Here is a 144,179-nt window from a genome sequence, read left to right as displayed (position 1 = left end):
CACAAGTGCAAGACTTGAGTTTACGTAATGGATTGCAAAAATACACATTTGGGACTATCAATTTTTATAGTGATCTGGAAATACAACAGTTTGAAGCTACCAAACGTTACACCTAGAACCCGGGTTAGTACGTCACATGAGAAAAAAAATACTGTCCAAATCTAATTAATAACCAATTGGACAAAAAAAGAAGCTGAGGAACATGTCTAATACGTCAGGGTATATATATTTTTTTGTAATACGAAATATTTTTATATAAAATTAATTTAAGAGTTCTCCTCACTGGGGAAACCTGATCTAAGGAGGACTTTACAGTGTGTACAGTAGGGTCGAGTGAATACATATTTTTTAGAATTTAGGATTTCCTGTTTTATTAATCGACGCCTTGGCGGTACATAGTAAAGTACATAAAATATCATCAAATTCTAACATTATCTTCAGGTGGCTCACTAACCCCAAAGATTTGCAAAAAAGTGATTTTTCGACAGATTATTGCATGTGGGCAATCACCCCTGGTTTACCAGTTTAACGTCGCAAACACATCTGGTCTTTGGCAGTAAACAATTAGGCAATACGCATCATATTAGATTTTATTTAATAAAAAAATGTTTGTCCTGAAACCCAATCCTAAAAGATGCTCTATAGCTTTTCTTATATTTTAAAATGAACGCATCATTTTCATATACATATATAACCTCCAATTTTTTTTTTACCGTTTCTTTTACTGTTTCTTTAAGGTTGCGTTGCTTTGTTTTTACCTTGTTTATTTTGTATAAAGCTTGATAAAACTCATTAATTAGACACGCAAAAAAACTTTAATTAAAAAATATTTGACATAAAAGCAGTGCAAACTCTAACCAGAATACCCAAGACACAGAAGCAACGTATTTATTTTTATCTTATTCAATATCTGAAACCATTCACAATAATTTCATCACAATATCTTAACGATAGAAGAAAAATTACAGACCTTTTAAATTTATTTAAAATTGTAAATTCAATATGGGATTGCCCTGAACTATTATCTCTCATCAACTTCAGGGTGCCTGGAAGAATGACTAGACAGGTGCCACCGTTTTGTTGCAACAATTCACGGACAGTGTATACTTGTAATACCGTTTTAAACAGACTTCATGAACTCGGCAATAGTTATTCCCACGTATCTGATATATTTAGTGTAGGGTAATGTTCCTATAGATCAAACCTTTTGAACTTTTCAAAGATGGTGAATGGTAATTATATTAATTTATTTATGCATTTCATAATATATACAGTTTTTTGTTCACTTTGCCCAGCTGTATGACACAGTAATTATGATTTTCTTGTTGTATTACTGCAGAATGTTTTATTATTTAATTTTGTTTTTTACATTTATTCTTGAATTATTTAGAATTTCTACTGAATATGCTGTATAATTTTTAGGTTATTTTTTAAAATATAAATATTGTATAATTTTTGGGTTTATTTTTTTAATATAAATCTTGGGTATAAGGAAATTTATGTTTTTTAAAAAAATAAAATTAGGATAAACATGTTAGTATTATAAATTTTTGTAAAAGGCAGATTTGCCGTCTATGATAATAAAATAAAAAATAAAATATCCAATCTAGATTTTTAATATGAACTCTCCCATGTTTTGATCTCTGAATTTAGATATAATTCTTGAGAATATTAAATGTTTTTTTATCATGTGTTCTTGAGATCAATAAACCCTGGTAACGGAGGTTCTGACCATAGACTAAGGAATAGTTCAGAAATCGCATACGCGCATCAAACAGAAGGCGACTCGACTACTCTTAAAGGAGTAGTTTTACGTTTCGACCATTAGTTTCTCTAGTCGCTCAGTACGCAACTTCCGATTTGAATTCAACTATGCCGAGTTGTGTCGTTTTAAAGTGTAAAAATACTGCTGGGATCTTAAAGAAACAGGATGGGATCACATTTCACGTGGAAGTAGCAAATGCATGTGTAAGTTTTCCATCTGTGGAAAACAAAATGGACATTTTGTTAGTGTTGCTAGTGTAGTCAATTTTTTAACTCTACTTTGCTCATCATATATTATTTAACATGACATAAAAATATCCTCTTTATGTAAATAAAATTTGTTTCATTTTTTTAGTTCAAAGTTCATTAATTCAATTGCTCTTATTAAATGTCCCTTTACTTGTCTACTCTGTTGTGCCAATCAATGTTTCCGCATGTACTATGAAATTTTACAGAACTTTGTAAAAAATATATAATTTTCTTACAATTGTGTTATGATTATATTTTTTGCGATCTGGCAACATTACGCGGCGACTTCATCATGCGCGCAGGGAAAGGAGGGCAAAGTGGGGGGTTTTCCGGACACACTCCGATGTATTCAAATATGATTCTACGCTCCTTCTGGACTGTTCTTAATTCTATGGTTCTGACTGAATTATCTTTAGTAGAAATTATTTAGGATTCCACGGTATTTCATGAAAGATGTAATGTTCAAAATCTTTGATTATGTTACAAACATTTTTAGCATTCTCCTTTCTCCAATTCTATAATTCTTCCATCTCCTGATCTACAAATGGTTAATTCTAGAAATAGAGGGTGGTGCTTGGTGGTGCCGCCTTCGTGTTTAACTTATGCCTTTCGCCTACCCCAACCCTGGCTTAGCACGAAAGTAGGCCAAATCCACACCATATGTCGAATAGGCGTAACTTCCGCAAAGCGCATTGGATTTACGCCCTTTCGACAGTAAAATATTACTAACTTCTCTAGTAATAGCTCCTACTGTGACGTATCGTGACAAAACTCCGCAAAAGTCTAACTCAAATAATATCGTTATCTTTGACTTACTTCGTTTATGTGTCTTTCGATTCAGATAAGATTAGACGCATTACTGAAATTGTAAGAATGTGTATTCGTGTTTTATAATTATCTCTTCAGTATAGAAAAACGATTAACCCAAAATATGCTATGTTTTTTTTTCTTGATCTTGTTATTCATCCGCTTTGCTTGTACATGAAAAGCTCATTTCTCGTATTTTTTGCGCTTCAGTTAATTTTTACGGGTCCAGCGATTTATTGCATTATTTTTTTTCATTTTTATCTCTAAGGTCCTCAAAAAGCCGATATATCGAGCCATAATCGGCAGAACACCGTAAGCGATACTTTTGGCGAATGGCGTTTTTTTAAGGAAAAGTGTTCCTTATTGCCCCCTGCACAAGTGTTAAAAAAATCATAGCTGTATAAATTTCACCTGCCTCATTTTTCTATATTTATATTTATTTTATTTATTAAAAGAAAACAACAGCCATTAAAACAACAAAAAAAAATATTTACAAATAAACCAATATTATAGGCCAATTATAGTTTTCGATATACAGTGTTCATTAAACCCTGTCACATCCGAAACCACGATGCTCAGAATGAGCAAGAAGACATATTGGCACATTAAAATACATTTTTAGAACGAATAAAATTTACAAAAATAAAATATTTATAAAACAAATGGTTGCTCACTTCTGCAGAGTAGAAACGAGAAGGGGGGAGGGGGAGTCTGATACACCGCTAACCGCTCCGACGCACCCCCCTCGCGTCTTCCCTGCAGAAGTAAGCAACCATTTATTTTTTTAGATATTTTCTCTTAAAAAAATTTCTTCGTTCTAAATATTTTTTTAAATATGCTTATATGTCTTCTTGCCCATACTGATCACCGTGGTTTCGGATGTGACAGGTTTTAAAGAACACCCTGTATAATATTACTTCTCATCATTCCACTCTTAAAAAAATATAATATGTGGCTTTTAGCGTTTAAAATTGTTGACATATTATTTTTAAGCTAAGCAAAACAACGTAACCGACGACAATGTAGACGGTTACGCTAGCTCGCCACCAAAAAATAAACCTGTCAGAGATATAGTCAAAACAGCATTACCGCCACTATCTTAAAAGCTGAAGGTATTTAAACAATTTGGCTACCATTTCAGTATTGGCAGTAACCAACCATTATAAATCCCACTTTCCGAATCAATAATAAAAAATATATTTAGAACAAAAATATAAAAAAACCTTCTCCTGCACAATTTACTATTTGTCGCTTACGTTGTTCAGCCGATTATAGCTTGATATCTGCCCACAGTGGTGTGGTTTCCTTCTTCCTCTAGATTGTCAAAAAATACGCCATACTGGACCCACATTTGTTTGCAGTTTGACCTCTCGGCGTTAAGCATGGGACAGTCCTGAGAGATAGTCCATCGCAAGGCAGTAATCATTATGGAGATACATACTTTCTGAAATCACCATAGCCAGACAGCATTCGTGTATGCTCGTGAGTTCATCCAAAAGTATCAAATGTCCCGGTGGTTATTTTGCCTTTATCTTTTATATCCCTTTGCCTTTTTCTGGGCTATTTCAATGTGTGATTTACGAATGTGATTATAGATAGGAGTTCTAATTTTGGAGACTTTCCCTAAATCATCGGCTTACTCATTTTCCGTGTTACCATCCATTTTTATTGCAATTTCGTTTTTACGTTTTCATATCATTGCAATTTCGTTTTTAAATTTTCGGTCCTTTTTTCGACAAGCTCTTTAATTTCATAAATAATTGGGTCTGTGGATTTTGGTTCATTTAATCCTTGTAGGCTGAACAAGGTAAGATTCTTCGTATTAAAAAAAACTCTGGTTCAATGCGAAATTTTAGCCCTACGGGAAATTGGATAGAAAAAAATGTTTTCTTAAGCACTGTAAAAATCACTACTTTAAATGACGTCGCTGGTTCATGTAAATCAACCTATGATCTGAGAGCTATGGAAGATTTCCGGTCTGCTTGTCGCTTCTGGACCAATGGGAAGAACTGAATGAGAATAAGCGGAAATGAACCTCTGACGTTACACGCGGAGTTATTTCAGAAATACAAAACTTTAAAAAATCGTAGCGCCGATAATACGATATGTAAAAATTAATTTATTTTTTTTTACTTAGTTTAATAGCCTATTGACAAATGAAAAAAATTAAAAAACCACTGAACTTCCTCATTGAATGTAAACAGTATGTGAAAAAATGCAAAGTAAAATAATGAAATTAACGGCAAAAGAAATGACATAAAGGTTGATTATGACAATAAGACTTAATCTTGTGCAAAATCCATCGCTGCGTCAGAGGTGGTTTGTTATAAAAATTGTGGAATTGATTCGGTATCCACCGGTTTAATACCAGCAAACTGTTGAATTTTGTTGAAATCAGAGTATTATTACTGCACTACTGGTGTTTTAGAAGAAGCTTTTTCCGTAGTGGTATACCGGAGGACTCCAATGTTTTGAGCATTTAAAGAATCTGAATATATGACCAAATTACATTCATAACTCAATTTTGCAAAAAAATGTGACTTCCGGCCTTTCAGCTTTGAGGTACAGAATTGACATCAAACATTCGATTGTGTACATTTAATTTAAGCTATAAAATACTTTGTCGGCCTCGTGGTGTAATGCTCAGCGCGTTAGCCTGCCACGCAAGAGGTCTCGGGTTCGATTCCCGACATGGCTGATATGAAATATTTATTTAAAACGGTGTTTTCACAGTAGAATATTTCATTGTCCCTGGACTGGTACCCGAAGCGTAAGACTGATCATCTTATCTTCATGTAACAAAAATGATCAAGATTCGCCGCTATTGGTGTACCAATGCAGTGCCCTATGAACCATTAGGTGCGGAAATGGAATGATTATGATGATGATAAAATGTAGGTACTTGCTTTAACCCGCGGCTTCGCTCGCGCGGTATCAGAGAAAATAAGTTAGGTAATTCTTAATTGTGTTGTTTAGCAACAATACTTTTCCCGATGGAAATATATTATTTTTCGGGATGAAAAGAAGCCGACTTCTTTCTTTTATCGACTTCTCTTGGTTTAAAATCTTCTCCTTATATTGCTTTTTAAAATTTTAAAGATTACTTGCTATACTTGTTATTCCTTCTTTATTTTTTCTTTTTTCTCTGCTGCCATTGGCATGTTTTTATACTTTTAAACTACTTTTAATTACTTATATTACATATGTTAATAAAATCAATATATTGCTGCTCTTACTATAATGTGTCATTAATTTTGAAGATGTTTTTTAAATTGACCTAAATTTAAATTTACTGTCTTATATTTCACTTAAAGATTCTTCTCATCGTAGAAACGAAGAATTGAATCCCTTAAAATAAATATGTGTTTATGTTTTTCCATTTAAAAAAAAATGTTATTACTATTTTATTTTATTTTTACATCTGAGCATGTTTTTCTTTCTTTATTTCCATTCTTAATTTTTAATTACTCTTACACATTTTCTTCATTTTTAATATTATTTCCATTTGTAAATACTCACTACAAACCACAAACCTTAAAATATATTTTTTTCACTTAAATTTTAATTTTTAAACAATTTTCATTTATGTTTTCTTTTTCCTTCTCTTTTTTATACTTTCATAATTAACCTTACATATAATTGCTTTTTAATATGGAAACTTCACTGGTCCATTAGAATTAAGTCTACTTGTGTAAAATATTAAACTTTGTAACTGTATTGTATGTTTCCTGAATAAAAGAAAATAAAAAATAAAAAAATAAAAAAAAGCCTGATCGATTGCTGACCACAACCTCTTACTTTTTTTGAGTGGCATTGGAACGCATGTCGGGCACTCGCTAGTAATAGAATATAAATAAATCCATCCTGTGTAATTTTACCGTGCCGTGCGGATTTTTACCATCGCATCGTATAAAATAGGCCATTCGCACATTGTTAATGTCTAGAGTCTAGATATAGACCAATGCAGGCACTGCTCAGAAAAACGTGTCAGGTTCCAACCAGATTATCGTATTTCTAACAGCGTAACAGTAAACATTCGTGCATATGTATATAACATACATACATATACAAATATATTTAATAAAAAAGGTACCTGTATATTATGTCACCTTTCCACATCGCAGTACTTACTTTTTATTTTAGTAAAAAAAAATAACATCAGTTTTAAACGACTAGGTACCACAGCAGTTTTTAATATCTATAGGGGTTTTTTTTATATTGGATAAGTTTTTTAAAAGAATTTATTTATTTCAAAATACAAAAATGTCTTCTTCTTTTCCACGTCCGCTCCTAAGTGGAGCATGTGGACATCACCAGTTGCCTCCAGGAGACCCTATCGCCAGCCAGCACTCTCGCTCCTTTCCATGTCAATCCAGCGCCCCTTAATTCCGCCGAATAAAGTCTAAAGATCGTCATTGACGGCCTTCCAGGACGGCGTGATCCCGCAGGTTTAAAGAAGAGGCAACTAGGGTTTAGGTTCTCCTGAGGCATGCGCAGCACGTGTCCAGGCCAGGTCCACCGCCGCGTACTCAAGACGCTCGCTATAGGAGGCTGCTGCGTCCGTTCTCGGACTTCGATGTTAGTTATAAAATCGAACCACCTTAAACCTAATATTCTTCTCAGGCGCTTACTCTCAGAACTCAAAAGTTTGGTGCTTTGGTAAAAATGTACAAAAACATAATTGTATTCCCATGAGTTAGCGAACTAACTAATAATTACCGTTTTTGTTGTTTTAATTAAACCAATCATTTTTATTTCATTCGAGCTGAACCCGACCACGCCGGCCTCGTGGTGTAATGGTCAGCGCATTTACCTCTCATTCAAGAAGTCTCGGGTTTGATTCCCGACATGGTTGATATAAAATATTTATTCAAAAGGGGGCTATGTATAGCGTGTGAGCTCGCCAATATATGACAGTAAAAATTTTATTGTCTTTGAATTTCCTAGAGTTTTAACCATCGAAAAAAAAAAGAAGATTGCAAATCAAATCAACAGACAATCGAAATTTGATGTGTATTATTTTAATAGATTGTTTATAACAGAAAAATACATAGAGAAATATGCATTTTTATTTTTTGTAATAAAAACAGTCTAGTAAATTCGAATAAATAAAAATACGCTTTATATTAACAATATTAATTAAAATGCAAAAATAACATTGAATACTTGAAAAATAAATATTATTGAGTGTTACAAACATAATTTAAAAAACGGATAGCGATTAAAAGTAAAAACTATCTTTAGTTTAATTCTTATAGCGATAAATACATAAACATTATAAAACAGGAGTTATAAAAATACAAAAATAATATTGTAACTAGGTGGCTACCTACACGGTTAAATTTCGAAACACCACGCAATTTCTTATCTCGGCTACGCTATGTAAAATGAAAAAAAATATTTAAATTAATAATTTCATCACGCCATGAAGTCGCCCCTGGGTAGCGCCTGCTAACGTCAATCAACAAAAACATCCTCGTTTTAATTACAATATTTCGGCTTCGCCATGAATCTCTTTTTTTAAATAATTTCTCACGTTACAAAGTCGCCCCTGGGTAGCGCCTGCTAACGTCAATCAACAAAAACATCCTCGTTTTTATAACAGTATTTCGGCTACGCCATGAATTTCTTATAAAAAATGTCAAAACGTCACAAAGCCACTCTCTGAGTGTCGCTACTGACATCATTTACAAAAACATAATTATTTGTGCTTTTTTCAGGTACGCAACATTATTTTTTAAATACACCTACCTAACCGATAAAATACTATTAGTAATGAAACCAAGGTATGCTTTAAAGTTCCGTATGTCCAAATAATATGATTTATTATTAGAATATTATTGACATGTAGTTCAAGCATTGCTGCATTCACGTTGCTTTACTTCTGAGAGCTCAACTGCAATGTTTTTCTATGGTTATGTTTACTGTCATCTGTCATGTATTGGCGAGCTCACAGGCTATACTTACGCCTCAAAAGGGTGTTTTCACACCAGAATATTTCATAGTCCCTGGACTGGTACCTGAAGCGTAAGACTGATCATCTTACCTTCATGTAACAATAAAAATATCAAGATACACTGCGATTGGTGTACCAATGCAGTGCCCTATACACCATTAGGTGCGGAAAGGTAATAATGATGATGATTATGATGATGAACCCGCCCACGCTTCGCTGTGGCTTTGTCTGATATTAATTATTAAGGGAGTTAATAAAAATAGTCTGGCAACTTAAATAGTCTAGCAACCCTAAATTCTACACAATTCATGGTCAACATAGTTTAGTCTTCAAACGTGTTAAAAATTACAATAACCTACAATGAACTAAAAACTATTAAAGCTAATATATCCATAAATAAATTCAAAGTTAAGTAAAAACTGCATTCAATTTTAATTAGTATGAATGTATTATTATTTTCTGTTTTTCTTTTTATATCCTATAAGTTTTTTTTTCTCATGTACTCGTATATTCAAAATAATATAAATTCTAATGAATAAACAACACTAGAGTTAGTCTCTTTTTTTGGAGAGTTACAGTTATAACATTTACTAGATGCATAGAAGTAGATTTGAATAGAATAAAAAAACCATTTGTGAAATATATGAATATTTTTTTTTATTTTTTAAACTATGCATTTACCGAGAAAACACATTGCTTAATTTAATATCTTAATTTGCGTTGCTGTGACTATGCTGTAGAATATAAGAAAAAAAATTGTAACTCTGACTAAAATTTATGAAGTAGCAGCACTGTGTAGAACTGTAATTCAGTACTTGTTAACTATGACAAATTATGAGTCAATTTAAAACGCATACAATATTCCGTTTCCGTTGGAACTTCCAAATAAAAATATATAGAAAACTCTTCTGCTATGTTCTGTAAAAGAATTAAATCAATCCATCGATTACTTTTCGAGATTTGCGCCCTCAAATATACGGAAGAATATAGTGGGAGGTTAACAATTGAATAATGGCTTATCTCTAATGTGGTGAAGAGTTATAATAAAAAAAATGCTATTTATCTCACAATAGAGGACGAAAAATTGATTTCGAAATAGTAACTCAATTTCATTTTAGAACGTACTGTATTATATACTATAATAAACGCCGATTTTCGTCACTGACTGAACTGAACGGTGCATAGGGCACTGCATCGATACATCAATCGCAGAAAATAAGATGATCAGTCTAAAGTTTTAGATGACAGTCCAGAAACTTTGAAATATTCTAGTGTAAACTGGACGTTCAACACTCGACACAATAATGTTACGTTACGATTGTGTCACTATGGCGTATTCCAATTGACGCAAATGAGGCCACCAAAGCTACTAAATAGGAAGACGTTAGTTCTATGTAATTTGTTTGTATGCGAGTTGTGAGTGTATGTGTATTCGTGCAGTAATATTACTATTCCAATAATGTCGCTGCCATTTTAATTGATTGCCTTATGACAACTTTTCCTCCCGACCACAACCAAAAAAAATCTGTGCCCGTCTATTCTATTGTATTCTCTGTGCTATGCTAATGTTTGCTATCTTGACGCCAATACGGAACTCATAGATCGTCTGGAGCGTTTGCAGAATCAATGCATCCGCTTTATTTTCAATCTCAAAAAGCATGACCATGTATCACCCTTTTGCTCCGAACTCAAGTGGCTTCATTTTTATCAGCGCGTAAACTTTCAATCTCATTCACTTTTTTATAATATTCTTCACAACCCTTGCGCTCCAAAGTATCTTGCTGAGAATTTCATTTACCTTTCTGATCGTGGTCTTTCGCTTCGCTCTTCTCGGGAGAGAACACTTTCCATTCCTCGGCATCATTTTTTAGCCATTCCTTTTCCGTCCAAGCTGCTAGACTTTGGAATGATCTACCTCTTCATATGAAAAATGCACCTTCTCTAGCCACCTTCAAGAAACGCCGGAAACATTATTATATATTTCCAGAATCCTGAACTCCCTAAGTTTTTATCGCTTTTTTTTTCTCAAATCTATTTTTTTTTATCCCTTTTAATTCCTTGGTTCCTCTTTTTCTCTCCTTCCAAACTCATTATCTGATTCCACAGTCCTCATCCTTCAAGTTATAGAGATAAATATAAATAATATATTCGCTGATCAAAGTCGCCTTACGATTTAAATGTCGCCCCATTTACGGTCGCCATTTATTTCAAGGTTGGCTAGAGAAGGGGAAAAATCATAGACAACAATACGCGTCGTTTAAATTTCTATTCGGTACTACCAACATTTCAAACTGTTATTGAAGCACTCCAAAATGCCCGAGTTGATTCTAGATAAATTAGATTAATAAAATTCATTTATGACAACGCTACTATGGATGTAAGGATTAATGAAGACACAAAAACTGATAAAATCAAAATAGAAAAAGGTGTCAGACAAGGGGACACAATATCGCCAAAGCTCTTTACGCTAGCCTTAGAGGATGTATTATAAACCCTAAATTGGGAAAATAAGGGTGTAAAGATCGATGGCATGTACCTGAGTCACCTCAGATTCGCAGATGATATAGTGGTCATAAGTAAAGACATGGATGAACTAGGCGAAATGATTATAGAACTACATGAGGCTTCAAAAAGGATTGGTTTTGAAATGAACATTCATAAAACAAAGATTATGAGTTCAACAGGACGAGACATTTTCATAAACTATAATAAAATCGAAGTGGTTAATGAATATATTTATCTAGGACACAAAGTCAAACTTGGTAAAGATAACCAGATAGCGGAGTTACCAAGAAGAATAGGGCTAAGTTGGGCTGCTTTCGGCAAACTTAAATATATTTTTGAAAATAAACAAGTCCCTATGTGCTTGAAAAGACAATTATATGAATCGTGCATATTGCCGGTGACAACATACGGACTAGAAACCATGTCTATAACACAAAAAAGTAGCCAGAAATTAAAATGCACGAAACGATCCATGGAAAGACAGATGCTCGGTGTATGTCTAAGAGACAAAATAAGAAATGAAGAAATAAGGCGCCGAACCGGAGTCGTGGATATCATGGATCGTGCTGTGAAATTGAAATGGCAGTGGGCAGGACACTTGGCGAGGCAAACTGATGGCAGGTGGACATCCAGAAAAATAAAGTGGAGACCGTGGGCAAACAAAAGAAGTGTTGGAAGGCCACAGAAAAGATGGGTCGACGACATTGCCTCTATTGCCGGTAAAACGTGGATGATGAAAGCGGGTGATAGAAAGGAGTGGAGACGTTTGGAAGAGGCCTTTATCCATCAGTGGAGAGAATAAGGCTGCAGAAGAACATTTCAAACAAATGCACGATTCGTGGTGTACTGTTGGGTGGATTTGGATGATCGAATTTATTACCAACCGAATAAAATAACTTTTCAGAGATCTTGAAAATAGTAAACGAAATTTATGAATGAAATTATTAATTATTAGAGCTTTTATAAACACTAAAAGAGTCTTTGCGAAATCCTTTGTATGTGGAACATGTTAAATCCGATATTCCTCCCGGGTGATAATACCCTATTCTTAGGTCTGCCGACAAACATACCAGTCATGATTTCTTCGATAACAAGTTGTCTTCTTTCATACGATCACTGAATCAAATTAAATTATAAACACGTCTCTCGCGCTTCCACGCCCACTAAGTCTACAATATACCATTGTCTTTCTACTTTCCTCTATAATAATTTTCTGTGTATAAATATGTCCTTATAAATAAAAACATATAAATAAATAAATCACGATAAAATAAATCAAATAATATTTTTCGCAAAACAGGTTATTAAAAAACACACCCGTAAGTATGTAACTCTGTACGAAGATGACCCTAGATTGTTTTTATCATTTTGTTGATAAGATTGCACAGCACTTATGTCAACATTGCTATCAGAAACTTGTGGTTTGCATCTTTTTCGTATGAAAACGCAAACTTTGTCCATTAAATATAATGTGAAATACCAACGTTCCCATTTTCTGTATCTTATTTTAAAAAAACGTTACTTTTAATAAATTCATCTAATCCTTCTTCTTCTTCCTTGCTATTATAGGACGGGTGCACGTGAGTTGATTTGCGGTTATGAGAAAGATGGATTACAAGTGAAGTTATTTGCCAAGCAGTTACACACGAGTTACATCCTATTATTTTGTGCAGATGGAATTTACAATAGGGAACACTGGCGGGGAGCTGGTGGCCGGGCGTCACGAAATGCCAAGATGAAACGTAATGAGTTCTTCCGATGCACGGCGTTTTATATCTTGTCCGAGCTGACGTTGCAGCGGACGGCGCGTTGCGGGCTAAAGCGGAGTTCGGACCTGTCAACCTCACGGCTGTTGATGTTGCCCGCCACACTATAAACCTACGTGGTCTGTTTTCCATAGTGTAGTTCTTCCTGTGAGGTGTATTCCCAGCTGTCTTTTCATCTTTTGGGAGGTCTTTTACGAGGACGAATCCCTTGAGGCTGATAATGCAGTACAACATACACGACCATACCAGTTTCTTCTTCGCTCTCTATTCCATCTTGTGAGAGAGAGATGTGTGAGGCTGAGGACGTCAGCCTCACATATCTCTCTTATCCTGGTGTTCCTCACGTGATTTTTCTACTATCATCTTCAGTGTCTTCGTCTCGGAAGCCCTCAGAACTTGTTTAGTCCTGTGTTGGTATTCTGAATCTTCTCCACCTCTAGAGAGTGGTTGATTTGGGTTTTTTTTCAATGCCATGACACTTTGTTTCATATAATGGCCACACTGATGATTAAACGTCAAATGATGTTTAAATCTGTTTAAAAAACGGAAAAAAACTGATGCCGTTTGGTCAATTCAACCTAATTAAGTGTTTTGAGTAATGCTTAAGGTCGCAATAATGTTATTAATGAAAATAATCATGTTCGATTTCACGTGTTCATATTTACATGAAATTTAATCATCAGTGTGGCCAAATATGAAGCAAAATGTTAACGCATAAAAAAAATCCGTAAATTAATCACTCTCTATTCTGGATTCAGAATACCGACCAGAGGTGCTATCCTGAACCATCTCGTGGCACGATAAAACAGTTTTTCTCGTGTATTTTGTACACGAGATAATACGGCCACGGAATACCAGCCTGGGGGGGTAGAATCTTCTCTACTCTCTAGAGAGTGGTTAATTTGAGATTTTTTTTTTGTTTTTGCATGCGTTTCCACTTTGCTTCTTATATGACCACACTGATGATTAAACGTCAAATAAATGAAATCAAACATGATGATTTGAATTTAGAAAATTATTGCGACCGTAAGCATTACCCAAAACACCTAATCAGGTTGAATTGACCAAAATGTATTCATTTTATTCCAATTTTATACATCGTTTGACTTTTAATCATCAGTGTGGCCATATATGAAGCAAAGTGTATTCACATGCATAAAATAAAAATCCCTAAATTTCTTTCTTTTCGCGATAAGATCCATAATTTATTGCACCATTGTTATTATTAACTATGTACATATGTACAAAACATTTGTAAGTTTACACTTATTTTGTAAACATTTTTTTCAAAAAATAAATATATATTTAATCGGATATTTATTTATCGAGTTATAGTGCCAACTTTCGTGTATGGGAGCGAAGTATGAGTATGGAATTGGAAAAATGATGATGAAAGTAGGTTGAATGCTGTCGAAATGCGATCCCTCAGGCGAATGTGTGGTAAAACGATGTATGATAGGTGCACAAATGTCGAGATCCGTGAAGTGTGTAAGGCTGAGACATGCATTATCGACAGAATCAAGAAAGGGGTGCTGCGTTGGTTTGGACATGTAGAGCGAATGGACAGCGAAAGAACGGCTAAAAGGATCTACGATGCGAATGTTGATGGATGCAGAAAACGAGGTGGACCGAGAAAGACATGGCGCGATCGAGTCCATCAAATACTTGAAGACGGACATGTCAAAAGTAGGAATAATCGGCGTGCGTGCATGAGAAGGTGTATGAATGTAGAGGAAGCGAGGTCTGCATGCCAAGATAGAGTGATATGGCATTCTATCCTATCTGCTTACTCCTACGGGGAAACGGCGTGATGGTTTGTTTGTTTGTTTATTATATTTTTTTAAAAAAACTTTTTTATTTTTCTGATCCTATATTTGTGGTGATATACTCATCTGTCTGTGTCAACTAATTGCTAGTCCCATCTCAACACAGGACTTTTAGTCCCATGTAGTTGGGACTTATATCTCAAATAATGTACAATAAACTTATGTATGTAAATAAATAAATATACAGCCTAAACCAATTACAACAGTTACATGAAGAGACATGAATACATTATATGAAGAAACATGAATACAAGAAACTGAACAAAAGAACACAAAACTATGTAGCAAAGACAAACAAGGGAATAAAAACGAAAGACACAAGACTTTGAGCTAAAGCATGCCAATCCAACTTCGTCCCACACTGTTTTAGTCGCGAAGAGATCTACGAAAAGCCGGAAGATCTATCCCAAAGAATTCCAAGTCGTTTAATGAATTGACTAATCTACACATTCCGGACATTGGGAGATAAAAACAAAAGTTGCTCTTAGAAGATTGAATAAATAACAGATTTTGACTTCTGGTGACATGGTTGGGAACATGAAACGAAATTGATTTCAACAGAGATGGGACATCACTTATGGCATAAAGTATTTTGAAAATGCATATAAGGTCCAACCCAGTTCTACGTTTCTCCAATGAAGACAGATAAAGAGATTGCTCTATTTCAAAATAGGAATAATTACTCCTTTGTAATCGGAGCAACCATGCCACTTTTCTTAGAAAACGGTGTTGGACAGACTCGATATGGTCAATATGAGTCCTGTAGAATGGAGACCGAATCGGAGAAGCGTATTCTAGGTGGGGTCGAACTATTGATCAATAAAGAGTTTTGATGGAATTAATAATTTTGAAGTCCGTCGCCATTCTATTGATAAAACCGAGAAGTTTAGGAGATTTGTTTACAATATTATCAATGTGTTCACAATAGGAGAGTTTACATATTAAAAATTTCTTTTACGTCTGTTATTGTTACCTATTATTATTTAATTCATTTGACTTTCGCTAGCAGTTGGCTTTGTCGGATTGCCTCTGCCTTGTTATAATAATGACGTTCTCAAAGTATCGCGTAAAGCGTGTATTTTGGAACTCTTTGGGAGAATGCCAATGACATTATAAAAAAACACATGCTATTATTTTTGGTTTCATTACACATCTGATTTCCTGTCTCTGAAGATGCGACTTTACACAAAATAATTATATGTAGATCAACAAAACAGCGTATCATCTGTATGATGGAATAATTAGTATCAACATTATGAATTGATTTAAAAATTCTTAAATTATTTAACTTTGTATTTTTAATTTTAATTTAATTTTTGTTTATTCAGATAAACAACAGCAATACAAAAAATATACACAACATTATTTTTAAAATATCTAATAAAGCCAAATCAGTTTTCCACATAAATACAATTATAAAAAATCCAGTTCAGTTAGATATTAATTCATAGAAGTGCATGTGTGCGAGTTTTTTTTGTGTGTGGATGCGTGTGTAAAAAAGTGGAGTGTGGTTTTGGTAGGTATGTGAATATGTGTGTGAGTGTATATGGGTGTGAGGGTGGGTTTGTGGACAGGGTGAGTGTGTGTTTGATATGAGTGAATAGAAACAACTTAAATTTATAATGTAAAATTTATTTTTTCTTATTTAGAAACATATTTTTTTTCATAAAATAGTTTTTAATTTTTTGTTTTAAAGTGAGTTTACTGCAGTAAAATATCGTCTATGTTATTGAAAAATACATTATAATTACGCGCCAAGCGAATCGGAGGAGAGTTCTGTGCATAGTTGGTGCGAACTGTAGGTACATGGAAAATAGATAGATTCGTGTGACGGGTGCGGTAGCCAGGTACATTAAGGGCCAACTCAGAAACCAGAACAGGACTATCAAGACGTTCATTAAGAATATCATGTAAAATCCCCATATCTAATACCAAACGACGATCCTCAAGACTAAGTATATTATGTTTATGACAAGAAATTTTATAGTTAAGATCCGTAAATCTGGATCTCCAATTGAGATGTCTCAAAAATGTTATCTGAATATTTTCAAGCCTTATCTTGTGTATGGAATACTGGAAGACCACACAGAGGAGGCATATTCAAGGAGACTGCGAACGTTAGCGAAATAAATCAATTTGATACTACCAATATCATTTAAAACTTGGCCTGTGCGGATAACAAAACCTATGTTTCTGTGTGCCCGGTTCACTATATTTTCGATGTGGTTTTCATACGTAAGTTTTTTATCTAGAATCACACCAAGATCACGAACACTTTCAACTCAAGGTTCGTAGGTTTTCACGGCCTTCAGAATATAGATAGTGTTTTTCTGGGTTATTATGCCGTGTTTGTGGGCTTTGTATTGCCGACGTTTCGGAGCACATTGCAGTGTCCATCTTCAGGGCTGAATGCCTGAAGCTGAATGATCTTCAGCCCTGAAGATGGACACTGCAATGTGCTCCGAAACGTCGGCAATACAAAGCCCACAAACACGGCATAATAACCCAGAAAAACACTATCTATACACTTTCAACTCGTTGTATAGCTCGATTACTTAAAAAATATTGATGTAAAATAGGTAATAATTATATTTATACACCAAAAACCAATAAAGCTGTTTAATATTTAACTTCGTATTTTAAATACGCGTATCGGTGTCACCACTGATGCGAATTTATTTCAGGACAAAGACATTATAATTTTTAGGCAACCTTTCCCTTAATGTTTTAAAAACATCCGCGCGTTACTGTTCTGTATAGTCATCACGCGTGCAAAAAATGGTTTATTTTAATCAAAAAATATGAATTAAATACTTAAAATCTATCAGTGGTAAGTTGTGATGAAAGAAAACTTTTTTTCAGCATTTCTTGGTAACAAACGATTGCGCTTTTCCTATTAAATAATGCCTCGCGAGATCTTGTTGTTACACGGCAACCACACAGTCAGTTTATTATCTTCACTACAAATCTCATAACATTACATTACTCGTAACATTTACATTACATGATATTCTTAATGGACGTCTTGATAGTCCTGTTCTGGTTTCTGAGTTGGCCCTTAATGTACCTGGCTACCGCACCCGTCACACGAATCTTATCACCTTTCCATTTACCTACAGTTCGCACCAACTATGCACAGAACTCTCCTCAGATTCGCTTGGCGCGTAATTATAATGTATTTTTCAATAATATAGACATATTTAAGTGCAGTAAACTCACTTTTAAAATAAAAATTATAAAACTATTATATGAAAAAAATTATGTTTCTTTATAAAAAAAATATTTTTACATTATAAATTTAAGTTGTTTCTATTCACTCATATCAAACACACACTCACCCTGTCCATAAACCTACCCTCACACCCATATACAATCACACACATATTCACATACCTACCAAAACCACAATCCACTTTTTTACACACGCATCCTCACACAAATAAAAACTCGCACACGTGCACTTCTATGAATTGATATCTAACTGAACTCGATTTTTATAATTGTATTTATGTGGAAAACTGATTTGGCTTTATTTTATGTTTTTTTTTGTAATGTTTTGTATTGCTGTTGTTTTTCTGAAAAAACAAAATTAAAAAAAAAAATATTCCCAAATAGGCGATTTTTTAATTAAATGGTGTCATGATGTAGGTACAATTAACAAATAATTACTAATAATCATTACTAATAAGGTTTATGAGCAGCACAGCGTGATATAAAAATGAACAAATAACGCTTTTCGACACATAATCTACTCGCAAATGAAACAAATACTCCCGCTCCGTCACCCCCGCACGCATCGCAATGAGACAGGTCGAAACCTGTCACGCGCGAAATGCACACATCTTTTGCCGAACATTTGACCGCCAAATATTCGACGCTTCGGCCGAGAGCGAAGCCGAATACCTATCGTGTATTCGGCCAAATCACTATTCGTGGCATCTCTAGTACAAATACGCATTTACAAAACGAAATTTCCTGAAATAGATAAGCTTGCCAACTCTGATCGGAAAAGTCTAATAATTAATGTCCTGAAATAATTAATAGGGAGAAATTTATGAAGCGCCATTTTTGTAAAAATCTCTTTAATAGGTATCCAAAATACAAATATTTGCAAAAAAAATCACACGCTAACATGACTTAATATAAAATTTAACTATAACGTACCAATAAATGTAAATTAATTCATTGATAACAACTTAAGCAGTTTGATGATTTAAAAAATAAAAAACAGTGTACCGTTATGTTTGTCATATATATATGTATCAACAGACATGTTTTAAAAGTTTAAACATAACAATCGCTTTACAGTTTATTAAACATGTGTGTTTGCATTTACAATTGAAAGTTTATTGATGAAATTCAAGAGACATTATTTACCATGCCTTTGTAAACTTTTCAGATGTTTTAAATATTACAATTGGCGTTTTCCCCTGCTAAAAGGCATCTTCAAACTGTAAAGGATTTCATTCATTTGAAATTTGACTCTCTCCGCCAAATAGTTAAATCAGCCACTCAACAGAGCGGCTAGGCTGTTCATTAAATGCCAGAATTCAACTGAATGGCTAGGCCGTTTGTCGAATGAACTAAGATAACCGAACCATAAGCCACCGGGTTTGGTAAGGATAGGTTGGGTTATGTAATTTAAAAAAAAAGTTTGTTTTATTAATTTAAGTTAACAATCAATTATTAAGTTAATTAGGAAGTTAAAAAAAACGGTTTCTTTATATTATTAAACTTAACCAAACCTATCCTAACCTAACTTAACTTTACAATACAAAATATTATTAAATATAAAACAATTATTATTGCTGTGTTAAAATTAAAGACGCTAAGCGACGATCAACCCTTTCGTTAAACGTTCATTCAACAATCGCCCTAGCAATTCAGTTGAATGCTGGCATATAATGAGCAGCCTAGCCGCTCAATTGAGTGGCTGATTAAACTATTTGGTGGTGATATATCTACCTATTACTTTTTAAAAAACAGCTGTTTTTAAAAATATTTTTTTCATCTTAACATTTTGACAACTATGTACAGTAGGTTCGAATGTGGAATTATCTATTTTAATGTATTAGTGCTTGTCGGTGAACCAATAAACTTACAATTTTAGCTTGTGTAAATGTGCACACCTCAAAGTTTTAAAGAAAATTCGTTTTACGCAGACATAACTAAAGGTCATTAAAGATTTGAATAAGATGTAGGTAAATTATATTAATGTTTAGAAAAAAAGTTATTTCTAAAAGTACTTGAAAAAAATATTATTATATTTTTAATATATCTATCTATGTATGTGCATGTATATATATGTTTATGGGTGCGTTACAATTGCCTCAACTCAAGACGGATTTCTAGCGAGTCAGTGTAAGTCACGGGCATGGGTCATTCCTGATTGTGTCACTATAAACTGTGTCTCTGTCTCTCTGTTCCTATTGCGGATATTTAAATAAGACATTTATTAAATTCAGCAGCGGTTTTCTAGCGAGTCGGAGCAAGCTCACAGGCATGAGTTGTTCCTGGTTTCTGGTGGTTGGTTGAATTTGTGAACTCTTCATTTAATTTGTTTTGTATCTAGTTTAATTAAAATTGCATAAATGTTTTTTTTTAAGTATTATTAATCAAACTGATCGCTGACAATTTTGTTCAGGAATATACCATCATCTACTTGGCAAGCTATATACATTTTTTTAATAAATAATAATACATTATTTCATTAATTGTTATTTATCATTTTCACCTAAACTGCAATATTTACAAATATACGATTTATTATGTTTGAAAAGAACCGTCCGTCCATTTGCAAATTTCTAACAAGTTTTCTCAGAAAGAAATGTCGTGCAAAAAATACGCAATCAAACCGTAACATAAGCATGTGAATTTCTCGACCTTTTAAAAATGTCAAATCATAATATTTTTCTACTTTTCCACTCTTTAGCATTATTATAAAGGTGGTTTCAAATATCTTAAAGTGTATAAAACTTACATACCTGTTATTTGATACAGATCAAATTATTAACTCCACAACTGCTGGGTAATCATTTTTGAGTCTCTTTTCACTAAAATAATGCATAATTCACACATAACAGAACGCACGAATCACTTTAATTTTACTTTTATCTATATAAACATTAATACCTTCAACGCACACTTTAATATTTTGTTTTTTGATCGTCGCGTCGCGTCGGCGTCTTTTTCAGACACGTGCACGTGAGATAAAAATTAACAAAAACTAACTGAAATGATAATAAAATATACTTATAGGTATACAAAATAGTGTATAATACTATAATGATAAAATCCACTTTACGTTACATCACTTTATTAATAACTGATTATCTTATTGACAAAACGCTATGATAGTAATTTTACCACACACGCGACGTCCATTTTGCATTTTAAAATGTTTGCGCTTCCCGCTTTCGTATTTTGAATTCGTTCGGACGTATTCGAAATTTTTATGGCTTTCGAGTGCGATTATTATGCAGCCAGGTTCTCGATTTAAAAAAAATGGTTCGGATTTCCACGCACAGTACGCGTACTCGCGAAGGTTTACATATTACTAACTGAATAGAAATGAGTGAACTGACTGAACGTATATCTCGTTGACAAGATGTTCCCGCCCAAACGAAGCGAGATATAAATGTCTGAAGTATCCAGGGCGGCGCGACGTATCAGTTTTTCGCCATTTTGCGTTCATTAAAAATATCCATATAGTTTTTTTCTATCAATACTAGGCGGTTTGTTTTTTACAAAAACATACCTATTTATTTTATTCATTAAACGTAGTCATACATATTTACGAGTAATATTAAAAACAAAGATTACGTTTTCATAAATTTAGTAAAACATGTAAATATTAAATATGACAAAAAAACCTAAGGGATATTTTTTTATTATAGATACTACTAGTCGGCGTCGTGACGTCTAAATGTTGTAAAGGATAATGTGTAAATTGTTTAAAAGGGAAAACAATATTTTGAAAAATTATATTTTATGTTAATGAACTGAATATTGGTATTTGTACGGACAACAAGATCTGTTTTTTTCAAATACTTTTTTTCTCAAACAATGAGGAACTTCAGCCGTACGGGAAATTTAAGAAAAAAATGGTTTCTTGCGCGCTCTAAAAATTAGAGCATTGTACGGCGAAGTTTCTGGAAAATGTACGAAAAAAAAATGTTTTTATAAAAACGAACTACTTTGAACGTCAGTAGTTCATGTGAATCAACCAATGATAAGAGAGCTGCGAAAGATATCCGTTTTACTTACTATACAGTGAACGGACCAATAGGCAGAACTGACCGAGAATAAGCGGAAGAGAACTGCTAACGTCACATGCGGAGTAATTTTGGAAACACAAAACTTTGAAAAATCACATCGCTGATAATACGATCCTGTCATTATTATTTTGTAATTGTTTTGCTTAGTTTAATCTATTGACAAATAAAATAATACTAAAATATCACTGAACTTCCTCATTGGATGACATACTACGTACGAAAATACCAGATAATGCGTGGCCACACGTGTTATCATATTTACCCTATAGTAATAGGCTGCATTTGGTGCCCAATGCACCATCGGGTGCGGATAGGGGCAAGATCATGATATGATATGCTACCATTTCCATTCACAAATATTTGTCTTTTTTTATTTTCAAATGAGAAAAATTTTATTTATATTTCTGCACAATTTATTGATTAAGCGTCAATTTCGTGGGATGAGATGAGAGAAGATGCAAAGCAAATATCTTAACTCCCCTTTCTTCACCCAGGGGTGCATAGGGCACTGCATTGGTAAACCAAATGCAGCGTATTTTAACCATCTATTACACAAAGACAAGATGCATGATTAGTCTTACGTACTTAAACGTAAATTCATAGAATATATCCAAGGAGTTTTTGGAAAAAACGCATTTAGGAACATGCAGATAACAATATTTATTCACAGACGTATTTATATTTAAAAAAACAATAATATTTACAAAAGCGGAATAAAAATTACGATTCCTAATGAATCGCAAAACATATTTTTTATTACAAACTTATATTTTATATTCGAAACTATTATGAGTATGAAAAAGTACAATTTATAAATACGAGTATATGATCCAAGGTAAAAGAGCATGAGGTATTAAGAATAACAAATACGTAATACAGCTTAAAAGTATGTGATTAAGTATTTTACATATGACTACATAATACAAATTAAAAGAGTATGAAAAAGTTTTAAAAAATTACAAAATACGAGCTAAAAAGGTGAGGAAATTAATTCAAAATTATTCATACATAATAGGGTCCATAAGAAAAAAGTTTAAAAATTACATGTATGTGATACAAGCGTAACGTTTAACGTCCACCCTGCCATGAATCGAACCCAGGACCCCAAGAATGGCAGGCGAACGTTACGAACCTAACCATTTCACAACGAGTCGCACTTATCTCCACTCGATTACCTTATTCAGGACTTTTAACTGAGAGCAGTCATCGAGTCGAAAACACTCGTCAAGGGCTCCGGTTCTATTTCACACACAGAACTGTATTATTTCATATCAGCCTGGACACTGAAAATAATAGCACTGAATAAAAAAAATAAAAAAATCGGAACTCCACCAGCCGTGTTTTTTGGAGGCACTTTTCTAAGAGTATGAGCGCATTTTATTCCTGAATAGTTCAAGCGTTTGAATTATCTTTAAAAATAGAACACGCATGCTGACTACAACAGTTAACTGCTCTATTTTCTTTGAGAAAATTTATCTCCGCAGGAATAATATATTTTTATCTGCTTCAGTTCAAACATGATTAGTTTTTGTTTTCTTTTTCTTTCTAATGGTGCGTGGGGCGTCACGGCGTCTTTATCGTCAACTATTATTACTTTCGTGTTCCAATTATAATAATTATTTTTACTGGTGATGTATTAGGTAAAATTTGAAATGAAATTGACATTCAAACAATTTCGCAAAAACTCCCCGAAAAAAATTGCTACGTGACGCTTATTTGTTTGTATTTATCGTGGGTTTTTATTTTATATATTTAAGTATGATAATATCAGCCGGGTCAAACAAAACAAAAGAAATGATTGCTTATTTTAAGATAAACAAGACATTGTATCCTAGGTCCAAAATCTTTTATAAACTATCTGGCATAGAATTAAGAATAGTCCATAAACCGCATACGAGCATCAAACAGAAGGCGACTAAACTACACATAAATGAGCAGTTTTACGTTTTGACCCATTAGTTTCTTTTTAGCCGTCGCTCAGTACGCAACTCCTGATTTGAATTCAACTATGCCGTGTTTTGACCTTTTAAAATGTAGAAATACTGCTAGGATCTTAAAGAAACTGGATGGGATCACATTTCATGTGTAATTAGCAAATAAACGTGTGAGTAGCAAATACATTACTTGAAATTGAATTATTTTTCCATCTATCAGATTGTCGGAGAAAACAAAATGGACATTTCGTTAGTACTGCCACGGTAGTAAATTTTTTACCTACTTTGCTAGTCTAATAAAATTGGACCTCGGATTAAACAACTCTGTGGTGGACATTTGACCGACATTATCTTTAAAACATCAAATATTATTTAACATGATATAAAAATATCCGTTTTATGTAAAATGAAATTTGTTTTATATTTTAAGTTTAAAGTTCATTAATTTAATTACTCTTATTAAATGACCCCTTACTTATCTACTCTGTTGTGTCAATCAATATTTCCGCCTGCACAATAACATTTGAGAGAAATTAACATATTTCTTTTCTTACCTTACATTTGTGTTATGATTATATTTTTTCCCATCGTGCAACATTACGCGGCGGCATCACGAATGCGCGCGGCGAAAGTGAGGCATAGTGGGGGAATTATTAGACACAGTCCGATGTATTCAAATATGATTCTACGCTCCTTCTGGACTATTCTTAATTCTATGCTATCTGGTAAATTTATTCAATAGAATGAGTTAATTTTTATCAATGAATATTCTTTGATGCTTTATTTGACCTTGAACAGTGACATCTATACAACAAGCAGAAAGTTTTTATGTTTTTGGTTCGTTTCTCTGCTATAGTTATGTCTTTTTTCAGTAGATGTCGGACGTGTCTACTCCCGAAGATAATGAAAAAATAAAAATTAAAAATAAAATAAAAAATCGCAATGCAAAGTACATATTATAGTTATAGAGACTGAAAAATCTATCGGTAAATTATTTATTGCATCTAATTATACGAAGCGTATTTTTTATTTGAATATTTATTATTTATAAACAATACTTCGCTGGCTCGAAGTTTCAAAAATCCTAATCGACAAATTATAATTTTTCACTTTTTGTTCTAGAATCTGGAACATTATTATACATTAGAGTTACTTAAATGTATTTTTTACAGAGTTTTAATTTTTTATTTTTAGAATAAAATAATCAGTCCGAACGCCTTGTGTTCATTTTATTACATTATAAAATAAACAAAAAACAAAAACCATCCTTTTCTGTAGGGATAGGTTGAGAGGATAGAACGCCATTTTGCTTTGTCTTTGGATACTGACCTCGCTTCCTCGACATTTTTACATCTTCTCATGGACGCGCGCCAATTATATCGATTTTGTTGATCGCGAACCCGGCGAGCGCGGATTCGTTATGACGCGATATTTTTCGCATTGCAGTGACGTTCTTATTCTTTTTATTATTAGAGGGGGGGTCAGTGCTACGCAAGCTCCTGACGTCACTGCGACCTGTGAAGATCCACTGTGACGAAAATAAACTAAAAATAATTGAAATGATAAAAAATGGTGGGAAAATAGTGCAGTTGTAGGTCATTGAGAGATAATATATAGAGATAACACTCCATACAAATCTGAGCTAAAAAGTCGTCCACAAAGGAAAAAAATGACCAGTGGAGGAAGCAAGTATCGTCACGTCATATCACGTCGACTTTGACAAGCAAAACAAGAGTACCGTAAAAAGCACAGACTGTTACATCAGTCTACTGTAAGTTCTATTCAGCACGTCGCGTCGCGTCGCTCCCTCCCGCATACGCGTCACCTTTGTGTATCGTTTCACTATACGCCCCACTAACTGAGCAGGACAGAGACAGGAGATAGCTGGTAACATATTAATAAAACGTTTTTTTAATGTTAAAATAGCTATTTTAAACAAGTATTGAATACGATAAAAACATTACTTACCGGTGAAAGGTTATACCATCGCTTTTCCAGATTGATTTGTGCAGTATCTTAGCGTATATATAGGCATTTTAGTAATTGCGAGGAGAAAAGTAGCCGGTAAACGCTCGCAACAGACTTAAGTCCGTCAAACATATGCCAATTGGCCGCAGGTTCAGGGAACATATTTCGAACGCTTGTGTTTACTCTAGTTTTATACCTCAATGTTGAAAGAGGGGATTTTAAATTGCACGAGTCTACAGTGCGATCAATTTAAAGGAAAAAAAAAGCGAGGAAAAATTGATTTTAAAGCAAGCAATGGTTGGTGTGATTGGTTTAAATAACGATCAAACTTGCATTGCTTTAAAATACAATTAAAATCAGCTAAAAATATCCGAAAGAGTTCCGTGAAAAATCCCCCGTTGATCGCACAATTTCGCTTATCACGGCCATGTCTAGCACGCATCCCCCGCGATCAACGCGGGTGGTTACATGTAAAGTAAAACTCAAACTATCCGGATACATGAGTACCAGACATTTTCACATAAAAACATACCTACTCAACAAACATAATATGTTTATATTATAAACATGCGCCGGCCGACGGTGCTATTTTTTGTTTATTATCATAACATCTCTTATTTTTTTATTTCTTTATAACGATCCTGGGCTGGTATAACGCTCTTGCGGCCGTATTATCTCGTGTATTTATCTACAAAATACACGAGAAAAACTGTTTTCTCGTGACACGAAAGTGGTTCAGAATAGTACTCTTGATATTTGGCAATCTGGATGACTAGAGTTTGATTTAAGCCAAGTTTTACTGTATTTGTTAGATTTGGTGAAGCCATGTCTTTCTCGTTTTCTGCATCCATCAACGTTTGCATATTACATTTTTTAGCCGTTCTTTCGCTGTCCATTCGCATGACCAAACCAACACAGGACTCGTTTCTTGAATTAACAATGAAGTTTTATTTTTAGACATAGGCATTCACTTATTTAATATTTTATACATTTATTAAATGTCGTAGATATCATGGGTCGCACAGCAAAACTAAAAAGGCAGCGGGGAGGACACTTGCTTAGATAAAATGATTACAGGTGAACCCCCAGAATAATAATGTGGAGACCATGGGAAAAACAAAAGAGGTGTTGAAAGGCCACAAAAAGATGGGCCGGCGACATTGCTTCGATAAGGTACCGGTAGAACATGAATGATCAAAGGAGGAAGTGGAAACGTTTGGAAGAGGCCTTTACTCAGCACTTCCAGCAGTGAAGAGAAAACAAGGTTAAAGAAAAAGAAGAAGATTAAATGTTAGTGATATAACGAATTATAAATGTATAATGCTTAAAAAACAAGATTTGATAGTGTAATTAAAATAAAATACACCACTATGTAAATTAAAATTAATGCGGAATGTAAGGCGATTTTCCTTATTTTATTTTCAACTGACGTAGTTTCAAACATGAATCTTTAAATTGTTTTTTTCATTTCGTTTGTCATTGGGCCTTATTGTTTTGTAGATCGATATTTTAAAAGCAATTGGGTTGTTTAATCTCTAAATATCTACATTGCAATAGAATAAACAAACCAATGCATTTTCGATGTTATATTGGCGTTGGCGATTTGTAAATTTGGAAAAGAGTGGGAAAATGAACATAGTAAAAGTAGGTACTGTGCAAAAAAGCTGAGGTTGCCAACTCTGTATATATTTTTAAAATAGACACTGAATGTGTTTGAGTATTTTTCGCTAGGAAAATAAATTTTATACGGATACGGACAGGGGTGCGATGGTTACGATGATTTTTAGTTGAATTTATTTTATATTAAAACCACATTTAAGTAATCACAGTTAAAATTTAAAAAATAAAAACGATTGATAAAATATTCATTTTTCTTGCAATTAGAGGAAATCGAATCAGGATTGAAACTAAAATTGAACGAAATTGGAAGTCGGCGCATTTTGAGATAATAATCAAAAGGTAACAAATCAAATAGATAGAAGCTTCTTAATATGAAATCACAAAACACTCGTTTTATTTCATACGAGCTGAATCTAGCAATGCTAGATTTGAGTACATATTCGTAAATATATGGTAAATGAACACAATCGAAAGTTTGATATCAAATATTGTATTTGGTTAAAATTAAATATGTACATAAACATTATTACTTTTGTGTTTCGTATTGCATAAATTGAGAGGATATGCGGTGACTGGGAATTTTGATAAATTGTTATATGAATTGTTATATTTGGTATATGAACATTGTTTTCCTGTCACTGCATTTCGGACATTTTATGCCTAACTAAAATACATAAAATCGACGTTTCGCTGTCCCATTTTCCGCACCTCAAAACACAACTGATTTTGTTATTTTTTTAAAACAGAGTAATAAAATGAAATTTTCTGTATCGGTACAATTTGTGTATTTTAAAAATGGTAATCATATTTGTATCCTGTGCGCCTGAAGACCGCAGATAAAACTGGACTTTTTATGGGTTTTTGAATGGTTCTAGTACCCATAATAAACTATTCATCAATAAAGCAAAACTATTGAGACACGCCGATGGTAAATATCAATAGTGCATTAACCTAGGGTGAAAATACGTTTGTATGTAGAAAAGTCAGACCACGTTTCCTCTCAAGATAAAACATTATTAAGTGTACTCTCAAAGTTTGCTTCAAAATGCTTTTACGTAACCGACTAAAACACAAATCTGCAGAAATAGAGCTTTAAAGTATTTTTTACGAAATAGGCATAAATAATGACCACAACTTTATACAAAATGCGTTAAAAAACCCTTTTTTCATTTGAATTTGATAAATTCAGACTTTCTTAAAACTCCTGTAAACTTGACTCAATTTAGTTAAAAATGGTATGTTGGACAAAAACAAACTAAATCGACGATATGACGAACGAACGAACTTACGAAACGAAATTGTGACAGAATAAGCCTGCACTATGTATTATATATATATATATATATATTTCGTTAGTCTATGGTTGGGAGCCCCTAAAAGTTGGTTGAAAAATAAAACGGACTGGTAAACAGTTTGCGCCATAGACCAAAGATACATAATATATAATATTTTACTGTTTGCGCTAGTTAGCCAGTTTGCGCCGGCGCGAGTTGGACGAAAGTTTATAGCGGGGAGTATCGCGATCCGTGCGGTTTTAGTTACACGTTTTAATTCCTTTTAAATGTTTTCTTTTATTTTATGATCATAATTTTACATGAAGTTACAATGCAGGTGTTTCTTTGTTTTTGTGTCATCACTGTGTTAGTTTCCCCCGGATTTGTCAACACTTGGGGTAAGTGTCAAATGCTCACGTATTCTATTTCAAGCGTTATTTTTGTATGACTTTCGCATTGATGTGCCAATTTAAGATTATGTAACGATAATATGCTGTATTCTTGACCATTTAAACACTCGGTTTCATTTATATTTGCGTTAGTTATCGCGATAACCGATTTTCTAACACCTCGAATCGACTACCCGTTCCAGCGTGCTCCCGAAGTTTTGACAGCCATTCTGCAAAATCCCGCTGTCACGTACGCCAAATTTCGTCGAAGGGTGATTTTTATTTGCACAATTTATATATAATCATGAATTAAAAGCACCTGTCTAATAATGCCAAAAGAATCCTAAAACGTTGGTTGTTATCACTTCAAATTTATATTTGAAAGATATTGTAACGTAAGTGTAGATTTTGGTACAAAACTTTCCGTTTTGTTCGTTAAATCTGTTGTATTTCTGTGCAATATATTATTTTATTACTAACATATTTAGAAGTTTCGCTTATAATTAAATTAAATTTATTATTCAAGAGAAAAATCGATAACAGCGCTATCTTTTTATCAATACTTATGTAATCGTGCGTATTTAAACACGACTTGCACCTTATTTTAGTAACCTATCATCAAAAATACGCTTATATCTTTTGCGGTTTCTGTGAAATGTAACGAAAAATGTATTCAAATTATATTAAAATCAATTCAAGGTGAAAGTAGAAAATATATCATTTGTATCACCTGATATTTTAAAAACTTTTTGCCTTGTAGACACGTTCTAAAAAGGTACAACCGCGGTCCATATACCAAATTTTTGCGCATCGAATTTTGGTAGCCTTTTTACATGTTGTTTAAATTTGCTTATGGTCAATGTCCCAGTAAAATATATGTGCAAAATCGAGTGTGGTATGCCACAAAATATTAAAAATCAATTATTTTTTATTGGTCCCATTGCTATTCAGGCTGGTGTTACTAAATCAATTCGTCCTCAATACGATATGAACATTGAACCGTGCCTGTTATAATGGTCATTGAATTATATTAATACACGCATTAATAATTTCTCACTAAAAAACACTATTTGGAAATAATATTTAAATTGCCATTGCAATTTATGAATACAGCTATTTTTTTTTAATACTGCCTACTCACGGACTAAAAAACATTTAAATTGAAGGCACAGGGTTGTCCTTATTTTCTTTATTTTTAAAATAAATATAAAATTTTAACTTTAAAGATAATGCAACAGCATTTTGCGTAATATTATTGATTATATAATCTAATTTAAAAAAATATTTATCGGTTTTTATCATTTGACAAATCAAATCACAAGATAATGTTAAGTACATAATTCAGAATTGATTGATTTATAATACGCTATAATATGTTTCTGTCTGTTGTATAATGTATTATTGCATTTAAAAAATATGCTGTTAAGTAATATTAGCTTCAAAAGATATATTATAGTTACATAGTTTTAGTTATTGATGTCATTTTGTAAGTTGTTTTTATATTTTTAATGTCAATTCCGTTACAGATGTTTAAAATTATAATTGTGTATGCAATTTATTATTAAGAAGACTACGTATTATTTATACATAATATTATACTCGTAATTTTTTTGTCGAAAATTGCAATGTTCGGCATAATACGAGCAAGATAGGGGAGAGTGCCTATGAATGGGACATTTTTTATTTAATCTCTCTAACTTTTCTCTTTAAACGAAATCAAAAGTAAACGTGGTTTTTCATTGTTCAATCTTCAAGTAGCAAATGTGCAATACATTGTTTTCAAATAATTGAAGCTTTTAGTACCTACAAAATCTATTTGAAAAAAGTCTTAGTATGTATGTCCCATTCCTTAACACCTTCCCATGAATTCGGCAGCACATAGTATACCTTAAATCGGGCATATATACAAGATTGGTTGAAAAAAATGTGTAAACTAAAAAATATATAATTAAAAACATAACTTAATTTTGGCTCATGTGTACATACTTCAATTTTTTAATAAAATTATAATTGCAGTAGAAGCATTTGATATAAAGAGACAAAAATAAACACTTATATCTAAATTTTTTTAAGTAACAAAATAATCGCATAGTATGTAATATCCATACTATCATATCTTGTATACGCAGTTTTTTAAATAGTGTCATTTTGTACCTCAGATGCAGACGGATGCAAATTCAGAATTTGATGAAATGACATTGCGATTTTCGTATCCAGTTTATGATTATGTCCGTTGATTTTGAAGATATGTAAGTCTTATAATATAAGAACCAATGTATTAAGATACTGAAAATACAGATCAATGCCACAAATGTTTAGACATCACTTAGAGAAAGTAAATTCTTTAGGCTCTTGTTGAACATTTGACGTTTGGATTTGCATCCGTCTGCCTCTGAGGTACAGAATTAAACAATCGTTATAACTAAACAAAACGAAATAGAAATTAAAGTGATTTAAAAACATTTTTGGCTTAAAAAGTCCAGAGAACCTGAAATTCCAAGATTTTCATGGACTATGCCTACATATTTTGAATTAAAGCCATTGCCCAACACTATATTAATTAGTATTCTCCATCACATATGTGACGCTTTTTGTCGGATATGAAGAAAGCATTATTTTTTCGTGCTTCAATATAATGTATTTTTTTATTAAACCTCAATCGGCACCATGGTGCATTAGGCACTCCATTGGAAAAGTACATGCGGTGTATTTCGATCATGTATAAGAGGAAAGTAGAAGTATCTCATTCATGATCACTGCACGTGTCCCATTCAAGGAAATGCGTTATTTATAGAAAAAAATATGAATCGATACGGTTATATTTTAGTGACTATTAAAACTTAATTTACAATTTACTTAGAAAATCAACTTCAAATAATGTATAGATTAATCGGTGCACTTGATACAACTTAAATGCACAAATTAAAACAAATTACCGCGGCAAAAAAATGTTTTTTTACGCAAAAAACTTGCAACGGGTTTATAGGTTCGTACGTTTTTTATCGTGGTGCTGATGTAGCATATTTAAAAAATATTTTTTGAGACTAGTTTTGGCTAGGAGACGATTGTCCCATTCATGGACACTCTTCTCTATAATGACTAAGTATACATTTCACGTTAAAGTTCCATATTACTAGTGTTGTCGATAATTTGTACATCCAAACTCTAGATATTTCAATAATACTACTGCAGTTTCTACATTGTATGATACACTAGTCCGAAGCATACTAAAATACTGTTCCAATTTTTATAATCCTTCTGAATCGAACTACACCATTGAAATAGAGAAAAGCGGTTTTCGCGATACTTATATATATATACGCCCAATGGGCATTATGGACACATTTATACATAGAAAATTATTATAAAAAAATAGAAAGACTCAATGGTTTATAGTAGACTTTGTGGGAGTGGAAGCGGAAGAGAGGTGTTTATAATTGAATTTGATTCAGTGATCGTTTGAAAGAAGACAACTTGCTATCAAAGAAATCAAGACTGGTATGTTTGTTGGCAGACCTAAGAATTCTGGGCATAGGGGAATGAAAATCATAGTTAGTTCTATGGATATCGGTATGAAAGAGTAAGGTTTGTCTGAGGTTTCTAGTTGGGATATTTAATTTTATTGAGCTCAGTAGTTCAGGCGCATCAAAGAGTGAGTTGAAAATTTTAAATAGGACTATAAGGTCGGATTTATTTCGACGGTCTTGAAGAGAAGATATATTCAAGGTAGTTTCTAACTCATTATACGTATATAGGTCTCTGGATAAGCCCAACCTCCAGCCTATCTTTCTTAAAAATCTATGTTGAACTGATTCAATATTCTTGATGTGAAATTCAAGAAGTTTTAAGGATTTATTGATAACATGTTAAATATGAATTGTAAAAGAAAGTTTAGTGTCAAGTATAATACCCAAATCTCGTTTACTAGACACAGATAATAATATTTCATCGTTCAGTGAGTAGTCGTATATGATTGGATTTTCCAGACGAAAAAATCTCTAATCCAACAATGTTTAAGTATGTACGAATGCTTGCAGACGCAAATATGAATAATTTAAATATGAATAACTCCCTATAGTCCTTAAAATATAGCTTGATTAGAATGACAGCTGTCAAACTAATTTAATTAGTGATGGGAAATTACTGATCACTGATCAAATCGATTTTATCAGTTATTTCATGCAATCATGAAACTCTGTTTCCGAAAATTGATATAAAAAACGCAAAAACAAGCCTATTATAGTGTGTTTAACACAATTGTTCACCAAAAAATGAGACATTTATACTTTTTTCATGAACAACATCAAACGAATATTTTTTTATTCGATCAATTTACATTGATCAATTTGTCCCATCTCTAACGTTTTTGCAAAATGATGTAACCTTGTAAAAACGTCGTAAATAATTAGGTTTATTTTAGTTTTAAAGCTGATTTTATAAATTAATGTTGATTTATGTTTCAAGCATTGTAATAAAAAAATAAATTAACACGCCAGATACAAATGATTTTTCGTGTGTCAATATAAATAACTCCTTTGACGTTACTACAAAGTTATGTCATCACTTTTTCTGACAACTGTCATTCTAATCATGCTATATTTTAAGGACTATAGGGAGTTATTCATATTTAAATTTATTGCAATGGTAAAAGAAGAAGTATAGAGATTGGAAAATTGTTTTCAGGCATTGCCTAGTAGGTGATTCGGTTCAGCCGGATGAATCTCACCCACATAATAAAGGTTTCAGCTCATTTACTTCACGTAAGTCAACAGATGGAAGAGTTGAAGAAATGTGGATGTTCAAACATGGGCAGAATGGTGAATGTAACACCGTGTGTAAAGTGGCCACTTAAAACCGATACAGACACCTACTGAAGAAATATTTCATAAATCACAACTTATGACACCAAAACAATTATACGTTAAAACAATACTGCCAAATAGATTCAAAACCTACTCTTACTCAAATGAAAGACATAACCCCCACAATACATCACATACAAATAATATAATCACTAGATCCTCAACACATAAACAACTTAAACAAATACAAACTAATACCACTTTCGGACAAAGGAATTTTGAGTATTATTAAATTAAAATCTATAACCTACTTCCACTATCTATTAAAATAATTAATAACGAAAAAATGTTTAAAAAGGCTATGAAAAAATGGATAGTGGATTTAGGTAGAAGTAAAATGAATTGTCTCATTCGCCCATACCAATCTTGAATCAACTGCTCCACAAGTGTATAGCTTATGTTAGGTTTTTGTTATTTTAATTGTGTGTTTTGTAATATAAATAACAAAGATGTACATAAATACCTTGTTTTTAAAACTGTCTGAATATTTGTTAATTATCTTTGTTTTTTAAGTTAGTCTTCTTTGTTTATTCTCAAATGTAATTTTAAAAAAGTATATCGTTAAGTGTCCTCGGCACGGGAAACCCAAGTGAGGTGACATTATTTTTATTATTAATTATAGTTTGTGAGCGAAAAATATGAATAAATAAAATTTAAAATTAAAAAACCAGCCAATGACTTTAAATATATATAATCCAGACTGTCAGAGATCGGTTTGAATATTCCCAATAATTATACTAGAGCGAGATTTCATGCACTGTTTTATACACACTCAGGAGCCGTACAAATGCACGTCAGAATTCACTCATTAATAGGGCAATTCGCTTGCTGAATACGGCTTCTGTGGAACCAATAGACCAATTTTTCTGTACCTATCGGCGGTTTAGCAGCTATCTGTTTTCTATTCATTAACTTCTCCCTTATATTTAGTCTGCGTTACGTGATGGGTTAAACACTGTACAGTAATGCAGACTACAATGAGGAACTTCAGCCCTACGGGAAATCGAATACATAAAAAATTTTCTCGCGCGCGATAAAAATTCGAGTGTCAAATTATGCAGCAAAGTTTCAGAATATACGAAAAAATATGTTTATGTAGACGAACTACTTTAAACGACGTCACTAGTTCATATGAATCAACCAATGATAAGAGAGTTGTGGGAGATTTCCGATTTACTTACCGTCAACAGACAATTTAGCAGAACTGACCGAGAAGATGCGGAAGAGAACTTGAGACGTCATACGCTGAACCTTCTTCATTGTCAAACAAATATGAACGGAATTCGAATATGAATTTTATATTCATAATCATCATTCCCCTCTCTGCGCCTAATGGTGCATAGGGCACTGCATCGTTAAACCGATCGCAGCGTATCTGGATCATATTTGTTACATGAATGTTAGATGATCAGTCTTACGCTTCAGGTACCAGTCCAGGGACGATGAGATATTCCGGTGTGAAAACACCCTTTTGAATAAATATTTTATATCAACCGTGTCGGGAATCGAACCCGAGACCTCTCGCATGGTAGGCAAACGCGCTGACCATTACACCACGTTTAATATTACCTACGTTTATTTTCGCCTCTCGGTGCGGTTGTTATCGTATTTGACTACCAAGCGTGTGGCAGTGGCGAATGGTGGTTTTATTTACAGGTAAGCTGTAAAAAATATAATATATTTGTACCTACATAGAAGGTACATAATATAATGTAAGGAATATATACTATAAATTGATATTTATTGTGGTTCTGTGTGATACAACAACTCTCATCCATAAAAACAACTCAAACGACATAACTTCGTTATATATTATCCATTACTTTAATACATAACTCATTAAAAATAAATAAAAAATAGCACCACGAATTCAGTCGATATTAAATATTCGATTGAAATGTCAACTGGCCGAATTGTTCTAGAAATAATTAGTGCTAAAAACGGCCGCGTCAAGCGCCATATGTCCTGCAATATGACGCATAAGAGTATTTATGGCCTTATGTCAAAAGTACTATCTCAAAGAAATAATGTTAAAATACTGTTTTCCAAATCAAGAATCTTCCAATAATTTGTGTAATCTGTTTAATCTAGGAGAAAAAACCCGCACTGGGGTTAAGACATTCAAAATATAGTATACTTATTTGTATGAAAAAATAAGCTGGAATAATCGGCTAGTTTCTTGGCTCTCCGCGGGCACTGGGGCGCGCTTTATTAATAATAATATTGGGATAAAAATACAAACGGTGGAAATGATTTAAAATAAATAGTAATTATTTATTTGTTTTTCTGTAAATAAAATTACAGTAAAACATTATTATGGTTAGTCAAATATAATGGTAAGCTGCGAATAATCGCTTCTGTGCACGGATCGCCCCTGGCCTGGCGTGCGGTCCCGGGTTTGATTTCCGACGTTGCTGACAGTTGACATGAAACGTTTATTTTCTAAAGTTATCGTAGGTAAAACTGACCGTTTTTTACCGTCGTACTATATTTTACATCTGTTGAAAATATAACCTTGCATTTGTGACGCGTAGTAGAATGTGTTTTAAATATATTCACACGTGTTTTTTTAATCCGTATTTGCGTATATCGTTTTTTACATTGTATTCATGGAATGTGAAGTTATTCGCGATAAAGTAATAAAATAAAGTTACTGTTTTTCAGCTATTCCCTTTCTGTTCCAAGGTGCTAGACTCAGGAATGAGCTACCACCTTCTCTGGCCATCTTCAAGAAACATTACCACATATCCTTAGAACCCTAAACTCCCTTTGTTTTATTGTTTTTTTTTTATTTAAAAAAAAAAATATTCCTTTTCTTTCCTGTCTACAAAATCTTCTCTTCGGACATCTATCTCCCTTTGTAACCATGGAGTTGAAACAGTTCTTTATTTATTTAGTTTTTTATTGCTTACTTCTTGGCATGAACACTTGACAAATTTACTACTATGCTCCATTGTAAATTTATCGATATTTTTTATTTCCTTTTTTTTTATTAATAAATTTCATAAAAGGTACTTGTTTTTTAAAATTCCTTACATATCTTAATCGACGTGCGTGCATGAGAAGATGTATAATGTGAAGGAAGCAAAGGAAGTGTGCCAGGACAGAGTGGTGTGGCGTTCTATCCTCTCTGCCTACCCCTCTGGGGAAATGGCGTGATGGTTAGTTAGTTAGTTAGTTAGTTAGTAAATGTTATCACTGTAACTCTCCAAAAAAAGAGACTAACTCTTGAGCTTGGAGAGTGACTTATGATATACGGCGAAAATGAACGGTAACGTGAGACGAGGACGACCAAGGAAGACGTGGCATGATCAGGTAAACCAAAATTTTAAGTTTGATCACGTCAAAAGCAGGCAGAACCGAAAGGCATGTATGACAATATGTATGAATGTGGAAGAAGCTAGAGATGTTATGCCAGGATAGATGTGTGTGGCGGTCCATTATCTCTGCCTATTTATTTATATTTGGATAATTTATATAGCGCCGTGAAAATCACCTCAAGGGCGCTGTACAATAAATAAATATCCTATCACGTCTTGCAGCTACAGAGCGCATGGACGGTTGGGATTCTTGTTCCTCATCTCCAATTATGATATACAGCAGCTAGATTACAGCACGTCTTGTAGCTACAGAGCGCATACACAATAAGAAATCTAGCCCCTATTTACATTCTTTATTTGACAATAAAGTTTAGAGATTTAGTGATATTTAAAAAAATTATATAAAAAATAAATTTATAAAAATAGAAGTTAGATAACAACAAGTCTTGCAGCTACTGAGCGCATGAACGGTTGGAATTCTAGACCTCATTTACTAAATTTGGATATTTGATAACATTTACCTATTGAAGCTAGATTACTAATTGTCTTGCAGCTACAATGTGCATGGACGAGTGAAATTCGGGCAACTTAAAATTATCAATAAATTTACAAAAACAAACATTGAGCATAATAGTAAATTTGTTAAGTGTTCGTGCTAAAAAGTAAACAATAAAAAACTAAACGGATAAAGCATTTCAACACTATGGATAGCATAACGGATAAACATATCCGAAGGGTAGCTTTCGTATGTTCGGTAGTCACTAGTCACTGTCCCAGTATCGCACATGTGCAAACACATGTTTTTGCTAAATTCCTAGAAGATGGTCCGGTCCACGTGTAGTTGCCGGAGGGGGGAAGGAAGCCTATTGTTTCAACGACTCTGTACCCATTTTCGTCTGTATTATTTCGTTTTATAATGAGTATGAAATTCCGGCTCAATTTTATTTATTTTTACATTATTATTAGACGAATGTGTGTATGAGAGTGGTTTGAGGATTGACGTATCATTTTGTATATACGAGTATATTAGAAATAATATGTTAAATCTGTTGAGTATTTATCGATAAGTTCACTGTTGTAATTTATCGTGGCCTACCCCTACGGGATTGGCGCGATGGCAGCAGTAGTAGTATTTTACTTCATTCGCCTTCTGGTATGTGAGTGTGTACCTACTGCATTTCAATTTATGCACAATGAGGAACTTCAGCCCTACGGGAAATTAGATACAAAACATGTTTTCTTGCGCGGGGTAAAAATTAGAGCATTAAATTGTACGGCAAAGTTTCTTGAAAATATACGAAAAAAATAATAAAAAATATTTAGATAAAAACGCACTACTTTGCATGACGTCACTGGTTCATGTGAATCAACCTATGATCTGAGAGCTATGGAAGATTTCCGGTCTGCTTGTCGTTTCTGGCCCAATGGGAAGAACTGAATGAGAATAAGCGGAAATGAACCTCTGACGTTACACGCGGAGTTATTTCAGAAATACAAAACTTTAAAAAATCGTAGCGCTGATAGTACGACATATAAAAATTTAAAAAATATATTTTTGACTTAGTTTAATAGTCTATTAACAAATTAAAATAAATAAAAAACCACTGAACTTCCTCATTTACCAATAAATTAAAATGATCATGGAATTTTAGATGCCTTCTTATTTAAATTACGACCGACATTGCTCTCGCAAATTAATATCCGTGCATGAATAAACATGTTTCTTTATTATTGTCATTCTTTTCTTTTTTGTTGCTGTTCTGCCAGGGTAACGTACTTAATTATTAAAGTTTAAAATATCGTTTTATATCCGGAAAATATTTTCCGTTCAATAAATCTTCACCGCATATTTTTCGTACCTTGGTCGAGCAAGGTGTTTACGGGAGGTCTTTGATCCAAATTGTACCGGAAATAGGCGAAAGATGATTAAGTTATCTCAATAGTCAATCAACAACCGTGGAAGTAGTTGAATAATTAAATTTCAAAATGAAACTTGACCCACAAATGACACGTATTCTTCTGTCTCGTCTGCACACGAGCAGTTTGTCCAGTTTTGGGGCGGCACTTTATTCGATTAATTTCTGAATATTGCATTCTGAGATTTTTCCTTCAGTCGATGAAAATCTACAGCTTAACTGAGGACACACCAATACCACAACAGAGACAAAGATTTTTTTTTCAAAAATATTTACACAATAGTCTTAAAATTTAAGTCCTGCTGAATTGTTTTAAAAAAAGGTTAAAATCTTGTTATAATAAATTTAAGTTTTTTGTTATAATATTTAACATACGAATTAATATGGAGACACGTTTGCTGCATAATTTATTGGTCGACCTTAACACGACTTTTTTTATTTATTACTAAATTAAAACATTTGTTCCATATCTTGTTGTTTGGTGCTCGAATGTTGCGTTCTTGAGCAATAACGCAAAAAATATTAATTTGAATAAATAAACATCTTAACACCCAAAGAAACATGTATAATATCATGTGACGTATTTTTCGTTTGTCTTAAATGCTTCTCGAAGGTGATGCTTGCATTTTATTTATTTGTTATTAAAACGTAACCTTAAAAATACCTTGTATTTTTAATAATAATATAATACAGAGCCGCTATATTATGGTAAGCTAAGGACGTCATACCTCCACCATGAAGGAATAGTTAAAGATAAATTATCTCGAGCGATTACGAAGATACACTACCGACCCCCCCCACCTTCAAGTTTTGGGTAAATACGTCGATATGTAACAAGGGTAAAGTAGCATATTTTAATTATGACATAGTTGAAGATAAATCTTCCGAGCGATTACGAAGATACACTACCGACCCCCCACCTTTAATTTTGATGTAAGTGCATCGGTCTATACAGACGGGTCTAGTAGCTCTCGATACGCATATCTACGCCTTAAAAGTAACAAAAAATTTATTCCACTGAGCAATTTTTCTTTTAACTACGATTTATTAACATTTTTAATAGTTCTGAAGTTGGCGCTTTTTTTTCGAGAAATAAGTTAAATAAATCTTGAGAGAAATAAGTAAATTTTGAAGTCGAATTAAATTCCAACATAACTGTCAGTTTTGAAAACGAACGCCTAAATGCATAGATAATATGGCTTTATTCTGCCCTATTCACATATAAGAGCATCTAGGCGTAAAATGTTGCCACTACACAAAATAAATTTAGTTGTAATATTTTTTTTCCATCTGTTTTACCAGCTTCCTGTGTATACGTATTAAGACGTAAAAGGAGCCGGCTTAGTAATCGCTCGGTAAATAAATACAAACGAGCGTTAAGCATACCGTCTTGGTAATTGTCAAAAATCACGTTCAAGTAAGCATTTTTTCCTTGAATTGCTACGTCGCGTCGGCTACGATGGATCAAAATATGCGTATTTTTAATTGCCTGAAAACGAGACGTTTCGTGCCCTATGGGACAAACGACACGTGTTACGTCACCACGCCATACTTGTACGTAATGTTTTTTTTAAAGCGCACTCGGCGGGCGTGTGTGATCAAAATAACGTGACGCTAACTGCGAGCCGTGTTGTATGAGCTCGTGTTTTAACCTGATCATTGTAATTACAAATTCGTTTTTTATGCATTTTAATTTTATTAAATTTATTTCGAATTCAAACCGATGAACACGATAATGTTTATTCTTAGAGACTATTAAAGAAAAAGAGAATACACATAGGGTCTGCTATCCAATGATATGTATTCACTTAATTTTCTCAATAATTGCCTCATAAAAATTAAGAAAATCATACGAATTAACCATTTTTAATCGCTGTTTTTTTCTAATTGCGCTACTTAGACAACTAAATAAACAGGCATTAGATGAAAACATATTTTTTAAAGGTATTTCTGTTAAAAAATACACTTGAACGTTTTATATAACTAAAATTTACGCCAAACTTTGGTACATAGATTCTCTGAAAAACGTAGTCCTTAAAATGTAACATGACTAGAATGACAGTTGTCAGAAAAAGTGAAGACATAACTTTGTAGTAACGTCAAAGGAGTTATTTATATTGACACACGAAAAATCATTTGTATAAGGCGTGTTAATTTTTTTTTTTATTACTATGCTTGAAACATAAATCAACATTAAAATATTAAATCAGCTTTAAAGCTAAAAAAAAACTAAAATAAACCAAATTATTAACGATGTTCTTACAAGGTTACCTCATTTTGCAAAAACGTTAGAGATGAGACAAATTGATCGAATAAAAAAATTATTCGTTTGATGTTCTTCATGAAAAAAGTATAAATGTCTCATTTTTTGGTGAACAATTGTGTTAAACACACTATAATAGGTTTGTTTTTTCGTTTTTTATATCAATTTTCGGAAACAGAGTGTTATGATTGCATGACATAACTGATAAAATCGATTTGATCAGTGATCAGTAATTTCCCATCACTAATGAAATTAGTTTGACAGCTGTCATTCTAATCAAGCTATATTTTAAGGACTATAATACAATTTTTTCCAATAAATTTTAATTTTTTTGTTTTTAAAAAGAAATACAAGCATTTTAGATTACATAAATGCGATAGTTTTCTTTAATTCTACGTAAAATTTTGCCTTCAATAATTGTAACAAATGAAAGAACTAAAATTTTTAATGTATTACGCTTTTTTATCGAATTATATATACCTATATATTTTTTAAAGAAGTTTTTGGTTGTAAATATTTTATTTTACAGTATGTTAATAGCAAAATTTATTCGCCAATCGACGGCCGATAGGAGCAGAGCGGGTTGTTTCTTTTTTAAAATATATTTAAAATCCTGCCTAATACTGTATTTTATTGATTCACGTTTTTTTTATTTTCAATGTTTACACCATATATTAGAATAGTCCAGAAGGAGCGTAGAATCTTATTTGAATACATCGGACTGTGTCCAACAATCCCCCCACTATGCTCTACTTACGCCGCGCGCATTCGCGATGTTGCCGCGTAATGTTTTTTTTTTTTTTTTTTAATAAACATTTGCGTTCTTTTGATTTACCCAAATATTTAATTTTAAGGGGCATTTTCAGCGAGTTGAAAATAACTCACTATTAGAAAATGGAATATAGTTGGGGTAGAGTGGGATTCGAACCACGGACCTTTGGTCCGTGAGTCCGAGACACTAGCCACAGGACCACAACCCGATCAACCCGATGTTGCCAGATCGCGAAAAATTTAATTATAACACAAATGTAAAGTAAAAAAGCAATCTATTCATTTCTCTATAATTTTATTGTGCACGCGGAAATATTGATTGACACAACAGAGTAGATAAGTAAGGGGTTATTTCATAAGAGTAATTGAATTATGAACTTTTTTTTTATTATTTTTATTTAATAGCATAATTATACATTTTTACAATTTAAAAAAAAATCACTTGTTATATTTTTTACTAAAACTAAAATCCCACCAAGCCACTTTTTGTAGCTTGTTTTTGTAACTTAAAATATAAAACAAATTTTATTTTTCATAAAACAGATATTTTTATATCATTTAAAATAATATTTGATGTTTTAAAGATAATGTCGGTCAAATGTCCACCACAGTGTTGTTTAATCCGAGGTCCAATTTTCATTAGTTCTCTCATTAGATGAGCAAAGTAGGGTAAAAAACTTACCTATCCTGACAACACTAACTGAATGTCCATTTTGATTTCTTCGACAATCTGAGAGATGGAAAATAATTCATTTTTTAAGTAATGCATTTGTTACGTCCACATTCATGTGCTAATTACACGTGAAATGTGATTGCATCCTGTTTCTATGAGATCCTAGCAGTATTTCTACACTTTGAAAGGACACAACACGGCATGGTTGAATTCAAATCAGGAGTCGCGTACTGAGCGACATCTACAAATAAACTAATAGGTCAAAACGTAAACTTACTCATTTATGAGTAGTTGAGTCTCCTTCTGTTTGATGTGCGTATGCGGTTTCTGGACTATTCTTATTTATGTGGTTTACATACATATCATTTTTGCCCGGTGTATACGAACCGCGAACCATATAAGATGAGAATTTAATAAAAGAATAGTCAAGTTTGAACCTTGTACTTATTTACCTTCCTACTGCTGAAGTAGTTACTTATCCATAGATAATCTTGAAAACTGATTTTAAACGTCAATGCGTGGGTTTCCATTCTCATTTCCCGCGCCCGAAATAGAACACGACGAAAATCGCTGGTTTTCCTCGACTTTTTACATGGAAGCCAAGAATCTAATAATGAACAAAATCATATCAAATTGTTAATCATCTCACACGCGATAAAATACTAACCTTCGTGAGATTTCCTGTATCATTTGACTGAACTAAAAATATTATTATTTTATATTGTAAATATCTTTACATAATATGGCATTGATTGGTTTACTAAAAGTAATAATTGACTGTTTTAATATGTATTGCATAACAATGTGAATGAAATCAAAAACAGAATATCATCCTCATCATTTTCCTATCCGCACTCAGTGGTGCATTGGGCACTACATTGTTATTCCTATTCCAGCGTATTTTGATACATTTTATTAAATACATATAAGGCAATCGGTCTTATGCTTAAGGTAATATATGGTATTTTCAAAAAATCACATTGTCACATTTAAAAATTTCCAAATTAACCACTCTCCGCCACAGGGCTGGTATTCTGAACGGAATTGCGCCGAAGAAGTCGCTCTGTTAGCGTGTATTTAGAACGCTAAGTCGCAAATACGCGTTTAAAATGCGTTTTCTATGCGCGCTTTTGCGTTAAAATGGGAAGTTTATAGAGTTATCTCCGACTGTATAAAGAAAAGTCAATATTTGTGTACGAAAATATTTGCATGAAAATTAAAAGTATTTTCTTCGGTAACCAATAAAGAATTGAACATATTTAAAAGAAAAAAAATGTATGTATATTCTGATTTTCATACAGAAAACGTAATTTTACTTTGTAGATAAAATTGAAGCTAAATTTTTAATTCCCATTGTAATCGGGGCCCCTGGGCTGGTATTCTAAACGTTCTCGCGGTCGTATTATCTCGTGTATTTACATACAAAATACACGAGAATATCTGTTTTCTTGTGCCGCGAGAGTGGTTCAGAATAGCACCCTGAGGCTGGTATTCTGAACGGAATTGCGCTCGAAGAGATCGCTCTGTTAGCCTCTATTTAGAACGCAAATACGCGTTAAAAATGCGTTTTCTACGCGCGCTTTTCAAAAGCGCATTCAAAAGCGCGCGTAGAGGACGCATTTTTAACGCGTTTTTTACGTACTATAAATATACGCTAACAGAGCGATCTCTTTGGGCGATATACCGTTCAGAATAGCAGCCCTGGGCTTGACTATACCTTTTATCTTCCAATTTTTTACAAACAATATAGCAGATTTTAACCCTCTGCGAGAATGTTAAGACCATAAAAGCTAGAGAAAAAAAGTTAATATTGACATATGATTGGGTAAATTATCACAAAAAAATATTGCTGTGTTTCTGAAATCAAATATCCCATCTTGTATTTTGTGTATGTAAATTAATTTTAGTTTTCAAATAACATCCAATATCTTCTTATTTTCTCTTTTCTTTAAAAATCGATAAGTCATATTAAATGTTATTAAATATTTGTATATAACTACTTACCGAATTTCTATGTCTACTGGTTTCGAGAAGTACCTGTCTCTTCGTCAGGACACCAATTCAACCAACATGCAATACCCAATATACACCTTCACCATAGTTGTTGCACAAAAATATAAAACCAACAAGACATGCATTTTAATAAGAAAACCTTACATGCACTGATTAGGTTATGAAAATATTTGATGTTGTGGGAGAAATAGTTTTAAAAAGAGAGAGGTAGAGGATGAAGGGGCTTGAGTTTAACAGGTATATGCTAATCATTGCAATGGAACATCGTTTAATGGGCTATATTGAAAGGTTGTTTGATTATTGATCAAGATCAAAGGAACATTATCTTTCAAAGCTTTCCTAACGTGAAATATTATTTACTTTCAACCCTTTATTATTTCTATGTAAGATTTTAACTACTGTATCTCATTGAAGTAATTATTAAAATATATTATATACAAATATTTAATAACATTTAGTAAATAAAATGTTTGGCCACATAGTTAATATTTTAAATATTAATGATATTTCAATTAGGCTTATCTTTAACTCAATCTTTATTATTACTTAAATTGATTTAATTAAGCTACCCACTTATTTTATATAATTTAGGAAGATGCTGGAGTTTTATAATTGAGGATATGTATAAAGAATGTTACCAATGCTTACCTAAAAATTGTAAGTATTTTATGTATCCTTGTTGAACTTGCAAATAAAATAAATAAATGTAAAATTTTTATTTTTAAAAAATTATAAATCATATAATACTAAGTATTTTACAGGTATTTTGCAACAACTCAATTCGGGACATAAATAATATTAACATTTAAAAAAAACACATATTGAGAACAACAAAGAAACAAAGCAAGGTTAGCACCTTTATATCTAATAGCACAATATATACGCCAAAAACCCTTTCTTACACAAGCAGAATAAATATATTTAAAAAACGCTTTTAAAAATGAAAAAAAGCGGTGAATCTACTAAGGGAAATAAGGTCGTTAACATCACATGCCACGAAGACGACGCAGCCATAGTGATGATGAGAACATATCCATCTCAGTTAGTAAACATCTGGATGCCTAAGAAATGTCGTATGGTACGATGAACACATGATTATTGGAAACATAATTCGGATTTACAAAACGTGTGTCACACCAATCATGGTGTATACAATAGAGGCGAGGATAGAGAGAAAAGAAAAATACGATAAACCAAGTAGAAAAACTAAATAGAAAAACTAAGTAACTGCTCAGAACGTCAGAGATGAAACTACAAAGGGCAATCGAAGGGAAAATCCAAAGAGGCAGAATCCGGAGTCAAGAAGTTAGACGGAATTGCGATACCCAGGGCATAGTAAATAGATTATGGAGAGATTACGTCAAAAATTCCATTTAGCTCCAAAAACCCTATACCAAGGCCCACGAAATCCCAGCCGTTTGCAGTCTGCCCGGACTTGAAGTCTCGGGGGTTAGCTACTAAGTAATCTACCTCTTGAGTGATAATTTCACATCTCCAAGCATAATATTTGAACAATGTGTAAAAACGCTTCGAGTGATTGTGCAATATGATCTTTTGCCAGCATTATTAAGTCCATATGCTCTAACTTGCAGTGTGGTTTGGTAATAAACTTACGACGTGCATTCCATCGGTACATTCGTACTCTGCCTGGGTCACGTAGGCCAGTTTGTCTTGCGTTTAAGTATTATAATAATATTACATGCTGAGTCAAAGGTCGCCATTATTTTCGTACTAAAACCTCTTCGCTCCAGGCGCTTTTTTTAAGTTAGAAAATTTTCTCAACTTTTCTCGTGTGTGATGACGCAATTTTTTTATTATTTATTTATTCATTCATGTATACATATTCTATAAAAATAATAACGTATCTCTAACTATACGAGGCCAAGAGACCTGTGTTGAGTTGGGATACAACATAATGGAGAGTGGAAGCATACATATTATAAGGCTGTAGTCTGGTAAAACGAACGCAAAATTAGAAAATCATACGATTTTGCCATTTTTAAACGAATGTTTTTTTTAATCGCGCAATAATAAAAGAATAAAAAAACATAAATTAGATAAAAACAATATTTTTTAAAGGTATTTCTGTTATAAAATATACATGAAAATTTGATGTAGCTAAAATATAATTACTTTTAGACCGGCAGATTACGCTATTTCAAATTAAGACTAAACTTAGGTATCTGGGATCTCAATAAAGACTAAGTATGGAACTAAAATTTGTTATAATAATTTAAAGATAATAAATTAAACGTGAAAGTGGCCGCAGCCGAATTTTATTTTTTTTTATTTTGAAAAGAAATACAAGCATTTTTGTGACATTTTCCTTTATTTCTTCTTAAAATTATGCCTTCGGTAATACTTTTGAATTTTTATTTATTTAAATACTGTAGTTGAAACCTTTTTTTATATAATTGTATTCTCTTTTTTTTTTAAGAAGATAATTCTGGTTGTAATATTCAATTTAAAACAACATCTTATTGAATTTTTTATGACCTTCAGACCTGTTATTATCGTTTTTGGTACCGAAAAGTTTTTTTTTTTTAAAAGACTTTGCGCAAATATACTCATTCAAGAAGTCATAGAAATGAAAGAAAAATAAGAAAGTAGAGCGCCTTCCGATTCTTATCTTCGGTAATGGTTGTAAAACAAACTATTAAGCGTACCCAAACTTACTGCAGGAACGGGAAGAAACACGTCCGATGCTGTTTTTGATACAATGAAACTGTGGAGTGTCACCAATAAAGTACGAACTATGAGTTTTGACACTACTACCTCTAAAGCTAGGGTTTCCTAGGACAGCGGTGCCCGTATCTTAACGGCCGTAGTGAACGGTGATGCGGTGGACAGCCGTCGTAACAGTGACTAGAAAATGATTTTCTAGGAAAACGGTGTTAAATGGTGTTGATAACACCGTTTTCCGAACTCATATGTAATATCTTGGGCCTGAAGAGGTAGGCGCTATTTAATGGAGTTTGACCTCTTCTATGCCAAAATATTGCGTATTTCTTTCACATACATTAATGCATAGTACTTATATTTAAAGTGGCGTTACTTAAGATAATTAAATTAGAATCGATCTTTGTCCGTATTCCAATGGAAAGTTAAATACAAAGCAAAATTAATTTCAATTAAAAATATGTTGTTTTTTTTTTCTTAACATGTTCAATTTCAGCTTACCGAACATTGACATATTTATACACTGATACATTGACCATTGACATATTGAGCCCTCAAAAATGATGATACTTAACTCATGCCCGAACGCTCAGTCATGCCCAATGCGTATTCAGGAAACCACTCTCTAGTCCCCGTTACAACTGCTGTATACCGCATCACCGTTCACTACGGCCGTTAAGATACGGGCACCGCTGTCCTAGGAAACCCTAGCTTAACATATTTGACAAAAAAAGAGCATGAAGCAAAAACGGCTCGTGATCTTTTATGGCTTGCTTGTCGTCATCACGTGTTTGAAATAATGCTTTCAAAAATATTTACACTGTGCTTTGAGCCATCAAGCTCCCCTGAGATTCCGTTATTCAAGAGATTCAGAGATGTTTGAGATACATTTCCAAGAGAGCACTACGAGTGTCTCGACTCCAGCACTAGCATGGAACAGGTTGCTGAAAACACTCTCGAGAGTCTTACGACTGCTTTAGCTGGAGAAAAACAAGTTCGCGGTGATTACAACGAGCTCACAATGATTAGTCTGAACAAACTACTTGCGAGGATTCATTGACGTGTCCCGGGACCAATACATAATGCTCGATGGATGACAAAACTGTTGTACGTATGCTATCTTTCTCTTGAGGAATAATTTACAAGCACTGAAGCTAACTAAAAGAGAAGAAAAACAAATCGTCAGATTTGTTAGTTTCGGTGCTCTATATACACCAAGAGTCGTATATAAGCGCCTTTGGCAGCAGATGCACCGATTAATGACTCGCAACTTTGGAAGATATTAAAATCATACGAATCCATTGATTCCGAAATCGGTGCAGCAGCAAGGGGTGTCTTAGAGCGTCACTTGTGGTACTTGTCTGATGAGCTAGTTGCGAGCCTTATGGCGATATAATGTCCATTGTTCAAATAATGGATATTGATGGCGGTTCTCGTTTAGTACGAGGTGACTGCTAAACTATCCATGGAAGTCACATTAGAAGCCATTGAATTACAAAGAACACTGTGTATTTACATACAAAATACATGAGAAAAACTGTTATCTCTTGCCGCGGGAATAGTTTAGAACAACACCCCTATAGCTCAATAACAAAAAAAACTATCGACGTGCTTAAAAACACGCTAAGCGTTTGAGCGATCACAATGAACAATAATGAATATTCTTAATTTGTCGCAGTCATAAGTCAACGCGTGTGTAATCGTCAACGCTCGTGTCGGTTTGTTTTTTGTTTTCCTCGTAAACAAATACAGTTCATTGGCAAAAAAAATCGGCGTTTACTACAAAAAATAATTCAATATATTGCATTTACAAAAAAGTGAAAATTAAATTACTATTACTATGGCGACTGCTTTTCTTGACATTTGGCTTACCAACCGCCGGCTTAATGCAATGAATAGCATGATAAATAATTAATAATTAAAAATAGCTGTTTTGGAATATTTTCCATATTTACACCGGTGAAATTCAAATACGTGATTGCGCAGCAGGATTATACGTTGCGAAACGTAAATATTTTGACATTTAATATTAGGTGTTCACGGGTGTTCCATTGTGATCGCGAATACGATGAACAACCATGGTGAGAAATTGTTATCACGTCGCTTATTAGCACTTCGATAGTTATTTGTGATTGAGCTACTGGCGTTTGATATTTATCAACTAATATCTTGGGCCTGAAGAGGTAGGCGCTTTTTAATGGAGTTTGACCTCTTCTATGCCAAAATATTGCGTATTTTTTTCACATACATTAATGCATAGTACTTATATTTAAAGTGGCGTTACTTAAGATAATTAAATTAGAATCGATCTTTGTCCGTATTCCAATGGAAAGTTATATACAAAGCAAAATTAATTTCAATCAAAAATATGTTGTTTTTTTTTTCTTAACATGTTCAATTACAGGTTACCGACCATTGACATATTTATACACTGATACATTGACCATTGACATATTGACATACTGAGCCCTCAAAAATGATGATACTTAACTCATGCCCGAACGCTCAGTCATGCCCAACGCGTATTCAGTCGATCTTCGACCGCCAGCCTGGCGTGACGTTTAGAAACGAAACCAAAATGCCCGCTTGTGTCACGAAAGCGTGTAAAAACCTTTCGGATAAACATTGTAAAGAGAATTGTGTAACTTCGTCGGTAAATATTTGTTCCTAAATGATTAAAAGGTTAAAATAATAATTATTCAAATATAAATATTATTTTTTGTAAACGTCAAACTACGCCTAGCGGCTCAATCGCGAAGCTCTTCCTACTTACAGGGGTGCACTCAAAGGAAACCGCTTTTAAAATATAATGAATGTGAGTTAATATTATTTTTTCTCTCACTAAAATCCAGTGAAAAGAAATGAATGGGTTGAAATTAAAAGGAATCTGATTGGGATCCACCAAAAAATAATGTTGAATGTTAACATTAAAATACAAACTTTTTTACATACCAAAAATGACTATCCTTCAAATTTGGGCCCTATTTATTTATTTATTCATATAAATACATAAATATTACAAAAAATATAATAATAACGTATCCCAAACTCTATGAGGCCGGGGGCCCTGTGTTGAGTTGGGATGCTGTATTTATTTATTTATTCATATAAATACATAAATATTACAAAAAATATAATAATAACGTATCCCAAACTCTATGAGGCCGGGGGCCCTGTGTTGAGTTGGGATGCAACATAATGGAAAGTGGAAGCACGTACATTATTAAATAATAGCAAAAATAAAAATAAAGTATTATTACTTAAATATACATATATTTCAAAGGGCATCTAGACAATACGCTTAATAGTATAAAAAATATATTAAATATCTCGCAGCAGTCTCCTGCAATGGTCTCTTCCCTTAGACAAAATCCAGACTAGTACACTCTTTCTGAAAATGGCTTTCGTTTTGGAGAACTTAATATGTTCATCCGGGACATTAAACATTCTTGGGGCCACAAAAGATAAATTCCTCTGAGCAAACGTCGTACGTGTTTTTGGAATCAAATCATTCAAATTACAGGAAAACCTCATAGGAGCATTCTGCTGGGATCTACTATTGTAGCCGCATGACCAGAAATGTGTCAATGACTCTTTTTTTTAAAATGTCTAATGTCCAGTACCTTCATGAATTGGAACAATGTCTCAGATGTAAAAGTGGGAGGACATTGCAGCATCACTCTGAGTATTAATTTTTGTACGTTTATTAGGGAGTTCATGATAGACGCAGAGCCACCTCCCCAGCCCACTATACCATAGGTTGCCACTGACTGGAAAAGAGCAAAATACACCGTTCTGAGAGTGACAATGTCCAAGATGTTCCTAAGTGAGCAGAATACATGACACGGCTTTCTTAATCTGGAAACCAGCGATTGGACCGATACCTCCCATCGTAGATTTTTGACAATAATTATTCCAAATGGCATGGAATGCTCTCCCAGCAGAGGTGCCAGGCTGTGAGAGTAAAGTGATGTTTCAGCAAAGTCATAAAACCCATTTGCTTTCTAAATCATTTGAATAAATCCGTAGCAAATTACAAAATCAAAAAAATATTTATTTATTCAAATAATCACTTTGTAAAGCGCCCTTGAGATATTTTATTACGAAAATGGCGCCATATAAGTTATCCATAAAAATAATAATATACATTGTCTTTGGGTGCAGCCCTGGTTTAAATAAACTAACTGTAATTATGGGTACGTTTTCATGTCACTATTTTTAAAAATATTTCACTCTATTTGAGGGGGTTAAATGAAGAGCGAATGGACAGTGAAAGAACGATGCAAATGTTAACAGTCCATGCGCTCAGTAACTGCAAGACTTGTTATAATCTAACTCTATTAAAAAAAAAACAATATCAATCAAACACTAAACTCATTGTCAAATTAAAACATTATGTAATTGGGGGCTAGATTACTTACCGTCCATGCGCTCTGTAACTGCAAGACGTGCTGTTATATAGGTCCTATCTGTTATAATTGAAATATATCATAATTGGAAACCAGAAATTAGAATCCCAATCGTCCATGCGCTCAGTAGCTGCTAGACGTGCTGGGATATTTATTTATTGTACAGCGCCCTTGATGCGATTTTCACAAAAATAATGCCATATAAATTATCCAACCATAATAAAAATAAAATATTGATAGATGAAAAAAACGAGGAAGACCGAGAAAGACATGACACGACTAAATCCGACAAATGTGTGTCTTGGATTTAAAAGGGCCAATGTCGAGTTTCATTTTTTTCTTGCCAACGTTTTGTAGAGGGTTGATGTCACACGTATATAAAACAAGTATATTCACACGGAGTGGCGGCTTTCCCTTAATGTCCATTGGGTCAATGATCCCCCAAAATTTGCCACTAATTAAAATAATTTACCTAAAAAATATTATAAAGAAAATTTATAGTATAACGCAATCAGGGTTTGTAATATTTAAAAAAAAAACATTCATTGAAATATATTATTGAAATATGTTTTTATAGATGTTATCTAGTATACTATTAAAGCACGTGCGCCGTCAAGTATTCATGTTATGTCGGATGCGCGGGTCATTTCTGTAACTGTCCCAAAGCTAATGTCTTATCTCTAGATTTTCTCATGAGAAAGAAAGAGATGAAACGTTCCGTGCGTACATGAACATCGGAACATTTCGCCAAAAATTAGTTCGATCGCGGGCATTGTCCCGGGAGATAACAATATGAAAAAAGGAAGATAAGAATAAGATTGATAATAATCATATGATTTTCTTTTTTTTTAATCATTTATTTATTCATATATATGTACATTACAAAATAAAATATCTTAATTCATACATATAGAAATAATTAGGTATATATAAAAAAAAAACACATCAGTATACATAATATCCAAAGAATAATATGTTAAAAAAGTAGGAGAATCTTGTAACGAAAAACTCCCTCAGAGACGTGAAAAATGTCAATTTCCAAAGTGATATTGTTCAACATAGAGATAGCCCTTCCAACAGGCATAACCATTGGCAGGTTGCTCCTGTATATTGGAATGTGAAACAGTCTATGTTGACGCTGTCTAAGGCAATTATCAGGAACATAAAAGCCAATGCTCCGCATAATTCCAGGGTTGTCAATAATTCCGAGCAGCAATCGAAAGAAGTGCGTTGTTAAATACACATTCCTTCTAGTCTTCAAACTGCTGTAACCAAGCATACCCTGGAGGAACTCAGTGGGATAAAGCCATGGATAATATCCGCACTCCCTCATGTAGAGAAACCGAAGAATGATATTGGCATTGGTCTAGACTGGAAGAGACACGATGATAAATAAATTCCTATATATTTTACATACTTACACAAGCACGAATTCTTAATGGAAATGATTAACATAAGCTTATATTTTATCGTCCCCTTTTACAAGATTGATATGAGCTTTGTGAATTAATATTTTTATGATATTACATTGTTTCTTGCTCGTGCTCAATTACCTGGTTTTTGTCCTGTTTCGTATGCTGTATATAATATTGTCTGGTAAAATTTAAATCCTGTACATTTTTAGTAATTTGTTTGTGTTTTAAAAGTTAAATGTACTTTTTTTTTATTTGTGGAATTACGACGACGGCAATTGCGAGTGAGGGATGTTTTTCGACGCTAAAGCGAATTAAGACCCCCTTAAGAAACTCTATGAGCCAAGATAAAGTGCAGTCGCTATGTTCGGTATTTTGTAAATTTGTGTATCCTATTAGAAAAATCTATGTAAACATAAATATATTCATGTATTTTTACCAAAAAAAATGTGTGAAAATTATTGTGAAATACACTTGTACCTATAGTCCTTAAAATTTAGCTGGATTAGAATGACAGCTGTCAAACTAATTTCATTCGTGATAGGAAATTACTGATCACTGATCAAATCGATTTTATCAGTTATTTCATGCAATCGTGAAACTCTGTTTCCGAAAATTGATATAAAAAACGCAAAAACAAGTCTATTATAGTGTGTTTAACACAATTATTCACCAAAAAATGAGACATTTATACTTTTTTCATGAACGACATTAAATGAATTATTTTTTTATTCGATCAATTTGTCCCATCTCTAACGTTTTCGCAAAATGATGTAACCTTTGTAACAACGTCGTTAATAATTAGATTTATTTTAGTTTTAAAGCTGATTTTAAATATTAATGTTGATTTATGTTTCAAGCATTGTAATAAAAAAATATATTAAACCGCCAGATACAAATGATTTTTCGTGTGTCAATATAAATAACTCCTTTGACGTTACTACAAAGTTATGTCGTCACTTTTTCTGACTACTGTCATTCTAATCATGTTACATTTTAAGGACTATAGAAGTGTAAAATTGCATTTGATTTGATGAGAAATAAAGAGCAAAAAAAAACAAAACCCTTAATGTAGTTCAAATAGTTTTTGGTTCATTGGGGAGATTATTGTAATTTTTTATATCTTTGAAAACAATACTATTTTGACCATGACTTGTGTGGAATATAGGAATTTTGATATTATTTTGTTACTTATCATTCTATTTTTTATATTGTTTAAACTATCGCTTTATCTTACCAACATTAAATGAATATATGTAATTGGATGGTAGGCCCTACAATTTATATATATTTTTTAATAGTCTCGAAGTATAAACATTTGACCTGTTCTCCTGTTTTTATTCTAAATATATTTCTTTTTTTTTAATAAGAAATATTTGCGTTCTTATGATTTTTTAAATTTATTTATTTACAATTTTAAAAAACCCGTTAGGGTTACATTAGAAATTTAATATTGTCTAGTCATTTTATGTCTCGTCTAGTTAGTTCAGTCATCATGTGCTTTTTCAGATTGATTTTTAATTTGTCTCCAGTAAAAGTTTTCAAGTAGTAAGGTAGGTCGTTGTAGTGTTTAAGTCCATTATGTAGTATTTTTGACTGTCCTGTGTTTGTCTTTGCTTTTTCAATATGATAGTGTTGTTGTTGTCGGTGTTATATTTGTGTATGTCAGCATTTTTGACTAATATTATGTCGTCGTCTTGTATGTTTCCCAGTGTTATTTTGTGCACAATACCCAAATATTTAATTTTGAGGGCCATTTTCAACGAGTTGCAAATAACTCACTATTAGAAAATGGAATCAAGTTGGGGTAGAGTGGGATTCGAACCACGGACCTTTGGTCCGTGAGTCCGAGACACTAGCCACGGGACCACAACCCGATTTCTTTTAAATGTTTTTTTATTTTTTGTATTGGAAAATTGGTTCTGTCACTATTCAGCCTTTTTACAGTATTATTATTATTATTATGTGGAACATAATGTATTGATTAGTAATTCTGTTTTTTGTTTTTTTTATTGAAAGTGTACTTACTAGTAAGTAAATTTAGAATAATATTATTTACTTTGCAAAGTGCCTTAGGGTAGTATTTGTACAAAAATGCGATTTTTATGTAGTTTTAATTTTATCATGCCAAGAATTTGTTTCTCTTATTCTTTTTTATACGGGGATTTTGAACCCGGAACTTTCTGAATGGTAGCACAACGTGCCTACCACCACTACACACCTCGAATGCGGAAATATTAATTTCATGCTTTGTGAAATCAATAAGGACAAACTGTTTATGATATTTATGTGTACGTGTGTATTGAAAATATAATTATTACTCATTAATCATGGTCACATAAATTATAATGGAAATTCAATCAATAAAATCACAGTATCCGATTAAAATTAATCTATATAAGGGTTTAAGTACCACAGATAAGTCTTAAAACGAAGAACTTTAAGCCTAGAAGGAGAATTGGTTCAGGCGGATGAATCTCACCCACACGATAAAGGTTTCAGATCTTTTACTTCACGAAAGTCAACAGATGGAAGAGTGGAGGAAATGTGGATGTTTAAACATAGGCAGAAGGTGAATGTTACACAGTGTGTTAAGTGGCTACTTAAACCGACCAATGACGGGTCATAAGCCATGTAAAATACCAAAGCCGTATTCCATTGGGGAGTTAATATATATCTCAAAGTAAAATTAAGTTTTCTTTACGAAAATTATAATATTTAAATATACATTTTTTTTCTTCTAAATATGTTCAATTACATAATTACATTTTGTGCATAATGTTATTTATACATTGGCGAGCTTATTGCCAAATGGGAATTTCTTCCAACCAACCCATAAAATAATAGTTTTTTATTTTTATAATTCAAGTTACAGAACATATTCAATAAAAAATATACTCGTAGATTAAAAGCTAAAGATAAATAAAAATTTAAATTAACTTATTTGTTTGTAAATTACCTGAAATTGAAATTATAACTCAATGGGAAAAGGAAAAAAAAGAAAAGAGGAGAGGAGAAGAGATCTTCAGACGTGATTTAAACAGAGATACTGTAGTAACATCTTTGATGGTGGATGAGAGATGATTCCATAGTCGAGCCGCATGGACACTATATGAGTTAGATAAGAAAGAGGAATTGTGGATGGGTATTAATAGTGCCTTGAGAATTAGAACGAAGAGGTAAACCATGAACTGATAAGCGTTGAATTTTTTCACGCAGGTATATAAGAGCGTTAGGACTATGAAGTACATTTAACAGAAGTGAGAGGGAGTGATAGTCTCTCCGCTGTCTAATTTTGAGCCATTTCAATCGCCTACGATAGTCAGAAATGTGGTCATATTTCCTTAGACCAAAAGTGTACCTTACGCATGTATTCTGAAGTCGAGCTTGTTTATCGAGTTGCTCACAGCTTAAATCAGTCATGGAAACATCAGCGTAATCTAGAATAGGTTACTGACAAAGATACTTGAATTTTCATACAAATATACACATTTTCGTACATAAACGTCGATTTTACTTTATACCGTCTCGGTTTGTGCCGATGAAGATAGCGTTTATAATCGCGGCCTAAGACTTTAATATTACCTTCTCAAAAATGTTTTCCCTCTCTGTTGCAAAAAAATTAGATCTAAATAACTCCCTAGGGGGGAAATTCTGTCTGTCTACAGCCATTTGGACACACTCAAAACATTAATTTTTATTTGACTTATTATAGTCCTTAAAATATATCTGTCAGCAAAACTGACGACATAACTTTGTAGTAACGTCTAAGGAGTGATTTATATCGACCCTCGAAAAATCATTCGTATCTGGCATGTTATTTTTTTTTTAATACAATGCTTGACATATAAATTAACATAAACATATAAAATCAGCTTTAAAACTAAAGTAAACCTAATTATTAACGACGTTCTTACAAGGTTATATCATTTTGCAAAATCGCTAGAGATGAAAAAAATTGATCAATGTAAATTGATCGAATAAAAAAACAATTCATTTGATGTTGTTCATGAAAAAAAATTAATTGTTTTATTTTTTGGTGAATAATTGTCTTAAACTCTCTATTATAGGCTTGTTTTTGCGTTTTTAAATCAATTTTCGGAAACAGAGTTTCATGTTTGCATAAAAAAAACTGATATAATCGATTTGATCGGTACATGATCAGTGATCAGTAATTTCCCATCACTGTTGACATTAGTTTAGCAGCTGTCATTTTAATCAAGATATATTTTATGGACTGTAGAAGCTGAGGTCCGTGTTCCCTTGCGTATTATCAATGCGCACGCTTACACGCCAATTCGAAACATGAAATTGTACAGGTTTTTTTTCATTTCATTTTTTTTTGCACCACAACAGGCCAGGAGGCCCAATTACAGTGGTGAATTACATTACAGAACAACCAGGCTTGAGAAAAATCACATTTTCAAATTTTTGTGTTCTCACCGGGAATCGAACCCGGAACCTTCCGTGCGTGAGTCAAGCGTCTTGACCACTACACCACGGAGGCCGCCTTGTTATAAGGCCAATACACCCGTTTCCCTACTGCAGTATCGTACCTACCGGCAATCTTAGTATTCTGATGAGTGTTTTTCTCACTTCCTGAGTTCCGGATACATTTCCTGTCTCACCACTGGCAATGCACTCAGTAAGATAATTAAAGATTATCAAGGTTGTGCAATTAAGATTAGTAATTAATATCTTAACCTTTCCGGGCCTTTAATTGGATGGTTTTATGAGGAACATTAATAATAAATAAATTCAAAGTAAATTTAAAAAAAAAAATTAACAAAAAGTAAAAACATCATTCTATTTAAATTAGTATCACTATTTATTATATAAATAAAACACAAGTGATACTTTAATCCACAAATTTGGAATATCCAGTGACCGGTTTCATCGCTTTCGCGACATCTTCGAGACTGGTATCTTTATTAAAGAGTTAAATGTATTTATACAAAACAGAGGTAAGGATAGATAATTCAAAGTTATATGTAAGTAAATTAAATAAAGTTATTTTTATCTTAAGGATCATTATCAAAATCTTTTCGGGTTAACTAATGAGTTGATATAATGCTATTTAAATGAGTTTAAGTATTTTATTTAATTTTTAGTGTCCCATCCTTCATGAGTGTGGTTTTGTAAATAATGATTTCTGAAAAACAAAGGGTAAAAAGTCATTAGTAAAATTATGAGTATAAAGTAATGTTTGTTTTTTTATTTTTTATTATTAAACCAACTAGGTATGATCATATTATAAGTTTCGTAAAAGGCGATTTTGCCGTATATGCTTATAATTTTTTTTTTTTTTTTTTAAGTTTGTGCATATATTCAACAATGTTTGATTATGTCCAAATGCTTGCAGACTGGCTGGATTTCCTCCTTAGGGAGTTGTTCATATTTCAATTTATTTCAACAGAGAGGGAAAAAAATTCTGAGAAGGAAATATGGAAGTCTAGGCATTTACAGGGCTTATGACCTGTCATTGGCTGGTTTAAGTGGCCACTTTACACACTGTGTAACATTCACCATTCTGCCCATGTTTGAACATCCACATTTCCTAAACTCTCCTATCTGTTGACTTTTGTGAAGTAAAAGAGCTGAAACCTTTATCGCGTGGGTGAGATTCATCCGGCTGAACCAAATCACCTACTAGACAACGCCTGAAAACAATTTTCCAATTTTTATACTTCTTCTTTTACCAGGTAGACTTCCATATTCCCTTCTCAGAAAATTTTTCCCTCTCTGTTGAAATAAATTTAAATATGCACGTATATTCTTTATTACAAGTTTAAAATCATTTTTTGTCTAGTATTAAGTATCTATTACAAACGAGTGGAGGCGTATAAAAAAAAAAATAAAAAAAAGTATCTATTATTATTATAACTGTATTATCGTGTATATGACTCTAGATTTTAATAAATAAATAAAAATGAAATAATTTAAAAAAATATATATTTAAAAAAAACGCTGAACTTCCTTGTTTATTCATCATCATCATCATTACCTTTCCGCACCTTATGGTGCATAGGGCACTGCATTGGTACACCAATCGCAGCGTGTCTTGATAATTATTGTCATATGAAGGTAAGGTGATCAGTCTTTCGCTTCAGGTATTTATTTATTACAGTGGTAAATTAAAGGACAAATCACCCGGACTAAAGAAAATTCACATTTTAATAATTTTATCTAACATTATAGTATTTTATTGAACTTGTATAAATGTATGTCCTTATTAAATTCTCTAGTCGGAAGTGCTGTTTATAGAATGTTACATATTAGTTATCTTAAGACCATAAATTATTATCGTGTCAAGCTTATACTTGAATAATTATTATATCATAAGGGTTATTTATGAAACTGTGTTAAACTCATCATCATCATGCCATGTCCGCTCCCTAGTTGGAGCATATGGTGTCCACAAAGAGGCTCCATGCACCTCTATTGGCTGCCAGCTCCTGTGCGTCCTCCCAAGTCTGGTTCGCGCCCCGTAGTTCTGACAAAAACTGAGCAGTGGACGTCGAGAACCTGATGCCATGTAAAGTAGGCAAGCGTGATTAAGGCTCTCAGGAGACATCCGCAGTATATGCCCCATCCAACCGTATCGCTCCGCTTGATGACAGCTGTCACCGGAGTTTGCTGCGTCCGTTCTCTTATTACTTCATTACTTACATATTTAAACCACCGCACACCCAACATCCTTCTGCGACACTTATTCTTAAACTCAGTATTTTGCTGTTTTGGGCCCTAGTGAGGTGCCACGATTCGCATCCATAGAGGAGAACGGGTGCTACGCAGGCGTTATATAGGCGGCATTTAGTTTTCACTGAGTAAATATCCGATCTCCAGACACCCTTCATATTGTTGAATGTGGCGCCTACTATTCCTAGCCGCACTCCCAGTTTTTTTAAAGCTGTCATTTCCCGTAACCTTACAAAGTCAAACCACCGCACACCCAAGATTCTTCTGAAACATCTATTCTCAAAACTCAGTACTTCACTGTTTTGGGCCTTAGTGAGGTGCCACGATTCGCATCCGTAGAGGAGAACAGGTGGTATGTAGGCGTTATATAGGCGGCATTTGGATTTAACTGAGTAAATATCTTACGAATGTACTCGTTTTGGATTTATTGTTGTTTAATTATTTGCATGTTTTTAAAATACGTAGTTGAAATTGGGTACTTGAAATTTCGAAAATAATGTTTTTGTTGAAAAAGCTTTTTTTTATTTTTAGAACGACTAATAATAGGGAGATATCACATTCTTCGAATACCGAGAAAAATAAACGAAATAGATTTAGAAAAACTAATTGTATTTTCAAAATCAATTTGGATATTGCGACGAAATGTTTTCATACATAACTTCAAAAAAGAAATGATACAAAAATGTGTCCTTAAAAAAACGCGACATGTTTGGCATTGATAATTATTTGTTTCAAAGTTCGTGATAAACATGAATCGTGACGTATTAGGGGTGTGGCTATCGCACTGAGCGTTTTCGCAGGAATTCAGATTTATAAATTTAAAAAAAAAATCAAATGTTTTTTTACTCGACAGTATTTCATAACTTTAAAATTATAAAAAAAGTTACATGTCCCTATTGTACTACTATTACTATACTATTTTTCCCTGTACTGTTTTTACAGAGTTTATTATGGCGTATGACCGTACTCATCCAGACATCTATCTCTTAAGCTAGGGTTTCCTAGGACAGCGGTGCCCGTATTTTAACGGCCGTAGTGAACGGTGATGCGGTGGACAGCCTTCGTAACGTCGACTAGAGAGTGGTTTCCGAGGTAAACGGTGTTAAATGCTGTTGATAATACCGTTTTCCTATGAAACCACACTGTAGTCACCGTTACGACGGCTGTCCACTGCATCACCGTTCACTACGGCCGTTAAACTACGGGCACCGCTGTCCTAGGAAACCCTAGCTTTAGTAATAATTATCTGACGGAGAGGAATCGTCATTAGCATCTGTGACCAATGCCTCCCAAAACCGATTAAAATCAGTATGTCTGTCATCAGGGTGTTATAAAAAGTGCCCTTCTGCTATAAATTTAAGTTCCAGATTCGCATTTTTTGCTTGCAATTGACGTTAAGTAATTTAATACGACGAAATTTTTTATTCCGCCATCTTTAAGCCTTAATTAGCCAGCCCGTTGACTGATAAAAATCAAGCTGATAATCAAACAAAATTAATGATATAAATATGCGTATTATTGCCATTCTATCTTATCTCCGAAATTATATAACATGCAGCAGGTTTTACGAGAGACAGGGGAGACCGAGGAGAGTTGTAGCAGAGTAGAGTTGTAACAATGGCAATTTCAAAAAAATTATGATCGATAGAGAACTGTCAACATCGCGGTTTTATTGTTTTTGATGCGCCAAGTGGTTGGGTGTATACGACATCTGGACGAAAAAAATACCAAAAGCAAATTTTTTGCTAATACTTTGATGGCTGTTTATTCGATATGTATTATGTAAATGCTGACGTGATATTATTTACAATATGCACTCACTATTGAAGTTTCAAAGCGTTATATTGTTTTTTTATAGCTCGCCTCTTATTTTGCAGTTAAAATCCATTATTCTAAACATGGTGTGATTTTTTGGGCCTAGGAGAGTTGAAGCAGCTTCTTTTAACTCCATTTTCATCTATTTTCTCAAATATAATGTTTTATGGTGTGCGTTTTAAAACCGAGTTGTTAATTGTTCTTGTTTCAGAATGCCCAATGAATATGTAAGAATCACAGATAGGGGCATGGCTAGCGTAGAAATCTTTAAACTAGCCTATGAGGAGGTGACTTAAGGGAGTAGGGTCTCAGAAATTCCGCATCATCATACAATCTTAACTTCATTTCACTCTTTCGATTTATGAAAAAGAAAACTCAGTCTGTGATAATTGGTCGCGCTAAAATGCTGGAAAATTCATGTCCATTTATTATATCCCGTCCAATAAAAAATACCAAACAGTTGCAACTCACCTTGGCCCCCGGTTTAACTTGCCTCGGTACTAGGAGACTTGTAAAGCGGGGAGTTGTTTCCGTTTTAGCCGATTTTCTCATTGACCCTGATTATTTTGACCTATTTTTAATTAAGATTACGTAGTGTATAAAATTGGCTATGTTGAGGTATAAAATTCATAGAGGTAGGGCTTTTATGGCTGAGATATACTAGGGAATGTAAAAACTGTTTCAACTCTCCTCGGTGTCCCCTATATTATGTATTGCAGAATGCAAAGTACCGACTGGAAATCCAAGGTCTTAGTGGCTTAATATGAGGATTTTCTACGCAAACATAATCCAGTCTTCGATTATGATCCGAATATAAGGACGTAATACCTTCACCGTGATGGTATAGTTGAAGATAAATTCTCTCGAGCGATTACGAAGATACACCACCGCCCCCCCACCTTCGAGTTTTGGGTAGGTACATCGATATAAAACAAGGGGAAGCGTACATCACGGTACACATATCTATGCACTAAAATGACAAAGCTTCAGTATGACGTCATAGTTGAAGATAAATTCTCTGGACCGATTACGAAGATACACTACCGATCCCCCTACCATCAAGTTTTGATGCAAGTACATCGGTTTCTATCGACGGGTCTAGAACCCCTCGATACGTTTTTTTTACTTTAAAACATAAAATATTATTTAACACGACATAAAAATATCTATTTTATATAAAAAAAACTTGTTTCAATTTTTAAGTTAAAAGTCGATTAATGAAATGACCCTTTACTTATCTACTCTGTTGTGTTAATCAATGTTTCCGCATGTACAATAAAATTTTAGAGAAATTAATAACTTCTTTTTTTTTAAATATAATTATCTTACATTTGTGTTATTATATTTTTCGCGAGTTGGCAACATTACGAGGCTACTTCACGCATGCGCGCGGCGAAATTGGGGCTAAGTTGGCGATTTTTTAGGACACAGTCCGATGTATTCAAATATGATTCTACGCTCCTTCTGGACTATTCTTAATTCTATGACCACATTGTTTATCAAACGTAATCTTACATATACTTTAAAATGTTATCTTGAATAGAAATTGTGTTTTCAAATAATGTTTTTGTGTCTCTTTATGTCAATTTTTTGGCATTTACTATTTCTTCTACAAATAGGAACCTAAGTATTTTACTAATTGATTTTAAAGACAATACACGTCTTTGAAAATGCTGCTATGGACTTTGTAATGACTTTACTATTGAGTAAATAAACTTATTGAGTATTTTATATGGTACATTCTAGTGTCATTATTTAAAATTTTCATTATAAAAAAATATATATTTTGTGTGTGAATCATTACCGTTTCCCTATCCTCACCTGATGGTGCATAGGGCACTGCATTGGTTTACCAATCCAGCGTTGAAAAATGATCAGTCTTCCCCTTAAGGTGCCATTATAATATATGTATCTAGTGTAAAAACACTTATTTAAATAAATATTTTATTTTTTGATTATTTAGTTCTAATAATACAATGAGGAACTTCAATCTTACGGGAAATTGGATACAAAAATGTTTTCTTTTACGCGCAGTAAAAATTAGAGCATTAAATTGTTTGTCAAAGTTTCTTGAAAATGAACGAAAAAAATAATAAAAAATATTTTAACTCTTGTGTGGCTGTGATTATTTCTGCACACCTCAAAGTCCAATGATCTCAGAATATGTTCTTCAGATATCCAGGGGTTCTTTTAACCCTGTCACATCCGAAACCACGATGATCAGTATGAGCAAGAAGACATATTGGCACATCAAAATAAATTTTTAGAACGAATAAAATAAAAAATAAAATTTAAAAAAATATTTAAAAAAGCCAATGGTTGCTTACTTCTGCACGGAAGAAACGAAGAGGGGGGAGGGGGGAGTCTGATATTGCACCGCGCTCCTCTCACTTAAGGGGTGCAGAAGTAAGCAACCATTTGTTCTTTTTAATATTTTATTTTTACAAATTTTCTTCGTTCTGAATATTTTTTAAATATGCCAATATGTCTTCTTGCCCATACTGATCATCGTGGTTTCGGATGTGGCAGGCTTTAAAGAGCACCTGTATATCACTGTTGCTTTGGGCTAGCGATGTAAAGACAAAAAAATATGAAAGATAGATGACGGCAATATAATTGACTCATAGTTCCCAAGATTTGACCTTCACTGGAGAGCTTGAATATTGATTAATTTTTTAATTCCCGAATTCAAATTTTTTATAGGTTATTTTTAATTGGTACCTACGTGTTTTATTGCGACGAAAATTCAATGACGATGTTCATAATAGGAAAATAATATTGGTGATCAAACAAGCAAACAAATCGTCACGTCGTTCCTCCTTAGGGGTATGCAGAGAGGATAGAACGCTATCTTTGCATACAAACCTCGCTTCCTCCGCATTAATACATCTCATCCAAGCACGCTGATGATTCCGACTTTTGACTCGTCCATCTTCAATTATTTATTGGATTTGGTCATGTCAAATCGCTATGCGAGATCTGAAGTGCCGCTCCTGCAGAAAAAAAAATTCTTGCGAAATGCTGTTGTGCAGAGAAACATTAAATTGCTACTTGGAACCAATCGTTGGGTTTCTTGCGCAAGTTGGTAACTGCAAATTTTCGAAAAATGAGATGTCTTCATAAATGGCATCAAAAAGTATTCGCTTAAAAAGTAAATAAAAATATTTCGAGTTTTATAAACGCACAAAACAATATTTTATAATATTCGACTTGTGGTTTTATTTGAATTGTTGATTTGGGATGAGTTTTTAACTTTAAAAGTGCAATATCTCACCACTAGTAAAATATAGTTACGAACTTGTGCCAGAACCCGGCGTAATAATCACCTAGAGAGTTGTGTCCATATGATAATTTTATATCTAAGAAATAAATAAGAGCTACGTGGCATTGTCCGACGTTTTTAATACAAAAACATTTGGTAAATGTTTGTCTCAGGAAGCAAAACAAGCAGTTCGCAATGGAGTTCTGGTGCCGACCCTAATGCATGGTAGCGAAGTATGGAATTGGAGAAAAAAAAATTCAAAAACTTTGTAACCATTCAGAATGTTGACAAAAAATTTGGAGGAAATATTACTCAATTAATATAAATTCGTAATACATAAAAACATTTTTATAATATTCGTAGTATGAATTTATTATAGGGCAGCAAAAATACACTTTTTAGACAAAAAAAGTTATTTATGCAAATTAAGAAAAACACAGATTAATGTTTGTAAAATACGTTATATTATAAAAATACTCATAATAATCAGTATTTAAAATGTCAGTTTCAAGAATGGTTTTTTTTATTTTTAATATTTCTGCGTGTATTTCTGTTCATACTCTTCGTCAGGAAACAGAAGACTTTAAAATAAAATCTGCCCTCTATCACAAAATTTATTTCGTGCTAGTCATTGCAATTATATTTTTCATTAATACATTTATGAATGGTTTTTGCTGTAATTAATCATTATCCGCCATTAATTAATTGTGCCTAAATCCTGTAATAAATTGGTTTTAAAGATTCAAAGTTACTCCTCAAGTGATACCCAAGTTTTTATTCTAATAAAGCACTATACAGGAAATTTATGGTATCATCATCATTCCCTTTCCTCTGTATTGGTACACCAATCGCAGCGTAAATTGATCTTGATTTTTTTGTTATATGAAGGTAAGATGATCAGTCTTACGCTTCAGGTACCAGTCCAGGGACTATGAAATATTCTAGTGTAAAAAGACCTTTTTAAATAAATATTTCATATCAGCCGTGTCGTGGTAGGGAAACGCGCTGACTGCTACACCCTACGAGGCCGATATATGGTATAGTGGCTTATTAAAATGTTAAAAGATTAAATAGATATTTTAAGACACATTGATGGAAGGAGTGCTCTCCTGTAATGTAATGCATTTATTTAGATAGTTGTAAAAAAAACTTAAACTATTTATAACTTGCATTATACTGTATAAAAATAATTTCTATTAGGTACTATATTACAAGTTATTAAATTCAGATGCATTATTTTTCCTAACTTATTTCGTATTCTCATTCTCTCCTTAAATTATAGTTGTGTTATTTTTTATTTAAAGCGTTAATTTTGTGGTCAAACATTTCAACTAATGTTAGTAAATAGTATTAACCGCTTAGCGAATTTTCAATGTCTACCGGTTTCAAAACGTACCAGTCCCTTCATCAGGAAACTAACTGCATTGTGTGCATACTTAACACACTGTCTTCCTCTTTTTTTCAAAGCTCTTTAGGTAGTTTTATTTATTTGTTTATTTATTATGGATAACTTATATAGCGCCATTTTTGTGATAAAATACCTCAAGGGCGCTTTACATGGTGATTCTATTGTTAAATTAATTTAATTGAAGCTTTTAAATTTGTAATTTAATTAAAACAATTTATTTTGTTGTCACGTGCTACGGATTTATTCAAATGATTTAGAGAACAAGTAGGTTTTAAGTTTTTTCCGAAACATCACTTCACTTTCACAGCCTCGCACCTCTGCTGGGAGAGCATTCCATGCCATAGGGCCTGCGACCGCAAATGCGCGTTCTCTAAATTTAGTGCGCTGTTTGCGTAGAGGTATAATAACTTTTCCTCTCGCCGTAGACGTAGCTGATCTAAGCGTGAGACGCCTGTCAGCTAGTTCATCTGGAATGCATAGTTCCCTTAGATATTCCGGAGCAGAGTTGTGCAGTGACTTATACATAAGCCAACAGAGTTTGTATTCGACCCTCTGTGGAAAACGTAGCCAGTGTAGTTCCCGAAGTAGTGGAGTGATATGACTGAACTTAGAGATTCCGAAAATAAGTCTCGCTGCGGCATTCAATACAGATTGTAGGCGAGTCATTTTGTTCATTGGTAGACCTGCATAGATACCATTACAATAATCGACTCTAGACACTACAAACGCATTTATTAATTGACGGGCGGCATCAACCGGCAAATTTTTGCGTATGCATTTAATTTGTCTCAGCTGGTAGAAGCATGAACTTATTGTTCTACTAATTTGAGCGTCAAGAGATAGGTCAGAATTGAGTAAAACTCCCAGTAGTTTTACGGTGGGTAAAGCGGTACTCCCTACATTGGGTAGAGCCGTATCCTGGATCAAATTCTGTCGTCTGGCTGAAGCCACCCACAGTTGTTCAGTTTTTGACGGGTTTAATGTTAGTCTGTTTTCAGCCATCCAGTTTCCTATTTTCTTGATGCATCCATCAATTAAATTGACAAGCACACTTCTCTCGCCTAGTTTGCAATAAAAATAAATCTGCGTATCATCTGCATAGCAGTGCGACCACAATCCACTCATATCCAATCATAGTTCTTGTAATATTATAATAAAAATACAAAACCAATGCACTAAAATCAAATGGACAATGTTATAAAGACAAAAATTTGAAAGAATCAAATCCATCAGATTTAAAAAAAATGCATTTTATAATTTATCCAAATATTTTAATCTTAGGGCCATTTTCAAAATGTCCGATAATTTAATTTATAGCCCAAACATCAGTGAGATCAATATGGAATGTCCTATTTTGAGATAAACATCCCGATATGTTAATAATGAAATAAATTAATGTTTTCAAATAAAAAAATATTAAAGTCAGATAGTTTACCCATTTTTTAAATATATACTTTAAAAAAAAAAAAAGTTTTTTTACAATAAACAGAATAATAAAACAGAGCATTAAAAAAATAAAGCATAATTACATATCAATGAAATACATATTAATAGAAAAATAGTAAACAAAAATCCCAAATTTTAATGAATTTTTGCTCCTATAGTAAATAATGGACAGTTATAATATTTTTGTATAACATAAGAAAGAAAAATAAAATATTCTGTAAAAGATAATATGGTATTCTTTTTTTTTTATAGTAATTAAAAAAGGAAATAAAAATTAAAAAAAAAAAACAAAAATATTCCTTGCAACAAAATAAATCATAGAAAAAAAGAGTTTATATCTTTTGTTTGAATCCAGGATAGTGCATGTTTTTTAAAAGAAGGAAAATTTTGAAAGTTTGGAATCAATGAAATATTATCAGTAAAAAAATAATTAAAAATTTTTGGGCCTATAAAATATGCATGTCTCTGTGCGAGCCTCGTTTTACAATGTGGTAGTTCTAACACACAATTCCTTCTTTGACTTGATCTATTTGAATTACTTGTAAATAAATTTTGGTTCTCAAATATATATTTTAAACATTGAAAACAATATATTTGTCTTAGATCTAAAAGTTTAGCTTTGAAAATATAGTATTCATAATTATTATAATAATACAAATAAAGTAATTCAGTCAGACCCTTTGCAAACCTCAAAGTGCAATTATCTCAGAATGTGTTTTTCAGATATATCTCACTATTGCTTTGGGCTAGCGATGCATTCATTAACCTATTTTGGCTCAGGCTGTGCCCGTTTCAAGCCGTAATAATGAGTATTTTTTTCCTGTAATTTGAATTATTTAATACCAAAAACACGTACGACTTTCGCTTGGAAAAAAATCTCTTTTGTGGCCCCAAGAGTGTTCAATGTCCCCGATGAACATTATTAAGTTCTCCAAAACGAAAGCCATTTTTTAGGAGAGGTGTACAAGTTTGGATTTTGTCTAAGGGAAGAGACCATTGCATAGATTTATATTTTATTAAGCGTGTTGTCCAGATGTTTATTCAAATTTATGTCTATGTAATAATTTTTAATTTTTAGTATTCTCAAATAATATGTATGCTTCCACTTTCCATTATGTTGTATCCCAACTCAACACAGGCTCTTGGCCTCATCGAGTTAGGGATATGTTATTATTTTTTTTGTAATATGTATCTTTATATGAATAAATAAATAATTGTAAATTGGAAGAAATAATAACATATTATTTAATAACAATAGTAAGAAACAGTCCAAAAAATAACATTGAATACTTAAAAAAAATAATAGGTGATAATGATAATGATTAGCAATTTATGTTAATGTGAGGTTCAAACCGTTTGATCCGTGAGTCTGCAACCCCATCAAAGGACCACAACCCCCAGTTCAAATTATTGTATTATTTGATACTGTCTTTTTTTATTTTTGTTGTTCTATTTAATCGCTATGTACTGAAGTCTAATTTTACCCGTTTCCTTTTTTTAGATTTGGCGGTGACAGTTGAGGGCCAGATAGAGTTTTTCAACAAAAATGGGACGAGATCTAACACAGTCGGCTTTGCGGATGAGCAGTTCTCCGAACTGACGACTCTAGCCTACGACGGCGTCTACCAGACCCTCTACTTTGCCGACTCCGAGCACTCCAACGCCACTATCTTCGGCTTCCACGTGTCGGAGAACAAAGAGGTGGAACACTTGGTCAGCAAGACTGGTCAAGATGATATTCTCGGAATCGCCTTCGACCCTGTTTCAGGAAGACTGTTCTGGACCGACGGGATAAACAACACGATATTCTGGGCCTCGTTCACGCATGGGTCCGGAACTGACGGACGAGGCAGTGTTTTGATAAAGATGGAAGATGAAGTTCCTAAAGGGATAACTGTAGACAGCTGTCGCGGGTAAATTCATTTAGATTATTTCGAAGTCTTTTTTTTATTTTAAATTTTACAAATTGAAGCTTTCCAAATAATTACATTATTATCTTCTGTGAAAATAAACAAGTGTTATTAATGATCTGTAGTAGTAACAATTTCATTTGTTTATATTATCAAAGACAACATCCTCGTCTTTTTACATATGTGTATATTGGTGTTTATCACAAAATTCTCGCCACTGTCGCCAAGCGCTTAAGCTACGAACCTTTTTGACAATAAATTACTCACTTATATACCACAAGTGAGTGAGCACTACGTAGTAGTGCTGCCATAGGCGCTCGCAGACGTATGTGAGCACCACGGTGAATGAGTGAAAAAATATTAAAAATTAGTATTAACTAAGAATCAAACAAGCTAAACCAGCCCAGTTTTCTCACATTTTGACAAAAACATAAAAAATTCACTTGACTGTTTTAGATGCAACTCGACCTGTGTCATCTATAAATTATCTGTCTCGTGAGAAATACTGATAATAAAAGGTGTTGTGAATTAATCCTTGAATTTTATTTTTCAGGCACATTTACTGGACCAATTCAAATTCTAACAAGCCCAGCATTGAGAGGGCAACCATCGAAGGTATGAACAGAGAAATTATAATCAATGAAGACCTATTTAAACCCGTCAGTATCACCATAGATCAAGGGTCTCAGAAACTGTACTGGGCAGATGATAGAGAGGGTATTTACTACCAGTTAGAAAGCTCTAATTTGGACGGCTCTGGGAGAGAAATTATATATAAAGGCAGTTACCACCAACCAAATAACCTAGCCATTACCAAAGATAGTATATATTGGACAGATTGGATTTACAAGTCCGTTTGGCAGCTTCCTTTAAATAGGACGAGTGATTCAAAACCGACAGTTTTTAAAACATACGTTGGTAACAGCCCCATGGGAATTGTATCTAGAGTCAATATTTCAGAACAAATTGAAGGTTTTCCGGAGTGTAAACGGCTTAAAGAGACTATTTTGTCAAGTGTCAGGGCCCCGTTGTCTGTGGCTACCCCATATTGCCTTAACGGGGGCACAATGCGCCACAATAAAGACGATGCCTTAAAGGGAAATAGAATATGTAACTGTCCTCGGGAATTCTCCGGATACCGCTGTGAAACTGCAATCTGTCACAATTACTGCTTCTACGGAACTTGCTCGCTAAATAGTGAGGGACTCCCGGTTTGCAGGTTAATAATAATTTTTTTTATAATCACTTAACGTCAACAAACGGTATTATATCAGATTTTGAAATATTAATTGCTAAAAATAGTAGAATTGCTCTTTTGTTCTGAAGTAATTATTTGTTTTCCATTCCTTGAATTAACTACATAACAATTTTTTATAATGAAGCTTTGGCTTATACTGTGGTCAGATCTAATCAAATCCAAACACAATATTTTTTTACATAGCTTATTTTGCAATCTTTTACTGATTTAAAATTAGCCTGTGGGCATGCGCAATAAATAATTCGCAGTAAATATGCATAATCCGTACGACACTAGGGATATGCTAAATTGAAAAATGTGTGTCTTATTAAAATCTTTCACCTTAATAATGTAATGATAACCTTTTTATTGATTTTTCCACAATATTTAAGTGCGCTTGCAGAATCGGAGCTTAAAATTAGAAAATGTTTTAAAATTTATCATTCGCATGCAAGATTTTCAGAGTAAAAATCTGCCATCTGTCTAAATTTTAAAAATCGTTTAACTTCAATTCATTTTAACAATCCCCATTTTCTTTAACAGTTGCCCGGAAGGTTATCAAGGGAATAGATGTCACGAAGTTATTCGCAAAAACTATTGTCTAAATGGCGGAACTGTCGTCAGCAAGGATAATCGAGAAGCATGTGAATGCCCTGCTGGTTGGAAAGGAAACAAGTGTGAAATGAAAGATGCAAATTACACAAAGCTAAAATGCAGGTAATGAATGATAAAGCGTTAAAAAAACAATAAGAAATTTTATGCTTCCCAAAATTGTTTTAAGAATTCAGCCGCCCATTTCCAAAGTTCATCTTGTGCATCTTACAAAAATGTGTTTAGAGCTCTGATTAAAAAAAAAATTCGGTCGATAGATAGGTATTTATTTATTCATTCAAAATCACACTCGTTTAAATATAAGTGAACTTATTAAGGCTTTTTAGGCTGTGCCCTTGTCAAGCCATAATAATTAACAATAAAAAATACATAGTCAAATTAATTAGATTCAAATATTTTGTTATTTTGAAAGTTGCCTAGTAGGTGATTTGGTTCAGCCGGATGAATCTCACCCACGTGATAAAGGTTTCAGCTCTTTTACTTCACAAAAGTCAACAGATGGAAGAGTTGAGGAAATGTGGATGTTCAAACATAGGCAGAATGGTGAATGTTACACAGTGTGTAAAGTGGCCACTTAAACCAGCCAATGACAGGTCATAAGCCCTGTAAATGCCTAGACTTCCATATTCTCTTCTCAAAAATTTTTCCCTCTCTGTTGAAATAAATTTAAATACTACAAACTGTTTCGATCTGATCATGAAATGTCATGGAACTCACAAAAGTGATGCCTAGATCTTTAACCTTCGCAATCCGCATAAGATTCTGGTCATTCATTCTATTGCGGAAGAATAGCGTTTTGTGGGCCCTGGTGAAAGACATAACTGAGCATTTTGAAATATTGAACAATAATTTATTTTGCCATTTGTTTCTTTAAAAAATATTGGTCCCTTGAATAAATCCTAACGTTGAGTCACCCTGTTTACACTTCTGGTGTAGCACCATGTGACATATTTAGACAAATGAGAGTGCGCATGTAAGTACCTCGGGTACTTAGAAAAGGAACCTTCCATATTAAACATCAGAGGCAAGCGAACTGAGAAGCGAAAACACGGTGACTCTACGTTAGGATTTATTAGAGTGACCAATCTTTTTTTAAAAGACGAAATGGTGAGAGTTATTTCTTGGCAAAGATTATCTCAATTTGAGATTACTTAATTACAAGTTTTTAGAATTATGCGCTGAGATTTATTTTCCGCTGAGTTTACAAATTTAGAGATTAGACGGAATATGTTCGCTGGGAGCTGACGGCCATGGAATAAAGAGCAATCTGTCTGGTGTTGTTTGTTTTGTAATATTTCACATAGTCCTCCATTGGCCAGTCCTGCATTCCATGCAATCAGTTCAAATAAACTATTTTTTTCAGTTGTTCAGACCATGACTCAAAAATGGAAAAACTCTTCGAAGACATCATCGACGATGGAAATTTTAATAATGATAAAAGAAACTCTAGCTCTTCAGAAATGAGCGGAGCGGAGAGTGAATTGGACCAATATGGAATCAATTTAATTATGTGGATTCTGCTGTCCTCGCTCATAATTTTGTGCTTTGCTCAGAGTATTGCCATTTACAATCTCAGAAGAAGACCGAGGTAATTATTTAATTAGTGATTGCAAATAAACTAGGGTGTGGTTCCGTGGTAGTGTCATTGACTCGCGAATTGGAGGTCCGAAGTTCAAGCCCTGCTCTACCACAATTTAATTTCTCGTTCCCAGTATCAATAGTGCATTATTTTACTCGTTATTGTTTAACAAATATTGAGCAAATTTTTAGACCGCCTATATAATGCATATTGGTCAATGAACCTATAGAATTCACAATACATTTAAAAGAGAAATAGATTCAATACTATAACAATCCTAATTGTATTTGATCCCCAATGGAAGCAAATATTTTTATAATTTTTACAGTATTGTTTTTTTTATAACTTTTTATTTAAAAAAATATTAAATCTCAAATATCATAATTATACCTTTATGATGCATAAGGCCCTGCAATGGTACTCTCATTGCAGCGTATTTATACTATAATACTATGTTATATTCATAAAAGCAAGATGCTTAGTCTTATGTAAGTTTTAGTAAAAAAAAATTCAAAGCAGATATTTTAAGTATTCATTTTGAAAGTCAATTGATAAAAAAGTTCATCCAAATATAGGATTAAAAAATAGCAAAATGAAGATATAATTCATTGTAAAATCCAAATATTAGGTTGTTCAAAAAGCAGTTTCGTATTTTGTCACAAGATGGGGTTGAACTTAATTTGCTCTGGCAACACTGTACTGATTTCGAAAAATAGACTCACGTTGGAAAGGTGACATTTCAAAGAATATTTTTAATGAAATTAAAGCTTTGCTTTGGTCAATCGTGTAAAAGTTATTCCATTTTGAAAATGAATGTGTATAGCCCTGGCCTTGCGCCTTCAGATTATCATTTGTTCCGGTCTCTTCAAAACTCTTTACAGGGAAAGAAATTGAATTCAAGAATCGACTGTGAAAAACACTTGTTCCATTTTTTTGCCCAACAGAAGTTCTATGAGGATGGGATCATGGCTCTACCAGAAAGATGTCAAAAGACCGTCGATAATAATGGACAGTATTCGGATTGATTCTCTTTATTTAAACAAATAAAGAAATACATTTGGAATAACTTGAAAAATACCAAATTAATTTTTGAACAACCTATTACATATTATGCATACAAAATTAGTAGGTACTGAGTTGGACTAACACCTGTGTTGTTTAAGTAGTCCTCGAATTTTCTCTGAGTAAGAAATGGTATGACCGAATCCGATTAATACTTGAAGATGGACATCTTTTTTATTATTATTTGCAATTCATCCTGTGAAGGATGGTTTATTAAGATGGACTTTTTAAAAGTTGTAATAATCTATGAACATGCATGAGAAGATAACATGTATGAATATGAAGCAAGTGAGGTCTGTATTCTTTGAAATGTCGTAATGGTTTATTGTACTTCTAACTTAATTTTTATATATCAGGTCAAACATGTATCACCTCTCCAAGGTAATTTGGATATAAAAAACATGTGGTCTCATTATAAGTAGTAGTGAACATTCAGGTCATTAGTCTTGTTGTAGTTAACACTTTATTGGACCACGGCCAATGCGATTTTGACATCAAAACGTCAATGAAATCATATTGTATAAAAGAAAACCTCTTGTTATTTATATTGTGTTTTAATGCAAGTCATTTGACCTTTATATCAACCTCAAAACTCCCATTTCATTATGAATATTCATGCAAATAAAAATCTATTGAATTCAAAATCCAAGTTTATTTGAACCATAAATAAAGGATTTTAATGTGGTATTTTTACAAATAGGAGACGTGGAGTAAGGGAAACGATCTTTATGTCTAAACCTAGTGGACTAAAAGAATTAATATTTATTGTACTCGTTTTCAGGTAAATGAAAACATGCCTATTTTAAATTTGCACCGCTGATTCATTTGTTTGTTTTCTATTCCAGAATAAAGAAGAGAATTATCGTTAACAAGAATGTAACCCCCCTGACCTGTCGGCCCGAACCTCCACAGTGTGAAATTATCATTGAAAACTGTTGCAACATGAATATTTGTGAAACGGTAAGCTGCTTTGCTTTGAAAGATGACAAAATAAAAGGAACTATTTTTATATACACTCTGTCAAATAAATACCGGGACTGAGTAATTCAAAAGGCCCGCTTAAATGATTTTTCAGTTTTTTTTCCCCGCTTAGTTGGCACAACTGTACTCTGCTTTGACGCTAAGTTTAAGTGCGATTTGTCATTTAGTTTTTTGTCAGCACTCATAAACATTGTTTGTACTCGAGTGCATGTTGCGATTTTTACCATGGAGAAAATAATTTAACAAAAAATTTGTCTTAAATTTTGTGTTGCGAAGGAAATTTCTTGTTCAGACTCGTTGAAAATGTTGCAGAAAGCCTGCAGTGATTTTTATATCGAAAACAGGAGCATTTGAGAGGTACAAAGCGTTCAAAGAGGGTTGTGAAGTGGTTGAAAACTTCTTGTCCTGGACGTCCTTCAACGTCCAATACTGAAGAAAACATCAACCAAGTGATGAAATTAGTACTTGAAAATCGTCATTAGAGCTTCAGAGAGCTTACACCTGAACTAAACATCTCTCACAAATCGGTTCAAATGATTTTGTTTGATATTTTGGACATGAGACTCATTGCGGCGCGGCTTGTTCCAAAAGCGCTGATTTTTTCAAATGCAGCAACAAACTCAATTGGGTCAGAATGGACCCCACATTCATAGAGCGCATCGTAGCCGGTGACGACATGCAAACTAGCGAACAGGCATCGAAATGGTGCTTGTTCAATAAGCCGAAACTGAAAAAAACACGTCAAAGTCGCTCAAAAATCAAGGTCATGCTCACTGTTTTCTTCGATATTTGTGGTATTCACTCTGAATTTCTTCCTAGTGGCCAAACAGTGAATAAACAATATTATTTGACTCTATGAGACGTTTGAGAGAGAACATCCGCAGAAAAAGGCCAGATTTGTGATAGAACAACTCTTGAATTTTGCACCACAATAATGCCATCGTTGTGAATGAATTTTTGAACAAAAACTCAACGAATGTCTTTGAACAACCCCTGTATTCTCCTAACTTGGCTCCCTGTGACTTTTTTCCATTCCCCAAACTTAAATTACCGCTTTGTGGAACTCAAGGTGATTCTGGAGCATGCATGGATGACTGGTATTCATTGGAAAAATTGTATCGCTTCAGAGGGAGCCTATTTTGAGGGAGATTCAATAAATTTGGAAAAATAATTAATTTATTGTTGTCTTTTTGACTGCTTTTTTGAGTCCCGGTATTTTTTCGACAGAATGTAAGACTCTTAGTCCATTAAAAACGTTCTGTCTATTTTATATAAAACTCATTAAACTGTTAAAATCTTTGTATAGTTCAAATCAATTACAGGTAAAACTTTTCAGTATTATTGATGTTAATTGTTGCCCAATTTTCACTACACAATGGTGTAATTTTAAAACATAAAATTAACAAAGAAATAAGCTCTTAGTAAGGGATTATTATTATGCATTAAATAGTATACTCGCCAGTACCAATGAGTATGTAATGCTATTAATTTATACTTTATATAATCATAAGAAAAAAATAATTAGCCGTTTATAAGTTTGTTCAAAGTGTTGACAGTGTATAGCATTTTCTTTGTGTTTTCACAACTCTAGGAAAAATCTACCAGAATAATTCATTTTGTTATATTGTCCAGTAATAATATGCCGGTACGTTTTTTATAAATTTATTTAGCAATTTGAAATAATGTATGCCTTTTTTCTAGCCTTGTTTTGAACCGGAAGGTTTAAGAGAGCAGCTACGTGACGCCGGGAAGAAGGAGGAAAAGAAGAACCTTCTCATCAATATCGAACGTCCCGACGACATGTACTGATGACCAAACCTAATGCCGAGTTGGATACTTCTCAGTACTCCGCTGTATATTTACTACCCATCAAATATACGCTGCCGACATTTTGGGTTATATTAACCTTACGTCCGCACATTATTCACCGACTGATTGTTTAGGAAAAATAACCTATTTTAGAGATAACCTTGCCAGTGCGCAAGTAACTATACCCCGGTTTTTATTGTAACTATGCTGGTATGAATCTGTCACATGTTCGAAGCTTCTAGATGCTCTAGCTAAGTTTTCAAGCTTTGTCGAAATACTAGAGTTAACAAAATGCTGCCAGATCTGAAATGATTTCATCTGACTGATTCGCGTCAATAGTAATGGTTTTACATAATGATTATCCTACAAACGCATTTTTTACATTTTTATTCATTGATCTTGTTATTGAAATAGTATGTACTCGTATTTGTAATTGCCCGAAAGTAATTTTATCTCTATAAAACAATTATAATTTTCCTATGTCCTTTTTTTATATTTCCTGACATACTGTTGTTAGTTGGATCTTTTAAAAATGCTTTTGGACTCTTTATTACAATCTGCTTTAATATATTTCAATTATAATATTATCACGCTTTATATTAATTAATTTGGTATGAATTGCAATACATACACAGTTTCTTTTCATTATTTTACGTAACTCATTATTATTTCAATAAATGTTCATGTCCCTTTGCAACATATTTCACTTGAATTAAAATATTTCACTATTTAATGTCATATGCAATCCCAAATATCTTGTAATATTTACAAAATTTTGTTTGGAGTTTATATTTTAAATAAACTTTAAATGCTGGCAGAACTTTTGAAGCAAAGAACAATTTATTCTGAATGAACTTTATTTGCTGAATTTTCTTTAATCTATTTACTATTAATTTGTTACTGAAAAATAATGTTCAGACGGTTCTAATAAATAAAAAAAGGTATTTCACTCATTTCTTTTATTAACAAACAAATACAACGATCAATGAATTTGCTGTATAAAGTGACGTTCGGTTTTTTGTAAAATGTATGTATGATTTATCATTATTTTAATTTTCTGTTGTATGTATTGTATATACTTTCCTAAAATTTCATATCAAAAATCTTCATACCAAAATCTCAACTTATTATTTATTGCGTTATAATTTTTCTGTATGGTCACAAATTGGGGAAATAGCAGATTATTTATGTAAGCCAGTATTAATTCATTACACCTGCGTACCTACATAGCTGTTTTTCGATAATTGGGCGTTCTTTAATTATATTTACTTCAAAGTAATTTACTTGCTAGCTAAATTTATGAATTGCAGCTAAATAAACTTAAATGCAGTCCCCTTTAAAGATTGCTGTGTTAAACATTTAATTGAGAATTTTTACTTTGACATAATTGCAAATTATTTCAATTAAATCAATTACACCAACTTACTATTGTGGAGATTAATTAAAAACATCACCCAAAAAATACTTATAATAAAAACTAGATTGCATCAATCTGTTTATTAATACCAAATTTTCAACTTAAAATTTTTTAAGATAGATACATTTAAATAACTTTATTTATAAAAATACACTGCGATTATATATTCTTTGGGTGATGTTTTCGAGTCACCGTTGAATATATAAGATTATCTAAATTGTTAAGTTTGAATATATTTATAAGCTTAGCAATAGTTGGTCTGGGATTATGTGATAAGTGTCTTGAAAATAATTTATCATTTCAACCACATAACTAGGGTCCAGACAATCTGATGTTTGAAGACATTCAGTTATAAATCAACATGTTTTGATATTATCTATTATGGATGATTTGTTTAGTGCCATTTTTCTCACATGAGTCCTGTTGTAAAATGTAAAACCGATTTCATCGGTTGAAATAATTATTTAAAAAAAAAATTGTAACAAATATCGTCTATCTATTGTAAAACTGTCTCCAATGCCATTTTTTTTTCATTTTCATATTTTGACTTTTAAGTATTGTCATGTTAAAGAAACCTTAAAATAAGAATAATATTATATTTTCGAATTACATAGTCAAATATGTTCTTTATTAAGATAATCAACATTCTGCATTTGAAAATGTCCTAAAAACGTTGACCATTTGTTCATGTATAACTTTCTTTGAAATTTATAAGAGTTTATATAGTTTTACAATAGACAGATGATATTGTGTGTTGTCTTTTGTTTTTGACAGTTCGATTAAAAAGATCATAAATATTTTTCATTATACTTGTGAAAATTTCCTTCTTTTGTACTAATATTCACTTCTAATACATCTAGATTAAAACCGGACCCCTTTTTTACTGTGTAGATAAGTAACGTTACCTGATGTTTTCTTAAAGGCTTATTAGTGCTTATTTCTTGAAAAGCAAAGATTCAAATTGTGTGTAATTATTTTTCCTACATGTTTTTTACGAAGGAAAACCCTTTTTGTGATAAAAAATTGATAAACGTTTCTAAAAATGTGCCATCTTATTAGTACTTAAATCAAGACACAAATTATTTTGGAAAAAATTTATTATATCAATTACTTCTCAGATAATTATTTCATTTTATTTATGTTGTAAATCTATACTATAGTTTTTCTGGCGTTAAATAAGTAAGGTTGCCAGGCGCATTAATAAAAACCAGACAAGATTTTAAAATCAAATATTGCACGATAATCACAAAAAACATAAAGATAGCGCAAGTTTAGTTTGATATTCATACATAAATATTATCCACAAAAGTACTAGTCAAGTAAATCCATAATCAGCGCAAGTGTCAGTTATTGCATGAAGTTTCACTATTGAAAAGTCTTGTCTAGTTTACCCAAATTTTCACAACCAGACAGACATAAAATCTGGGCTGTCCATTCTAAACTCATCTGGCAACCTTAGCTATGAGTGTTTTCAGATCAAAATATACGGAAATATGTTTTTGGGTATAAATACTTCACAATTATAAAAACATATTACACTGCTGTAAATTTAACTTAAATCTGAAAAAAATTCAAAATACTGTTACAATTTTTGTATTGCGTAATTTTTTGGTGTATTTACCATAGAATTAAGAATAGTTAAGAAGGCGCGTAGAATCATATTTGAATACATCAGACTGTGTCCAATAATTCGCCCACTATGCCTCACTTTTGCCGCGCGCATTCGTGATGCCGCCGCGTAATGTCGCACGATGGGAAAAAATAGGGGTCATTTAATAAGAGTTATTGAATTAATGAACTTTAAACTTAAAATATAAAACTAATTTTATGTTACATAAAACGGATATTTTTATATCATGTTAAATAATATTTAATGTGTTAAAGATAATGTCGATCAAATGTCCACGATAGTTGTTTAATCCGAGATCCAATTTTCATTAGTTCTCTCATAAGATGAGCAAAGTAGGGTAAAAAAAATTACTACCCTGGGAACACTAATGAAATGTTCATTTTGTTTCTTCGACAATCTAACAGATAAAAAATAATAATTTTTTTAAGTAATGCATTTGTTACATACACATGCATTTGTAAATTACACATGAAATGTGATTGCATCCTGTTTCTTTAAGATCCTAGCAGTATTTCTACACGTTAAAAGGACACAACACGGTATAGTTGAATTCAAATCAGGAGTTGCATACTGAGCGACGTCTACAAAGAAACTAATGCGTCAAAACATAAACCTACTCATTAATGAGTAGTTTAGTCGCCTTCTGTTTGATGTGCGTATGCGGTTTCTGGACTATTCTTAATTCTATGGTATTTACATTTGAACTGCACCTGTCACATTTAGTATTTGAAGATTACTTTGAACAATTTTTTTTATATATTGGCTTAAATAACACCACAAAAAGGTTTTCACCTTAAATCATATCTCCATATGTATTTGTTTTTGCTGATTATTTTAAGTCCTTTCCAGTCTGTTAGAAATATGTACATTTAAACTCCGCCGCATATTTTTAAACCACTGCTTTTTTTTCTCTTAGAATTTGTGACAATTTGTTTCTTTGCTCACCAAATATTTTTACATTTGAGTAATTTTTACCAATATAATACACCACTGTATGCTCTCCCAAAATATGTTAATGTTTCTAAAACATTTTACTTTGCTAATTACCTTTAAAATATCATTTGTATTTATAGTTGATAATGTTTATAAAACATAAACAAGGAATTAGTTCTATTTTATTATGTTCCTTTAGTGTTACTTGAATACGTCATATCATTTTAGTTTTATTGTTTCTTTAGTTTTTGCACAATTCTAACTTGCAGAGGCACAATTTAATGTTTGTTTGTTAAATTAAATGCTAAGCCACTAACATATGTATTTATTTTATAAATTCTATTTGTTTATAAAACATATAGCCACACTTATTACGGTTTAAGTGTACTTAATTATAGGTAGCTACTTTCAATACTTTTATAAATATTTATTTACGGAGGCTTAAATAGTAACATGTATTTTACAAAACTTTATTTTTCATATTATTTAAATTTTCATTTCGCTTGAAGTTATGTTTTTATAGATTATTTTACATAATTGCCAGCAGAAGATTATTCTTGTAAAAACACAAACTTTTAGTTGAACTAAACATTTATGCATATATGATGCTTGATAGTAAAATGCTTAGTAGTTTTAAAATATTTTTTTACACTAAAAATATTATTTTGTGTAAAGCTTTATGCAATAAGAAAATTAGTATTTTTTTGGCCTCATTCAGCATATTTATGATTGGCCAATTAATAGGCGGGAAAATGGATAAAGATAAGACTTTCAAACGTGCATAATGTGTTCAATTTTAAACTACAGTACTCTCTCAGCAATTCACTTATCGTTTATCCGACTTAAATTTCACAGTACTTTTTTTATGAAAAACCTGCTAAAATTTTTAGTACGCATGTTTTGTATGCATGCTTTTTAATCATCCGCTTTCACAAATTAGACAATCGCCTGGTTTTTGGGATGGCACATTAGTAAAAGAGTACTGTATTTTTATTAATAGGGTATTTTCACAAATCAGAAATAACGTTTAAAATGTATCGAATACTTCAAGTGGATTTTTACGATTCTTATGATCTATCAATGTAATTTTTCATTCTTATTCTTTTTTCATTCATAATTTTCAGGTTCAAAAATGGACACATACAAAACGGCTCACAGTTTGGTGTTGTCACTTTGAAGTCCCCACACGTGTGCCCACTAAGTGCGCTTCTAACAAATATTGCGTACAAGCATGGGGTGGTGATTGCGCGAAATGTCTTGTTTTTATGTAATTAAAAATATGCATATTTTAAACCTATGTGGATATATTTTCTGACATCGCACGGAAAAAACAATTTTACCGTTACCATCGTAATTTTTTGCTTATCTAAAAATAATGATTTTTTGAAATACCCGAAAAGACTATTCTTTCCTACGCTTTCTAGAAGTATCACCATACAATAAAATTAATATAGTTTTTATTTAAATTCCAATTTCATGTGCATCTCGTAGTTCAGTGGCAAGAATTTTCTTTATATTTCTGTAGTGCGTTTGGTTTGCAGGTCAGTTTTATTTTGGTGCTAATTGTTTTTTTTTTGTAATAGTAGTTTAAGTTTAAATGGGAACTGATGCAGGTTCTCTTCAGTGCTTCAAAACCGTGGATTGATAATATCCACATGAGAAATGTGATATTATTTATTCTTTGTATATACTATTGTAAGGTTTATAATTTTGGGATTTAGAAATTAAAAAATGCAAAATAAATTATTTGTTTGATTATTTTAAATACCCACTCACCAAGTATCAATATTTCACACTTATTTAGAGTTTAAAAAAACATAAACACAAACAGAGTATTTTGAATTAAAATTTATAAGAATCACCATTGCGTCTGATTCGATTGTCTGTAATAAAATACCAATGCAGTTTATAAGACAAGTCTAACAGATTTGGGTATAAAAACTGGATAAATGACAGTTCCGATGGGTACTCATTCGATTTATTATGTGGATAAGCTGAATGTACAAAGGCACCTCTCGGTACCAGGGTTGCGAACTACTGACAAAAATGCCAACAATACCAGAAGAACACACAGTGCATTTTGACGACTTTCACAAGTTGTAATTTGTTTAAAGACTCAAAGGAGTCTGTATATAAAGCTAGAGGGACAATGAGTAATAAATGGGCAAGAAAAATGTCTTACGTCCTCTAAATAACATGAAAAAGTTCACTAGAGTTGAATTTTACTATAGATTTGATACAAATATTAACTGCTGCTTGTAAGGTGATAGGACAATAGCATATTATGTACTATGGGTATAAATTTTGATTTTTTTGATTTTGATATTCGATAATAGTCACATTTTAATATTGCCCCAAAAAATAAATTTATACAGCCCTCCATCAAAACTAATAGCCCGCTACTGCTCTACACCACCATTAAATTTAAAAAATATTTTTTACAATGGTATCAAAAAATATGATCTCTTTTATACTCATACACTATTTAAGCGACAGTTCGTGATCTCAAATGAAGTAGAAAATAAATAATCAGAAAATACCAATACCTACGAGTACGTACCGAGATAATATTTAATCTACAAATGCTAACTGTGGATTGAATTATCTATTTCTTTTGCTGCTAATAAAAAAAATTACAACAAACGCTCATCAAAATGTTAAAATAATTTATTTGAAAATATATACACACTGTGTGTAAATTACAGTACATGGATAAAAATTTGTGAAAATACAGATAAAAATATATTTGATTTAAAGATTACGTAATAGATAACATTGCATGAAATTTAACAATTACACTTAATATATCCCGTATGCCGAATGCCTTATCTCTTCATATATGTATGTGTGTTTTAGTACAAGGCTGGAGTTTGTCCAAACCAATCCACGATAGTCTTGTCGTGCCACATGTAGACTCCTTTAACGGTTTCAGGGGCTTCTAGAGCCAAGTAAAGGGGAGCCATAGCTCCTCGATCCACGGTCAGGTGCCCTTTGTGAGAAGTCATATCGGTATCCACATAACCGGGATGCACGCAGTTGATGTACATACCTTTAGGCCCGTATTCCCGGTTTTGAATAAATGTCAGGGCACTTACGGCTACTTTAGAGACGTTATAAGCGCTGTTTCCCCATCCGTCCGCTTCGTTTGCACCTCTTTTAGCAGATTCCACGAATTCTTTGACCAAAGATGATAAAACAGATTCTGTCAAGGATTCATCGGCGAACCTTTTTCTCAAATCTTCACCGGGAATACGCGACAAATGTCCGCAAGAGCTTGACACATTAATAACCCTGGCTTTTGCTCTTAGAAGTGGGAATAAAATGTTGCACGTGGATACCAATGCGAAATAATTTACGCGAATAGTTTCGTAAACTTGGACGCTAAATGGCTCAGTCGCATCGTGTTTAAAAGCGATAGCGGCATTGTTGACGAGGACATCTATCCCTCCATGCTTGTGTTTGATGAAATCGCGGAATCGTTCTACGCTTTCAGGATCAGTGATGTCCAGCTGATGAAATTGTGGATTCAAGCCAGCTTCTTTACACTCAGCTACTGCCGCTTCGCCGCGGACTACGTCTCTCGCTGTTAGATACACTAATCCATTAAATTGTTTACACAATCCTTTGACAATGGCGAGGCCGATACCTTTATTACTGCCGGTAACAATAGCAACTTTTCCACTCATTTTCAAAGTGAATGTCGCGGTAAATACAACAAAATATTTCAACAATTATTACAGTTTAAATTTGAAACAGCCGGTACAAATATAAGTGACGAAATGACCTGTAGTCTGTGGAAATGACAAACAGCGATAAAGGATAAGAAATAACAAGTGACTGCAAGTGACCACAGATTATATAGTACAAGTCAAGTGACCAGAAATTTGTGATTTGCGACTTGCGACCCACAGACAGGGTTGCCAGACTCGATCAAGCGAAAATAGGTAGATTCAGAAAAATAAATCGGTTGATTCGGGAGAGGTGAGGAGGGGGGGTAGGGGCAAAAATAAATTTGACATTTGTTCAAAATTAATGCACCGTTTCGCTTAAGGCCATTGCTTTAAATATTCGAAAACGTTTTATAAATGAACAATTGAAAACCAAAAGGACTGTAATATGTGAATCACCAAAATAGATTGATTCCGGTTTGCAAAACTGTCCCAGGATACAGGTAAATCTTGTTTTATTACTTTGAGGTTATGTTGATATTTTAATTTATATTTCAACAGTTACCGTATTTTTTGTAACCATATAAACTCTTCAAGGGTTTAAGGCATAAATATTAATGAAATCACACTGAGTTACCAATGTATGATTTTTTTATTCACAAAGATACATCGGTTGAATGTATGTTCATAAAATATATTCAATGATGTATATTAATACCCGCTCTGTAGAAATTCAAGTATTGTGAATTGTAAGTATGTCAATGACTCGGTATAAATAGATTTTTTTGCAGGTAGAAGCGTCTTGCAGCATAGAGGCCCTAACACTGATAGCTCTTCTCTGTCTCTCTATGTCCAGGTCATTTTTGCAATCATCAGTCAAATTTTGTTGTCAAACAAAATTGCCAAACAAATAAATACTTAATATCTTAAAGTTCTTTAAATATAAAAACTGCTAACTGCTGAAATACTGAACAAATTGCTTAAAGCAATGATTTAACAAAATTTAAATAGAAAATATATAATTAACTGACAAAAAGCCATTTCTATCATTTTCTATATGAAAGGTGATCCCCTTACATTCCTCCTCATAATATAAATAAAGATATATATGAATTTTTAAATAATGTCATGAAATTCTATGGTCACGATTTATTATGCGACAATATTATATATTTGAAAATGACCGGGAATCACCATTCACCAAATCATTTCATTAATATATCATTCATTACATACTTATGTACGATAGATAAGCAGTTTTTTTAACAATCAACAGTGAACAAAAAACAACTTAAGTGAGCAAACAAACAATAAATTTACTATAATATGTGTTCGTTTTATTTGTATTGAATATTGTTCTATGGAAAAAAAGGAAATGTATAGAATTCGGTAGAATTTCAATAGAATTCGGTAAATCGGTAGATTGTTTCCAAAATCGGCAGATCTACCGAAAAATCGGTAGATCTGGCAACGCTGTGTCAAGTGATGATAACCACAGACTATATTATACCCATGTAAATATTCTAAATACCATAAAGTAAGGATCATGGTTTACATTATTATTATTGCCATAGTTAAAAAAAAAACAAACTGACGTACCTAATGTTTGGATAATTTATATAGCGCCATTTTTGTGAAAATCACCTCCTATGTAGGTTTATAATTTGTTGCTCTACGGGTGGTATTTTTTAATTTTCAAACCATGTCTCCATTTTCCCATTCGTTTGTTTGAAATCAGTATTAATTTGTTTTAAAAAAAAATTGTATTACTTTTTTATTAGGGTTACTTACAATAAACACACGACTTTTTTCGTATTCACGTCCCGGCTTTCTAGAAATAAAATCCGTATAAGAACGTGACTTCTGTTTTTCATATAATATTATAAGTTTAAGTAAAATAAAAATTCAAAACATTTGAAAATATTCTAGAATGTAACCAACTTGAAGTTTTCATACAATGCAGGTATCGTTTTTTGCTTGTGTTCATATTGTTAGACGTTTCTATTTGTGTTGTTTTTAATTTTAATTTGTATATCTATGTCACTTGTTTTTGGCCGATGTTATCAGATTTTGGTAGAAGGCTCTTTTTCTTATAAAGGAAAAAAAGTACCTATCATTCCCAAAGCATGGATATTTCTCCCGAAAAACGGAGTTTGTCTTTGAATAAATTTCTGTGTCTATTGTCTATGGTATACCGGAAAAAAAATTATTCATTCGAATGATCAATTCGATTATTTCTTTCATTCGATTACTAATCATTCGATTAGTAAATTTAGTAGATTATTTTCATATCTAAATATAATATTAATATACTACAATATACTTAGACCACGGAAATGGTGGGAATAATCTAATTAAAATAATCGATATATTCGATTATTCAAAAGATCGAGACATTTCGAAATGCCTACAACTAATCGAGTTCACTCGTACTAATCGGAAAAATAATAGAGATATCTCGAGTGAATTCATTCGAAATGGTTTTCCGAGACAATCGAGATATGAATTCGGACTTGAGATTTCGAGACAATCGAAAGATGATTTCGGACTTGACATTTCGAGACAATCGAAAGATGATTTCGGACTTGACATTTGGAGACAATCAAAATATGATTTCAGACTCGACATTTTGAGACAATCGAGATATGAATTCTGACATGACATTTCAAAACCAATGGTAATTAATTTTAATGATTTTTTGGAAGTACAAAATATCATTTGTGTTCCATAAAATTCAAGTATGTAATGTCAAATAAATTGTTGCTATTGGTTCGTGTTGATAATATAAAAGGACTAACCTGAGCTGATAAAGATGTGGGTAAACATTCACAACTTTTAACATTTTTGTGTGTCGTATCATCAGCACTATGATTTTAATTTTAATTTTATTTTGAAATTACTCTGCGTGTGACGTATTAAGTTCACGTCTGTTATTTTGTTTTCCGGAAATAGGATAACTATCATCATCATCATCATCATCATTCCCTTTCCACAACCAATGGTGCATAGGGCACGCACTGCATTGGTAAACCAATCGTAGTGTATTTGGATCATTTTGTGTTACATGAAGGTCAGATGATCAGTCTTACGCTTCAGATACCAGTCCAGGGACTATGAAATATTTTAGTGTGAAAACACCCTTATAAATAAATATTTCAAATCAACCATGTCGGGAATCGAACCCGAGACCTCTTGCATGGTAGGCAAACGCGCTGACCATGACACCATGAGGCCACCATATAACTATCACAACGTTATTGGTTGATTTCGGCGAACTTTCTCTCATACATTTTCAAGAAATTTACAATTTATTGTTCTAATTTTTACCGTGCGTAATAAAACATGTTTTATATCAAATTTCCCGTAGGGCTGAACTTCCTCGTTATTATTTTTAAATACTTTGTCATAACACATGTAATTTTATCCCCCCCCCCCCAACAATAGTCAGCGATGTTTTTTTGTTTTTTTGGCCGTTTTCTTACATTTCACGGTAAAAAATTCGATTAGCTTTACACATTAAAGCTAGGGTTTTCTGTTAAATGGTGTTGATAACACCGTTTTCCTAGAAAACCACACTCTAGTCACCGTTACGACGGCTGTCCACTGCATCACCGTTCACTACGGCCGTTAAAATACGGGCACCGCTGTCCTAGGAAACCCTAGCTTAACATTACTGACAGAAGACAGAATGACAAAAAAGACAGAGACTACAAATATAAGAGACAAGTGACCATTGATATTTATTAATTTATTTACATTACTGCAGACTTAGGGCAAGTGGGGTAATGGCATAACAGGCACAGTTGTTTTTTCCAAAAAATGTTAGCTCAAAACAATAGTACAATAATTAAAGAAATTGTTCTAAAGCTTCTTATTTTTAGTTAATCAAAATATTTTTTTCAACAGTAGAAGTTTCCCTGGACTAGTTTTAAAATAAGAGTTTCACAATTTGAATATTTTCTTTTCTCAATTCGCACCCGAAAGTGTTATAAAATGCATGTTATATAAATGCACAATAGGCGTTTTCATTGTGTACTATATTTTATTACTGTAGTGATTACTTTGTTCAATGATCGTTTTATATTCCAGTTGAGAGATTATAAAATATTGAAATGAATATTGTTCCGGACGCGAATAATAAAAAAATATAAATGACTTGAATGAATAAAATAAAATAGATTAAATGCAGCTAAGAACCCCGGTATTTGTACGACTAAGTGCTAGGCTCCCAATAAAGATAAATGATATCACTTTTGAGCCTGGCCTCAGTAATACTACAACTATAACGGAATGCTAAAAGAAGATACATAAAAGATTCACTTGGTAATCTATCTTCCGCATGTTCTTGGAACTTACTGCATTCACTTGGGATAGGCAAAGCTATTTCCACTGTAGATAAATGTAGTTCGCTGAACTTTAACAAAGTAAACTTGCATTTTTCTACCCCTCCGGTGGTGATTAACAAAGCTTTAAAATGTAGCACGTGTAGTATTTAGTGAACATGATAAAAATAAAAAAAGGAATCAATTCATTAGTTACGTAAACCTTGACGAAGAAGCTTGTTTGCTTTGAAACCGGTCGGTGAAAAATAAAAATTAGTGGTTAAAAACAAAGTTGTTTTATTTATTTTATTAAACAAGGTTGTTTGGGTAAGGTATTATAAAAACCGGAAGTCAACATTATTATTATTTTTTTTTTTAAAATAAATATTTGCGTTCTTATGATTTACCCAAATATTTAATTTTGAGGACTATTTTCAACGAGTTGTAAATAACTCACTATTAGAAAATGGAATCAAGTTGGGGTAGAGTGGGATTCGAACCACAGACCTTTGGTCCGTGAGTCCAAGACACTAGCCACAGGACCACAACCCGATCAGTGAGAAAACATCAAAAGTCCCAACAACGCTGTTATACATTAAAGAAAACATAAATATTTTAATTAGGTAATTATTGTTTTTTTACAGAATGAAATACTCATTTGGTTACCTACATAATTATGATGTTTTGAAAATCATGTTCACAAAAGCCTGTTTCTTGAATATTTTACTCAATGTACCTTTAGTTTACAGATTCAATTATAAACATAAAAAATTCTGAATACCACAGAAAAGTCCTTACCCCCAAAAATGGAAAAGTATCTCAAAAATAATTTATTATTACTTAGTAGGTAATCTTGTCCTCCATAGAAATGCGAGATCCAAGCAGCATGCACAGTTGGTAGTGTAGGTTACTATAACAGTGTAAAACCCTCGGTGAAATTAGCGGTCCAAGTTCTGGTGCGCTTCCGCAAACAATTAAATTTTTCGGGCGCATGTCTCGCGTACGCGTATCAGTATTTTGTATGCGTATCTCGCCATCCATTAGTTCGTCAGTCGGCCACAGATCAATAGTACCAATAGATTATCTCTGCAGCTGCAGAGATAATCAATGCATGTATTTTACATTTTTTACATTTTTTTTTCGCACTACAACAGGCCAGGAGGCCTAACTACAGTGGTGAATTACATCACAGAGCACCCAGGCTTGAGAAAAATCACATTTTCATTTTTGTGTTCTCACCGGGAATCGAACCCGGAACCTTCCGTGCGTGAGTCAGGCGTCTTGACCACTACACCACGGAGGCCGCCAATGTAGAACTATGGTCGGCTGCGGCCTCCCGTAAGGTACGGAGGGTTGTTGCCAATTTTTGGAGTGATTACCTTATAGGAGCTAAGATCATCTAAAAACCCAGAAAACCCAGTTTTATCTGTCGTCTTCGGACGTAAGGTATACAAATATGATAAATTACTTTGAAAAATGGAAAAGGTACCGACACAGAAAAAATTGTTCTGATAAAAAGTAGCAAAATTCATTCAGTGCGGAAAACGGGACAGCGAAACATAGATTTTTTTGTTTTAGTTAGGCATAATCACACCAATATAGAGTTGTCTTTTTCACACAATATTGGGGAGGCACCTGCGAAAGAGTGCCAAAAAACTATGTTTAAATTCCAATTCATCAAATTTCTCTGCCAACGCATATCCTATTAAGATCCTTGTGAAATAACTAAAAAACTCATAAACCTAATCATAGTAAAGATGCAATGCAGTACAAACGATATAATACAGTTATATTATTTGCCGGTATGTCATGTAGGAATATATTTTTTTTTACTTGTACGTAGTATGCATAAAATAAAATATATTAGTTTCTAGGTTATAAATACAAAATACAACACAATATTTCATAAAATAACGTTCTGTGTTTTTTTATGTAGGTACATGCATATTATTTTACAACTATGTAGGCACAGTAGAACTCTAATTATACGAATCGTTTGGGACCGGACCCCATTCGGATAATAAAAAAATCAGATAGTTGAATTTTTTCCGAAAAAAAGGGTCCATTTTAATTCATTACTTTATGTATGTTGAGAATGAGAGATTCGCGTTCAATCAATTACATGAAAAGGCAACACTATAACTTGTTAAGCGTAGTTACAAGTGCTGTACATTACAATAGTATAGACGTACCGTATTGTAAATAAAAGTCATTGCATGCTGAATGCGATTTGGATAGTCGGAGTTCGGATAATTGGAGTTCTACTGTACACATTATTTTATTTTGAAAATTATCACAAAAAAGGCAGAAGATAAGAGTTAAAAAACATTAGGAAAGCGACTTAGTCGTAATAAAATTATTTGAATATTTTTTCTATAAAATCAGACCAAAAGATAAAAGGGTCACTCATTTTTTAATAATCAACAAAAAATCGTAGAAATAAGTCAAATGTTGTTAGCATGTTAAAATATTTAGTAAATAATATCGATTATATTTTTTTAAAGAGTAACACCACGCATGAAAGATTTTTAATACACTTTTGACAGCTGGAACCTAAAGGTCTTGGAATTATGCTTTCCAGTGTTAAAAATGCTGCCCAGATCTTAGTAAGACTCTTATTTCAATACCCCAAATGTCATTAAGAATTATCATTTGCCTAAATAAATCCTATTAATTGTCAATATTATATAACATAACCTTAAATTTTGTTTTTCTGTCACCTTTCACGACTTCTATTTTACGCAAACAGTACCTATAAAAGCAGTAAATAATGTATTTTTTGTGGCAATATCCTTAATTTGTTTTACTACATGAATACTTTCTATTTTAAGTGGCGATCAACTGCCATTAGGAGTTTCCAGACATCATTAACTCGTAATCATGATAGTTTGTTCGTCCACCGAGATTCTCCCGAGGATAATGCAGATACACCTTTCGAATTCACTTCCGAGAATGCCAAGGTTCGTAAAAATTAATTGAATAAATTATGTGCTTTTTCACTTTAACATTACTTATCCTCCGAGCTGTTACCTAAAATGTAGTGATCATTTCATATATATTACAAATCTATATCTAGAAGGCATATGACACCATGTACCGATCTGCCAACTTTACTGAGCAAGGATTAAATAAGTTTTTAAAAATATTATACCATCCATGCAACGGCAATATGTTTTCTTCTTATTTGTTTAATGGCTCTTTCACGCCCTTACTGGGGTGTTCTAGCCAGTGCTGATTTTTTTAATAAATTTACGTTACTAAGCTATAAACTTGCAAGTTAGTGGGTTAGTGTTTAATATTAAGGACACTAAACATATCTATATATAACATATTTACAACTTGAAACAATTTATTTATTTATACGCCCTATGGGCTTTTACATTTATTAGCAATACATTCAAGTGCAGCAGTATAACATAAGTACGAGGGGCGTTCAATATATTCTCGGTATGGGTATGAAAAAAAGACTTAGGCTAATATATTTTTTTTATTTCTGAATACAGTTGCCCTTAATATCCATGCACTTCTTACTTCTAGCAATAAATTTATTTAACCCTCAAAAAAATATGATTCCGGTTTGTTATCAAAATGCTTAAAAATCGCCGCTTTTAACGAGTTATCGTCGTCAAATCGTTTCCCACGAATCTCTTTCTTTAGATTTGGAAACAGAAAAAATCACTTGGTGCCAGGTCTGGACTATACGGTGGGTGATTGATTTCTGCGAAATCACATTCACGAACTGCAGCCTTTGCAACTTGAGTCTTGTGCACCGGCGCATTGTCGTGGAGGAGCAGGATCCATCTGGCCAATTTCCCTAGCCCTAGATAAAGGATGCTAGACTAGTATTCTCCGGTGATATTGATGCCCGTTTTCTTGTAATCCATCCGCAAAATTCCCTGGGAATCCCAGAAAACTGTAGCCATGACCTTTCCTGTGGAATGTGTCACCTTGAACCTCTTTGGGTGCTCTGTACCTTTTCGGTGCCACTGCATGGACTCTTGCTTACTCTCAGGATCATAATGATGAATCCAGGTTTCATCCCCAGTAACAATTTTGTCAATAGTTTCTTTAGAATTTTCACCACATCATCTTAATTCCCTTTCCGCACCTAATGATGCATAGGGCACTTCATTCGTACACCAATCGCAGCGTATCTTGATCATTTTTGTTACATGTAGGTAAGATGCTCGAGTGCCGTTATAAAATACCTCACCAAACAAGGAAAAAAAACAGAAAACCATCCACAAAGAGATGTCAGAAGTTTACAGGGAGTCTGCTCTTTCATTATCGACAGTTCAAAAGTGGTCCAGTGAATTTAAGAGGGGCGGAGAGAGCATAGAAGACGACGAGCAATCCGTTCGGCCAATCGAGGCCAGTAATAAAGAAAATGTGGAGAAAATATAAATTTTAATATTGGAGGATGCCAGAATGAAGGTGAATAGGATAGCCGAGATTACTAGCCTATCCACTGGTACTATTGTTTCTATTTTATAAGACCGCCTACACATGTCAAAAGTCAGTGCAAGATGGGTGCCGAGATTCCTAACGCCACTCTAAAAATCTCAAAAAGCTGCAAAGGGTTTTTGGAGCTCTGTGGTGAAAATTTGTCAGCCTCGTGGTGTAATGGTCAGTGCGTTTGCCTGCCATGCAAGAGGTCTTGTGTTCGATTCCCGACATGGTTGATATGAAATATTTATTATTATATGAAAAAATGATCAATATGCACTGCGATTGGTGTATCAATGCAGTGCCCTATGCACCATCAGGTGCAAAAAAGGAAAAAAATATATCCATTATGTTTTCATGGATGATATACCACCGAAAAACGGGATATTTATGCTTACAGATCAAAATGTTAGAAAAATATTTTAAATACCAAAATATACATGGTGTCATATGGTCCCCGGCTACATTAAAAGCTCCACCCACTTACCCAGATCCCTTGTAGAGTCTTGTGACCTCTTGTGGCTAATTTAAAAAAAAGATATATTCTTTGTTTAGGAAAGATTTGCGTTATGGTCCTATAACTATCAGTGTACCTCAGTATATATAGTCAATTTGTCTGTCACCCTCAATCTAACTTTCCCAGATTCTGACTGCGATGGGGTGTCTTAGTTCATTAACTTGTTAGTAAACTGAGTTGATCGGCCATTCTGTAACAGTTTGAACAGTTGCTTTCTTGTCTACAGAAATTATCTCTGATCAGCCAATTAGAGGCGGATAAAGAAATAATGATAAAAACATAAAATGCAATTGCTTCCAGCGCGTGCAAGCCATTCTGGATATCTACCCCGAGGGCCACAAAAGGGCTGCCATGATTCCCTTACTGGATCTGGCTCAGCGTCAGCACGGGTGGCTCCCAATCTCCGCCATGCACAAGGTTGCTGATGTGCTAAAGCTGCCTCGCATGAGGGTCTACGAAGTAGCGACCTTCTACACCATGTTCATAAGGTAAAATTAATGAAGGCAACTATGCACAACTTTGATTAGCTTTTAAACTCAATAATTATTTATTATTTAATCTAATTTTATTTATTTAAATACTATTCATATTTCGGTCCAAGGTGCGAACCCCGCTTGCCACATCTTGTTTTCTATTTTCTAACAAGGTTATTTACGAATTACAGGAAATAGAAAAAAATAAAAATAATTTGGTGAATTGACAAAAGTCAACAGATGGAAGAGTTGAGGAAATGTGGATGTTCAAACATGGGCAGAATGGTGAATGTTACACAGTGTGTAAAGTGGCCACTTAAACCAGCCAATGACAGGTCATAAGCCCTGTAAATGCCTAGACTTCCATATTCCCTTCTTGAAAATTTTTTCCCTCTCTGTTGAAATAAATTTAAATGAGTATAAGAGTGCTAATGTTTCCTTATTGATTAAGAAAAACAACATGTAATTAATGTTTACCCTTTAAATCCCGACCAATATGCAACAAATCCCAAACAATTTTCCAACAAAAAAAAAACATTTTTATCTTATTGTTTATCTCAATTAATACCTCTTGAATTTTGATGAGTTAAATAAAATTAGTTTACTAAATATCACTAAACATTACTATAAAATGATTAAAATTACAAAAAAAAAAAATACATAAAAAATAATAAATAAAAAATGATCAGCCTTGTGGGATACTTATTATTGATTTATTTGAACATAATACAAAAGTAAACTAAAATTTGATCATGCCAAATTAGTAATAAAAGGGTAAAATGAAGTTAATGTATGAATATGTGATCTTTTCAGAAAGCCCATAGGCAAATTTCACGTCCAGATCTGCACAACTACTCCATGCTGGCTGCGAGGGTCTGATGAGATCTTGGAGGCCCTGAAGAAGGAGATGAAGTGTGATGTCGGCCAGAACAGCCCTTGCGGCAATTTCCACCTTTCGGAAGTTGAATGTCTCGGGGCGTGTGTTAATGCTCCCATGATCCAAGTGAACGATGACTATTATGTTAGTAAATATACTGCTCCCGATTATCTAGAAGAATTATTAATTCCAGATTAACTAGCCAAAAGACAGCTTACGCTTGGAACAGTTACATTAATTGAAAACATTATATTCGGTGACATGTCGGTGCGTCTTATGACAGGATGCTCCCCCAGCATTAGTGCTATATTCTAAGAGTGATGTGATGTTTCGAAAAGAAAACTTTAAATGAATTTCTTTTCTTAATCGTTTAGTACCACAGACTTCCAAACAAGGAAAGCAAGCTGGTTCGCTAGGAGAGCCCTGAGCAAAATTGTCTTTACCAAATGTTTACCAAGAAGATAGGAAAGCAAAAAGGTTAGAAGACGACCCAAATTACTCTGATTTCTAAATCTAGAAATCTGACTTATAAAGGCCAAAATTAAGGTGGGATGACAAATTTAGGAATTTATACCTTTTTTTGGTGGAACCAAAACACATCCCAACAATAAAAAGGAAATTGACAAAAATGTTATTTTTATAAAGCATGACACCTTATCGTTTGCATGTTGTAATGTTCGATTTGGAAAGAAATACTATATTTGGAATTTTTAAAATTTACTACACGTATTTAATGTAAATAATGATAGTTTTTCACAGTTTTACTTATAATACGCCCTAACTCTCCGAACCCCAGGGTTCCACGGAACACCTTTTAGGAACCGTTGTGTTGAGAGGAGTCAACAGCAACTAATAGGATGGCAATATTTGATAAAATGTATGGGTACCAAAGCCTGTGCTACATATTTAGTTAAGCTGTTATACTTATTAAACAAGGTTTCGTATTTACATGAATCATCTAATCAATGTAAAATTTTATTTTGAGATAAAAGTACTAAACCATTTCTTTTCTTCATGGTAATATTGAAACCATAAATAATATTTAATATTATGGTTTTAAAAATAACTCATTTAAATATTTCCTTTTGCAGGAGGATCTGAAGCCGGAAGATGTAGTTGAAATCATACAAAGTTTGAGGGCAGGAAGCAAACCTAAGGCAGGGCCAAGGTAAACACATGAATTTAATCATACTCTTTAAAACATTGTAAATTAAATTTGTGCATTTTATTCTATTGCTATCAAACTTTGATATCTGAGTTGAGGTTAATATTGCTCTCCACCAGGACGATTGCTGACCTCATTCTAATGCACAAATTGATACGCACCATAATAGATTGCCCAAAATTACTGTCCCTGATAAACTTTCGTGTGCCCACAAGGACCACCAGACTCCGACACATGTTTCAGTGCGAGTACAATAGGACAAACTTCACCCACCATTCTTTCCTCCCTAGTGAGCGTCCACAGATGCTAATAATCATGCTGAGCTGTTGGACTTGCTCCACGCCACTCCTGCTGCAATCAAATCAGCTATCCTATCCACCGAATGGCCATCCCCTCAATTCTCCTCTTTTAAATGTGTTTCTCTACTCATCTTCACTTTATTTTCTTTCTTCTTTCTTTCTTTTTTTTAGAATGAATTACGTGTTTAGTGTAATAACTATGATTTTATTTTCTGTAATGCCAAAGCATAAATGTACTTTTAACTGTATATTGTAAGAACCCTCTGGGCGTTTATTGAATAAATAAATAAATAAATGAATACATTGAATTTGTGCGGCATTTTAAGTTAACTTTTATGTAAAATAAATATGTATATATTGCTCGCCTCATGGTCAAACGATTAGCACATTTTCCTACCATGCTAGAGGTCTCAGATTCAATACCCGACATGGTTGACGTGAAATATTTATTTAAGAAGGTTGTTTTATATTCGAGTATTTTATAGTCCCTAGACTTGCACTTGAAGTGTAAGACTGATCATCTTACCTTCATGTAACAAAAATGATCAAGATATGCTGCTGATGATAATGATTCACACAAAATACATATTAATTTTAAAACTACTGTACAAAATAAATAATAATGATAACGTAATTAATTTTGAAATAGCTTCAAAAGGAAAAAAGTGCAGGCAGCCTAATTTGTAATCTGTGTTTAGTTAATTTGAACATATTAACCATTATTCAAATATATTTGTATACTACTTATCTTTTTATTTATTGTTTCAGGAGTGGGCGGTTTGCAGCAGAACCTCTTGGCAATCCAACATCCCTGACAGAGGAACCGCCATGTCCCGGCTTCAAAATTCAAGAGGCGCTCATGTCTTAGGACGTAGACAATTAATGTTCTCATCATTTCCAATCCAAGTGGTTGCGTGCATTGTTGTAGCCTCTTAAATTATTACAAATAAATTATTTCGGTATAATTTTTCATGTATATATATTCAACAATAAATCAATCTAGAAATAACTCAAAATGCTTTTTTATTTATTTTCACATTAATAAATTCTAGATTAACATGTGATTTGATTTTGGACTATTATTATGAAAATTCAGTTCGTTTGTGGACTTCCTTTAAATATTTTTTTTCATAAAAAAAAAATCATAAATTGACTTACTTTCCGTGAGTTTTATCGAGTCTTTTAAATCATTTTCTAGACTCTAAGACTCTACGGTTAAACAGTAAAACAAAAAATATTGGCGGTCTTTGTGTTGTAATAGCTTAAAAGTTTGACTTGCGCATGGAAGATTCAGTGCTCGATCTCTGAAAAACGATTCTTCTCATGCCAGGGTGTTCTGTCATGTTTTTCTACAATATAATAAAAGTTTTCCGGCCTGTTGTGGTACACACAAAATATACATACACAATATAATTGGTAAATTATTCATAACTTGATAATAAAATAAAAAAACACGAAATAAATAACACAATTGTTAATTTTTTAAATTGAAATTAACGGATGTTTAGAAAATTTAATTATATTTAATTATAATTATAATTTAATAAAATAACATTTTTTTAGTAGCTACATATTTTTTATTGCGAGATTATCAAAAGGAGCCCACCAAAACATAAGTAATAAAAAGACTATAAATATTTTTGGCATAGAAATAAAAGACCAGTGATACTTTAATCCACAAATTTGGAATATCCAGTGACTGGTTTCATCACTTTCACGACATCTTCGAGACTGGTATCTTTATTTAGGAATTAAAATATTTTTTAGAAGTTAAAAAAAAAATGGGTTAGAGATTAGATTTATCTGGTTGATAAAATTTTCGTGAATACGTACATCGTCAACGTCAACATCTGGTCAACCTGTCGTAGACAACTGTTGCCAACCTCAGCGTGAAAATTTATATGTCATTCAGTTTTTGTTGAGCTAGGTTCTCCGGTCGTCTCTTTCGCGCTTTGCGTCATTTAGACTGTCGTCGGTAGTGTTTGAAAAATGTGTATTTCACAATAAATACTTTATAAAACAGCACAAATCATGAAAAATAGCCCGAACAGAAAATATGACAAAATACAGAACGTTGAGAATGGCTCGGACACGGACGATTTATCTTTGAATAGCCAAGATACCGCGAGTGTGGTAAGATGATCAATTGTCAGAATATCGATTTTGTTATTATTTTAATTTACTTTTGATTTCTATTGACGTTTTATTACGTGCATGATAGCACTTACGTTGATTAAAATCTTTTATCATGGGTATTTTTAGCGTATGTAATTCGTATATTCGGACGAACAGACATATGATTTCTTGGTAACGCCGCACATTCCTTGATCATTAAAAATAATAAGTTCTGAATTAACTTTATTCTCGGTTATAAGTTCAGTGTTATTATTATCCGGTTGACTATTTCTTCGAGGATTTTGAAACGGTAATGTTGTTATGTGGGACATTTTTCATTTGCGAACTTCTTCTGCAAGTACGCGACGAATGCACGCGAAATGAGTTGGAGAATACACCATATTATATTCTCAGGGCGGTTTTTTAATCTATCGCTCTGACGATTCTTGATTCGAAGAAATCGTTGTTCAAGTATTTTAAACCATACTGTCTGTAAAACTCCATTGAATATTTTTTGTTTTGTTTACGTGAAGTGTCAATTATTTTGTAAGATAATACGTTCAAGTCATTGACATATTAATACATCGGCATGCACTAATTCCCCAAAAATTATGACACTTAACTCATGCCCAAACGTTCAGTCATGCCCTACGCGTATTTATGAGTCATTCTTTGACAGCCAGCTAGGCGGGACGTTTAGAATCGACACAAAAATGCCTGCTTGTGTCATGAAAGCGTGTAAAAACCTTTCGGATAAACAATGGAAAAAGGGTTGTGTTACTTTTCACTGGTAAATATTTGTTCACGAGTGATTAAAAAGCTTAAAACCGTCAATATTAAATATAAATATTATTTTTTGTAAACGTCAGACTAGCCTAGCGGCGCAATTGTGAAGCTCTTCTTAGTTACAGTGATGCACTGATAGGAATACGTTTTTAAAATATAGTAAACTTTAGTTAATATTATATTTTCGTTCCTAAAAATCCAGTGAAAAGAAACAATACTTAGTAACCATGGGTACGTTTACGAGTCACTGAGGGTGGATTACAAACTCTGTTGGCTAATGTATAAGTCATTGCATAACTTTGCTCCAGAATATCTAAGGAAACTCTGCATTCCAGATGAATTAGTTGACAGACGTCTTACGCTTAGATCAGCTACATCTACGTCGAAAGGAAAACTTATTATACCTATACGCAAACAGCGCACTAAATTCGGTGAACGCGCATTTGCGGTCGCAAGCCCTACGGCATGGAATGCTCTCCCAGCAGAGGTGCGAAACTGTGAGAGAGACTGATGTTTCTGAAAAAACTTAAAACCCACTTGTTCTCTAAATCATTTGAATAAATCCTTAGCATGCGGTGACAAAGTACATTGTTTTTCTTAAATTACAAATTAAAAAAGTAAAATTAAATTTATTTCTTTATATAATCACTTTTTGGAAAGCGCCCTTGAGGTATTATATTACGAAAATGGCGCTATGTAAGTTATCCACAATACTTATAATAATATCACTACTTTGAAAAATATTTTATTCTGTAGGGCATGTCTATGTATTATATGTCAATGATTTTAGTATTATTTACATTTAAAACTAAAATATTAACCTCTTTAAATCTGAATCGAAACCCATGCAATTTTCTTTGTTTTTTCCATCCACATTTCCTTCATAAAGGTTACATATCGTCACCCTAACTTGTAAAACTCGTAAATCCACAAATGGTCAAAAATAATATTTTGGCGTTTTCTATTAGGACTTTAAAAAAAATCTATATCCATGTAATACTTTTATCCCCGCAGAGTGAAAAAAAAAAAATTAAAAAAAAATTTAGATTTAAGAGAAATGTTTTAATATTTGGTGTTGACTTTAATATTTTTGGAAGATTATTAATGTTTTTATTTCCCAACATATGAATAATGATAAAAACCTGCAGTTGTATTGCATCTATGTAAATTCTAATAATTTATTTGGAACTCTAGGGTTTTGAGACTTTTGTAAATTAGTGAGTTTTTTTTCTTTGAAAATTTGTAAAATAGATGCTTTTTTAAAGATTTCATCAATTGAGGGTATATCTAGTTCTTTAAAAATTGAATTTAAAGGATAAGTTCTATGCTATTGTTTTTTGTTGTGTGAACTAATATGTTTAGAAGTAATTTGAAGTATAATATAATATCATCATTCTTTGTCCAGGCGGATGAAGAATACAGTTATGTGTGTGAAAAAGAATTAGAACCCTGGACAAGTGTTTTCTATTCGATAGCTGCCCTCAGATAAAAATCCTAAATGAGAAAATGGAGTACAGATAAGTCTGCCTCGTTGTGTGGTGGCTGATGCGTTCATTTTCCATTCTCAAGGTCCTGGGTTCAATTCCTAGCGGATGGACATGAAATATTGTTTTTATTGTTTTTTTTAATTAAAGTATTTCATTGTTCCAAGACTGGCACTTGAAGCGTAAGAGTGATCATCGAAATACGCTGAATTAGTTTTATCAATCCAGTTCCTTATGCACCACTGGGTGTGAAAACGGAAATGATGATGCAGCTAGTAAAAGAATAACGTGTATTTGAGCATTATACATCTCGGTTAAGTCGGTGTCTGTGTTTTCAGCACTCGAGCCCCGAGCGAGCCGACATGTGGATGGTGGCGGGGGACGCGTGCGCCCTGTCCTGGGAGGAGGTGGCGGGCAGGCTGCGCGTGTCTCCGCACTCGGGCTTGTCGTGGCGCGAGGCGGAGGCGCGAGCTCGCCTCGTCGGGCACAACGACTTCACCGTGAAGGAGGAAGAGCCCACGTGGAAGAAGTACGCCGAGCAGTTCAGGAATCCGCTCATCCTCCTGCTACTCGGTGAGTGAGACTATTATTATTTAATGTAGACGTTTTACTACTCAGCCCCACTACGTTTTTTTATTAGTTTTGAAATTTAACGCTTAATACGGAGTCTGATAAAAATATGGAAATCATATGATTTTGGCGTTTTAAAATGCCGTTCTTTCAAAATTGCAGCATTAAAAAAATAAAGTAAATAAACATTAAATAAATACAATAATATTCTTATCTTACTTTAAATGCGTTAATATTACTTTTAAGGTGATTCTAAACGAAAATATGAAACTAACTATTCATAGATGGCACTTTTATAATTTTTTATTGAAAAATGCCATTTTTACGTTTATGATAATGATAATTTTACAAAACTTGGTTTGCGGAAACTTTACACTATATTATATATATTTTTACACACGCATCCTCACACACAAAAAAAAACTCGCACACATGCACTTCTATGAATTATATTTAACTGAACTGGATTTTTATAATTGTATTTATGTGAAAAACTGATTTGGCTTTATTTTATGTTTTTTTTATAATGTTGTGTATATTTTTTTGTATTGCTGTTGTTTTTCTTAATAAACAAAATAAAATAAAATAAAAAATAAAAATTGATTGTAACAAATACCATAACCATATAATTCAGGTCCTTTTCACTAAATGGTGTACAAAATAAAAAATAAGAAATGTTTTTTTTTGTCAAAAAAGTCACACGGAGCCATGTCTGGCGAATATGAAGGTTCTGGCATCGTTACAGTATTGTTTTTGGTCAAAAATTCACAAACTACTATGAAGTGCGAGCAGGTGCATTATCATGGTGCAAAAGCCATGAATTGTTTTGCCACAAATCCAGGCGTTTTCTTTCAGATTGCTGCGTGCAAACGGCATTGAACTTGTAGGCAATACTCTTCATTAACTATTTGACCTCGTGACAAGAATTCATGATACACTCATCACTTTCACGTTCGGCCGCACTTGTTGAGGCTTTTTCGGTTTTGGTGATCCAGATTGCCTCCACTGGGACGATTGAGCCTTAATTTCGACGTCATATTCGTAAACCCATGTTTCGTCACCTGTTATAATACGTTTCAGTAATTCTGCATCGTCGTTGACTTCATTTAGTGACCCCGAGCAACTTCCATTTGCCGCTGTTTTTGTTCAAAATTCAACAATTTTGGAACAAATTTTACTGCCATGCATTTCATACCCAAATCAAAAAAAAAAATTCATGGCATAAGTCAATCGATATGCCAACATCATCAGCCTTTTCTCTGATTGTGACTTGGCGATCGTTCATAACCATTTCATTAATTTTTCCACGTTATCATCGGTCGTTGATGTGCTGGGGCGTCCGTGACGTTCGTCATCTTCAACGTCTTCACGGCCATCTCGAAAATGCTTATACCACTCGTAAACTCTTGTTTTACTCATAGCAGATTCACCATAGGCCTTTGTTAACATTTCACACATCTTATTTCATTTTTACACAAAATTTGATACGAATTCTTTGATCCATTTTTTTTAACAAATGGGAATTACCGAGATCATAAAAAAAACACGTCTTACCTTAGCGGCTGCCACAGACAAAGTAAACAATGAATACAGCTGAAAATTTTAGCGTACTTCAGGGGCATGTCTACCAACATAATAATTTGGGGCATGTATACCAAAAAAAATTGACAATCAGACTCTCTAAACCCGCAAAATTAAACTATTCCCGTTATTTTCTGAACACACCTCGTACCTCGTACATCTTCTCATGCACGCACGCACGCCGATTATTTCGCCTTTTGACTTGTCGATTTTCAAGTATTTGTCAAATTCGGGTATGCCACGTCTTTCTTGGTCTTCCTTGTTTTCTGCATCCATCAACATTTACGTCGTAAAGCTTTTTAGCCGTTCTTTCACCGTCCGTTTGCTCTTCATATGGCAGAACTCTTTTCTTGATTTTATCGATAATGATTATCCTAGCCTTGCAATCGGACTCTCCAAATCCGCGAAATTAAAAAATTCCCGTTATTTTCTGAACACACCTCGTATGTACTTGCGCAAAGATTTCTTCACTTCTGAATGTTAAGTTTGTTGACCTTCCTCGTAAATAATCAACCTGTCTTTTACATAATAAACTAGCATCCATCTCGCTAATATTTAAACTATTATACATAAAAATACTTTTTAATAATTACAAAGACATATTATTTCTTTACAATAGAACACAAATATTTGTCCAATTCTCAGCACATACATATTTATGTGGCTAGTATTTGCGCACATGTTAGTTGTGTACGCATTTCATTAAGAATATTTTCCTGTTAGCATTAATAACTCCAACTTTGTTCTTTTTATTTAACTGCTCTTTTTTAATGAGGAAGTTCAGTGTCTTTTTTTTATTTTTTAATAGGATATTAAACTAAGCCAAATTTTTTGTATTTTTATTTTTATATATCGTATTATCAGCGCTATGATTTTTTAAAGTTTTGTATTTCTAAAATAACTCCGCCTGAGACGTCAGAGATTGTTCTATGACAGTTCTTCAGGTTGGTTCGTTTACAGTGACCAAACCGGATATCCTTCAAAGCTCTCATATCATTGGATGATTCATATAAACCAGTGACGTCATTCAAAATAGTGCGTTTTTATTAAAATATTTTATTTATTTTTTTTGTACATTTTTAAGAAATTTTATCGTACAATTTAATCCTTTAATTTTTACCGCACGCCAGAAAACATTTTTTGTATCCGATTTCTTGTAAGGCTGAAGTTCCTCATTATTGCATCTTATGAAGTCAATGTTTTGCATTTAAAATATGCCTTTGGTGAGAAAGAGATAACGAATATATTTTGTATGTCTTAACACGGAAGTTACAATAATACTTGATCATACTTATGTTTCGGTGGTTCGAAAGTAAATTTGCTTTTAAATAAATTGATATTTTTATATTTTAATCGAAACTAATTGATATTTCAATCCATAATATTAAAAATAAAATATACATGATTTATAAAACGTTTTTGTGCATACGATGACAGTTGAATATTCTAGGTTATTCTTCAGTATCCATTTAAACTTTAAAAATTAAGTTTAAGTTATGATAAAAACGTTACTAGTGTATGGTGTTAAGAATAAATATATATGAAGAAATATAAAATATATAACTTATGTCGTTTAGTGAATAATAATGTGATATAAAAGTTGATGAAACAATGATTCTTAAAACGTAATTTATGTTTTGTTTGGTGAACTATTGTACTCGGTAAGGAATACTTTAAAATTATTTAGTTTTTATCTCATTTATCAAGAAATAGTGTTTTATTTCCAGACAAGTTATAATAGTCAGACTTAAATAAGATGCCCCGGTACGCTAATGAATCATCCAGTTTTATAAATTACTTTTTCGGCGCTTGGCCCAAAACAGGAAATAGCCGCGCGGATGTGTAGTTGCTTTCTAATGACTAAGACGGGGGTTCGAGTCCTTAGCGGGTCCAATTTTTTTTGGAATTATGTTTCTTTTAAATCAAATGTTTGTGCTGCATTAGAAAATATTTTTACTGAAACTATTAGCCGCTGGAGCCATTTGTTATGGATTATGTACCAAATATAAAATAGACTTGTTTTTTTATATGCCATACTACCGCTATGGACATTTTATCAGAATTTTCGTAGCTTACCAATTTAAAAACTCACCCCTCGCCACTGCCGGACACCGGTATATTAAAACATTAAAAAAAACACTTAAATTTTTTTCTGTAAATAAAAAATATTTTTTATCCACAACTTTATAATATTTCTTTCTAATATTTCCTTCACTCCACTAACTCTTACAGCTTGCATTGTCCAGATTATAAACGAGCAAAATCCACTTAACCAAATTTTAGCCACCTCGCCTCGTTACAAACCTTCCAAATATTTTTTAATAAATCAAAAGGAAAAAGTTATCAATGTAATTTATTATAAGACGTGAATTAATTATGTTGTGTACTTGAAACTTCCAAAACACAATTATCTGATTTTTCCTCAATCTCCAAACTTTCAAATTGCTATCAAAATGTTGTTTTTTGAGTTAGTGACTTTTTGCTGAACGGCGACAATATGTAGGTAAAATTAATTTTTCAATTAATCCTATAATTCATTTTATTACTTCAATTGATGCATTGTATATCTTCATGGGACATAATTGGATCAGTAATGTTATTAGGTAGTCAAGAGGTTGCCAGAGTTTCATTTCATCACAAGTTCTGGTTCTTGCATGCAATATTTTGAGTTTGTCCAGATGTTTGTCGACAAAAGACTGGATTTCTTTGGAGGTTCTTGCATATTTTATTGTCATCATTACCCCGTGCACACAGTGGTGCATAGTGTGCTGTATTTATTTATTTATTTAAACATACATTGTTTCGAAAATGGCACAAAAAACACTCTGGCAAATTCTGCTTGTACTAGGAGTAGGCTCAGTATATGAAGGGTCGGCAAGCCAGAAATATTAGTATGCCTAATGTTGCAATCGGTTCCTATATGGGCAAATGTCTGTTCTAAGAAACCGATTATTTGCGGCAAATATGGTTTTCGAATATTTCCTATAAATAAAAATAATATTGAAGAAATAGAAAAACAGTTATAGCCCGAATGAGAAAAAAAGAAAAATAAAAGTACAGTTTACATTAAATGTAAAAATAAAAGAATTGAAATGTGTATTAATAAATAAATAATGACAGGTCATAAGCCCTGTAAATGCCTAGACATCCATATTCCCTTCTCAAAAATGTTTTTTCTCTGTGTTGCAACAAATTAAAATCTTTGTAACTCCGTCGGGAGAAAATCCAACCTGTCCACAAACATTTAGACATACTCAAAACATTATCGATTAAACTAACCCGTATAAGAACAAGTATAAAATTATAAAAAAAACTGTTCTCGAGTGTTGCTTTGTATGTGAAATAATTCAGTCAGATGAATCTCTTCACAACAATAAAGGTTTCGGCCATTTAAATTCACTAAAATCAAGAGATGCAAGAATTGAAGAAATATGAATGCTCAAATATGTAATGTGGTGAATGTTACACGGAGTGTAAAGTGGCCACTTAAACCGGCCAAAGACAGGTCTTAAATACCTAGACATCCATATTCCCTTCTCAAAAATGTTTTCCCTCTCTGTTGCAACAAAACTTTTAATTTTTTTATATTTTTTTTTATTAATATTTTGGTTTTGTCTTTAATCAATCATTCCAAGATCTGTACCGTGACCAACCTTCATGGTGATATGATTTGAATGCTAATTGATAATTTTCTAATGAAATCTATTTAAAGTAGACTTGAACACATAACCTTAGTTAAATATTAAAAAAAAAAAATTTGCTCATAATAAACACCGTCTTTAATTCATTTTCGGAGCGCTCACTTGTGAACTGACGCCGAATTTTCGTATTGTCCCGGCGATCTGAATAGGGAAATATCACATACTACGAATAACGATAAAAATATATGAAATGGATTAAGAATAATTAATTGTATTTTCAAAATCAATATGGATGTTGTGGAGAAATGTTTTCATACATAAATGTAAAAAAGAAATTTAATAAAAATATGTTGCTAGAAAAACACAACATGTTTGGCCGTGGCAGTTTTGACGTCAAGATTCGTGACAATGTCCTAAACAAATTTGAATGGGCAGGAACAAATAAAAATGAACCGTGACGTATTAGAAGCGTGGCCAATGAAATGACCGTTTTTGCGGGAATTCAAAATTACAATGTTAAAAATATTTTTTATGCTATTAATAATTATCAAAAAAAATTTTTTTTACTGGACAGTATTTCATAGACCTTTTTTACTTAAAAAATGTAAAAAAAATAAATAATATTTCCGTATTGCGCGGTCGAGGCTGTTCATGGAGCTGGGAGAAGATTATATTGTCATATTGTATAAATGGACAATGTCCTTTAATATATAAAAAAAAAAATATCTACTGTATTGTTTTCGGCGGTTATTTTTTTTTGGAAGGGACGTTCACATCAAGCGAATTGCTTTTCTCACAAGGCCCTGTTCACACTTGGACATTGTGGTCGCTGGCAGACGCGCGCGGTGATGGGGTAATCATTGTTCCGCGCAGATAGCCGGTCTGCCTATCTCGCTGGCGATGTCTCGGGACAATTTTTTGTCCTATAAATTACTATTCTATACAAAACCATTGTATTGTCTACATGTAAATGGCCTTTTACTTCAAACAGTCAACTACGGTCCAATCGGAAGTGCAATATTCCAAAAAGTAAGAAAGTTATATGTGTCCATATGAATGGATCCCATTGAAAAAACTGTCCGTGAAGGTGTCAATAGGCAAAAAATAAATTAACAAATTACAACAGGGATGGAGAATACCTTAAATAATGGAATATGGAAGTCTAGGCATTTACAGGGCTTATGACCTGTCATTGGCTGGTTTAAGTGGCCACTTTACACACCGTGTAACATTCACCTTTTTGCCCATGTTGGAACATAGATGAAATCCAGTCTTTTGTCTACAAACATTTGGAAAAACTCAAATATTGTAATGAAACCAACTATTCCAAGAAGGAGTTTAAAAATTGGAAAATTGTTTTCAGGCGTTGCCTAGTATGTGAAATAATTCAGTCGATGAATCTCTTCACAACAATAAAGGTTTCAGCTCTTTAACTTAACTAAAATCAACAAATGGAAGAATTGAAGAAATATGGATGTTCAAACGTAGGCAAAATGGTAAATGTTACACGGTGTGTAAAGTGGCCACTCAAACCAGCCAATGACAGGTCATAAGCCCTGTAAATGCCTAGACTTCCATATTCCCTTATTTAAGGTATTCTCCATCCCTGTTGTAATTTGTTAATCTTAACGACTCCCGGGGGGGTGAAATTCAGTCTTTTGTCTACAAACATTTGGACAAACTCAAATATTGTAAAAAATTAAATTGCACGCAAAGTTTTAAATATTAAAAAATCTTTATAAGACTTAGTATTTACTTTTTTATAAAATTCTCATAAGGTAATGAAATGAAATGTAAGATCATTAAAATTCTTTCTTAGTGTGATGTAAATGGCAGACGATATTACAAGTTGTCTAGCAATTGTTTGGTGCCTTGAGCTTGACAACAATGACATGTGTATTGATTTTACCATCGGTTGGTTGTCTACCCTAATTTATTGGTTGGATGGAACTGCCAGTGGCGTAGAACTGAACTTGCTTGACCTATTTATGGAATGGCAAGTCACTGATGTGTTCATAATGGTTCATTTTGTTTATTGATTTCTGTAAATCAATACCATCATCATATTGGAGCTGTCGGTGTGTGAGCAATTTAATTATGCCTTTGTATATTTGTAAATGAAAACGTAGAGGTACAGTTGACCTTTATGCCTACATTAATATATTAATGGTTAAGTTAAATTTTTTAAATGTATACTATATTTTTCGGACCATTTGCAAAATACAGTACTCATTTAGCAGATCATCGCTACACCCTATCCTATCGGATTATACCATACTAAATAATATAATATAAAAAAGCAATTTGTAGTATAATACGAGTATAAACTGTGTATATACTGTGGTTCTGCTTGATACAACAACTCTCATCTATGAAATCAACTCAAACGACGTAAATTTGTGATATATTATATTGTGTCGCTATATTATCCATTAATTTGAATAGGGTTGTGGTCCCGTGGCTAGGTGTCTCGGACTCACGGATCGAAGGTCCGTGGTTCAAATCCCACTCTACCCCAACTTGATTCCCATTTTCTAATAGTGAGTTATTTACAACTCTTCGAAAATGGCCCTCAAAATTAAATATTTGGGTAAATCATAAGAACTCAAATATTTCTTTAAAAAATATATATAAAACAAATAACTTATGTAAAAGTTTATAAAAAATAACACAATGAATTCAGTCAGTATTAGGTATTCTCATTACTATTGAAATGTCAACTGGCAGATTTGTTTTAGAAATGAATAATGCCAAAAGCGGTCGCGTCGAGCGCCACGTGTGTTGCGAGTCATATGTCAAAAGTATCATCTCAAAGAAAAATATTCCCTAAGAAATTATGTTTAAAATACTGTTCTCCAAATTGAGAATCTTCAAAGAATTTGTGTAATCTGCAAGTTTACTCCAGGAGAAAAATCCCGCCACTGAGTTTAAGGCGGATAAATCTGAAGGCTTTTATGGGTTTTGGATGATCGTAGCTCCCATAAGAAACAATTTATTAAAAATGCAAAACGATAGAAATACGCCAATGGTAAATATCTATAGTGTGTAAAAAATTCATTGCTCTAGTGCTATGATCCGGACAGAAAATACGGGAATATGTTTGTATGAAGAAAAGTCAGATCGCGTTTCCTCTTAACAAAATCAATTTAACATATTACAACAGAGATGGAAAACTTTTTTGCTGATTTTTGGTTAGCAATATATATATAAAAAGTACATACATAATATATATGTATGTGTGTGTGTATGTTTGTATGTGCATGTATGTTTATGAATGCAATGCAAATGCCCCGACTCAACACGGATTTTCTATCGAGTCAGGGTAAGTTCACAGTCATGGACCGTTCCCGGTTGTGTCAATATAAACTGTGTCTCTGTAATCAACTAATGTATAATGAATACATATATTTATTTTATTTTTGCACCACAACAGGCCAGGAGGCCCAATTACTGTGGTGAATTACATCACAAAACACCCAGGCTTGAGAAAAATTACATTTAATTTTTTGTGTTCTCACCGGGAATCGAACCCGGAACCTTCTGTGAGTGAATCAAGCGTCTTGACCACTACACCACGGAGGCCACCTAATATATGATGACATAGACTTCCATATATCCTCCTCAAAAATGTTTTCCCTTTTTTTTCCAATAAATGTCATCCTTAAACATGTTTGAATTATTTTTCATCGACTCTTATCTTTTTATGCGTCAAAAAAGGAATACAGCAGTTCTGTGTGTAATAAAGTCACCGGTTTTATTCATGCAGTTTTTTGTCAATTGAAGATGAAGTTCAATGATCCAATTATTACACGGTCACATAATTTGTAATTGCTGTTATTATTAGTTTATTGTGTTATATAATGTGACCAACAGATTCTAACCGAGTTTTGTGACAAATGATAAATATCCATGTGACGGTTTGTTTCCCGAATGCAAAAAGTGTCGACGCAATTCTACTGGCCTTGTGAGAAAATAACTAATAATTAGTTTTTTATGCTGTAGTTTTTCCAAGCAAAGTAATAAAGTAAATGCAGAAGTGAACAACCATTTGCTTTTATTGATATTTAACAAAAATAAATTAGTGCCAATATGTCTTCTTGCTCAGACTGATCATCGTGGTTTCGGATGTGACAGGGTTTAATGAACATCCTGTATATGCGTAGGTTTTCAGCGTCACTCTTATCAATATGTATCGTTTTGGGGTGATCCCGTGTAAGTTGGAAACTAAAGGTGGCTCCTGCAATTGTAGTCGAAACGTCGGAACGAATCCTACTTACACAAAATCACCCTAAAAAGATACATATTGATAAAAAAATAAATGTTGCCTGTTGCATTTTTGGCGTGTTTGCTTTAAACCGCTCATTTTTTGTGTTAGGTTTTTATTAAGTATAAATGGACAACACATAAATATCAATACCCAGTACTTTAATTAATTCTTAAGGAAAAGTAATCATTGTGCCGATTTTAAATTACTTTACGCATTTAAATGAGTTGCCTTAACTTAAGATCTAAATCTGTTTTAACAGAGAGTGAAAACATTTTTTAAAAGGGAATATTGAAGTTTAGGCATTTGTCAAATATATAAATAAATAAAATTAAGTGGATTATCAAACTGTCTTTCAATAGTTGTTTTTTTTTTCATTGACCAGATGGTCTTACTTTTTTTTTACTTAAACTGTAATGAAAAAGTTCAGTGCTATGGGAAATTGTATATTATAAAAGTTTTCTTACGCGTGGTAAAAATTACAGCATTTAATTGTATAGCGAAGTTTCTCAAAAATGTATGAAAATTAATAAAAATGAACTACTTTGATCGACGTCACAAGTTTTCCGATATCAACCAATGATAGGGTGTTGTGATAGATTTCCGGTTACCGGAAAGCCAGTTCACCAACTAGGATAAGTCACCGAAGAGAACTTGTGACATCATAGGTGGAGCAATTTAAAAATCACAAAAGTTAAAAAAAATCAATGCTGATAATATTATAGGATGACGCGTGAGATTGTTACATCCTATTATTATTATTATTATTAATAATTATACACTAGCAGCTATTAAGCTGATGTGTGTATATCAAATGTACATGGTTATTAAACAATATAAATTGATGTGTGCATCTAGGCAGTTTTTGAACACATTAACTGAACAATTTATTTCTGATTATTTCGTATAGAATAGATTATTTCACACAGAAGGAATTTACAATAGCAAGCACTGGCGGAGAGCTGGTGGCCAGGCAATTGTCAAGATGAGATGTGTCGAGTACTTTCGATGTACGGTGTTTAGTAGCCTCGCCCAGGCTGACATTGCAGCGGACTGCGGGCCAAAGTAGAGTTTGGACCCGCCAACATCACGGCTGTTGGTGTTGCCCGCCACAACAAGATGCAAAAAAATATTTTTGATATGTTTTTGGCTTAGTTTGATAGTCTATTAACAAATTAAAAAAAAAAAAACACTGAACTTCCTCATTGTGTAGATGTAATGATATTTATTTTTCAGTAGGATTAATTTAGTCTCGGTAAATCTCCACCAACAAGCCGCAAAAATTGGCTTGGTGAGGTTTTTGTGTTTAATAGTAATATTTCTTTTCATATATCATTATCTTATATCATCTGTACTCATATATTTCAATAAAACAATTAATAAAAAAATATATTAAAGCCCTGTCATAATGTAATAATTCATAAATAATCTGATAACATTATTTTTTTAACACTAATTAAACACTTTGTCTCATGTTGCCGTTAGGCCAGTTTTATATGGACCAGAAAACCGGTCAGAATATTCAGAGCTTTCTCGATCTTTCTTGTTTTCTGCATCCATCCACATTCGCATCTTGAATCTTTTGAGCCCTTCTTTCGCTGTCCATTCGCTCCACTTGTCCAAGCAACACAGAACTCCTTTATTGGTTTTGTCGATAATTTATATATTTTTTTACAACGGAACAGGCCAGGAAACCTCACGGGGGTATAGAAGAAATAAATTTGGGGATTATTATTTTTTGGATGCGACTACACTTTGCTTCATATATGGCCACACTGACCTTAAGCAGTACCCAAAACACTTGAATAAACACACCCAAACACAAAATTGACCAAAACGTATTAGTTTTTTTTCATTTTTTTTTCCATCGTTTGATGTTTAATGATCAGTGTGGCCAAATTTGAAGCAGTGTGGTCGGTGCAAAAAATAAAAATCCCCAAATTAACCACCACTAGGCCCACTAGAGGGTAAAAAAAACTCAGAAACGCACCCTAGGGGGCCCAATCACAGTGGTGAGTCACCGCACAGAACACCCGAGCTTGAAAAAATCACATTTAATTTTTGCATTCTCACCGGGAATGTGTCAAGTATCTTAGCCATTACACCACGGAGGTCGCCATGCCATAATGCTTATCTCAGCCATACGTAATGCACGTATTTCGATATTCGGTTTTCCTATCTGTATAAAGCGGGCCTCACATCCTTGAGCAATTTTTTATGGTAATTTTTTTTCGCAGGTTTTCATAAATAATGACATTGTAAAAAAGGCAAATATTACAATACTAGCTCATGCATCACGATTCGGTTTCATATGTTAATGGAAGTGTGCGGCCTTGAGGTGCCAATCTATTTAGGAGTTGAATAATTGTTTTTATTTTAATATTATTAGGTATCTTATCATGTTTCGTAATAAATCTATAGCTAACAGTGATGAATTATCTTCAATAATAAACTTTGGATAATTTATAGATATTTTAGCAGAAAAGTTGAACCTATTTGAGAAGTGAATTCGAAGTCTTGAATTAACTGGGTTTACTTGTCGTAGGCTTGCAAGTAAAAGTGGAAGCATGTATATTATAAAAGAATATTAATAATAAAAATGATTAAATAAACAATAAATAAATAAATAAATTATTAATTAATAACAATAAATTTTAATAAACATCTGGCTAGCACGCTTAATAATACAGTTGAACGTGGTTTATTTATTTATTTATTTATTAACGTACATTGTCCATGTATACAATTTATAGGGTTTAAATATTACAATAAAAGAATAGTTAAAATCATTGAAAAAAAAGAAAAGAAACATTGACAAACATAAGGGACATCAAGACAAGATCTGGACTATTTATTTAGTGCTCGTTTAAATCGTTGTAAACTTAAATAAAAAAAGTCCAGATCTCGTCTTGAGTTAACGATATGACAAAGACGGGTCATTGGAGAGTTAAGGCCATAGTTTGTTCTATGCCGATCGATGAACAGTACTTAATTGTTTCTCAACCTACAAGTCGGAATATTGAATTTTACTTGTCCCAGTAATTATGCAACATCGATCATACCATTTAGTATGCCAAACATATATATGGAATCAATATTAGTTCTACGTTTTTGTAGATTAGAAATATTTAACACTGACTCTATATCAGCATAAGAATAATTACCTCTCCAAGCATCCACGCTACTTTTCGAAGCGAGCGATGCTGGACTGCTTCAATGTGATTTAGGCTATTGACGTAGAATGGAGGCAAGACCACGGAGGCATATTCTAGAAGAGGGCGAACAGTTGAGCAATAAAGAGTTTTGATTGTACGGACGTTAGCAAAATTAGAGGATATTCTGTTAATGAAGCCAAGTAATTTCAGTGATTTATTGACTGTATTATCTATATGCTCGGTGTATGTCAGTTTTTAGTCCAAAACAACTCCTAAATCTCTGATGGACGTAACTACATCAATTTTGGAGTTTTCTATTAGGTAATGAGGAAACATTAGTTGACATTTAAGTTTGCAGTTTTCTCCTTACATTTATTCACTTTTATAACGAGATTCTTCTCGGACATAACGAACAAAAATATTGTCAACAGTTGAGCAAAAACTCTTAAATTGTTTAAAAACATCATTTTTGAAATAAGAATCTAAGTAATAAAATCCAAATGGGGGACTAACTTATTACTGATGCTGCTGGGCTGGGCGTTGGGATCGGTTTACGTTTATTTTTTTATTTTATTTATTTAATTTTACAATATGCCCAAGTTGCATTTACAAAAATTATACAGGTAAGTACAAACATATTAAGTAATAATTTAAAAAATAAACAGCACATTTAAAAAATATAAAAAATTTGCATACAATGCAAAATAAAAAGTGAAACTTTGCATAGTAAAAAAGATAAAAAATATGAATATAAGAAGAATGTTAGAATTAAAAAGCAAATTGTAAATAACTTGTAAAGAATTTAAACAATAAATATATATATACGTACAAAAAAATGTTATTAACAAATTGATGTTAAAAACAAATAGTAAAAATTAGTTTACAGTAAGTATATATAAGATAATAATATAATATATGGTACATAAAAATATTTGATAAATTAATTTCAGAAAGAGATAAGATAATAATAATACACATCAAAAACAGAGAAAAAATTGCATGAAAAAGAAAGTTTTATTATGATTTTAATAATTAGTTTTAAACAGTGCATTTAAGAACGTTTTAAAATAAATAATTGTTGTATTAAAAATGTCTATCACAAGTAAATTTGTTGGCTAAGGAATGTAAACGCGGAATAGGAGAGTGTCGTGCAAAGTTAGTACCTACGTATGTAGTTGCAAACAAATCCGTACTTCTAGTGACTTGATTGGGTATTTTGAAGTTAATAAAATTCAAGAGTTCACAACCATCGAGCTCCTATTAAAAAAAAAATAAGGTCATTTATTTTTCTACGATCTTCTAATAAAATTATATTTAAAGTGTAAATGATACTATGTAAGTGTCTAAGTACCTAGTTGGTGTTTTCGCCGACAGCATTGACACAGAATCACACATGCTTTGTGATCCAAGCTTTGTGGACTTAGTAAGCACAGGCTCGGCACCTCATTACAATTTACAACTTCTTTTGTAGTTCATGAATGACATCCTTGTTTGGGGGTTTTTGCAATGTTTTTTTTAATGTTCTTTGGTCAATGCATAATGTACATCACAAGTAGGTGATGTCAGATAAGTTAAAGTTAAAACCTAACCCTTGAATTGTAATCATGACTTCTAACAAGCGGGAGTGTTTCAATTTTTGAAAAAGTAGCAATTATTTGTATAATAGAACGTAGCGCAAAATATGTTAAAGTGTGAAAAAAGATTTCTCTATCGTTATCACATTGTCAACATTGTGAAAAAATATGAATGTTTATTTATCTGAATTTCAAATTTAGAAACTGGCATGTTTGTAAGCATTTATTTAAATTTTCCATAGTGACAATATGCAACGGCTATGGATTTAAAAAACCTTTCTATGGTATAACGAGGAAATTCAGTCGGTACCGTCTTCCTCGTAATAACCAAGTTCAACTGTATATAAATCTATGCAATGTCTCGCAGCAGTCTCCTGCAATGTTCACTTCCTTAGACAAAAGCCAAACTGGTACACTTCTTCTGAAAATGGCTTTCGTTTTGGAGAACATGTTCATCCATATGAATAACTGGAGATAAGCACTGTAAATACCCAGACTACATAGGTTGTCAACCTCTGTTGAAAATATTTGTCGATCTTGATTAAATTTCGTAGCTTGTAAAATCAAGTACTTGTTTACCAAGATTTTGACATACTCAAAACATTGTTGATAAGAATTGACTTCTTCAAAAAACATGAATGGATTTCCGTGTACTTTATAATCTTAACATCAATTAATTTTTCAATTACCTTGTGTTAAGGTCGACCAAAGCATTCCTTTGCACGAGTGCGTGTTGAAAAGCTATAATGTCATAATAACTTATTGTGACTAATATTTTGGCCTTCGTATATTGAAAATATTAATATTTTTACTGTAACTCTGTCAACAATGTTTTGAGTTTGTCCAAATCTTTGAAGACAAGAACTAGATTCAACCCCCTAGGGAGTTGTAAATATGAACATATTACAACAGAGATTGAGAACACTTTTGAGAAGGTAATATAGAAGTTTAGGCATCTACAGGGCTTATGACCTGTCATTGGCTGGTTTCAGTGGCCACTTTACACACTGTGTAACATTCACCAAAAATCATCGAGAGTTTTGTTCACTCATATTTTTATGTGAATGAGTTCAGCCCTACGCGGGGTAAAAATAAGAGCATTAAATTGTACAGCAAAGTTTCTTGAAAATGTACGAAAAAATAATAAAAAATATTTCAATAAAAATGCACTATTGGATGACGTCACTGGTTCATATGAATCAACCTATGATATGAGAGCAATGGAAGATTTCCGGTCTACTTGCCGTTCCTGGACCAGTGGGAAGAACTGAATTAGAATAAGTGGAAATGAACCTCTGACGTCACACGCGGAGTTATTTCAGAAATACAAAACTTAAAAAAATCGTAGCGCTGATAATACGATAAATAAAAATTGAAAAAATTTTTTTTGGCTTAGTTTAATAGTCTATTAACAAATAAAAAAATACAAAAAAAAACCACTGAACTTCCTCATTGTTATAATTACTTTTAGTAACATTTTTTTTTTCATACTTTTATGAATTACCTAACCTAAAATTAATTTATTATTAATATTTAAAGCATTAACTTTTTTTTTTTAAATTAAAAAAAATAATATTTTATTTAGTTCTATGATAAACATAGTATATTTATACTTACAACAAAATATATACATCTATACTTATTCTAACATTATTTATTACTATTGTACACTTTCTATCCTAATTTATAATATTCAAACTGTTCAATATATACACTTATATCAACCCATGTATATTTACTATTTACAATATATATAACCCAGTATTATATATACATATAACCTAGCGCATTTAGTACATAAAAATGCACTTTGCCGCGCTACGCTATAATCGCGTTCGGAAGCCTGGAATGTGACATGGCGTTCTATCCCATGGTTTGTTTTTGCTTGTAAACATTTGTTAACACTAAAACTTTGTGGTCTAACATTTTACTAAACAGTGCATATGCGTATTAAAATGCATGACGTGTTGGTTTTATATTTTTGTGCAACAACTATGGTGAAGGTCCATAGTGGATTTTGTGCGTTGGTTTAATAGGGTATTAGCACTCAGGAGGAATATCGTATTTAACCTACTCTACAAATAAAATATTTTTTAAAGATTCTCTTAGTGTTTATAAAAACCCTAATAATGAATATTTTCGTTTCGAAAATAAGGTCTTTCGAAAACGATCGTTTCGTAAGTTGGTAATAAATTTAGTCACAGAAGTTCACGAGTAATGCATTCATTTTAATGTTCGTAATGCCACAGGCCACAGATATAAATATAACGAGAGTTGTCTATGCATATTATCTCAAGCCCCCCCTTACCCACTCCACACTCCAGTTCCAGGCACTGACAGATGAAAGTGAAAACAGATTACACCTTACATCTCGAATTTCTTTTATTATTTTATATTTTTCAACCTCTTCTAAATATTAATTTATTATGAGAATGATAAATTGAATTGTCAATTTATCATAAAAAATATAAATCACAACGCGTAGCGTTTGATAAGTGACAGGACGCCGTAAATGTAAACAAACGACACATAGAAAAAGGAAGCTATCTACAATACTCTATAAAATCCATAGAAATTGATGGGAAAAAATCCGATGATGTCACATAACATCCGAAGACGTCATACTCGATGACGTCACAAATAGTTTGTTTTTGGCACCATTCAAATGACTAGAATTTAGATTAATGTCGACAAGTGTTGTGTAATATCATTTACAAGAAGTAAAAAACCCATAATATTCGATTACAACATTAATAATATCAATCTGGGAAGAGTTACACAAATAAAGGATTTGGGGATAGTTTTTGACGAAAAATTGACATTTATTCCTCACATTGATACCATCACTAATAAGGCAATGAAATGTCTTGGATATTTGCAGCGAACTGTAAAGGATTTTAATTCCATCACTACCCTCAAAGTGCTATTTACTGCCTTGGTTAGAAGTAATTTAGAATTCAATTCAACAATTTGGTCACCTTATTACAATGTTCATATTTTAAAATTAGAAAGAGTACAACGTAAATTCCTTAGATTCATCAATTACAAACTTAATATACCCGCTGAAAATATTGATTATGATAATTTATTATCTACACTAAATATGTCAACTCTATGTAAAAGAAGAATTATAAATGACTTATTAAATTTATATAAAATAGCAAATGGCGTATTGGACGTCCCGGAATTAACTAGTGTTATCAGCTTGAAAGTACCTCTTCGAAATACTCGGCAGCTAACGTTATTTTTTGAATCTCCTGGCAGTCACAATTATTATTACAATTCACCAATACCTAGACTACACCGGCTAGGTAACGAGTATGGTGAAGTTGATATATTTTGTCTGTCTTTATATAAATATAGGTTAAGTATTCAAAAGGTTATAAATTAATTTGTGTAAAATTTCTTAATATTTTTCTTTATTTACTATTTTTTTTTTCTCATGTATCTCTATAATAATGTATAAACTTATATGTATGTATATGTATGCGTGTATGTTTCCATATGTAAATTTATTAAATATTTTCCTATGTACCATATACCTATGTTAGTACATTTCCTGATTTTTACTTATTATTGTATCTTTTAGCTTTTCTTATGTTACTCGTATCTTTAATTTTAACTAAATTTACATAATCATGTTTCACTGCTGCACTTAAATGTAATTTCTAAAATATGTAAAAGCCCATAGGGCGTGTAAATTAATAAATAAATAAATTTATTAGCTAATAAAAAAATCCATGATAATTGCCCATTGGTGTCCTGACGAACAGACGGGTACGTCTCTAAACCGGTAGACATAAAAATAAGTTATTTGCTTTAAAGTTTTTGGATCTGCGAAGTGTTCCGTTCCTGAATAACTCTGGGAAACCCTGGCCGGGTTCGGTGTTGATGATTGTTTAATGAATTGAACTGAATGCCCGAATTCAAATTATCCTTCCGGAATTCTGCCGAGAAACTATTTACTGTGGAAAAACTCAATCTAAATTGGTTTCCTATCTTGTTTTGCAGGGTCCGCATTCGTCAGCGTGTGCATGCAGCAGTATGATGACGCAGTCAGCATTACAGTGGCCATCATTATAGTGGTGACAGTCGCTTTTGTCCAGGAGTACCGCTCGGAGAAATCTCTGGAAGAGTTGACCAAACTTGTCCCACCAGCATGTCACTGGTAAGAAGCTTTGTTTTTTTTAAAAAAATAATAGTGTGCTATTTCAGTTCTTATAAAAGGTAAAAAAATCATATGATTTTGCCATTTTCAAACATCATTCTTTAAAAATCATGTAACTAAAATATAATTACCATTTGACCGGCAGATTACGTCTCTTGAAATTGAGACTAAACATAGGTACATTGGTACTCATATAAAGATGAAGTATGTAAAAATAAACAAAACAACTTTGTTTTTAACCACTAATTTATTTTTTCCATCGACCGGTTTCAAAGCTAAACAAGCTTCTTTTAGTCCACTCTTGTCTAGTTTCGAAACATATGCATCTCATACCACCCTTTCAAGAAAAAAAGACTTGATTTATTTGTTTCCTTGGCAGAATACTGATAACATAAAATAAAATAGGAATGAATTCATTAGTTCAACGAACCTTGAGAAAGAATCTTGTTTAGCTTTGAAACCGGTCGGTAGTGAAAAAGGGATGCATTTTAGGTTTGTAAATCTATAATAAATAATCACAAAGTTAGTGCTTCAAATATAAAAATTTATATGTAAGTATAATTTGTTCTATTAATTTGAAGATTGATTAAATAATAAAGTGATAAATAATTTTGTTTTTAAAAAGAAATACAATCATTTTAAATTACATAAATTTTACAGTACTTTTCTTAAATTCTTGGTTAAATTTTGCCTTCAATAATTCTTTAAAAAAATTAGATATAATATTATAACAAATATTAGTAAATAATAGATCATGCACTAAAAGAAGGGAATATGGAAGTCTAGGCATTTACACGGCTTATGACCTGTCGTTGGCTGGTTTAGGTGGCTCCTTTACACACCGTAACATTCACCATTCTGCCTATGTTTAAACATCCGCATTTTCTCAACTCTCCCATCTGTTGACTTTTGGCCAGCCTATGACAGGTCATAAGCCCTATAAGTGCCTTGACTTCCATATTCCCTCCTCATAAATGTTTTCCCTCTCTGTTGCAACAATATCATATGATTTGAAAGCATCACGGATTTTTCGGTCAGCTTAAAAATGCTGATTTTGAAGCTACCTAGTAATAATAGCCCACTTCATCTCTGCTTCAAATCTAACTATTTGTTTGTTCGTCAGTCTGCGCGACGGCAAGCTGGAGACGTTCCTCGCGCGGGAGCTCGTCCCCGGCGACATCGTGCACCTGAACATCGGGGACCGCGTGCCGGCCGACCTGAGGCTGCTGGAGTGCTGCGAGCTGGCGCTGGACGAGTCCTCCTTCACGGGCGAGACCGAGCCGGCGCCCAAGGCCACCGCGCCCGCGCCGCGCTCCAACTCCGCGCGCCGCAGCAACATCGCCTTCATGGGCACGCTCGTGCGCTGCGGGAACGGAAAGGTACGGCGCTAGAATAACAAAATCCGTATTAATATTTCTCCATTTAATGCGCGCCCTGTTGTCGATTTCTTCCGATATTAACTTTGATTGGCCGGTACTGCGGCTCACTACTTTCTCCAGAATTTGAAGCTGGTAAGCCGGGGGATACGAAGAAACCGCATTTGTCCTCAGCCTTTCGTCGAGGCCTGCTATGTTAACTTATATAATGGCGGCTGTACACACCCATCGAGAATGTCTCCCCGAGAGTCTCGGCTGATGGGGCTCTCGACGAGAGCATATCTGTACACACTTGTTTTTTCATTAGTACCGAAGATTTCCGCAGTAATGGACGTAGAAATTGCTGCTGCTGTTTCGCAGCCCTAGTTCTTGTATGTTCAATAGACTATTTTGCAAATTTTACAAGATATGTTATTTGTTTTTAAAATCAAATAAGTAAAATCAGTAAGTGGAGATTGGCACTCAAAAAATGCTGAAAATACTATTTAGTAATGGAAAAAAGGAATAATTCTTTAGCTACATGGACGCGTAATAAGATAATGAACATATTGGCATTCATTACTCAATTTTCTAAAAATTGTCTATTGAACATACAATCTACACTGAAAAATATCATTTAAGAATGAGTCCATGAAATCGAATGCGAACCATATCGGCTTATAAACTGATTCAGCTGCAGCTCCAGACTGCATAGATGCAATAATCTTTCTTTTATGGCTCGGTATAGGGCCATTAGCAAATATCTTTTTGAACAAGTGTGTACATGCTCGCTCTCGTTTTCCTCGCGAGACCCAACGAGATCCTCTGACTCAGGCGCATAAAACCGACAACCGACCGAGGCGAGGTGCGAGAGAGCAAGACGACGAGAGCACCATGTACATACTCGCTCTCGGCCTGTCTCCGGGTGTCTCGACGAGTGTGTACAGCCGCCATAATACAAAAAATACAATTATGTTCCAGTGTGAATACAATAGAACAAAATTCACCCACCATTCTCCCCTCCCCTAGTGAGCATCCACAGAACTGCTAATAATCATGCTGAGCTGTTGGATTTGCTCCACACCACTCCTGCTGCAATCAAATCAGCTATCCTATCCTTTGAATCGCCATCCCCCCAATTCTCCTCTTTTTAATGTGTTTCTCTACTCATCTTCACTTTATTTCCTTTTTCTTTCTTTAAAAAAAAAATGTCATGTTTAGTGTGTAGTGAACTCTTTTGTGGAAATGAAATGGTTAGTTTGACTTACCGTGGTCTTGTTGTAAGATTGCGTGAAATTAATTGAAAGATTCACTTACATTGTTCTGAGATTTAATCGATAATATGATGAATGCAAGATTATACAAATAATGATTAAATTAAATACAACACTGAATGAATTAACCGTGACACGAATTTATATCATCTGGGTATTCAAAAGTCTTAGAGAGAGAGAGCAAAAAACTAACAGAACCGAAGCCGACACGGGACACGGAGATTCTGTTGAGTTTTAATCGTGTCTACGTCGAGCAGTTCCGGTGTGCCTTCCGCGGTGTTGTTAGCGGTAAAAATGTAGCGTGTGTGCGTGCCCATAAGTGTAATAGCTATGATTTTATCATATGTTATTTTCTAAAATGCTTTATGTACTATTAACTGTATATTGTAAGGCGTTTATTAAATAAATACATTATTTATGCATATTGTTTCCTGTTCCAGGGTATAGTGGTCAGCACCGGCGAGCGCTCGGAGTTTGGCGAGGTGTTCCGCATGATGCAGGCTGAAGAGGCGCCCAAGACGCCGCTGCAGCGCTCCATGGATATCCTAGGCGCGCAGCTGTCGCTCTACTCCTTCTGCACCATCGGGGCCATCATGCTGCTCGGCTGGCTGCAGGGGAAGCCGCTCAACGAGATGTTCACCATCGGTGTCAGCCTCGCCGTCGCCGCCATACCAGAAGGTTACAGATGTTTAATTTATTTTGCGTACTGAAATGAATTTTTTCTTTTACTGTTTTTTGCTTGGTGAAATAAAATTGTTTGAAATTTGTTGTAGAACATCACCTCGTATTTAACTCATTTTGTGATTTTTGACAAGAAGCTGCCTTTTTGCTTTTGCGAGTAGTATCTTGTCTTGTGATTTTTTTACTCTAATGTTGTAATGAGGAAGTTCATTGCTACGGGAAATTGGATATGAAAAATGTTTTTTTTTGCACGTGGTAAAAATTAGACCATGTAATTCTACAGCTTTTTAAGTTTTAAAGCTTTTTAAAAATCTATGAACTATTTTGCAACGTCACAGGTTTAAGTGACCTCGCATTTTTAATAACTAATAAATTATAGCTTTGTTGTATTGTTGTGGCAACCAGCAACAGATTTCCGGTTTCTGGGGTAGCCATGTTTTTTTACTTTTAGCATGTTCAGACGTTTGGCGGGTACAGATAATTTGTGCGGGGCTTAAATGTCATAAACACTCACCAACGGCGGGTGTAATTTTGAAGTTTCGGTAGGGTTTTTAAAATAACAAAACATGAAAAAATCAAAGCGATGATAATACGAAACATAAATATATATATTTTTTTTTTATACTTCGTTTGATAGTCCTTTAACAAATAAAAAAAAACCACTAAACTTCCTCATTCTTTATTAGTGTTTTTTTTTCTTTTTTCGTTTTTTCTCTTGATTTTATTTACAAGTACAAAATATTTCTCTTAACCATTTTTTTTTACATCATAAATTTTTATACATAAATATATACTATTTACCTAAGTATTAGTTTTCAATAATAATACATATAATTTTTAAATTTTTTTATTATTAGTTTTTTTTTTTTTAACTGGTTCAAAATTTGTATTCCTAATACCAAGTTATCATTTTTTTATCGATAATTATATAACTGGTAATATTTTTTTTATATAGTTTATCTTTTTTAGACCTTCTTAATTTGTAAATTAATAATATTGTTTTAAATGCTCTGTATTCCTTATTACACGTATGTATATTTAACTGTATTGGTAACTAATATGTAAAAGGCACTAAGTGCCGTTTATTTCAATAAAATAAAATTAGTTTTCAAAAATTATATTTGAAGCACTAACTTTATGGTTATTCATTTTAATAAAACAAATAAAAACGACTTTGCTACAGATCGTATCCATCTTACACTACGCTTCCCATCCTAACTAGACCAAAATACTTGATTTATTAGCTCCGTATGTAATATTTAGTAAACATTGATAAAATAAAAAAGGATAGAATTCATTAGTTAAGTATACGTTGATAAAGAAGCTGAAACCGGTCGGTAGAAAAAAAGTGGTTAAAAACAAACTTGTTTTTATTTATTTTATTTTAACTACTCTTGGATTAAAAAGATCTACTCTCTAATTTGCGCTGTGGTTTCCAGGTCTTCCTATCGTGGTGACTGTAACGCTGGCCCTGGGAGTGATGAGGATGGCGAAGAGGAAGGCTATAGTCAAGAAGCTGCCCACCGTGGAAACACTCGGCTGTGTGAATGTGATATGCAGTGATAAAACAGGTTCGCAAATACCCTTATCTTACTGAACAGCGGTAGAACTAGTTCCCTACTGTGGCAAACAACTGAACATAATCATAATTGTGGATAATTATTCTTATCATACTATTTAGTTTAATGCTGTAAGGTGCGCTTCAAACAATAATCTAAATTTTAAACAGCTTAAAATTCACATGTAGTATGTTTTGTGTCTGCAGCTTAAATAGAGCTATTGTTAAAACTAAAATGATAATATATGATTGATATTCAAAGCATTAACTTTGTTGTCAAACGATAGTAAATATTTGTATATAACTGGCATAAGCAAATGAAAAATGATAAGGCTCCATTAGTATGGATAATACAGATTAATCATCCTAACTGAGACTTACCTGTCTCTTTGTCAGAATTAATTACTATAACACACAAATCCCAGTGCACACCTTCACCATAGTAGTTCCACAAAAGTATAAAGCACCGTGCTGATATGACACATGCTGTTAGAAGCTAACCGATTAGTTGAAAAAATGAAGTTGGGGAGGTAGGAAGGAGTATGAATTTATTAGGTATGGGATACGTATTTTGATACTAAGTCTGGAATTAGAAAAAAAAAGAATAAATGTTTGAATGCTGTCAAAATGTTATCTCTTACGCAAATGTGTGGTAAAACTATGCACGATAGATGCACAAATGGCACAATGGTTGAGACAAGCATTATTGAGAAAATCGACAAAGGAGAGCTGCGTTGGTTTGGACGTATAGAGTGAATCGATAGCGAAAGAACGGCTAAAATGATCTATGCTGAAGCGGAGAGATGATATTGTGTTAATTACTCGTAACCAAAGAAAAAACTACTTGCGTATATATTAATTGCCACTTATAGGTTGAAATTTATGTACATTTTTTTGTAGCTTACCTATAAAAAAGTCTCCACTCGCCACTGATTATTATTATGTTATTTTAGGAACTCTTACAAAGAATGAAATGACAGTGATCTGTATGTCCACTTCGGAGGGCTACTATGCGGACGTAACAGGAGCGGGATATAATGACCACGGGGAAATCATGGTCCACAAGTGTGACAACCCGGACATGGCTAAAATGTCCATATTCAGTTTGTTGGAGGTTTGTTTACACATAATTTATTTACATTAACGCAAATTCAATTTCAAACTATGGAAATTTCATATGCCAGAGCTCGATACTGAATTATAAATATGTTTATCAATTGCCAAGTTCATTAGTTAGACAAGTTTAAAAAGGCGAGATTAATTATGCTGTTTTATGTAAAATTTTCCTCTATCTGATTCACTCTCCAGATAATTACAAAATGCTAGCAAAAAAAAAGGATAGTGGTGAAAAACTTCTACAGAATGAATTGGTGATATTGCTTTTGTAATTTCTAAATACCCTAGGGATAAAGCAGACATTTAGCCAATATACAAAGTGTATTGCAAAAGCGCTTTCACCAAATTTAGTGCTCTGGTTCGTACAGGCGTAATGACTTTTCCTATCGCTGTAGATGTAGCTGATCTAAGCGCAAGACGTCTGTCAGCTAGTTCATCTGGAATGCGCAGTTCTTTTAGATATTCCAGAGCAGAGTTGTGTAGTGATTTATATATAATTTTGTATTCTGCCCTCTGTGGAAAATGTAGCTAGTGTAATTCCAGAAGCAATGGAGTGATATGACTGAACTTGGAGATTCCAAAAATAAGTCTTACTGTGGCATTTAATACGGACTGTAGGCAAGTCATTTTATTCATCGGTCGACCTGTGTCTGATTTTTTAGTTTTTGCAGTTATGTATGATCATTTTCCAAATTTTTCTACCGGGCATTCATGAAATTGAATGTCAATAGTTTGTAAGTAAAATCTGTTTTATATTAATCTTTTTTGGCTAAATCGGTTTATTTTTAGGCGGGTGCTGTATGTAACAATGCTGTGATCAATGGAGAGACGTTGTTAGGACAGCCCACGGAGGGTGCGTTGTTGGCTGCGGCCATGAAGAACGGAATCTACGCAGCACGCGACCAGTACATTAGATTGCAAGAATTTCCCTTCAGGTATTGATCGCACGTTATTTGTCCGAGTATAAAATCTATTTCAATAATAAATTACGATGAATTTTCACTATCAAACATGATTGTTTTATAAAAGCAGTTATTTCATTTTTTGCTCAATGTTTTCAGTTCCGAGACAAAGATGATGGCTGTGAAATGTAGTCCAAAGTATGGGGAAGATGCCAATAAGGAAATTTTCTTTGTGAAGGGAGCCATAGAAAAGATTCTGCCACAATGCAGTCGTTATGTCAACACGGATGGACAGTTTGTGGTACTCACCAAGCAGAAGGAGAATGATTTCATGGCTGAAGCGTATTCCATCGGAAGAAAAGGTATACATATGTGATTCCATTAAGCATGTTTTATGCTAACAATTTTCTAATTGAAATGAATTTATGCTTAAATGTAGCGCCTTTACAAGCCGGCCATACACCAAATTGAAAAATCATGAAATATCATTATGTTTTATGCAGAATTATGTAAAATCATTATTCATTATCGGCCTTTTGCTTGTGACAAGTGACGCAATAATTTATTTGCTTTTTGCGGTTTCGGTCTGCCGGTCGTGGCTTGTGATTAAACAATTATAGTAAAACTAAAACATGAAAATGGCGGCAATTCGTAAAACACAATAAACTGTCTCGATGATTTCTAGGTTTTGTCTATTGATTCAACTTACCAACAAGTTGGTATAATGATAAGAGTCTAGAAACTAACTTCAGACTCTTGAGGTGTCTTGAGTTTTCAGTGCGGATTGCAAATTTCTCCCATCAAGTTGGTATAATGGTAGTGACTACAGACTAACTTCAGACTCTTGAGCTTAAGAAAAACATGAAAATGGCGGAAATAAATGTCCGTAAAACGCAATAAACTCTCTTTAAAATTATATTCAGTTTTCAGTGCTGATCACAAGTTTTAAATGTACTGAAAACAACAAAATTCAATGAGACTTCAATAATTATGCGTATTTCACAGAAAAATGCAAATTGTGGGGACGTAATTTTGGAGTTTCACTCTATTAAATTGTGTTCAATTTTCAATAACACAACACATCACAAACACATGAAGTTTCTGATGTTTAGGTTGTAGGAATTATTGTCGCCTATGAATAAAACCTAGTGGAGTATGGAATTTAAAGTACTAATTGATAATCCAGGTTTATTAATTCTAATAACAAGTTGGATACATAATATAAGCTCAAATATCGTAGGTACTAAATCTAATATTTCACTGCGAGCGGTCGGACCACAGAGGAACGAGGAGCGATGTCACGATGTGTTGACGATAGTTAAAACATGTTGCATATTGCTATCACAAGTTTAACTCTGGGGGCCTTACTTATACATCGGGTATAAAGTTAAGCTGGAGAATAGTGGTAGAATAATGATGGTATAACAAAAAGTAGTACTTATAAACCTCGCATAGAGTTAAACTCGGTTTGAATCTGGGATAGCGACCATAGAAACTTATACCTGCACATTATGTGGTATAACGCGATCTGTCAAAAGTCATATTTTTCGGTAATCAAAATGGATATTTTTTCAATTTTTTTTTCAATTTTAAACAATTACGAAGTCCTGCGGCCTTCTCAATGTGATTCAAGTGATTTTAAGTAATATCTGAAATGTTATATGTTTGTTTGTGTTTTAATTCATTGTGATAAAAAGAGAAACACTAACAAACTATAGAATTCGTTTTTAACTTCTCTTCTTCCTAATTTTGATTTCTTTTTCTAACTGTTTTCTCCATGTTCTCGATTACACTGACAGTAGTCTCGATATCTGTAGTCTGTGGTCTCGATTTGACTTTGACGTTTATTTGTGTTATTATAAAAGTTACTGCGCATGTGCACATATCAGTGTTGACTGTTTGAAAAATTAAGCATTATATAACCTGTGCATTGTTATTCTAGGTAATAAATATTTTTATACGTAAGTCTTTATTTATATCGGTTATAAATAGTTAAACCGGGTATAGTTATTTCTTAATATAATCTAATAAGTAAGGCCCTGGAAGTTTTTTCAAGTTTTTCAAGTTTTTTCAACTCGATTGGATCTCAGGTTGAATCCTGAAAAAGGAAATCGAGTGGAGAGAAGTCCACTTCATTTGTGTGGTGGATGGCGCATTCACCTACCCTTCTCGAGGTCTGTATTCCATTCCTCGTAGAGTGGATGTAAAATATTGATTTTGAAGGTGGTTCAACACTTTTCATTTCATTTCATTGTTCCAAATACGCTACAATTGGACGACTGGGTGCGGACAGGTGAATGGTGATGACGATAAGTGTGAAAGCTCTACCTACAATTGTTGATGTGAAATCTCTTGTTGTCTTCAGGCCTTCGAGTCATCGGCATCGCTAGAGGAAGCAGCCTTCAGCAGCTGGTGTACCTGGGGCTGGTGGGAGTGTGCGACCCCCCTCGGCCCAGTGTCAGACCCGCTCTGGCCACCCTCCGCCAGTCCGGAGTTCTAGTCAAGATGGTGACCGGAGACGCTCAAGAGACAGCAGTTGCCATAGGTATTTCAACATAAATATTTTTAGTTTTTTTTTTTAATGTAATAACCCGAGGTCGACAGCCAGCAAGACTTGCATTCAACAGGAAATCCAAAATTTCTAAATAAAATAACGTAGACCCGAAACTACGCAAGCTCCTTGTTAAGACCTATGTATAGAGTGTCTTAATGTACGGCTGCAAGACATGGTGCCTATCTGAAATTTAAAACTTGTCTTTATAAAAGAAACTAAATAAACAACTTTTTTAACGCCCACAAGATAAAAAAGTGACATATTTAGAAATACCAGTAATTAAAATATATATTACGCTTTTTGCTTTCGGTGGATATGGGTATATGCGATAATTTGTGTATAGATAGAAAAGAAAAGTATCGTGTAAAATAAATAAATACTTTAATGAACACCGGGATGAAAGGGTTAAAGCGAGTCATCCAATCGATAATTTAAATTAAAAATTATTATTTCCAGCTCAAATGATTGGCCTGGATACCGTGCATCTTCAGACCTTATCTGGAGACCAAATGGACAGTCTGGATGATGATCAGCTAGAGAACATTATCAACAGCGTATGTTTCATTCTTTCATAATTTTTTTAATAATATTTTCGTCTTGCTTTTTGTGTGTCGTAAATAACCGTTTTAGAAAAATGGTAAATAAGTTTCGGAAGCACAGACTTCAAATCTCGGATCTCCAGATTCTCTAAATCCAGAAAACAACCCGCAAAATTGTCTTATTTCTGGTATTGGCCTTTTTATTTACGGCGTTGGCGCTTTTATTTAAAACATTGCCCCTTTTATTTAAAACATTCCTCCTTTCATTTCAAACATTGCCCCTTACATTTCAAACATTGATTAATTTTTTCAAACATCGGCTCTTTTATTTCAAACATTGGACCTTTTATTTAAAACATTGGGCCTTTTATTGAAAACATTGCCTCTTACATATTAAACACTGCCCCTTACATTTCAAACATAAATCTTTTTTTCATTCATTGCCCCTTTTATTAAAAAAATTGCCCCTTTTATTTAAAACATTGTTCCTTTCATTTCAAACATCGGCCTTTTAATTTAAACATTGGCCCCTTTCATTTCAAACATCGGCCTTTTAATTTAAACATTGGCCCCTTTATTTCAAACATCGGCCTTTTAATTAAAACATTAGCCCCTTTATGCAAGACATTGGGCCTCTTATTTACAAAATTGACACTTAAATTAACATCACTGGCCCTTTTGTTTATGAAATTGGTTCTTTTATTTATGTCATCGGCTCTTTCATTTACAACATTGGCCCCTTTATTTGAGCCAAGATTTAAACAGTAATTGTTTGCTTTATTTTCCAGGTGAGTGTTTTCTATAGGGTAACCCCGAAACACAAGTTGGCTATTGTAAAAGCGCTTCAAAGGCGAGGGAATATTGTTGCCATGACAGGTTTGTAAATTATTTTCTGTATTATTTTATTGTCTTTTGAATTTTCAGAATAAGCAAGTTCAGTGCTTAAATTTTTAAAAAATATTATTGATGACCTCTTAAACTAAGCCAATTTAAAAAAAAAAACATTACATTAATAAAGGAGATTAAAAATAACATTCCACCCTGATGCTGCAAAAGCAATCGAAAATGAAAACAACTTTTGGTCAAAGAGGATTGGTCCACTTCTCCATTAAAGTGTACAACCTACTTCCATTCTCCATAAGGGCAATCAGTCTATACTGTCACTATAAAATCGCCATTTAGAAATGGATAATGGAGGTAGAACGCCCACGGATTGATGCGTGGATCAGGCCAAATAGAAAGATGTTTTTACTTGTGAGTTTTATGTGATTTTATTATGTTTTTATATGGATTTGATATGTATTTAATTATGTTTAATAAGGCATGTTTCAAAATTATGTAAAATGTCTCCTTCGGCATGAGACCCCAGTGAGGAAACATTATCATTAATGTAAAAATAAATAAATATATGTAAAAAAGAGTGCTCCAGAAAATGGACATTTTAAAGTGCTCTTCCTGCCACCAAATGTAACGAGTTTAATTCAACTGATGAACCAGGACGTAATAGAGTGAATGAAACACCATTACATAAGACAACATTGTCTCAATTTAATGTTTAATCCAACTATCCGGATTTCCGCATATCCGGATAGCGTCTCCCAATAATTAATCCGAATAATTGGAGTTTTACCGTAAAATAAACATTTGCGTTCTTATGATTTACCCAAATTTTAAAATGTTGGGGGCCATTTTCCACAAGTTGTAAATAACTCACTTTTAGAAAATGGGAATCAAGTGGTAGATAAGGGTGCGAACCTAGGAGCTTTGGTCCATGAATTCCGCGATACTGCACAGGATCACAACCTTCTATGTATCGTATTATCAACACTATGATCTTTTAAAAGTTTTGTAATTACTCCGTGCGTGACGTCACAAATTCTCTTTGTTGAGTTCTGCTGATTGGTAGATTGGCTTCCCATAAACCGAAATCTATCACAATACTCTATCATCGGTTGACTCGGAAGAACTAGTGACATTGTTTAAAATATCATTTTTTCATACATTTTCTAGAAACTTCGCTGTACAATTGAATGCTTTAATTTTTACCGTTCGTAAGAAAACATTTTTATATCTAATTTCCCATAGCACTGAATGTTTTACTTTTTAAGTAATTCAGTACCAATTTTGATTTGTTTATAGGAGATGGAGTAAATGATGGAGTTGCCCTGAAGAAAGCTGACATCGGTATTGCCATGGGGAAAAATGGAACTGATGTCTGCAAGGAAGCAGCTGACATGATTCTTGTTGATGACGATTTCGCCACAATTATGTAAGCATCTACCATCTTTGAATGATAAATCAAACATGAATAATTTATTTTTGTTTTTTGTATCTTTCAAACCAATTTTCAGTGGGTTCGATTAATTTATTTTCATAAATAAATAAAACAGCTTTATTTTTAACCACATATTTTATTTTTTTCTACCGACCGGTTTCAAAGCTACACAAGCTTATTTTTCAAGGTATACTTAACAAATTAATTCTATCCTATTTTATTAGTTAGTGATATCAGTTAGTGTGTATGGAAGTAATAAATCAAGTTTTTTTGTCTTGTAATGTGAGATGGATTCGTTCAAAACTAGACAGGAGTGGACTAAAACGAACTGATAGAATAAAATAGGATAGAATTCAATATACCTTAAAGAAGAAGCTTGAAACCGGTCGGTAGAAAAAATAAAAAATAAACGGGTAAAAACAAAATAGTTTTATTTATTTTATTATAACGAATAACCACAAAGTTAGTGCTTTAAATATAGAATTTATAATTTATTTTCATTTATTTATTTATTAAATTAACATTGAGAACATTACAGAGTATAATCTATTCTCGATACATTATAAAATATATGTAACAGATTATTTAAATAGAAAAAAAGTCATGTAAAATGGACATACAGTAAAACCCCTGTTGTACGTTTTTCAAGGGAGCAACAAAAAAAGTGTAAAACTGAGGAAAACGCTTAAGTGAGGAAATTAAAAATGCACGAATAAAATGAAATTAGATAAAAATATAATTATTGTACTAGACTATATTAAATATACAGCAGAAAAATTATAAAAACTGTCATCATTGGAGATTATAAATATTTACCTATGATTTAATTAAAAATAATTTGTATTTTTTCAATCAGTACTATAATGTGTTTTTTTATTGATTTTTTTCAAAAAACATGTGTAAACAATTTTATGTAGGTACTTTGATTTTATATAATAACTGTTTAAACTATCTTCTTTTCACATTATGTTTATAACTTCAAATAATATTTCTATTGCCACATTTTTAAACTTTCTGCATTGTAATTTATTGACGTAAAGACTTTATTCTTCCTACATGCGTCAACTGCATGTCACAATTTAGTAAAATGTCAAAATTAGACACTTGGTCAATTACACTGCACCTACTTTGAATTAAGTTTGAGACAATTTGCACATTTTCTATTTACTCGATTTTATTTTCCATTCACGCGGTGGCGTGCGGCTCGACGTCTTTTGACAGATTTAATGAGTTTTGAAAAAATTTCAACGTAAAACCGGGGTTGTGAAAAACACAAAATGTTAATTGGGGGATATTTGAATGAGAATGTATGGACAAAATAGGACCTTAACACTTCGGCATTAAAAGCAGGAAAACACAAAATTGAGAAATGTAAAAACGAGGTTTCACTGTACAACACACTGACAAAAAAAATGGTGAATCACACACAAACTCTCAATTGCTGCTCCGACTGGCTCTTTCCCTTTTATAAAAGCCACTCTTTTGTATGAATTTTAATATTGTCGCCGTGTATTGTCTGCTTGTGTTAAATAACTGCACGACTGAATGTTGTTTTTTTCTTTTTCAGCTCTGCCATTGAAGAAGGAAAAGGAATATTCTACAACATCCGTAACTTTGTCCGTTTCCAACTGTCGACGTCTATTGCGGCTCTCTCACTTATTGCTCTCGCTACTCTCATGGGTATTCCTAATCCGCTCAACGCCATGCAAATTCTGTGGATCAACATCATTATGGACGGTTAGCTTATCTCATCAACCTTTTTTAGTACTAAGTTCAACTTTGTATAATGATATTAACATATTACAACAGAGATGAAGAAAATTTTAGAGAAGGATATGTAGAAGAATAGGCACCTACAGGGCTTATGATCTGTCATTGGCTGGTTTAAGTGGCTACTTATAACACACTGTGTAACATTCACCATTCTGCCCATATTTGAACATATATATTCTCTCAATTCTTTTATCTGTTGATGTTTGTGAAGTTAAAGAGCTGAAACCTTTATTTATGTGGTTGAGATTCATCTAATTGAATTATTTCACCTACATACTAGGCAACGCCTCCGTGGTGTACTGGTCAAGACGCTTGACTCATGCACGGAAGGTTCCGGGTTTTGATTCCCTGTGAGAACACAAAAATTAAAATGTGATTTTTCTCAAGCCTGGGTGTTCTGTCACCACTGTAATTGGGCCGGGCCTCCTGGCCTGTTGTGGTGCAAAAATAAATATTAAAAATATTACAAAAAAAATAAATATTAATATTAAATATTAACGCCAGAATTATTTTTTTCAATTTCTATACTTCTTCGTGGACCAGGTGGATTTATCAACAATATTTTGAGTTTTTCCAAATTTTTGTAGACAAGGACTGGATTCAACTCCCCGGGGAGCTGTTAATATTAACATATTAAAACAGAGATGAAGAACATTTTAGAGAAGGTAATATAGAAGTCTTGGCATCTACAAGGCTTATGACCTGTCATTAGCTGGTTTAAGAGGCCACTTTTTTTCAAATATGGGCAGAATTCTGAATATTACACAGTGTGTAAAGTGGCCAGTTAAACCAGCCAATGACAGGTCATAATCCCAGTAGATGCCTAGACTTCTATATTACCTTCTATAACATTTTCTTCATCTCTGTTGCAATATGCTAATATTAACAGCTCCCCGGGGAGTTGAATCCAGTCCTTGTTAACAAAAGTTTTGACAAACTCAAAATATTGTTTGTATAATAACTTCTCTCTGCCGAAATGAATTTCAGGGCTTTTGTGTTTCACGAAATCAAAAATCAAGAATGGGATGCTGCGTTGGTTCGGACATGTAGAGCGAATGGATAGCGAAAGAACGGCTAAAAGGATCTAGGATGGGAATGTTGATGGATGCAGAAAACGAGGAAGACCGAGAAAGACATGGCACGATCAAGTCCATCAAATACTCGAAGATGGACATGTCAAGAGTAGGAATAATCGGCGTGCGTGCATGAGAAGATGTATGAATGTAGAGGAAGCGAGGTCTGTATGCAAAGATATTGTGATATGGCGTTCTATCCTCTCTGCCTACCCCTACGGAGAAACGGCATGATGGCAACGGCACTCTATTTATTTATTTGGTTTACAAACAATGAAAAATAGTATTTAAAAAACAGAAATATTCCATGTAAGCTTGTGCACACTCGTCAGGGTTCTGGCTCTATATCATGCACAAAACTGCAGGCTTGTGTTTTTCATCTGCCCGAACATGGACAAACATATTGTTTATATTTTATTAAAAAAACTCTCAAATTGCATGGATCGGCAGTTTCTCATACGGCGCTTTAATTTTTTATTTATTTGTGTATTTTCAATGCTCAGGTCCACCGGCACAGTCACTAGGAGTGGAACCGGTAGACCACGAGGTGGTGAAGCAGAAACCCCGAGATACTCGGCAACACATGATCTCCAAATCCCTGATAGTCAATGTTCTGCTCTCGGCACTTATCATCATCGCCGGAACCCTCTGGGTCTTCAATAGGGAGGTGAGTGAATTACTTAAAAAACTCGCACTATTTTTAGAGAGAAATCATTTTCAAATATTAAAAATGATACCCTTTGATTCAGTGATGAATGGTGATTTTACTTACAGGTAAGCTATAAAAAAATGACATTAATTTGTCCTACATATTACATAATATAATATAAGTAAGATCATATAATTTAGAATAGTCCAGAAGGAGCGTAGAATCATATTTGAATACATTGGACTGTGTCCAAAAAAACCCCCACTTTCGCCGCGCGCATGCGTGTAGTCGCCGTGTAATGTTGCCAGATCGCGAAAAATATAATCATAACACAAATGTAAGATAATTTTATTTAAAAAAAAAGGGATTTGTTAATTTCTCTAGAATTTTATTGTACACGCGGAAACATTGATTGACACAACAGAGTAGATAAATAAAGGGTCATTTAATAAGAGTAATTGAATTAATTAATTTTGAACAAATTTAAACAAATTTTATTTTACATAAGCGGATATTTTAATGTCATGTTAAATAATATTTAATGTTTTAAAGATAATGCCGGTCAAATGTCCAACACGGCGTTGTTTAATCCGAGAGTTCCAATTTTCGTTAGTTCTCTCATTTGATGAGCAAAATAGCGTAAAAAATTTGACTACCCTGGCAACACTAACAAAATGTCCATTTTGTTTTCTTCGAAATGCATTTGCTACTTACACATGCATTTGCATCCTGTTTCTTTAAGATCCCTGCAGTATTTCCAACAGACTTACGCAGTTCCTCATTTTTTCCGAATTTTACTTCAGGCGAGGTTGTGTTGTTGCAATTTTTTGGAAGTTATTGATCAATGTATATCGAACCTAATGCATGATTAACAACAAACTAATTAAAAAATATTTTTTATCAACTTATAGCTGACTTTATGATATAAAAAAAATAGTTGCTAATTGTTTAGAAGTCAAATTTTTAGGGAAGCATTGATTCCATCCAATCTGTTCCGAACACGCGAATAACGTTGAATTGGACAAATGAAAAGTGATATATGTAAATGATAAATGAGTGAATTGATAAATGCAGCTAGGAACCCCGGTATCTGTATGACTGAGTGCTAGGCTCTCAACAAATATAAATGATTCGCTTTCGAGCCTGGCCTCAGTAATACCAGGGAAATATAGCCAGAAAACATCCCTTTATTTATGTATTCAATGTATTTTATATTTGTTTTAATCATGTTTTGTAATCCTCTAAAAGGGCCGTTGTATTGTGTTGTCATGTTCATGTTGCGCGCATCGCGGCTGCCGGTGAAATAGCCCGTACGGGCATTAGGCGCCCATATTTACCTGACCTGTAGCCGGCGGCATGTGGCGAGTGGTGGGGGTAAGCCACCCCACCACTCCAAGCAGGCCGGCGCGGGTGGGACTGACTCACAGAGCCCGACGCGCGCTGCTTTATGATGTGTGTAATTTTGAGGAATAAATCAGTTGAGTCCCTAACTCTGAACAGTTCACAAGTGTTTTATTAAGTTCTCCGTCCTGTTCGCCTTCCTGCACTTCGCTCTTCGCTCCGCTCTGCCAGCTGACTGCCTTCGCGTCTCTACACCACTTGGACCGGATGAAAACTTCTTTTCAGAGCTATTGAGGTTGACTTGCGGTTGGCGCAGTTGTGCCCCTACCTTCCGACTTTGTCTGACTGTCTGGGAGGGCAACTGCTCGTTTACGCCGGGAAGCCTGACTGCGGCAGACGCGGGTGACGAATCAGCAAAAAACGTGGTAACGCATACGTTACACAATCTATTGACGGACTGCGGATGCTACATCCAAATGTGTGGATTCGGGTATCACTCGTTTTAAAGTTCTATGATAAATTAAAATGGACTTCCTCTGAGAATTTTCACAAACAAACTTGAACTATTTTTAGATGTCGGACAACAAGATAACGCCACGCGACACGACTATGACCTTCACGTGCTTCGTGCTGTTCGACATGTTCAACGCCCTGTCGTGCCGCTCCCAGAGCAAGAGTGTGTTCAGCATCGGCCTGCTGGCCAACCGCATGTTCCTGGTCGCCGTCTCCCTCAGCCTGCTGGGCCAGCTGCTGGTCATCTACTTCCCCCCCCTGCAGATGGTGTTCCAGACGGAGGCTCTCACCCCTGGAGGTAAACCGCCGCTTTCATTAACATACTCTCATCCTCATCTGTAAACCGAATTAAGCTTATCTTCTTCGGCTGTTGAAGATACATCATCATACTCCTATCCTCGCCATATCGCATAGGGAACTATATTAGTACACTGAATGCAGCCCTTATCGATCATCCGTTACATGAAAGTAAGGTGATTAGCCTTACGCTTCAGGTGTTAATCCAAGGACAGTGAAATATTGCAGTGTAAAACCACCTTAAAAACAAATTTTCCATATCCGACTCTCCCAGAAATCGAATCAAGAGCCTCAAGCAGCTCAAGTTGCCAACCCTACAGATTTTGAGAGCAATTTACCGATCTACCGAATTTGGTTGAAATTAAACCGATTTTTGAACATCTCATAGAATAAAATTACAACCCTGGCGCTCACGGCTTTTGGGTAGACAATATATATATATATATATACTTATATATGTATTCTAAATAAGTATTTTTCTAACTTCTTCTAATTTTAAGATTATTTTAATATAACCTTTACGAAAAAATGTAATGATTTTTTATTTTATTTTTATTTTTCTTTCTCTTCTTAATTCATTTTTATTTTTTGCTCCTTTCTTTGTGTAAAATGCATTCTAGAAATATCTAGATAATTATTGTAATATTTCTATAAAATACTTTAAATTATTCAGTACGTGATTTAAAAAATATAAAGAATTTATGTGCAAAAACATTATTTTTCTTCTATTTCTTTCAGATTTGATATTCTTGGTCTGCCTCACGTCCAGCGTATTCATCTTCAGCGAGCTGAAGAAGTTGGTGGAAAGGCAGCTGCTGCAACGCTCGCGCAATGCCAAGCAGCGCATGGAGTTTGTATGACACACGGAGCGCCGAGTCAGAAAGGACGACTAGGCATGCCCCCCCCCCCCCCCCAAAATTTACTGTCACAAACACAGAGAAATCTCATCTAACTGGTATCGCAAACCCGGACAAACATTTTCTAATTGGTATCACAAACATTGTGTATCTAATTTGTATTATAAAAGATATTGTCTAACTAGTATATAAAACATAGAGAAATCTTGTTTAATTAATATATACCTAGGTAAACCTTGTCTAACTGGTATCTAATCGGTATCATAAACATAGAGAAACCTCGTTTAATTGGTATCACGAACATGGTATTTCTAATTGGTATTATACTAAATCTTGTCTGATGGCGGCTGTACACACCCTTCGAGACACCCGGAGACAGGCCGAGAGCGAGTCTGTACATGGTGCTCTCGTCGTGTCTCGCTCTCTCGCGCCTCGCCTCTGTCGGTCTCGGTCGCTTGTCGGTGTTTTGCGCCCGAGTCATAGGATCTCGTTGGGTCTCGCGAGGAAAACGAGAGTGAGCATGTGCACACTTGTTCAAAAAGAAGAGATATTCGCTAATGGCCACATACCGTAGCCATAAAATAATGATTATTGCATCTATGCAGTCTGGAGCTGCAGCTGAATCAGTTTATAAGCCGATATGGTTCTCATTCGATTTCATGGACTCATTCTTAAATGATATTTTTCAATGTAGATTGTATGTTCAATAGACCATTTTTTTAAAATTGAGTTATGAAGGCCAATATGTTCATTATCTTATTACGCGTCCATGTAGTTAAAGAATTATTATTTTTTCCGTTACTAAATAGTATTTTCAGCGTTTTTTGAGTGCCAATCAGCAAAACAGCAGCAGCAATTTCTACGTCCATTACTGCGGTGTGCTAATGAAAAAACGAGTGTGTACAGATATGCTCTCGCCGAAAGCCCCATCGGCCGATACTCTCGACGAGACGTACAGCCGCCATGATAGGTATCATAAACATGGAAAAACCTTGTCTATGTAGTTGGTGTCACAGGCATTGTATATTTAATTCGTATCATAAACTTGGAAAAAACCTTCTGGATTACTGGTATTTTGAATTACTTATAGGTATTAAAATACAAAAGATTTCTGCTCTTTGAAGAAATTTTTTCCATGTTTATCTCCAACTGTGATTCTATGTTAACATCTCAAATGTGCAAATAATCAGCATTTTACATGTTGCGTTACAATTTTTAAAACAAAACAGCTGTTTGCAATATTTTCATTAGTTTTTTTTTAAAACATCAAAATGAAATTGCGAAAAACTTATCTGTGACAGCTATCAATGAAATTAATCCAAATTTGTTAAGATTAAAAAAAATTGTATTATGCTTTGGGTAGTAGTTTATTCGTACTTTTAGCATAAATAAAATGTAAAATTATCATTAAAAGTGGGCTATAAATGTTAGAAATAGTATTTCTATTTCAACAAATATATGCTGCATAGTAAATAAATGCAAATTGTAATATTTTGAACGATATTGCCAAATTATTACATTAAACATTTTCTAAATGTGTAAACATTTTAAAATTACGTAAATTAATTTATACCGTATCAATTTATATAATATAAAGGAACGCAAAACAGAAATAGCCAACAACTTTTCTTGAGCGCGTAAACTTATATGTACAATAAAACCAATCTGGATTAATGAATGCCAGACGTTATCCGGATACGCAGAAATCCGGATAATTGGACTAACTATTAAATTAAGGAAATGTTTTGGAAGAAATTTTCAAAATTTACTCTTTAAGATCACTTTTTTATAGCTTTTGAAATAATATGTATTGGAATCACTTGACTGGAGTTTCTGATGTATGGAGTTCTATTGTATGTAATATTATTGATTGAATCGACATTCACAACACGACATTATAAATAAAACTTTGTTTACAAATGTTTATTCTATTATAAGAACATAACTATAGTTTCGGGAGAGCTCCTACTAAATTTTATAACTCTATCAATAAGAAACTATATATTAGTAACATTGTAAGCAAACAATATTTTTTGTCCAAATGTTTGTAGACAAGGACTGGATTTATAACCCCCTAGGGAGTTGCCAATATTAACATATTACAATGGGAATTTCAAAGGGAATATGGAAGTCTAGGCATTTACACGGCTTATGACCTGTCATTGGCTGGTTTAAGTGCAAGTTGGAAGAATTGAAAATGATCGATTTTCAAACATCGGCAGAGACAGGTTATAAGCCCTGTGAATGCCTAGGTTTCCATATTCCTAAAAGTGTTCTGCATCTCTGTTAATAATATTAAACGCATTATTTTTATTTCATAATAATGTTTTATGTAATATTTTCCAACTATCAAATTCGTTTGCATAATACAATTCTGTGAATGTTATTATTAAATGTTTCGGAATAAATTTCAAATAGTACTACTGTTCACCCTTATCTGTTCCTAATGGTGCATAGGCCACTGCTTTAGTGCACCTAAAACAGCATATGTACATATTTTAATTACGGCACAATCATTTTTCACCGTTTACAATCACTAATTCTAATTAGAGTAAAAATGTTAATTTACTTTTAAATGAAAATCAAAATTTCTCATGACAGTTGATAAATCTGTGATTATGTCGGTGCGGAGTATTTATTATTTTTGAAAATATTATTTTTGTGCAAAAAATTTCTTGACTTTGAAATTATCTCTGGTGAGGAGAATTGAACTACTTAGGAAATCTTTGGCGCGAAATATAAAAACAGAAATACTTCAATTTGATGTACTTATTAACTCTCCCTTCGCGGTGATGTGCGGCCAGTACACATTGCATCCAATAATTTTTATATCTCTGTAAAAATAATAAATTCCGGGTTAAAATTTTCAGTATGCAGAAAAAGCATTTTATCAGAAAGAAGTACAGCCAATTACCCCGCCAGACTAAAATCCATACCAAACAGTAACTTTTTCTGGATGTATGTGGATTGTTATCTCCCAAAATGCGTCAATTTTGCTTGTTTACATTTTGATAGTAAAGTTTAATAATTTGCGCGCGGTGTTCAACAATGTAACTTTCCGTGATGATTTGCCCGACATTATTCATTGTAACCTCCAAATTTGACAGCTGTAGCTTCACCAACATGGCGGCTTTACACTATCAAAGTTCAAGCATGCCTATTGGAAAGGTTTTATTAACAGATTTTTTTTAATTCCATTATTATTACAGAAGGTCCCCTGTAAAAAATGAAATTGATGGTTACGCGGCATTGCAGTATCCCCGACGATATAATACATTAACTAATTTTATTATTGAAACAAATATTAAGAACATAATTCATCCATTGAATTCCGAAGTTTGTCAAATCGAAGTATTTCTAAAAATGTATTATATTAATTTTAAGGCAATACACATTAAAAACTATTAATTTTAGTTGGTTTATAAATAATTATAATACTGTTAGGTATGTCTATTGTCTGAATATAATTTTTCTTGTATTTGGCTGTGGTATACATGTTTGTACATTTTTTTCATTAATTTATTCTGTTGTGTTTTTAATATAAAAAAGTTAGTAAGTAAATATAGTAAGAGTCATAATTTCGGTATTTAATGGATTCCCATGTTTTGTAATAATCTACATTTAAATAATATTAACTTAGAAATGATTCTGCCATCTATTGGGTGTAAATATAAGTTTTGTCCATTTTTTCCAAATGAAGAGAACAAGAGGAGACAAAAAAAAATACAGCAAATTAGTCAATAGTGTATTCTCTTTCATTATTTTACAATTAATTAGTCAATAATTCATAGCTTCTTCACCGCACACTGCGCAAATATCACGAGCAGCTTAAGCAGGTTTATTCCTCGATTGAACGTGTACAGAACGAGGTATCAAAAATGCTCCCTTTCATCTACTTGATATTTCATTTTGAAGGCTTGTAATCAAATAAAATAATATTTTTATCGTAAAACAAACACAATACCTCGGAGGGCAGAAAATTTCCTTTCAAATGATGTATAACCTTTGCCATTTTGTTTAACTTTTGGTGCTCATTTTAAATTTGGTAAAAAACGCATACAACTAATGTTAACACCAAATATGTATGGCGATTAAATTAAAAAAAATAAATTAAATCGTCAATCTTAATGGTGAAAAAAACATCTTCATCATGTCCCTATCTGCACTCGGTGGTGCATAGGGCACTGCAATCGTACACCAAATGCAGCGTATTTTGATCATCTGTTTCATGGAGATAAGGTGATCAGGCTTGCGCTGTGCAGTCTAGGAACAATGAAATATTGCGGTGTATAACCACCTTTCAAATCAATGTTTTGTGCCGGTGGTTTACTGGAGGCCCGGAAGAGATCGAAGAAGTGCGAATGAACGAGTCGAAGTTGAAGGGAACGCTGATCGTTTTCTTCGATATCAGGAGTGTTATCATGACTGACTGGGGGGTGTCTGAGGGGCAAACAAAAAAATTGTCTATCTTTATAGTCTTTGGAATGTCTGAGAACGACGCGTGTATGTGAATTTTCAGTGATATGGCGAGTCTATTGCGAACGCATCGCGATAGATACTATGGGACTCAAATAGGAAATGTAAGAACGTAGTGAAATGATTATTTTTGTAAATATTTATAATTTTAGTCAATTGTGTGTCGCAGTTAATCATTTGCAAGATGCCGAAAATGCTTATTTTTCCAAGAAACAATCAGCAGTGTGTCTAGTTAAAACATTAAATTTATTTAGGTACATAGGTTGGTAAATTATTGTGTATATATAATGGATTTCCATTAGTAATTGTAATTTTATTTCAAACACTTTGTTTGTATGATAAATAGACGCATCAATAGAAAGCCATGTCTCATATTAAACACACATTG

The 144,179-nt window shown here is 33.2% G+C and overlaps 4 protein-coding genes across 4 annotated transcripts; 3 read left to right on the top strand and 1 right to left on the bottom strand.

Moving 5' to 3' along the window:
• Nucleotides 1–29,144: 29,144 nt before the first annotated feature.
• On the top strand, nt 29,145–78,381 carry cue (Low-density lipoprotein receptor repeat domain-containing protein cueball). The gene is made up of 7 exons (XM_088229810.1): nt 29,145–29,344; nt 69,785–70,196; nt 70,747–71,412; nt 71,974–72,147; nt 73,406–73,630; nt 75,529–75,643; nt 77,366–78,381. Exons 1-7 carry the CDS (start codon nt 29,251–29,253, stop codon nt 77,471–77,473), a joined length of 1,794 nt encoding a protein of 597 aa, XP_088085936.1. The 5' UTR covers nt 29,145–29,250; the 3' UTR covers nt 77,474–78,381.
• A 5,723-nt stretch (nt 78,382–84,104) lies between these two features.
• On the bottom strand, nt 84,105–85,379 carry LOC148279520 (carbonyl reductase [NADPH] 3-like). The gene has a single exon (XM_088229811.1). The coding sequence runs from the start codon at nt 85,137–85,139 to the stop codon at nt 84,306–84,308; it is 834 nt and encodes a 277-aa protein (XP_088085937.1). The 5' UTR covers nt 85,140–85,379; the 3' UTR covers nt 84,105–84,305.
• Nucleotides 85,380–91,919: 6,540 nt separating this feature from the next.
• ND-24 (NADH dehydrogenase ubiquinone) lies at nt 91,920–98,236 on the top strand. Its single transcript, XM_088229809.1, has 6 exons — nt 91,920–92,049; nt 92,275–92,403; nt 94,707–94,894; nt 95,693–95,900; nt 96,848–96,924; nt 97,989–98,236. The coding sequence occupies exons 1-6, from the start codon at nt 92,014–92,016 to the stop codon at nt 98,086–98,088; spliced, it is 738 nt and encodes a 245-aa protein (XP_088085935.1). The 5' UTR covers nt 91,920–92,013; the 3' UTR covers nt 98,089–98,236.
• Nucleotides 98,237–99,151: 915 nt separating this feature from the next.
• Nucleotides 99,152–139,856, top strand: SPoCk (secretory pathway calcium atpase). The gene is made up of 17 exons (XM_088229807.1): nt 99,152–99,353; nt 101,944–102,178; nt 120,402–120,558; nt 121,682–121,937; nt 123,628–123,865; nt 125,308–125,439; nt 126,380–126,540; nt 127,332–127,477; nt 127,604–127,806; nt 129,810–129,989; nt 130,455–130,552; nt 131,326–131,413; nt 132,677–132,806; nt 134,380–134,549; nt 136,162–136,325; nt 138,222–138,459; nt 139,197–139,856. Exons 1-17 carry the CDS (start codon nt 99,252–99,254, stop codon nt 139,316–139,318), a joined length of 2,820 nt encoding a protein of 939 aa, XP_088085933.1. The 5' UTR covers nt 99,152–99,251; the 3' UTR covers nt 139,319–139,856.
• The last annotated feature ends 4,323 nt before the right edge of the window (nt 139,857–144,179 follow it).

Source organism: Micrasema longulum, unplaced genomic scaffold, assembly GCF_059751315.1.
Source record: "Micrasema longulum isolate JH-2025_06_02 unplaced genomic scaffold, ASM5975131v1 h1tg000710l, whole genome shotgun sequence".
Classification (NCBI taxonomy): domain Eukaryota; kingdom Metazoa; phylum Arthropoda; class Insecta; order Trichoptera; family Brachycentridae; genus Micrasema; species Micrasema longulum.
Note: the sequence above shows the minus strand (reverse complement) of the source record. Positions and strands in the feature narration are given on the sequence as shown.

What these genes read in the sequence shown, in the direction of transcription:
- cue (XM_088229810.1), top strand. Translation starts at nt 29,251, where the DNA reads ATGATCATAATTTTACATGAAGTTACAATGCAGGTGTTTCTTTGTTTT. An exon ending in CGGATTTGTCAACACTTGGG is followed by an intron (nt 29,345 to 69,784) that starts GTAAGTGTCAAA and finishes TCCTTTTTTTAG; the next exon opens with ATTTGGCGGTGACAGTTGAG. An exon ending in TACACAAAGCTAAAATGCAG is followed by an intron (nt 72,148 to 73,405) that starts GTAATGAATGAT and finishes TATTTTTTTCAG; the next exon opens with TTGTTCAGACCATGACTCAA.
- LOC148279520 (XM_088229811.1), bottom strand. Translation starts at nt 85,139, where the DNA reads ATGAGTGGAAAAGTTGCTATTGTTACCGGCAGTAATAAAGGTATCGGC.
- ND-24 (XM_088229809.1), top strand. Translation starts at nt 92,014, where the DNA reads ATGCTTTCCAGTGTTAAAAATGCTGCCCAGATCTTA. An exon ending in TCACTTCCGAGAATGCCAAG is followed by an intron (nt 92,404 to 94,706) that starts GTTCGTAAAAAT and finishes AATTGCTTCCAG; the next exon opens with CGCGTGCAAGCCATTCTGGA. An exon ending in AAACCTAAGGCAGGGCCAAG is followed by an intron (nt 96,925 to 97,988) that starts GTAAACACATGA and finishes TTATTGTTTCAG; the next exon opens with GAGTGGGCGGTTTGCAGCAG.
- SPoCk (XM_088229807.1), top strand. Translation starts at nt 99,252, where the DNA reads ATGAAAAATAGCCCGAACAGAAAATATGACAAAATACAGAACGTTGAG. An exon ending in GTCCCACCAGCATGTCACTG is followed by an intron (nt 120,559 to 121,681) that starts GTAAGAAGCTTT and finishes TTTGTTCGTCAG; the next exon opens with TCTGCGCGACGGCAAGCTGG. An exon ending in TAGAGAACATTATCAACAGC is followed by an intron (nt 130,553 to 131,325) that starts GTATGTTTCATT and finishes TTTATTTTCCAG; the next exon opens with GTGAGTGTTTTCTATAGGGT.